Below are 121,896 nucleotides of genomic sequence, written 5' to 3' on the forward strand. Positions count from 1 at the left end.
GTCCACTCTTCAATTGTCCAGTGTTGGCAATCGCGTGCCCACTGGAGGAAATCGCGTGTCCACTGGAGCCGCTTCTTCTTGTTTTTAGCTGATAGGAGTGGAAACTTGTGTGGTCGTCTGCTGCAATAGCCCATCTGTGACGAGGACCGACAACTTGTGCACTCCGAGATGCTGTTGTACAGCGCTGTTGTTTGTGGGCCGCATGTTAGCTTGCCCGATCCTTGCCATTCTCCTTCGACTTCTCATCAACACGTGTTTGCCCACAGGATTGCCGCTGACTGGATGTTTTTTTGTTTGTCGCACCATTCTCGGTAAACCCTAGACACTGTCATGCGTGAAAAGCCCAGGAGGGCGGACGTTTCTGAGATACTGGATCCGGCGCGCCTGGCACCGACGCTCATACCACTCACAAAGTCCCTTAGGTCACTAGTTTTGTCCATTTTAACATTCAATCCAACAGTAACTGAATGCCTCTGCCTGCTTTATATAGCAAGCCACGGTCACATTTTCTTGAACAGGGTGGTGTACCTAATAAACTGGCCGCTGAGTGTTTCTCTCTCTATGCATGGGAATACTTTGGAACAGATTTCCAAAATTAAAATCACTTGGAGCTGATTTGCTCGCGTTTTTACAGTCATGATTTTTTTAAAAACATTTTTTTTATAGAAAACATGGGGGGCCAAATAAGATCACCAGCGGGCTGCCTATTGGGTTATAGTAGAGCACAGTTAGAAAGATATGGCATATAGAAGCAAACCGGATGGACATCATGAAAATGATCGGAGAGGTTGAGGGTAGAGGAAGTTCAGGAGTAAAAACAAACAAAATTGAATTATTGTAAAATTGACTGTCCGTAAAATGTATATAGTATGTATAAGCTAGAAGTAGAGGCCTAAGCGTTGTTGTTCACTAGTTTACTCCAATTAGGGGAGGCGTGGTGGAATTGGAAAGTAATAAAGGAAAATGAATTGTATGTATGTGTATCTATTTGTGTGTGTGTGTATATATATATATATATATATATATATACACAGACATACACACACACAAATAGATACACACACACACACACAAATAGATACACATACATACTTTTGTGAGATACTGTGTGTGTGTGTGTATATATATATATATATACAGTATCTCACAAAAGCGAGTACACCCCTCACATTTTTGTAAATATTTGAGTATATCTTTTCATGTGACAACACTGAAGAAATGACACTGTGCTACAATGTAAAGTAGTGAGTGTACAGCTTGTATAACAGTGTAAATTTGCTGTCCCCTCAAAATAACTCAACACTCAGCCATTAATGTCTAAACCGCTGGCAACAAAAGTGAGTACACCCCTAAGTGAAAATGTCCAAATTGGGCCCAAAGTGTCAATATTTTGTGTGGCCACCATCATTTTCCAGCACTGCCTTAACCCTCTTGGGCATGGAGTTGGCCATAATGACCATCGTTATGTTTGGAGGAAAAAGGGGGGCAGCTTGCAAGCCGAAGAACACCATCCCAACAGTGAAGCACGGGGGTGGCAGCATCATGCTGTGGGGGTGCTTTGCTGCAGGAGGGACTGGTGCACTTCACAAAATAGATGGCATCATGAGGAAAGAAAATTATGTGGATTTTTGAAGCAACATCTCAAGACATCAGTCAGGAAGTTAAAGCTTGGTCGCAAATGGTTCTTCCAAATGGACAATGACCCCAAGCATACTTCCAACGTTGTGGCAAAATGGCTTAAGGACAACAAAGTCAAGGTATTGGAGTGGCCATCACAAAGCCCTGACCTCAATCCTATAGAACATATGTGGGCCGAACTGAAAAAGCGTGTGCGAGCAAGGAGGCCTACAAACCTGACTCAGTTACACAAGCTCTGTCAGGAGGAATGGGCCAAAATTCACCCCACTTATTGTGGGAAGCTTGTGGAAGGCTACCCGAAACGTTTGACCCAAGTTAAACAATTTAAAGGCAATGCTACCAAATACTAATTGAGTGTATGTAAACTTCTCACCCACTGGGAATGTGATGAAAGAAATAAAAGCTGAAATAAATCATTCTCTCTACTATTATTCTGACATTTCACATTCTTAAAATAAAGTGGTGATCCTAACTGACCTAAGACAGGGCATTTTTACTAGGATTAAATGTCAGGAATTGTGAAAAACTAAGTTTAAATGTATTTGGCTAAGGTGTATGTAAACTTCCGACTTCAACTTTATATATATATATATATATATATATATATGTATGTATGTATGTGTGTGTGTGTGTGTGTGTGTGTAAATATATATATATATATATATACATACATACATACATACATACATACATACATACATACAGTGGGGGGGAAAAAGTATTTAGTCAGCCACCAATTGTGCAAGTTCTCCCACTTAAAAAGATGAGAGAGGCCTGTAATTTTCATCATAGGTACACGTCAACTATGAAAGACAAATTGAGAGAAAAAAATTCCTGAAAATCACATTGTAGGATTTTTTATGATTTTATTTGCAAATTATGGTGGAAAATAAGTATTTGGTCAATAACAAAAGTTTCTCAATACTTTGTTATATACCCTTTGTTGGCAATGACACAGGTCAAACGTTTTCTGTAAGTCTTCACAAGGTTTTCACACTGTTGCTGGTATTTTGGCCCATTCCTCCATGCAGATCTCCTCTAGAGCAGTGATGTTTTGGGGCTGTCGCTGGGCAACACAGACTTTCAACTCCCTCCAAAGATTTTCTATGGGGTTGAGATCTGGAGACTGGCTAGGCCACTCCAGGACCTTGAAATGCTTCTTACGAAGCCACTCCTTCGTTGCCCGGGCGGTGTGTTTGGGATCATTGTCATGCTGAAAGACCCAGCCACGTTTCATCTTCAATGCCCTTGCTGATGGAAGGAGGTTTTCACTCAAAGTCTCACGATACATGGCCCCATTCATTCTTTCCTTTACACAGATCAGTCGTCCTGGTCCCTTTGCAGAAAAACAGCCCCAAAGCATGATGTTTCCACCCCCATGCTTCACAGTAGGTATGGTGTTCTTTGGATGCAACTCAGCATTCTTTGTCCTCCAAACACGACGAGTTGAGTTTTTACCAAAAAGTTATATTTTGGTTTCATCTGACCATATGACATTCTCCCAATCCTCTTCTGGATCATCCAAATGCACTCTAGCAAACTTCAGACGGGCCTGGACATGTACTGGCTTAAGCAGGGGGACACGTCTGGCACTGCAGGATTTGAGTCCCTGGCGGCGTAGTGTGTTACTGATGGTAGGCTTTGTTACTTTGGTCCCAGCTCTCTGCAGGTCATTCACTAGGTCCCCCCGTGTGGTTCTGGGATTTTTGCTCACCGTTCTTGTGATCATTTTGACCCCACGGGGTGAGCTCTTGCGTGGAGCCCCAGATCGAGGGAGATTATCAGTGGTCTTGTATGTCTTCCATTTCCTAATAATTGCTCCCACAGTTGATTTCTTCAAACCAAGCTGCTTACCTATTGCAGATTCAGTCTTCCCAGCCTGGTGCAGGTCTACAATTTTGTTTCTGGTGTCCTTTGACAGCTCTTTGGTCTTGGCCATAGTAGAGTTTGGAGTGTGACTGTTTGAGGTTGTGGACAGGTGTCTTTTATACTGATAACAAGTTCAAACAGGTGCCATTAATACAGGTAACGAGTGGAGGACAGAGGAGCCTCTTAAAGAAGAAGTTACAGGTCTGTGAGAGCCAGAAATCTTGCTTGTTTGTAGGTGACCAAATACTTATTTTCCACCATAATTTGCAAATAAATTCATAAAAAATCCTACAATGTGATTTTCTGGATTTTTTTTCTCATTTTGTCTGTCATAGTTGACGTGTACCTATGATGAAAATTACAGGCCTCTCTCATCTTTTTAAGTGGGAGAACTTGCACAATTGGTGGCTGACTAAATACTTTTTTCCCCCACTGTATATATAAGTTATATTAGTTCTCTTAAAGAAAATCAATTTATTTAAACATTTTCATCATGTGTTTTACTTTAGCTGGTGTTGGTCAACATTTGTTTGACTATCTAGTTGATCCTCTTCATGTGCTGTTGTGTTGTCCTGATGCAGGCTGACCTGAACTGTAACATCCAGGAAGACTCTGGGGCCTTCTACGGTGTGAGCAGCCAGTATGAGAGCTCTGAGAACATGACCATCACCTGCTCCACCAAGGTGTGCTCCTTCGGCAAGCAGGTGGTTGAGAAGGTGGAGGTGAGTCCTAGGGCTCTATTCAATCTGGAAAGCTGAAGCGTTACAGATTCCGTGATAGAAATGTAAAGGTCATTTCTGATTGAGACGACATATGCAGCGTTTACCCTGAATGCAGTCTATGCTAAATCGGGAACATTGCCTAAAAGTTTAAATCACGCTGTAAAGCTGAAGATCCGCGTTATAGCTTCGATTGAAATTTAAAGGGAATGTTCCGCGTTCGCGGGTAAACGCTGCATAAGTCAGCAAATTTGAACGTGTATCTTCCGAAATACGGAGTGAATCCAGGTCTTAGTCACACACACCACTGTGTGCTTGGTGGGGACGCAACTATAAAACCACATAAATGACTCAAAATCCTTACCTACTTTTATATTTGTGTTTCTCACAATTGCTGTGTGTTACCTCCTTTTTGATCATGGTGGACATTGTTCCCTCCACTTATTTGTTTTCTTGTGAAGAGCTGTACTCAGTGATCTCTCTCTCTCTCCCCCTCAGACTGAATATGCCTGCTTCGAGAATGGACGCTTTGTCTACAGGATAAGCCGCTCCCCCATGTGTGAATACATGATCAACTTTATCCACAAACTCAAACACCTGCCTGAGAAGTACATGATGAACAGTGTCCTAGAGAACTTCACCATCCTATTGGTAAGGATATCCTGTTCAGTCATCAGTCAGTTTGTATACTTGTGTGTGTGTCACACTGCATTTCTCTTGTGTTTCAGGTGATGACCAACAGAGAAACACAGGAGACGCTGCTGTGCATGGCTTGTGTGTTTGAGGTGTCGAACAGCGAACACGGAGCTCAACATCACATCTACCGGCTAGTCAAAGAATAAGAGACTGACTCAGTGGAAACATGCTGGGACAAACTATCACCGATCTACCTGAAGGACAGCTTATGAAGGATGAAGGGAAGACATTGAAGGACGAATCCTGAGTATTGACAGAGATAAATCACTGTTGTGATTGGCTGGTTGTGGGAAAGACATGAGGCAACCGCCCAGTGAATCATGCCTTCAGAAAGACTGACAACTTTATGGAAAGTGGCTGTGCCTCTACACAATGTCCTTGGGTTACATTGGGGTCAAGTTTCTAATGGATACTATCATTATTTGTATGAGTGCAGCTGTCAATGTACAGTTGTGTAGTGTCATTTTTCCAGACTAGGTCATATCTGTGGTGTACATATGAAGGGGCATTGCGTAACATAGGAAGATGTTCTGTGGATTACATTTGGAAGCTATCCGTTTTCTGCATTTTATACTGTAGTCATCACCAAAATGAACCAATTACAGATTATAATAGCCTTTCTTAATTAGATAAATATAAAAACTATACAAACAGTTACTACATACATGTAATTGTGTGAACATTACTATCACACAAACATTTTCCAAAGAAAAAAGGTTTTACATTTTGTACATTTTGGATAACATAGCAAATGCTAAACTACTGTATGATGAAGACAGGTTACGGTTACAATTCCAGGGACACTGAAACTATAAATAAGATAAGCAAATTCAGGTACCACTTTGCAACACAGCTCTCTGCATCAGATCCCCTGTGCCCAACTAAAGAGAAAAAGCACTGATGACACTACAGCAAGACAATGCATGGCAGAGACCAGAGATTCCTCCTAAGTTATCTTTTCTCTAAGCTGCTAAGGTTTTACCCCGTATGACAATGAAGCAAAGAATACACATATTGAAAATGAAAGCACTGTACTACCATAGTTACCCATCCCAAAGCACTTAGTTCCGCTGTATGGTTATGTGGGGTAGAGTTAACTTGTTGAATAAACCCTCTCTTTTTAGTGACTGAAACTTTACTGCTCAGTGACTGAGGAACACAGTAGTCAAAACACTCCCATACAATAATCTTTGGGTTTTCTTGGTTCTGGATGCTATTCAGCCTTATTTTGCCCATCAATCTGTGGCCTACACTTCCGGGCGCCTTAAAGCTGGACTCGTTAATGGTGGAACTGCCACGTCTGTTTGCGATATTACAACAACAAATGTACTGCAAACAACTAAGTTAACCCCCCCCCACCACCACCACTTTGTCAACAAAACAAAAACAATAACTGCCGTGGGGCGGACAGTGGCGCTGTTTCCCCTACTGCGGATTGCATCTTTAGCTTTGGTGGTAGGGAATGGGATCCTTACACATACTATAACTCTACCACTCAAAATGTGAGCTCTTTCCTAAACTGGAGGACAGCCCTCTTATTTTCATACATCCCAGTGTTGCATGTACTGTGCCTTGGTGAGTAACTTTTCCCCAATGGCACCTGGTTTGCTTGGATCGAAATGCATGACATTTGTGATGAATCATGTCGGTCATTAAAGATACAACTGTCAGTTTTACATGTACACATTTCACCTTGTTTTACAAAATAATTATGGTAAGTTATACATTGATTATTACAATAAACAAGTTCCATGCGTAATAGCAGTAATAACTTTGCCTTGTCTATCAAAAACCAAAAATCTGGAGACATGTCAGATGTGCATTTGTCCCCTGCACTATATTATAAAGTGCCTTTGGTCATGACTTTACAGCTTAGAAAAGGTTTAAAAGAAGCAAAACCAAAAAGTTAAAGAAATGGCGGACGAGATCACCAGAATGCCTTTTCCAGTGTGTTTCTCTGTAGAACTGTATTCATTACCACAATAATTAGACTATTTGGGAAAAGATTGTACCCTTAGATGCATGTTCAGTGTTTTCAATAGTTATGGGTCACAAGATCTCTCTGCGAAGGTTTATTTCATATCACTGTCACAGTAGATCAACTGTGTTATCATACCATATGCACACAATAACATTACAGTCCATAAAACATAATGCAGTATACTTGTATGTTAGTGTTGCTGAAGACAATGGAATCAGGCAGGGTTCATGTCACGTTTAGAAGACCTTTGACCTGTGTTTTAACTTATTAATAATTGGGACTAGATTATGGTGTGAACAACACAGACCACCATTACAGTAGTTTCTGTTTGAATGTGCTCTATGTAGGCTATACTTTACAATGCTTTTGTGATGACTCCAGTTGAACCAGAGCCAAGCCTGTTGGTTTCACTGCTGGGCTCCCAGTATGTCTGTCCTGTCAACCAGGAATATAGAGTTCACACGATAAGTCTTTGGAAAATATTGTTAATTTAAAATGGACACAAGGAGTATTTTTGACTAACATCAGCAGCTAAGATCTGGGTTGTGTGTTCTTTGTCTATAGGTACTGGTACTTTCTTGTCTTATCTATTTAAAAAAAATTGGCTTTAATTTTTCTCAAGTTTGGATGGCATCTTCAGAACATTGTATGCAGAGAATTGTTAAAGGTGATTTGTATAAAGAGACGAGAACATGGAAAGAGAAACTGACAATACATGTGTTGTTACTGCACAGGGTCTGGTCTTTGCTTTGTAACTTTTTCTTCAAATTCTAAAATGTTAGATATTTTATAGCTTTCTAGAAAACTTGGTATGCATATAATATCCAATTAAAAATAAATGGTCAATTCTGTTTCTGAATGATGATTAATCAATTTAATTTCTCACAAACGTCAATGAATTGCTCTCAAATGAATTATTGTAATATTACCTCTATGGCTGGAACGATACAATACTCCTAATGCACAGCAGGGGGAGCTCTATCCAAAAGAATCGGACTTAGCAACCTGCGATACTTTTGACCTGTTCACTCACATGAGAATGAATAGTAACTCCAATTTTTTTTTTTCTTCAGCCTGGATATGGCAATCCTCTTTGAATACATTTCCTGGCTATGTTGATGTTGGAGAATACCCTGCCTGACATGATTATAACCTCCAGCCTGGGGTTTTATGTAGTGTTTCACCAACAAACTTGGCCTGTCATCAACTGTCAGGGTCACAGGAGGTTACACCGGCAGGGACAAATGAGGAGCTGTGATTCTGTCAAGATAACAATCCCCATGCACTAAAGACCTCTGCAATAATCACAGACAAATCCTTGTTTTATGAAAATATTGTTTTTTTGTTCATATGTCTTTGCGGAAGTGGTTTGGTTGGGGTGTTATACAGGGCAGAGGTAAATTATCGTTCTTAGCAGCTCCATTCATATTTTTATTTTATTTTGCTTGCTTTGTTGTTTCTATAGAATACCAGATCAGAAGTCTTCAAACTGTGAAGTAATGGAGTGAAATAAGGGGGCCCCTGACTGACCCTTTTCTTTATGTGCATCAACATAAACTAATAAAAGGCCTTGTAAATGAATAAGCTTGAGACATCAGCATATTTATATAGTTTAATTTGAAAGTTTCACTTGAATTCATTTAATAACGTATACACACTCACTTTAAAATGTGTTCACTTTTTCTTCTTTCACATGAGAATGATGGTAGTTTTGACCAAAGTACAGTAGGCAAACTGATGCGTAAAATGCGCACAAAGTGGGCAGGTAATGTTACATTCAGAAACTTCTGTTTGGAGTAGAGTTGTAGTGTCATGTGATCAACGGAGACTGGAGAGAGTCCCATTGCGAGCAGAGGGCGTATACTTTAGTGTTTGCATAGAAATGTACCCACAGCAGTGCATGCCGACCGAAAGGAAGGACGCCCGTTCCTCCTCTGCGCACAGTGTTCCAAAACGGAAGTCTGCGGGGATAATGTGATCCCCCAGCAGAACAACTTCACAGCGTGCCTCACTCAGTCTGCCATGGGAATAGTCCTACTGGAGGGAAGTACTGCGCTTATTACTTCATGATGATGACATGCCTACATGAGAATAAGGCCAGCTCCAAATGAAGGTGTGTGTCACTTTTCTCTCTACAACTGAAAAGTGAAACCGAGGAGTCGAAAGGGGAGCAGAAACTTTAATCAGCAGTTAGGTTGGAGGTTTTTCCAGTATGGAGCAGGAAGAATGCAAGGTATCAGTATGGGTCTGCCGGGAGGAGAAGCTGGTCTCCGGGCTGTCCAAGCGCACCACCTGCGCCGATGTTGTCAAAGTTCTACTGGAGGACCAAAACTTGCAGCAAGGTGCGTCAGCGGTGATGCTATCCGGGACCCCCCAGTCTTACTGCATAGTGGAGAAATGGAGAGGCTTTGAGAGGATTTTACCCAATAAAACCAAAATCCTGCGTCTCTGGAGCGCCTGGGGAGATGAGCAGGAAAACGTGAGGTTTGTGTTGGTGAAGAATGAGGCATCGTTACCGAACAATGGACCCAGGAGCGCCGAGGCGCGGGTCGTTCAGAGCAAAGACAGTCCGTGCGTATTCAAGGGAGCAGCCAAGACCACAATGGCTTTCTCGCAAGAAAAGCAGCGGAGGATTGTTCGAAAAGCTTTTAGAAAGTTGGACAAAATTAACAAAAAGAAAGAGGAGACTGTTCCTAAGGACACATCCTCAGTGGAGAAAATGGAAACGTTGGTGCACTTGGTTATATCGCAAGATCACACCATCCGCCAGCAGATCAAAAGGATCAAAGAATTAGATAGGGATATAGAGAGGTATGAGGCAAAAGTGCACTTTGACAGAATTAAGAGGCATGGTATCAATTATGTGCAGGACACATACATGGTGGAGTCGAGCGCGAAGGCTGATCCAACAGAGGACGTTCCGTGTTCAGCAGAGGCAATCGCACAGTTTGAGGAGTACGCGCTCAGGTGCGACGAGGTCCTGCTACTTCAGGAGGAGCTGACAGAGCGCAAAGCTCTCATGGACATAATCACAGGTGAGATTCAGGAGGAGCTGAACCAAAGGTGGATGAAAAGACGGCAAGATGAGCTGTCGGGCAAAGACAGCGACAGTATTGGGGAGTCTGTGGACATCCCCGTGGCTGCAATGGCTCCACTGCCAGCCGCCGCCGCTCCTGAGCCAGATGTGGACAGTCTATCAGAGAACGACTTGCTTTTAGAGGAGGAGAGAATCAAAATACAGCTGGATACCAGTTTATATATTGGTCTTCGTTTGAACACGGATTTAGAGGCTATAAAGGGTGATTTGGACTTAAGCCAGGAGCTGTGGGACGCAAAAGAAAAAGAACTAACGGATTTGCTCGCAAAAATGGATAAGGAGAAGTTACCCGAGGATGACAAAGAACCCTCTGGTGTCACTGAGACTGAAATGTTGCCTTCCTTGGAGAAGAGCAGTGGGTGGGTGGAGCAGGCCAGAGGTCTCTCCAAGACCATCAACATGAACGACGAGGACTCAGACACGGGGCTGAGCTCCATGCATAGCCAGGACTCTGACAATACACCTGTTTGTGAATCACTAGTGTAGCTAACTCTTTATTGAACTGTTGAATATATGCAATGCAAACTCAGGGACAGTGGAATTCTCCACACTAAACAATATGTTTCTCCTTTTCCTCCAAAAGGCATCAGCATGGACACTTAAAATCTATAGGGCGGCAGGTAGCCTAGCGGTTAAGAGCATCTGTGCTAGTAACTGAAAGGCAGGTGGTTCGAACCCCTGACCTGACTAGGTTAAAAATCTGTCTATGTGCCCTTGAGCAAGGCACTTGTAAGTCGCTCTGGATAAGAGTGTCTACTAAATGACTAAAATGTAAATAGTATAGACAAGCAATAGATCATATGGCAATTGTGCTGAAATCCTAACAAAAGTTGATACAGTGAGGGAAAAAAGTATTTGATCCCCTGCTGATTTTGTACGTTTGCCCACTGACAAAGACATGATCAGACAATAATTTTAATGGTAGGTTTATTTGAACAGTGAGAGACAAAATAACAACAACAAAATCCAGAAAAAAAACAAAATCCAGAAAAAAACGCATGTCAAAAATGTTATAAATTGATTTGCATTTTAATGAGGGAAATAAGTATTTGACCCCTCTGCAAAAACATGACTTAGTACTTGGTGGCAAAACCCTTATTGGCAATCAGAGGTCAAGACGTTTCTTGTAGTTGGCCACCAGGTTTGCACACATCTCAGGAGGGATTTTGTTCCACTCCTCTTTGCAGATCTTCTCCAAGTCATTAAGGTTTCGAGGCTGACGTTTGGCAACTCAAACCTTCAGCTCCCTCCACAGATTTTGTATGGGATTAAGGTCTGGAGACTGGCTAGGCCAATCCAGGACCTTAATGTACTTCTTCTTGAGCCACTCCTTTGTTGTCTTGGCCGTGTGTTTTGGGTCATTGTCATGCTGGAATACCCATCCACGACCCATTTTCAATGCCCTGGCTGAGGGAAGGAGTTTCTCACCCAAGATTTGACGGTACATGGCCCCGTCCATCGTCCCTTTGATGCGGTGAAGTTGTCCTGTCCCCTTAGCAGAAAAACACCCCCAAAGCATAATGTTTCCACCTCCATGTTTGACGGTGGGGATGGTGTTCTTGGGGTCATAGGCAGCATTCCTCCTCCTCCAAACACGGCGAGTTGAGTTGATGCCAAAGAGCTCGATTTTGGTCTCATCTGACCACAACACTTTCACCCAGTTCTCCTCTGAATCATTCAGATGTTCATTGGCAAACTTCAGACGGCCCTGTATATGTGTTTTCTTGAGCAGGGGGACCTTGCGGGCACTGCAGGATTTCAGTCCTTCACGGCGTAGTGTGTTACCAATTGTTTTTTTGGTGACTATGGTCCCAGCTGCCTTGAGATCATTGACAAGATCCTCCTGTGTAGTTCTGGGCTGATTCCTCACCGTTCTCATGATCATTGCAACTCCACGAGGTGAGATCTTGCATGGAGCCCCAGGCCGAGGGAGATTGACAGTTATTTTGTGTTTCTTCCATTTGCAAATAATCGCACCAACTGTTGTCACCTTCTCACCAAGCTTCTTGGCGATGGTCTTGCAGCCCATTCCAGCCTTGTGTAGGTCTACAATCTTGTCCCTGACATCCTCGGAGAGCTCTTTGGTCTTGGCCATGGTGGAGAGTTTGGAATCTGATTGATTGATTGCTTCTGTGGACAGGTGTCTTTTATACAGGTAACAAACTGAGATTAGGAGCACTCCCTTTAAGAGTGTGCTCCTAATCTCAGCTCGTTACCTGTATAAAAGACACCTGGGAGCCAGAAATCTTTCTGATTGAGAGGGGATCAAATACTTATTTCCCTAATTCAAATGCAAATCAATTTATAACATTTTTGACATGCGTTTTTCTGGATTTTTTTGTTGTTATTATGTCTCTCATTGTTCAAATAAACCTACCATTAAAATTATAGACTGATAATTTCTTTGTCAGTGGGCAAACGTACAAAATCAGCAGGGGATCAAATACTTTTTTCCCTCACTGTATAGCTTGCTCTGCTGTTTCTGTGTGTCACAAGTATTAGAACTAGGGAAAACAACGACTGCATTGAACTGCAAAGACCAACATCACTATGACCATTCAGCTATAAACATACAGGTTACTGTGGAAATAAAGTATTACAACATATTATGATCTGTTTGATTTAGTACTTGCATGAGTAGGAAAAATTATTTAAGTGTTGGCTAGGACACTCACAAGTTTTATTTGCATCAGGATTAGACCCACATCATGAGAAAGTAAAAAGTTGACAGAAGTTGTTTTGCATTCTTTAGGGGCCATGTCTTGTGGTGTGTGATTGTCATGGTCAGTTGTATTTCATTGGAGTCTATATGGAGGAGCAAAGCATGAACTTCTGCATTAAAGATGATTACTGTAAATTGATGCCTTTTACAGGTAGACTATAGCAGCAAAGCAGACCAAACTGTTCACTATTAACCAAGCGAGGAACTTCCAGACATTTTTACTATTAAGTTTGTAATTCCTTATATTTGCTTAGATGCCAAGCCTTTCACTGTACTCTGAGGTGGGTGTTCAAAAAGTTGGATAGAAGCCAGTGCGTTAGAAGCCAGTGCATTAGAAGCCTACAACTGCAACTGCATTTGATCTATATGATGGCAGTATCTGTTGGCACAGTTTAGGCCTATAGATTTTTGTTGTTGTTTTTTTGACACTATCCACCTCTGAGTGCCAGGTTCAAACCTGCCAAGATGGAGCATTTCCCAGAGGGTAACTTCTAGAAATATCAAAGGACATTATCAATGAACAAAACCTCTCTCTTGAGAATGTTGCTGATGCATTACTAACCTTTCATATTCAGAGAATACAAGTTTAAAGCCAGTCTGCTGATGGAAATTCATTGCAAATTGGCCAGACTAGCTGTCACCTGATCCAGTGACTGTTTAATTCATCCATGTAGTCGATCCTCACTTTCTCTTCGGTTTCTTGGCAACATGATGGTCATGCCCTACTGGTGGCAATGCCCTATTCAGTTACAGTACAATTTGCTGTGCCAATCAACCTCATGGATCGGTTGTTCTCAGCATGGATTATGTCAGGACGACCATTTGAGAGCTCTAATCTAATCGGTTTTTCAGGACAAGTAATAGAAACTGCAGTGTATATGGATCCTGGGAAAGCTGAGACATACAACATCCCAAAGTCAATGCAGTGGTTATGCTCTGCCCTACCCAGACTGTGGTTCTATACATTGAGGAGAGAGAAACATGACATGCAGAAGCAGTTTCTGTTTATGCAACCCAGTCTGCTTTTGTGTCTGGGCATTGTGTTGTTGTTGTTGTTGTTGTTGTTGTTGTTGTGCCCCCTGTGTGCTCACTGGGCTGTGTTTGGCACGGGGCGGCAGGGCCAGAGAGCAGCTGCCTAGCCTCACTCACTCTGTTTACATAAGTCAGGGATGAAGGCTGGGCCAGGCTTCATGTGCTACTGTGTGGGATGGACTGGGACTGTCTGAGAAGGGATGTGTGTGTTTCAGATCCGGAGGATTCGAGTCCCCAACAGCTTAGTGCCACACTAATGCTCTGTTAGTTCTCTATACCACTGAGATTATTTTGGCCATATGTTTGAAATTGATCCCACAGAGGTGTACAGTATGTGGACGGACAGACACAGACAGACAGACACATCAGTGGTACAGTAGTGAGGTTTTGGGCCCAGTCTTTCTCTAACCCCAGCACCTGCTCTGATCCTACCAGATGACAGGGAGAGGGAGGATAGGGGTAGATAAAGCTGTATTCCGCAGGGTTGAATGGAAATGTTTCAATCAAACAAACAAACAAGAGCATAAATTCCTATGTGCATGAAATGGAGCGGCAGTGTGTTTAGTTTGGACGCCAGAGAGGAACATCTGGTCAGTGGTGTGTGTGTGTGTGTGTGTGTGTGTGTGTGTGGAGGGGAAGCCAACAGAGAGAAACACCTGGTGTGGCACAGCTACTTCTTCTCTCTGGAACTGTGTTTATGCTGTGTAGCTGTGTTGGGTAGATAAGGCGATTTAACTGTTTAAGCACCCTGGCAACAGTCACAGATAACACTGAAACACAACCTTGTTGCATTGTCCTCAACCAGCATTTTTACCTCAAACGTATCCATACACTGTATCATACCCACTTGACTTTAAAAACAACCTGCCCACACCCTTACCCTAAATAGGATGACTTAACTATAAACTTTTTAAATAAAACTTAGGCGTAACCATCTGTGCCAGGGATTTCCTGTACCATTTCTGTTGCGTTTGTATGATAACGCTATCAGGCCGGTGTTATCATAATGGAGTTGCATAATGCAGACATACTGTAAGGGGAAAAGACTGACCTCAGAGAGACTTCCTGCACTCTTCAACCCCCCCATTCCACTCATGCAATGACAGCTTAGTAGTGAATGGGACCCTGCCCTGGTGATGTTCTCATGGGTCATCAACCTCATCATTCATAAACCCAGGTAATAAACTGTATCCAAGGGAGACCGCAAATCTATAAATATAGTTAAAAAGCAGCAGCCTGTAAGGCCGGAATCAATCTTACGCCATGTCCAGCTGAATTAGGACCAGCCCTCTAAACCATTAAGGGGCCAATCGTAACTTCCACTTAAGTAGAATTTTAATTTAGTCTTCCATTGACATCAATGAATGACTAAGTGAAAAACTACTGCACATCTGGCCAGTCGGTTAGGATTCACCCCAAAGAGATCATCGATATGTATACATTGTCAAATTTAAGAGACTTTAGTGATATTGAAATGTATGCTACACATGCATGGTACAAAACCACTCACATGAGATGACGCAGGCTCATTATGTGTTTGCAGGAATGAGTCCAGCAGTTAATATATCCGTATGGGATCTAATGAGCCCTCTCTTCATCTGGTGGCTGTCTTTAGGAAATACTACTAACAGGGAAACAATCTGGATGAGTGGGGGGCAATAAAACCAAACCACGAGTGAGTGAGTGAGTGAGTCAGAACATAACACTTCTCAAGGTGCCAACTGACAACCACTCTCACCCCCATCCAGACCATTAAAGAGGAGGATCCATGGACCAGACAGGCTAGTATGGGATTATTCTACACTGGAGCTAGTTGTTCCACAAGTGGCCTGTCAGATGGAGGGGGTGACCCTGTAGACATACCGAAACCTGGGGCATGTTCAGCAGGGCACAACATTGAGGAGCGTCAGATATTAATATATTATGTAGAACATGCCTCTCTGACATGTAGAATAAGGAATCATGTTGGCTCTACTAATGTCATTTCTATCAGCAACATTTAACATTGTTTTCCTACTGAACGTGGTGCTGAAAGAGTGAGAGAGTGAGAGTGAGAGTGAGAGTGAGAGAGAGAGAGAGAGAGAGAGGTCCTGTCAGAGCTCCAAGCTAAGTGCCTAATAAACTTGATGAGCCTGTCTGCTCTGTTCTGTTCATCAGTCAGTCTAGCTGGATGAACATGGAACATGAAGACTAGGGTGTGGCCTTATGAATCTTTGATGACAACAACTCAGCCTGGCTGTGTGGTGCCATCTCAGAGAGTAATTACTCACAGACACAGTCCCCTCACAGGGCCTGTCATAAATCACAGACACAGTCCCCTCATAGGGCCAGTCATAACTCACAGACACAGTCCCCTCACAGGGCCTGTCATAACTCACAGACACAGTCCCCTCACAGGGCCCATCATAACTCACAGATACAGTCCCCTCACAGTGCTTGTCAAAACTCACAGACATAGTCCCCTCACAGTGCTTGTCATAACTCACAGACACAGTCCGCCTCACAGTGCTTGTCATAACTCACAGACACAGTCCCTTCACAGTGCTTGTCAAAACTCACAGACACAGTCCCCTCACAGTGCTTGTCATAACTCACAGACACAGTCCCCTCACAGTGCTTGTCATAACTCACAGACACAGTCCCCTCACAGTGCTTGTCATAACTCACAGACACAGTCCCCTCACAGTGCTTGTCATAACTCACAGACACAGTCCCCTCACAGTGCTTGTCATAACTCACAGACACAGTCCCCTCACAGTGCTTGTCATAACTCACAGACACAGTCCCCTCACAGTGCTTGTCATAACTCACAGACACAGTCCCCTCACAGTGCTTGTCATAACTCACAGACACAGTCCCCTCACAGTGCTTGTCATAACTCACAGACACAGTCCCCTCACAGTGCTTGTCATAACTCACAGACACAGTCCCCTCACAGTGCTTGTCATAACTCACAGACACAGTCCCCTCACAGTGCTTGTCATAACTCACAGACACAGTCCCCTCACAGTGCTTGTCATAACTCACAGACACAGTCCCCTCACAGTGCTTGTCATAACTCACAGACACAGTCCCCTCACAGTGCTTGTCATAACTCACAGACACAGTCCCCTCACAGTGCTTGTCATAACTCACAGACACAGTCCCCTCACAGTGCTTGTCATAACTCACAGACACAGTCCCCTCACAGTGCTTGTCATAACTCACAGACACAGTCCCCTCACAGTGCTTGTCATAACTCACAGACACAGTCCCCTCACAGTGCTTGTCATAACTCACAGACACAGTCCCCTCACAGTGCTTGTCATAACTCACAGACACAGTCCCCTCACAGTGCTTGTCATAACTCACAGACACAGTCCCCTCACAGTGCTTGTCATAACTCATTCAACCCGAGGAGCCACTCAGCCATATTGATTAATAGGAAGGGGGATGGGTTACTTCCTCCTGCTCCTAGTTTTGAAACCAAAGCAGCTTAATGTTGTTGTTCTAACCCCAGGTCCAATAGGACCAATTAATGCCATGTTCCAGTAAGGCAGCAAATGCCATGTAAATAAAACGTTCCCTTTGATTCAAACACAAACAAACAGCAGATCACAGATATAGCAGAAGTTTTTGATGTCAATGATAACGCAGAGAAAAATTAAGTGCCCGTTGGAGCGAAGGTCACAGCATCATTGAAAAAAATTGTCATAATCCATCAAAACATAAATTTACTTCAATAATCACTTAGCTACACAAAGACGGGAATACACTGAGTGTACAAAACATTAAGAACACCAACTCTTTCCATGACTGACCAGGTGAATCCAGGTGAAAGCTATGATCCCTTATTGATGTCACTTGTTAAATCTACTTAAATCAGTGTAGATGAAGGGGAGGAGACAGTTCAATGAAGGATTGTTAAGCCTTGAGACAATTGAGACATGGATTGTGTGTGTGTGCCATTCAGAAGGTGAATGGGCAAGACAAAAGATTTAAGTGTCTTTGAATGGGGTACGGTAGTAGGTGCCAGGCACACCGGTTTGTGTCAAGAACTGAAACGCTGCTGGGTTTTTCATGCTCAACACTGTGTGTATCAAGAATGGTCCACCACCCAAAGGACATCCAGCAAACTTGACACAACTGTGGGAAGCATTGGAGGGGGGAGGGGGGGTGCAACTCAATTTTAGGAAGTTGTTCTTCATTTTTTGTACACTCAGTGTAGATCACACTAACTTGCATGGTTTAGCACAGCACAGAATGCAACCACAACCATTCCTCTGGTAGTGCCTGTGAACCCAGACTCTCCAACATCTTTCTGTAACCTAACCTTGACGGTAACGGTGCTGTGATTTCGACTGCATGGGACTGGTAAACACAGAGCTGCAGACAAACAGGGGTCCAGCTAGTGTGGAAAGGCTGGCTGGATTAAACATTTACCAGAGTAAATACATCCAGCAGGCTTCCTTGATCTCATGCTCCACGGGCCTGTCAAAGACAAACATGCCTGTGTGTGGCAACCCCTTTTAATGACTCACACAGCACAGGACACGGTGTCCTTCTACATACCTGTGTGTGTGTGTAACACGTGTGTACACTTCCCTTAACTGGCATAACATACTCCCACATATTTGTGCACTGAACTAGAAAAAAAATCAAACATGGTACATTGCAATAATGCAACTATACATTGGCAAAACAAGGTAATGTTTGGTAGGCCAGCCATTAGCTAAGTCCTGCTTTTATGAGACATTTCCAACAGGCATATGCTCTAGTCCTTCCAATATTCCCATGCAGCGATCAGTGCCATTGGTGTGAACAGGTTGGAGTTGTCAGTAGGGGAGGGAAGTAAAGGACAGGTTCTCATAGGAGCCAGTCACGACACTTACGCTGAACAGGGAGTTGTGTTAGTGCTACGCAACAACACTCATCCATTATACAAGTCATAAATTAGGACCCTCTAATGTTACCTTCTGAACAACACAGCTCCTAACAGGCATGGTGCAAAGACATCACCATGAGGATTTATAACAATGCTTCTAACCAGAAGAGCTAATTATCAAAACCAGCAGTTGACGATTTATTTGTTTATCATTTTGCACTTCACGATCATCATCATTTAAATTTAGTGGTACAGGTGTAGGATCTTAATTTGATCACTCTTTTGGTGCTGAGAATTTTCCTGCACTTCAGGATATGCAGATGAGCTTTGTGATTTACATAAATCCACTGAAAACCCATTGTTATATTAACAGTATTGCACTTTTCATGTAGCCTACTTTCGGCCAAATAGCCTAACCACCGATCATGCAATATTATGGACTAAACATTCAAATCCTGGTGCTGTAGGATTATATTGCTGTGACAATATAGGTCAAATTAAGATCCTATAACTGTATATAAAATCCTCATAGTACAATAACTCCAGTCAATGTTTTCATTAGTTGTTATGTGGATGAGAAAGCTACTGTAGGTCATCATTACTGTGTGGACATACTGGGCAGGTCAGAAGGAACAAAAGGAGTGTCTTGAACTCCTTTTAATGAATTATTGGATAGGTTAATGACACAACGGCATCATACATTATTCAATTGGAAATCAACAAGAGCATAGCTTCTCTATGAAGGGTGAAACAGCAGGAAGATGACAAATGACAAGTTCATGTCTTGCATCTGTCAGGATTTCCACATATAATGACATGGCTATTAGCTCAAAAACATTAACATTTAGTAGTAGATTTGTACCCAATTCTTGTTCTTGTTTAGAGATAAGCGTTACCGATTTTCAAAAATTGTGTTTTTCCAGATGAGGATAACCGGTGTGTGTCTGTTCAGTTCAGAAGTGCCGGATGTTCATTTTGACTCAAGTCCCGCTCATCCCAACAGATGAATGCCAGGAAGCAGACGGCACCTTTCCCTTTCCTGCTCACCACTTCCCATTACACTAGGGTTAGGGCTGTGTGTGCACGGGCAACATTTTGACACCAGGAAAAACTGAAGTGAAGCTTTCTCACCTCTGTGTAATTAGGTCATTTGTGTGCTTCCCGTGTAAGATTAGGTACTATCAAATTGTATTTTCGTTAATGTATAAAGATTGAATCATGGGCACGTCAAAGAGCACAAAGAATTTAGAAACTCCATAAAGGATTGTAGTTAACCTGGACTAGAGGCGAGAGAAACCCTGTGTGCCTCCTCCTCCACCTCATGCAGATGTAAACGTGTCTTTAACAAGAGCTGACAGAGCTTACCTCCCAGAACAATTGTAAGACAAATTGCATCCTGTGGGTGGACGTACCTGCCTAAAAGGTCTCTGCTCTATCTATCCATGAGGTTGAGAGGACATACATAAGGATATAAGGATGGTTGAAACCAAAACACTGCATTCGAGACTGGATTAGGAGAATGGACTAGACTTCTGGGAAACGAGACCAAAATAACTAGTTTAAATGTTAATGTTTTACTCCAATTGGTGGGTTTCTGTTTCTACTTCAGGATGAGAAAAGTTTTGTACGTGTTAACCTTTGTATCCAGTTTCACAACACATATTTCCAAAGTTTAAATGTATCATCTTATACACCACACAAGGCCTCATACTGTTACAGTAGATGAGAAAATGATGCGATAACGTTAACCCATGTCCTGTTTGAAAGCAGGTGAGAGGGGAGACATTGTGGGATGTAAACAAAAGATGCTGACCACCGTGACCTCACGTCCAAACTCCCACCCTTGCCTCAGGTATTGGGAGCACCTGTGCCCTCCCTCCATCCATCCATCCCTCCTTCCACCGCTCTGTCCTGGCCAGGTTCTGAGGACCGCCTTTGACCCTGAACTACCGGGTCAGAGCCATTAGCCTGCGTTTAGACAGGAAGACAGATTCTGATATTTTTCTTTCACAAATTGGACTTTTGACCAATCAGATCAGCTCTGAAAAATGTGATGTGATTGGTCAAAAGACCAATTAGTGGAAAAGGAATATCAGAATCGGGCTTCCTGTCTAAAGGCAGCCTTACAAGGTCAGAGGGTCCACTCAAAGCATTCCTGAGCTTTTAATAGGTCACTACCTTAACTTAGAGCGAGTGAAATGGCAAGAGAAAAAACAGGAAAGAAGCAGAATGAGATAATATGCATCATCACAGAGCAACGCTAATTAAATCCACCTACTGTAGGGGAAACGGGAATATAAAACAAAAACACATCACAATAAACAGATCTTTCTTCAGCCAGCCAAGTATCGGTGTGTGGGATCATCACAGACCTAAAGCACACCACCCTCATTCCACAGCTTTCCAGTTAACTTAGTTTTCCTTGTGGGCTGACAGATTAATAAGAGCACTAAATCACAATAAAACAGTCACAATAACAAAATTAACAGATTTTTTTATTTATAAAACCAGGTTAAATCTGTAGTGTTCGTCTGCCAGTCTTTCTCCACTACAGTGCTTTTCTGACTGTTACAGAAGTAGGGGAAAGCGGAATCCTCCTCTTCCATAAAAAGATCACACAGCTCTTCCATTAGAGTGAACACTTGTGTGGTTGTGTTTGTGTAGTGCTGTCTACATACACCTCAGGTAATTACAGGAGCTGATTGTCTCGGTCATTAAAATGTTGTGAAAGAGGTAGATACCCTCCCAAAACACACAACACTATCACCCACACGGATTGTGCAGTGAAAGTTTGTAACCAAGTTGAGAAAAACATTACAAGAACCTCTAGATATAACTGGATGGTGCACTAGCTGCCTATAGACACATTAGTACAACAGACTGGCCACCCTTCGTCTAGTCAACAGAACTAACAACTTTTCCACATCTCCTACTTCCCACTCATGAAAGAATCTGTCAAATCCAACAAAGTAGTGGCACTATCACCACTGTTAATCATAGAATAAAAAAAGTTCCCTCAATCTAGAGATTTTCCATTTCTAATCTCTTGTATAGTTGTATTGAGTTGAGCTTCTCATAAGAAATGTAAACCAAAGAAGAGCAGGCGGTGACTCCACGTGACCACCCTCAGATAGAAACATTCTAGTGAATAAATGACTGACCATTAGAGGGGTTAATATTTTATTATTTCAAAAAAGCTATACAAAAAATGACAACATAAACATGGACGTCTCTACGAGTAGAAGATACATCAAAATAAATGACTCCACTGGAGCGAAATCCAGAGGTAGATTTCACACTAAATACACACTCCCACATGCAGTGCTAAAATATATGATGGGACACAGCAAATCCCACCTACCGTACCCTAGTCATCGCAACAGAGGGCTGAGCGATAAAGTCACTGTTCTTACTACCCAGTGAGTGCTGAATCGCTGGGTAGCAGTGGTGAGACAAACATGGGAAAGGGGATATGGAGCAGTGCCCCATATCAGAAGGCCCTTCCTAGGACATTGATATACAGAACTATGAGCAGTGATTAATCGAAGACATCCAGGAAGGTTGGATCTTGCATGTGCTGTTAAAAAGTTTCCATTGGGACATTACTCTGTAGTCATCCGTGTTGGGTTGAGGGCAAAGTGATAAACAAGAGTACCATCAAGTGCAGGTCCTCCTTTCCTCAGATGAGTTGGGACTCCTGAGTGTTCCGTAAGGGGTTGGTAGTCTTATTCAGGCAGTTACATCTTGACGACAGTTCCCTATGACACAAGTGGAAAGTGAGTGATCAGTAAGAAATACATTATCAACCTGTGAAAGAAGATTAAGGATGGGGCTGACAGGACTGTGTTGTGGCGCTGCACGTCTTCTGCCCTTTCAAACGGCATTCAACTGAAGCTAGCCGCAAAACATTTACTGAAAGAGACAGGAGATCTGTATTGTCAAGCAAACAAGTTATTCTGAAAACATATTTTTCTAAAACGTTCACAGAGTATAAATATAAACAGAACACACATTGACATCCCCGAAACAAAACCGACTGAAAAGATTTGCACTTAAAGTGTTGTGACTATTGCTGTAGCCTAATGTTAAAAGAAATTGCCCCGGTAAAGGTCAGAGGAATGAGAGTAATTTTTTTTAAAGGGCTTTTCAAATCCCTCCACAGAGGAAGAAGAGAAAAATAAAAAACAGGAGGAGAGCACTAAAAGCACAGAGACAGTTGCAGCTGGAGCTCTCCCGCCTCTGGCTCTAAGAGCACTTTGCATTTCTCATGCAAAAGACTCCACACCAGGCTTCTGAATAGAACCTTCAATGCCCAGATATTCAGATGCCAAAACACTGAGGGGCACACTCCATTTGCGACACACAAACCATCAGAGAGCGGAGGGGGGAATGAGACACTTATGTCAGACAGCAACTCAATGTCCCCCAGACTCCTCCACAAGAAGAACACAATGCCTGTGTGACGTTAATTATCATGAAGGTTTAATGCTGCTGCATCGGGGGCATTGGTGAAAAAGCAGTGGCGCTGGAGCCGGTGACACTGTTGGGGTTGCATGTGGAGGTCCGGATGGGGGCTGGAGATGTGAGGCTCAGTGATGGAGCCTTGAGCTGCTCGCAACAGGTCTCCTGGGAAACCATGCTGTGGGAGCTGGATTACAGAACATCACAGGGCCCCAAGTACTACTACAACTCTGCCTCAGAGGAGTACTGACTCTAGTACTCCACATGAAATGAACATCGACAACTGTAGCCAGCCAGCCAGCCAGCCAGCCAAACATCCCCAGAGTGGTGATGGAGACATGTATAACAGCACATGCATCAAACTCCATATTCGTCAGGATTAAAATCTTTAATGTCCCAATGTCTTTTTCAAGCTCTGTCACTCCATTATGGAGCACTAGCTCCCCCCGATGTAATAAATACCTCTTCATTTGAAGGGATAAAAAGTCTGGTGTTTTGATGTGGCCTGCAGTGTGCTGAACAGCTGCTGCCCATGGCGTTAGGCTAGCTGCCATTGTCAGAGCCGACCCAGTTAGGTGGAGAGGAGAGATTACCCTGAAGAGTTTAGCCACGCTGGATTTACTAGCCATGTGCTGGGGCTGTGAGGTGGTAAGAGCGGGCCAGTGCCATTGAGACGGTAGACAATAGAGGACCATACAGCACTGACCTCTACCAGTCTGGTAGAGTGGGGAGACCAAGGGCCCTACACACACACGTCTGATCTGACAGCTAATCCTGAATGGCAGGGGCCCTGCCCACCTCGCTCCATAGAGCACTACATACTGTAAGAGGAATACACTGCCTCTTTATAAGAGACAGAAAAACAAGGCTGCTCCAGTGGTCCTCGTGTCGGGCTGATAGACATGAGGGAAAGTCTAATAGTATTTGACAGCGACACTACCTCCTGAGAGCGAGGAGGGAAACCGCAGTGTTGTGTCCTCCTCTGACGCGTGAATGGGTCTCGCACTGAAACAACGCTCTGTTCATACAAAGTTTGACTAACTTCGTGAGGCTGAACACACTGTTCACCGAACACCATCTTTAACTGGGCCAGGGCAAATGGAGGCTATGGGCAGTACTACCACTATTAGAGTTGACATTATAAATCAAGACAGTGGGCTCACAAAGTGATAAGAGATCTTTCTGGAGCTACCCTTATTATCGGAGTTCAGCATAGCCTTGCAATGTCAGGGGGTTGCAATGTCAGGCGGTTGCTATGGCACACACAAAGTCCTACATGCGTCAAGGGAACCTGAGGACTCGAAAGAGTCTGCCACACTGAGGAGCAAATATTGCATCTTGCTGTGAACAAAGCCACCTTTGTGAGTGATACCGTGAGGCCTTTTCTAGCGCTACACTGGCCGTGTGTGACCTGGATGTGAAAGCCTGTGAATGGCTGGGTGAGAGTGCAGTAGAGCGATCACAGGTGCTGATGGCAGGGCAGGACTACAGGTGAAACAGACCTGTGGAGATCAGATGCAATCCTTCACTCCCATATTAACTTTCAGCTCCTGGGACCTCTATGAAGGACTATCAGAGCAGAATCTATGCTGCATGTGAAAGTCTACTACTCTAGATCAGTGTGTGCTAAGCTGATATACTGAGATCAACATTACAACAGGATCTGGGTTAGCTGCAACGGCAAGAAATTCCTTTGCCAAGAATATACATTTAAAATCCATATTATGTGATTGACATTCACAAACTCCATTCACAATGGCTGACTGTGGCTACTTGCTCTACTGAAACATTTAGGCTAGCTGTCATGTAGGAGCAGAATGGTAGTTTCTACAGTTCTCCTATAGCCACGAGGAGAGCTTCACCACTTTGGACAAAGGAAGCAATTATTGCCTTGAGCAGACACCCGGCATGCATCATTTAAATTCAATTTCACTGTAGCAGAAACCATGAAAGGGGATTTTCACAAAATCTTTTCCTGGTCAATGAATGACTCAGCAGTAGGACTTTCCCCACAATAGCTGAAGTTAGACCAAATAAATGCATATATAAATTGAACATTTACACAAGCACACGTATTTGATAAGATTTCTTGTCCCTTTGGGGGAGGATCTGTTCTGTTGGAATGAGTTCTCATGATACAGCAAGTAACAACAACTATGGACAGAGGTTGGTCTATAAAAATAAATAATGCACTCACACTTGGCCAGTGAGAATACAGGTGTGCTGCCTGCGACGAGGGTATAGGTAAGTCCCAGGTCTAAAATCAGTCCCTGATTAGAGGGAAACAATGGGAAAAAACCTGCAGTGGAACTGGCTTTGAGGTCCAGAGTTGAGTTTGAGGGTCCTAGACAGACGAGTGAGTGTGATACTCAACATGCCCTTCCAATGTAGTCTTACAAAGTATTGGTAAGAAGTTAGTGAGGAGTCAATTCAATAAATGTTTCCTCCTCTTTTCCTACAGTAGAAAAGTAATTGCATTACTTATCCCTCTGTGACATCCGCATTTCAAAGCTTCACATGGAATCATGTTTCCCTACCATGTGCACTGTCTGGATTTCCCTCGGTTCCTAGTCTCCACAGAAACACTAGCCCGTCTGAACAGCAGGCCAATGCTGGGAAATCAGGAGTGATAACATTACACATTAAGGTAACTGTTGTATACAGTGTCATGGGAGCACAGCGGTGGATGCTAAGAGTATGTCAATAAAATGCTATCTGTGTTTAATCATGGCTTTTACTTTTGGCAAACAGCTCTGGTAGTCCTGTGCAGTTTGCATTGTCTCAAACAAATATTCCAATCGAGCTCCACTAAAATAGCTAGCACTCTGATCACGGATCCCATTTCCCTATGTTGTCGTTCTTCCCTTTATTGTTGTTGTGTGTTGTTGGTTACATAAGCCTTACACCTGAACAAATCAGGAATTCCCTAAATAACTAACTACAGAGTGCTACTGAACCACACACACAGTGAGTGATCAGGTTCCAGAGTTAAAGCATGTTCAGCAGCATATCATCACGGAGTCACCCTGCCAGCTATGTCCTAATCTGGTCCCTGGGGACCTGTATGGTCTCTCCTCCCTCAGCGCTGAGTGGAGGGAGGAGAGGAGACGGGCTCCCACATCTCTGAACAAAACAGCATATGGCCGTATCATGACACACACTGCTCTTCCCATGCATCAACTCTGTGCCTCTCTAAAAGGATATCCTACTGTGTTTCATAATCCCCCTCCCAGTCCCATGCAAACATAGTGATGTGGGTGGGGCTGACTAACTAGTCAGTGAGGAAAACAAGTGTGCCAGTCTATGGCGCCAATGTCTTTGTTAGATGTGAATTCAAAGGGACGGTTATAGCTGTCACATATTTTGCTTGACATTTCATGAATAAAGTTAGTCTTAAATATGTCAACTGTATTTATGTAATTCAACTGCCTTTGTTTGAGAGGGATGGTTGACTTGTCTTATTAACATACACCCATTAAGAAACAAACCACAAAACAATGTGAATGAACCGGAAGCACAACTTGTTCAGTCATTAAACACATGGTGGTGAACTCCGTAACAGACGGAGTCTGGCATAAAACACTTTCCCACATTGCTCAGTGAAAACAACCAACAGTCACGTAAATAGCTATTACATAGAATGCTGAAATTAGTTCAGACAAAATTGAGTCGGGCTTTACACTATTAACTCACCCCTCTCTATTTCTGTCTGCTCAGTACGCAAAGTACAGGTGATAAAAATACTTGTCAAGCTAGTTTTCCACTTCACTAGCAGTTAGGTTGTCCCTGGCAAGATGTCAGATCGAATGATCTAATTATGGTTGGCTTGGATCACATGAAGACTACCAAGGCATCACAGCACCAATTACTCAGATCATCCCACGGAGCAGCATCCACTGTCAGGTTACAACAACACAATGTGGATTTGACATTTTAGTCATTTAGCAGACGCCCTTATCCAGAGCGACTTACAGTTAGTGATAAAAATAAAATCATACTGGCCCCATGTGGAAATCGAACCCACAACCTTGGTGTTGCAAGCGCCATGCTCTACCAACTGAGCTACAGTGTGAAGGGCCACATGTCCCGTATGATCTCCTATGGAGAATGAGTGGACATATTATACACACACACACACACACACACACACACACACACACACACACACACACACACACACCAAAATAGAGCAGTTCAAAGATCAGTTCAATCTGTTCACTTCTTTGGGCTAATCAAGTGTTTTCCTAGCTGCAGTGTGTGACTCATCCGCTCCAGTCTCTGACATTGGCTCTTTCCAACGTGGGTGAGGTTGGTTGGTGTGTCAAGAGGGCAGAGCTCAGGGGGGGGGGGTGCCAGGGAGGTGCCCAATTATAAATACATCTACTCTGTAAGGGCTTCTGGCTTTCCCAGGACGCCTGCAGACACTGAATGAACTTCCAGGGACAGAGAACGCAGTAGGCAGGCAGCTCCCTGCTAGGTTTATTTTGGTACCATTCAGAGAGTAGGCACTATAGGGAAGCAGCTCTCTGGTTTATTTTGGTACCATTCAGAGAGTAGGCACTATAGGGAAGCAGCTCTGGTTTATTTTGGTACCATTCCGTGGCCCAGCCCTGCCTACGCTACAGCAACATGGAAACAGAACACTGACGTCATGTCTCTCAGGTCAGGTCAAGGCACTGTACACAGGTGGGCCGGACAGGAGCATATTATGGGATACAGCAGGGGACTGGCTGCTTGGTGTGCAACACCATTTAACAGGCAATAAATACATTTACTGCGAACAACACATTCAAATGGTGGGGTGGGGCTGTGAGGGTCATCAGTTTAGGAGGTGTTGTTACAGCTGATTGCACAAGAGGAGATTACCGTTACCTCTCTTCATTACACAATATTTATTGGACCCATTTGATGTGGGGTGTATATTATCTCACACACATATACAGTTGAAGTTTATATACACTTAGGTTGGAGTAATTAAAACTTGTTTTTCAACCACTCCACAAATCTTGTTAACAAACTATAGTTTTGGCAAGTTGGTTAGGGCATCTACTTTGTGCATGACAAGTAATTTTTCCAACAATTGTTTACAGACAGATTATTTCACTTATAATTCACTGTATCACAATTCCAGTGGTTCAGAAGTTCACATACACTAAGTTGACTGTGCCTTTAAACAGCTTTGAAAATTCCAGAAAAAGATGTCATGGCTTTAGAAGCTTCTGATAGGCTAATTGACATCATTTGAGTCAATTGGAGGTGTACCTGTGGATGTATTTCAAAGCCTACCTTCAAACTCAGTGCTTCTTTGCTTGACATCATAGGATAATCAAAAGAAATCAGCCAAGACCTCAGAAAAAAAATGTGTAGATCTCCACAAGTCTGGTTCATCCTTGGGAGCAATTTCCAAACGCCTGAAGGTACCACGTTCATCTGTACAAACAATAGTATGCAAGTATAAACAACATGGGACCACGCAGCCGTCATACCGCTCAGGAAGGAGACGCGTTCTGTCTCCTAGAGATGAATGTACAGTGCTGCGAAAAGTGCAAATCAATCCCAGAACAACAGCAACGGACCTTGAAGATGCTGGAGCAAACAGGTACAAAAGTATCTATAGCCACAGTAAAACGAGTCCTATATCGACATAACCTGAAAGGCCGCTCAGCAAGGAAGCAGCCACTGCTCCAAAACCGCCATAAAAAAGCCAGACTACGGTTTGCAACTGCACATGGGGACAAAGATCGTACTTTTTTGAGAAATGTCCTCTGGTCTGATGAAACAAAAATAGAACTGTCTGGCCATAATGACCATCGTTATGTTTGGAGGAAAACGCTTGCAAGCCAAAGAACACCATCCCAACCGTGAAGCACGGGGGTGGCAGCATCATGCTGTGGGGGTGCTTTGCTGCAGCAGGGACTGGTGCACTTCACAAAATAGATGGCATCATGAGGAAGGAAAATGATGTGGATATATTGAAGCAACATCTCAAGACATCAGTCAGGAAGTTAAAGCTTGGTCGTAAATGGGTCTTCCAAATGGACAATGACCTCAAGCATACTTCCAAAGTTGTGGCAAAATGGCTTAAGGACAACAAAGTCAAGGTATTGGAGTGGCCATCACAAAGCCCTGACCTCAATCCTATAGAACATTTGGGGGCAGAACTGAAAAATTGTGTGCGAGCAAGGAGGCCTACAAACCTGACTCAGTTACACAAGCTCTGTCAGGAGGAATGGGCCAAAATTCACCCAATTTATTGGGGGAAGCTTGTGGAAGGCTACCCGAAATGTTTGACCCAAGTTAAACAATTTAAAAGGCAATGCTACCAAATACTAATTGAGTGTATGTAAACTTCTAACCCACTGGGAATGTGATGAAAGAAATAAAAGCTGAAATAAATAATTATCTAATATTATTCTGACATTTCACATTCTTAAAATAAAAAAGTGGTGATCCTAACTGACCTAAAACAGGGAATTCTTACTAGGATTAAATGTCAGGAATTGTGAAAAACAGAGTTTAAATGTATTTGGCTAAGGTGTATGTAAACTTCCGACTTCAACTGTATATATACACACACATATATACACACACACACACACACTTCCCTATACCTCATATTCCAGGAGGAACAATAATCTGTCATTATAACATGATTACTCAATATGAGTGGTGATCCCTTTAATTAAAAAGAACACTACAACCACACTTCTGTCAGCGGGTATCAAATCTGTCAAGCCCAATGCAAATAGAGGAAGGATCTGATTTCACCACCTTCAGATAAACTCAAGTCAGGAAGACACTTTGGAATGAGAAACCCAGTTACTGGGACTTTAAGCCCCAAGCTAAAAAACAGATCCAGTCTATAATATAGTACATGGGTCTACATATCAGGTAAATTCCTAGGGAGTATTCATTAGTCGGATTCCGTTGCAAAACGTTTTGTATGTTGTAAAACATTTTGTAACGGAAACTGTTTACTCCAAACTGAAAACGTTTTACAACAAACAAGAGTTTCTATTGGACAAATTCAGTTAGGTCCCTCCCCGTTTAGTTCCATTTGCTTGGCTTGCTTCCATTTGGTTCCTAGAGTAAACGGTACAAAACATTTTGCAACAGAATCCGACTAATGAATTCACCCCTGATCCAGTCATCTATACGACCATGTAGACAGTAGGTTCCAGCTTACCTGGATAGGGCTGTTTTCCGGCTCTGATGGGTCAGTGATGGGGCTGGGCTGGAGGGAGGGGGCGAGGAGAGGGGTGATGGGGACTGGGGGGGTCCTGGTCCGGAGCAGGCGGAGGGACTCTACTCTGAGGGGCAGGCTACTGCGTCTACGGGCCACCCTGCCCACGGGACCAGAACCCATCCTCCTAAACGCTGCTGGCTCTGGCCTGCTTGGGGAACAGGAGCATAATAATAGTTATTCACTTTCCACTTTGACACTATAGCTATCCCCAATCTGTAATGCACAAGTGCTTAACAGATTAATTCAACACCGCTTTAAAACTGTTTAATGTAGTCCAATGTTGCCATGATAATTATAGATTACTATACAGAATGCACATTAACTTTTGATTTATAATAGAAAAGGCTCCAAAAATGAAAGGGGAGTAAAAGTACCCTGCTCAGTCTGACATCATGAGCCAGAGGTCAAAAGCCAAAAAGTCTGACAACCATTCTACAGTGCCACCTTGGTGTGAAACTCGACTGACGCAGGGGCGACACAAAAACACGTATCACATACTAGAAACTCACTCCCCCTCCTCTCCTATCTTCCCCCTCTCTGGTTCATAAAGATGTCATATAAATGTCAGTGGTTTGATTTATCCACAGGTGTAGGGCATTAACAGAGGAAGCACCTTCAAGGCTGTGGGGGAGGCAAGGGGTGAGATATCCTCCGTGCCATACACCATTTACGAAACAGCACCGGGGTTGGGTGTAGGGGTGGCAGCCAGCCAGTCACCCACCAAACACCTGCCATTTTCATTAAATTCTCTCATCCTTCAAACAAGCTTCTTATAAAACAAACCTCCGCTGCACATTACACCAACAAACATGTTATTAACACCTATAGAAACAGTGGATTTAGGGCTTAGTTATCGACACGGAACATACTGTAACTACAAACATAGCTACCAAATAATCTTAAGAAAATATTTACTAAATAAACAAAAGTTTAAAAAAGTAACAAAATAACGAGGCTATATACAGGGGGTGCCGGTACCGAGTCAAAGTGCGGGGTTACAGGTTAGTCGAGGTAATTTGTACATGTAGGTACAGTGGGGGAAACAAGTATTTAGTCAGCCACCAATTGTGCAAGTTCTCCCACTTAAAAAGATGAGAGAGGCCTGTAATTTTCATCATAGGTACACGTCAACTTTGACAGACAAATTGAGAAAAATAAATCCAGAAAATCTCATTGTAGGATTTTTTAATGATTTTATTTGCAAATTATGGTGGAAAATAAGTATTTGGTCAATAACAAAAGTTACTCAATACTTTGTTATATACCCTTTGTTGGCAATGACACAGGTCAAACGTTTTCTGTAAGTCTTCACAAGGTTTTCACACACTGTTGCTGGTATTTTGGCCCATTCCTCCATGCAGATCTCCTCTAGAGCAGTGATGTTTTGGAGCTGTCGCTGGGCAACACGGACTTTCAACTCCCTCCAAAGATTTTCTATGGGGTTGAGATCTGGAGACTGGCTAGGCCACTCCAGGACCTTGAAATGCTTCTTACGAAGCCACTCCTTCGTTGCCCGGGCGGTGTGTTTGGGATCATTGTCATGCTGAAAGACCCAGCCACGTTTCATCTTCAATGCCCTTGCTGATGGAAGGAGGTTTTCACACAAAGTCTCACGATATATGGCCCCATTCATTCTTTCCTTTACACGGATCAGTCGTCCTGGTCCCTTTGCAGAAAAACAGCCCCAAAGCATGATGTTTCCACCCCCATGCTTCACAGTAGGTATGGTGTTGTTTGGATGCAACTCAGCATTCTTTGTCCTCCAAACATGACGAGTTGAGTTTTTACCAAAAAGTTCTATTTTGGTTTCATCTGACCATATGACATTCTCCCAATCCTCTTCTGGATCATCCAAATGCACTCTAGCAAACTTCAGACGGGCCTGGACATGTACTGGCTTAAGCAGGGGGACACGTCTGGCACTGCAGGATTTGAGTCCCTGGCGGCGTAGTGTGTTACTGATGGTAGGCTTTGTTACTTTGGTCCCAGCTCTCTGCAGGTCATTCACTAGGTCCCCCCGTGTGGTTCTGGGATTTTTGCTCACCGTTCTTGTGATCATTTTGACCCCACGGGGTGAGCTCTTGCGTGGAGCCCCAGATCGAGGGAGATTATCAGTGGTCTTGTATGTCTTCCATTTCCTAATAATTGCTCCCACAGTTGATTTCTTCAAACCAAGCTGCTTACCTATTGCAGATTCAGTCTTCCCAGCCTGGTGCAGGTCTACAATTTCGTTTCTGGTGTCCTTTGACAGCTCTTTGGTCTTGGCCATAGTGGAGTTTGGAGTGTGACTGTTTGAGGTTGTGGACAGGTGTCTTTTATACTGATAACAAGTTCAAACAGGTGCCATTTATACAGGTAACGAGTGGAGGACAGAGGAGCCTCTTAAAGAAGAAGTTGCAGGTCTGTGAGAGCCAGAAATCGTCCTTGTTTGTAGGTGACCAAATACTTATTTTCCACCATAAATGTGCAAATAAATCACATCCTACAATGTGATTTTCTTTTCTCATTTTGTCTGTCATAGTTGACGTGTACCTATGATGAAAATTACAGGCCTCTCTCATCTTTTTAAGTGGGAGAACTTGCACAATTGGTGGCTGACTAAATACTTTTTTTCCCCACTGTAGGAGTAAAGTGACTATACATAGATAAACAGTGAGTAGCAGCAGGGGGGGGGGGGGGGGGGTCAATGCAAATAGTCCAGGTGGCCATTTGATTAATTGTTTAGTAGTCTTATGGCTTGGGGGTAGAAGCTGTTAAGGAGCCTTTTGGACCTAGACTTGGCGCTCCGGTACCGCTTGCCGTGCGGTAGCAGAGAGAAAAGTATATGACTACGGTGACTGGAGTCTTTGACAATATAGGCTAGATGGATTTAGATGAGAGCAAGAGGCTTTAGATGAGAGCAAACTGCACCCTAAACTAGTACTGTATAGACTGGAATAGAACAAAAATCTTCTATTTGGGTCGAGATACCTGAGAACTATTAAATAATAATGTATGCCGGTTAGGGTTTTAAGCCTGTTAAGGGATTGTAAATATGAATTCTAAAAACCCAAACAAGGATTCCAGAGGAAGGGGAACCACCAAGGGACACTGGAACTTTTTGCTCAGCATTTTCAGATTCCTAATCGCCCAAATTCTTGGATGAAATTGGTAAATGTGTCATGTGACCATGGATTTAGTAGAATGACCTGGGGCATCAGATTGGGCCTGACCCCTGACCTATACCTTCTATACAGGTCAACCTCAGCCAGGGGTCCAACTCATAACCTCCATGGAACAGTATAACCACCACATCTCTTCAGCAGCTCAAAATAAACATTTTATCTATTGACTAACCTACAAATGTGTACAATTAAACTTATGAGGGGGGAAAAAAGTTAACATTTCACACAATCTGAAATCAACACTCTTTGAATATAGATATTATATACACAGCGATATTACACAATCTCCTGCAATGAGTGACTGAAATCTACTGGTGGGAGTTCCAGTGTGCTGTGACTACATCCTCTACTCTTAGATCAGAGGAACAGAACTCAGAGTCAGACACTTTACTCTGTACATGAGCCAGTGGGCTATAGTCAACAGCAGTTGTAATACCCCTGGCCTCTACTGGCCCTTAGCTCCTTGGTGCCTGGCCCTGTCAGTGTTGAAAAGCTGACACGCCTTTTCAGCGACTCACTGAGACGAGTCAAATCCGCTCCCTGCCCTCCCTGTCCCCTCTCCGTAATCTCGTGTCAAATTAGCGTAATCCTTCATTGACCCCGGGCGACCCGCTCCTCGTTTCAGCGATTTCAGCCACTTGACACTAATACGGGACCTGTGAGGAATGACAGGTATGCACACAGACTTCTGGCCCCGGCGCAAAGACGTGTGATATGCTTTTGTTATGAGAGTGAGGCTAAGGCCAGCCTGCCTGCCAGGGAGACGCGACATGGAACAGCTTGTCAATAGAACAAAAATATTGATTTAAGGAGTTGATGAGGTCAGCAGGAACCTCAACCTATGCCTTTAAAAACACAGAATTCATGTCACTCTTTGACTCCCTACAAGAGTCTGTGCTTCAAGTTCTAATTGACATGACATTTGACATAAAATTGTTTTGAAGTATTTTAAGCAAAAACAGGAAGCTCATTGCTGTGGGATTGCCTACCACCACCCACCAGTGTTGTATGCATGACTACCACATAATTAATGTTATGAATGGAAAAAAGGTATGAAAGTTAGATAAGTGGCAACTTTTACGACCTTGAATTTCCTGTTGAGGTTATTTGCTCCTATGAGGAACATACATGTTGATCGTAAAGGTTCCCATATGTAACAGCAGTCTCTGTGGGAAAGTATTTCTGCTGGCTGGGAGCCAACTCCTCTGGCTGACCGATAAACGTATGAAGTAGTCAAATTTCTTAGGCCCTCTCAGAGAAGTTGACAGAGACGTAAATTGTATTGCTTAGTGAAAACTACATGAAGTAACCTCAAACTGAACGCGGTAACCTCAAATCAGATAATATTCCAAATAAAAAAAAAGGTCCTTCATTAATCAGTAATTGAAGCTTTGAATTGCAGTATGGATAAGATGTTGCTCTTTCTGTACAGTTCAACAAAACAGATGTGTCTAACGGGATTTCTGACCAACCTGTCTTTGACCGGCCCATCGGAGTCCGGGGTGGGACTGGGAAGGGTCTGTCCCTTGGTCCGACTCACACTTCCCTGCTGGGACACACCCTTTTGACTCCTCTTGGTTCTGATCTGGAGGGGGGTGAAGACCACAACAATAACCTAAAACCACTGAACGTCTTGGCTAATTGAGACAGTATAGACAGAATATAAAATAGAGAGGAGGCAAAAACTTAATCAAGAAAATACTATTTAAGGGACTCATAAATGGCCTCCAAGTATCTGATTGAAAGTAAGGTTCCAGTTCTAATTCAGACTGTGCCCCTTCATGAAAGTCCTACTGTAAGCCATTTCCTCTACAAATTCTCAGAGGTAAAATTGGTAAAATCCATCCTCGTGTAATGTGAAATTTTTTCTAGAAGGAGAATGGCAACTGCACCCCAGAAGAGAACCAGACCCATCCAATGTGTGAAACGCAAAAGGTCAAACTAAAGCCTAAGATCCAACTAATACTGTAGGGCCTGAGAGAACTGCCACAGACCAGTCTCATATAGCCGTGTCAGGGATCAGGCTTTGTGTTCCTCTGGGCAGGCACACTGACTGAGTCCAAATGGGTCTTGAGGCTGTGTAAATCCAGCCAGTCAAACACATAGCCCTTTGTTAGGGTTGTACAGTCTATAATCGCTAAGGAAAACTCAACACTTTTGAAAAGTAATGTGCTGAAAATCTGCAATGACAAATACTGAGGGTCCCTGCAGAATAGCTTGGTTTTTACAAAGTACAAATACTGTGCAGAATAACCACAAACACACATAAGGAGAGGAGGAAGTGGTGATTCATTTCTCTAGACAAAGGGTGAGAGAGCCTGGGAAGATCTCAATTGCAGACTACTCACGTCCTCGTCGCCTTCTCAAAACCCATTGGAGGAGTAGGTCAGAGGGGAGGGACCTTTGGCTCTCATCCAACGGGTTTTGAGAATGAGACGAGGAGCGAGGACACGAGGCGTCTGCAATCGAGATCTTCCCCCATTTTTCAGTAAAGTTCCTTTCTCTACTGGTGAATGAGAGTTGGTGTAGCCTGTGTTTTGACCCTGGCTAGCCGACCTGTGACTGTGTGAGTGAGGACGCCTTGGAGGAGCGGTGCCTGGCGGAGGTGCCTCGGGATGGGCAAGGCTTACTGTCCCCACTCTGACAACCTTTATCCAGCAGGTAGCACTGGGCCATCCGCACTAGCCGGGTGAACACGTTCTTAACACCGGACGCCGATGAATCTATTGGGACACAATGGGTTAATTCAGGACATGAGGAAAAGTACATGACATGATGTAAGTATGTTTAGTGTGTTGTAACAATCTCAAACATACACAGCACTAGACACAAAAATGTGTCTTTGAATTATACACTGCTCAAAAAAATAAAGGGAACACTAAAATAACACATCCTAGATCTGAATGAATGAAATAATCTTATTAAATACTTTTTTCTTTACATAGTTGAATGTGCTGACAACAAAATCACACAAAAATATCAATGGAAATCAAATTTATCAACCCATGGAGGTCTGGATTTGGAGTCACCCTCAAAATTATAGTGGAAAACCACACTACAGGCTGATCCAACTTTGATGTAATGTCCTTAAAACAAGTCAAAATGAGGCTCAGTAGTGTGTGTGGCCTCCACGTGCCTGTATGACCTCCCTACAACGCCTGGGCATGCTCCTGATGAGGTGGAGGATGGTCTCCTGAGGGATCTTCTCCCAGACCTGGACTAAAGCATCCCCCAACTCCTGGACAGTCTGTGGTGCAACGTGGTGTTGGTGGATGGAGCGAGACATGATGTCCCAGATGTGCTCAATTGGATTCAGGTCTGGGGAACGGGCGGTCCATAGCATCAATGCCTTCCTCTTGCAGGAACTGCTGACACACTCCAGCCACATGAGGTCTAGCATTGTCTTGCAGTAGGAGGAACCCAGGGCCAACCGCACCAGCATATGGTCTCACAAGGGGTCTGAGGATCTCATCTCGGTACCTAATGGCAGGCAGGCTACCTCTGGCGAGCACATGGGAGGGCTGTGCAGCCCCCCAAAGAAATGCCACCCCACACCATGACTGACCCACCGCCAAACCGGTCATGCTGGAGGATGTTGCAGGCAGCAGAACGTTCTCCATGGCGTCTCCAGACTCTGTCACGTCTGTCACATGTGCTCAGTGTGAACCTGCTTTCATCTGTGAAGAGCACAGGGCGCCAGTGGCGAATTTGCCAATCTTGGTGTTCTCTGGCAAATGCCAAACGTCCTGCACGGTGTTGGGCTGTAAGCACAACCCCCACCTGTGGACGTCGGGCCCTCATACCACCCTCATGGAGTCTGTTTCTGACCGTTTGAGCAGACACATGCACATTTGTGGCCTGCTGGAGGTCATTTTGCAGGGCTCTGGCAGTGCTCCTCCTGCTCCTCCTTGCACAAAGGCAGAGGTAGCAGTCCTGCTGCTGGGTTGTTGCCCTTCTACGGCCTCCTCCACGTCTCCTGATGTACTGGCCTGTCTCCTGGTAGCGCCTCCATGCTCTGGACACTACGCTGACAGACACAGCAAACCTTCTTGCCACAGCTCGCATTGATGTGCCATCCTGGATGAGCTGCACTACCTGAGCCACTTGTGTGGGTTGTAGACTCCGTCTCATGCTACCACTAGAATGAAAGCACCGCCAGCATTCAAAAGTACCCAAAACATCAGCCAGGAAGCATAGGAACTGAGAAGTGGTCTGTGGTCAACAGCTGCAAAACCAGTCCTTTATTGGGGGTGTCTTGCTAATTGCCTATAATTTCCACCTGTTGTCTATTCCATTTGCACAACAGCATGTGAAATGTATTGTCAATCAGTGTTGCTTCCTAAGTGGACAGTTTGCTTTCACAGAAGTGTGATTGACTTGGAGTTACATTGTGTTGTTAAGTGTTCCCTTTATTTTTTTGAGCAGTGTAAAATGAACACGCATTCTTCATGGTCATACCCCTACAGTGTGTTTTGTATGAGGTCCCCCTATGTACTGCACAAATGAATGTTATCAGCAGCCTGTCGCATTGACTCCGGTGGAACAGTCTATCCACTGTGAGCTAGGCAAACACACAGGGGAGAAATCCCTATGCCAACCACACGTATGAACACCTGGAATCTAGATAGCCGATAGATTATCCGACTCTGCCATCTCGACAACAGCCTATGGGGCTGTGAGCGCTTTTCACAGATAAGTCGAATTTACACAGCTACCACGATTGTGACGTTTCCATTTCCCTGCTCGTCAAAGTACTGTTCATTAAACAATATACATAACTGTGTTATACCACAACTTCACAGGTTTAACACAAAAAGGTTAATCACTTCACTTGCTGTACTAATCTCAAACTCCCATGCAGTAATGTTTTCTGCCGACTTGCAGTCTTGGCACATCTTGGCAATATCAATGCGCATATTTGATTTAATGTGGCCTAGTTATGACAGTACATCCATCTCAGTTTTATGAGGCCATATATGGTGTGTGCCCTGTGCCAGTAATGTAGACACTAGGGAGTCTTCCCCCGTTGTACTGGATAGTTCCTGGGATATAGCGGCTCATGCAGGGCAGGATGTGTGAAGCCTAGACCACTTGGTTATAGATCCCCCATAAGCACCCTGGTAAACTGAACTGCCTCACCCTTCCTTACTGGGTTCTTGGCCTCCAATGTAGGTCCATCCACACTCTCCTGCTGCTCCTTCACCTTAGTGGGCAGTGGTGGTGGTGTAGGTTTCTCATTTTTGCCTGCAACAAGAGGAATAAACACTATATGAAGATGGGGGTGTAACCAGCAAGGCATGAAACAGGCTAGCCATCTGCAGCTGACCAACAAGACAACTTTGATTGATTTAGAGCAAGGTACTGTACGTGTCATCAAGTCAGACCACATCTCTGTAATAACATGCACTGTAGGTCTACTGTACAAAGCCATATTTGAGGTTTTGGCCTTCCATTGAGTCATCTGATGTTAAAACACTATTCACCCCGACCAACCCTTACATCCACAGATTTTGGCCCTCAATTCATCAATCAATGCCAGAGGTGGGTTAGAAGTTCTCTTCTGCAGTGAAATTCAAACAATAACAAGAATTGACATGCATGTTCACTATCCTCTGGAACATTAAAAAGGAAGCCAGGACTCCAAAAGGAAGCTTTGTTGACTGCGGTCCAACCTTTGCCTAAGTAGATTTATTAGTGTCCTAGTTCAATGCTGTGGATTTTCTCTAGGAGCTGATCAGCTAAATAGGCCGGGCTGAGGGAGGCCCATACACAATATTTGGAAGGCGGATGATGTTAATAGAGCAGAACACCACAGAAAGATGGCATTCGCTTCAAAGAGCATGAGCCAAACAGATTAGCAGATGATGCAAAATAAAAAAGGTTTAGCCCCGCAGACTAATGCTATAATGACAGAGGCAGGCTGGGTAATCCACTGATAGTAAAGATTTTCTGTGCCATTTCAGAGGAAGGCTTTTTTTCCCCCCAACACTCGCTACACAGGAAGAGTGGGAGCTAGAGTGACTGCTCAGTTCACAAGACCAGGAAGTCCTAGCCTAAGGTTGTCACTTCCTATTGACCCTGGACACTTCGTGTCTTTAGAGTTTGCTTTATCTTGGCCAGGTCGCAGTTGTAAATGAGAACTTGTTCTCAACTGGCCTACCTGGTTAAATTAAAAATAAATTTAAAAAAAAGAGTGGACTGGAGTGTTTGAACTGTGGGGAAGACGAGTGGGTGCTATAAATAATAGTACAGTACGTTACATTACGTTATGTTATGAATGTCACAGAGGAGGGAGCTGGGGCAGAGCCTGGATAATATAAAGGTTGTTTGGCTTAACCCTGTGAATTAAAAGTGACCTCATCTGCCCTCAGGTCCTTTGCTGACACAAGGCTGAAATTACACACACGCACAATGTCCATGAGCTCTCCCCGATGATTGACAAGCAGAGTTTTCTATGACTCAGGACCTAATAAGAAGCTATAAAGATGACGGTTTGTCTGCTTTCTGTTTCAAATGACATACTCTGAGTGAAAGCCGATTCGTAATTGCCCTGGAATTAGCGATGACATACAGTTTTGAAGGTTGTGTTTTTCTTTTTACAGAAGTGCTGCCCTCAGGATCATAGCACACAATCGGCAGTCCTCATCAGATTCGTCTGACATTGCTCAACGGGGCTTTTTCCTGCTGATCAACTTCAAAACAGCAGCTATAAACAAACTAAAAGGAGAGTGTGCATTTATCAATAGGAACACATTGATAAAACTCCTCTTCATCATTCTGGGAGAGCAGTGTTGAACAGAACTTGTGCCAAGACAAGCTATTACATGACTCCAGCCTTTCCCAGGCCTACTTTCATCCCCAAACCTAATGATCCCAATGAATCTAGCACATAACACTCTATAAGTACTGTGCAGTATGTGTGTGGTCACTGGCCTAATGGTGGCTTTATTGCCTTCATACATTACTGTATCACTGTATGTGTCTTAGGGCAGAATGTTGGTGGTGGATTAGTATAAAAGGGTAATCCACAGGGGAAAAGATTTAGAACATCTGTAGGATTCACGACATTGTGTCTGTGCATCCCAGGTACATCACAGATCAGAGCCAATAGAGACGTCGAAGCATCAAATGTCAAACCTATAGGCCTACATTTCTGAGTTACTACAAGGAAACTAGAGTTAGTTTTATAATAACAATGGCCTACAAAAGTAATTAATGCGAAAGCTGCTTGGTCATCACCACAGAACAGCAGTGAAAGCACATTCCCGCCCTGAAACTGATAGCAACCACTTCCTCTGATGCACACAGAAACATAATGTTGGCCTGGCAACCTGTTGCCACGGCACCTACGGATAGGAACCCTGGACACAGATTAAACCCGAGGCCCGTCTGTGCTGATGCATTTCCAGCAACTCCACATACACTAGGTCAGCATTAAAAGTTGACTACTCGAAGTAGCTACTTAAGGTTTGGATGGCAACAGACCTTGAAGGACCTTTTCTGTAAAGAAGGGGTAATTAGGAGTTCATTCTCCTCACGATTAACTGCAACATTGGCATGGATTAGGAAACACACCATCGTACAGGCATAGCAAAGCCTGATGTGCGACAAAGAGTAGCCCTTACCAACATTGTGAATTTACATTACGCAAAATAATGTACTGTAAAGGTCAAGCCAATACGGCACATGCTACAGCATTAGCATAATGACAGCCTAGTGTTCTAGACCTAACGCTACAGCATTAGCATCATGACAACCTAGTGTTCTAGACCTAACGCTACAGCATTAGCATCATGACAACCTAGTGTTCTAGACCTAACGCTACAGCATTAGCATCATGACAGCCTAGTGTTCTAGACCTAACGCTACAGCATTAGCATCATGACAGCCTAGTGTTCTAGACCTAACGCTACAGCATTAGCATCATGACAGCCTAGTGTTCTAGACCTATGATTAGCATGGCATTGTTGGGTTGTCTAAAACTGGAGTGCCCGGAGGCCAAAGCAGTTTACTGAACTGTACTTGCGGGTGCCTCTGTCTTTACATCACCAATATAGCGCAGCCTAAGGGGTAGAGCTAACATTCAACTCAAACCAATACAGACGATCCCACGATAACCAAGTAGGCACCACATTTGACAGGCAGGATATCCTTCCTTTCCGTTTTGTGGTGTGCGAACACCACAAAACGGAAAGACATCAAATATGAATTGCTTTCCACAGGGTGCCCATTGCATGAAGAGACAGACATTTGTAGACTAGTTTAGTATAGCTAGCCACAGGTAAGATTCAGATTCATTGTATTCCATATAGAGAGCAATAGTAATGGCGTCATTTTGTAGGCAAGCGACTCGGCCATGGCTCGTTGGCGAAAGCCTATGAGGAAATTAATGTTTTTTTTGGGATAAATGCCAAATATAAGGTCTGTAGTAAACACAGGCTTAGGAGATCTTATACGCTTTGCTCTATGAGAATCAGCTAACTTCCCTTCTTTCTGAATTTTGAAGCATTTATGTAATCAAAACAAGCACATAAAGGCTTCATAATGGTAATGTTAACGGACTGATGTATAAGACCTAAGCCGGTGTTAACCTCAGACCTTATTTTCTGTGTTTATCCCAGAACCCCATTACATTTCCCCCATAGGAGTGGCTGAACGAACCAGAGGTAACTATTTTCAGTTTTTTAGGACTACAAGCTAGCGAGCTTGATAGTGTACATGAAGGTCAATGCACATGAAGTCATTACTGTGTGTGTGTAATGGCAAGTGTACTATAGCATTTAGATCACTTTAAGAGATGACTAGAGCAATTTCTGTCAATTATATTCCTAATGACCACTAGAAAGACCAAAGACCACAAGCAAAACATTTAAAGATGGGCGTCTAGTTGAGGATGTGGAATTACAAGGGAACACAGCCTGTATTTATGCACTGGGTCACAGTCAGGGTTAACGACAAACTTACAGGAGCTGTGTGGACTTGCAGACATCTTATCAGTCTAGCTCATCTCTCTAACATCAAAGATTCCTCATTCAAAGAACCTGCCCACCTTCACAGAGGAGAACCGAGACAGACTACTGCTTTGGCCTGTGGGGAAACAATGGAGACAGGGAGATATTTTGGAGGAGAATAAGCCCACATTCAAGGCGAAACCCCCTGAATGAACAGATACAGCAGCTTGTTCATGTCATATTAATAATATTCAATCATTTCTACAGGTTTCCTGACAGCCAGCATGTTAATAGATAGAGGTGAGCCAGTAACAAACATTTAAACATCCGGTTATCAGGTTGTTTAGAAAAGTGCACACCACCTAAGTTCACCAACACAACAGACGTTAGCACTTTGCAGAGCTTAGGCAAACTTTAAAGTGGTTTAATGTTGGATAGTGAAGAGTTTAGACAAACAGGCTGTTGAAGTCTCCTAGCGGGAATAGGTGACGTGGCGGTGTGGAGGAGAGGGCAGAGGTCCACAGCAGCAGGAAACCTGATAAAGGGTAAAAGGAGCTCTGAAAAACAGGACAAGGGCTACAAAACAGCCAGGGACGGGGCCAAGGAACACAGCAGAACAATACTAAATAAGTAGTTACCTGCGTAACAAAATGCCTGTTTTCATAAGATTGTTTTCATAAACCTAGTCAACTTATGTCAAAAAACACAATTCGAGTAGACAAGACATCACAGAATAAGTGAGGTGTATAGTGATATGAAGATTTATCAAGCTCTGTTTCACTGTACTGCTTTGCAACCCAGTTACTCCAAGTTATAGTAGACCTACAATAGAAAAGGTGCCAGTTATGTCAACACAACTTACAGCGTGTTAAAATGTATCTTATTTGTTTTCGTAATGCAATCCATTGAGACCGAGAGAGATCTCAACTGCTTCAGTGACTGATTAAGAAATTAGGGATTGAATAGTCCCAGCTCATCCTTCCATCTGTATAATAGCCTTTCTGGATAAATTCCATAAAACCAGGGAAAACCCAAGGGATTTTGGTTTCCCACATGCCAAGACCTAAACAGTGTTATAACTGAAACACACATAAACAGGCTGCTTCCTGCTTTTGGACAGCAGGACTGTAAGCTTTTCATAGGAATCTCTTTCATAAAATTCTCAGGAATGTGAGTCAGGTTGCACATTGTGAGATTTTACAATTAATCCAAAGATAGTTGCACTATAACAACTGATATGTTGTTAAAGCATAGATGACCTGCCAATGCAGTTCAGGGTAAACCCAGATAGGCTGCCATCTTGCAGGTTTGTCATTTCACAGATAGGTGCTCACAAAGTGTGACACGTAGACCAAACTCAAATAAATGAATACAGTCCCTTTACCTAGGCATTAACTGGTAATTGCAACGCCTAGTCCTAAATTGCAGTTGAGGATGATCCCCCCCGCTTTTCAATACGTTACAACAGAAACCTGTGAACAGACCACACATGGGCCAGTGTCGGGAAGACAGTCTATCAGATGCCTATCACCTCGTTAAAGACTCTTCTAAAATAGTGAGGGGACTTAACTGCATTGTCTCGATTACCTTTCTCAAACTCCATGAATTAATCAATGAATGAATGGCATGTATTCACTCATTCCTCAGATTTATTGTCAACTGTCTGGAGCCCTAACAAACCCCTAGAGCCTCAAATTGCATTCTCACACAATCAATCATTGTTGATACTTGTTACACCAAGCTCTCAAAAGTGTCTGAGGGGAGCTGCTACTGTTTCCCGATGTTACAGTATCTAACACAAAACCTGATATCTTTCATATAATAGACTGACGTTTGTTATGAGGCAAAGAAGTCATTACCCAAGGATAGATTCCCATCATGCATTTGTTTTCTGCACATTAATTATGTTCCTGGCAGCCTGTTTGTTGAGCAAATATTAAGTGGCACGAGCGGTCACGCCTGATGTAAGCTAGCCTAAACCCAGTGAACTCAACAGGCCTCTCAGCAAGAAAACCTCATAAGGAAAGAGATCACATTTGAATCAGAGCTCAAATCAAGAGTTCATCTCCTTTAGGGAAACAACCATTCTATGGACTCTGATTATTCATTTAATGACAAAAAGGAATATTCTGTGCCAAACTTAGTTACAAATCTCTTCAATGCCATTTTATTCCTATACAGCAACATTTCAATATGTGAGCCACTTGGCCTGTGCCTTTCCCATTTATTTTACTTTGAACTGTATGGCTCGTACTCCTGGTGAGGCAAAGATCTCCCTGAGCAACAGGTGCATCACAAGGAGATACAGACAATGGACACCAGTCAGTCCACCATTGTGTCAATTAGGAGTCTACTTTCCTCATCTATCAATCAGTCGTTGCTCATCTCTGCTTGATAGCAGTCTACCAGCTCCCTTGAGAAGATCAGTCATAGAGGTCAGGTTACAAAGGCTCCTCAGACACCCAAAACTGCCCACTTCCCAGGGTGCTAATCAACACTCAAGTATAAACCAACATTGCCCTATGTTTTAATAGGACTCTAACCCTGCTGCAAGGTCAAGGGTCAGACTGGGGGGGCAGAGGCCAAACAAGGACCCTGAGAAGAGTAAGTGGAGACCAAGAAGGAGGGGAAGCTACTTTACATCCATCCTTCTCTCCATTCTAAAGTCATCACATAATTATGACCAAAAACTAAACAAATTATGAGCAATCTGAAGGACCCGGACAATAATTCAACCTCTTTACCAGACTTTTAATGTAATAATTTATGATGGCAAAACACTGGACAGAAGCAGGTCTCCAACCACCAGCTCAGAGAGAAATTACAGGCTGCAACATACACAGGTCTTATCCTCTCACTCAGACTCTGATAAGACTGCACAGCACGTTGTCGTATGTGAGTGCACCTTTAGTGATTTGGGGGCGGACATATGAGGTAGCTTCATCCCCTCCGAGGCCCTGATGAGACAACACAGCTCCAAGAGGATCAGGCCCTGCCTTGAAAAGAACACTTTCCCTTCTCCAGATGTCTGACACAGTCACACAAGAATACCCACTGCATCAAATCTCTGCCCTTTGCATTGTATAAAATGCCTGTAACGTCCTGAGGAGACAGAAATGCAGTACAGAGCCCACAATACAGGACTGATCATTATCGTAAATTCACATTTTGACTCTATAAAACAGTAGACTGCATGCACATCTTAACCCCTCAATAAGTAAACATTATTAGGGAACTATTAATCATTGAGGCCTCCTGCTGGGGCTGGTTCCCCTGCATGTGCACAAATTCAGAAGATGTCCCATTCTGGTAAACCTGCTGTAACAGTCCTCCTCGGGGTAACCACATGGGTGACTGGAGATCAAAACAAACTAAACAAAAATTATATATATATATGTCACGTGCCGAATACCGTGAAATGCTTACTTCCAAGCCCTTAACTCTATTTTCTTAACCAACAATGCAGTTAAGAAAATATTTACTAAATAAAGTAAAAATATAAAAATGACAATGAGGCTATATACAGAGGGTACCGGTACCGAGTCAATGTGCGGGGGTACAGGTTAGTCGAGGTCATTTGGACTAACAGATTGAGCATTGTACCAGTTTGACTTCAGAAAACGGTACTCTGCTCAGGATGTTCTAATGCAAGGCTACAGTGCACACAAAGGACAGTGACTCCCAGGACAGTTGGAGAGACTTTTAAATAAAGCAGATGAGCCAGCCATGGGGACACATCTCACTGTTATGTCCCTTCAGAAAGACTACAGTTGAGGTAGAGGTTGTACCTAAAACATTACATTGAAAACTGCAAAAAAGCCAGAAAACATTTAAAAGTAAATTTTTCTCCATTCTTGGATGACCAGGGGTGTTCAGGCAATTACACCTGCTCGTCAGGTCAACTCCTCACCACTTTGATGAGGACACAACTGAACAGGGGTGGATCAAAACCCTGCTGAGCCAGGGCAGGACCATGGGAGGAGGGGGCAATGGATTAGCTGAGTGTGCAGTTGAGATACATTTCCCCAAAATGAATTTTCTATAGATAACTGCACTGACTTGAATCAGGGCGTGTGGTCTGAAACCAGCAAGCCTCCTCGGGTTACAGAGAAACAACACCACTAGCTCAGGGAGAGAACAGTACAATGCAAACAGAGGCTTTTCTAATTAGCTCGTTTTACATGTGTAGAGCAAACCTCAACGGATAAAAAAATATCCCTGCTATTGCTTTATCCAAGGTGACAAACATTCAGCTCAGTCATGCAAAAGCTCTGAAATGTCCTCTGAGGTCATTCATTCACCTGCACAACCCTACTTGGATAGAAGAACATGCCCTGACATGACCTTACGAGAGAAGCCTCATCTTTTTTATTTGCACAGGTAATGCAAGGAAAACATATTCTGACCTCTTGAAATCGTATCTACAAATATCACAATTCCGCAGCTACATATGTTCACATTGTTTGGTCCTTGGATTAATGCACAGCAGCCAGATTTACTTAGCATTGGCACAAAGGCATACATGTTACCAAATATACCTCAATGATGCACACTCAAATATTATAATCCAGGACAACTGTTCTCTTTGCTTAGACAGAACTGAGTCCAGATCAGTCCTACAGGTGAAGGTGGCCCTCGTCTCCTGCTACAGTAGCAGCCCTTTATTTAGCCTCAGAAAGCAGCTGAGTCATTGCACCAGCACAGGGGAACAACATGCTGAGAGAGAAAGAGTGAGAGAAAAAGAGAAAGACGTGCCATCACTGTTGTGCTGACTAAAGCACTAGCACCGGACCAGAGGGCCAGAGCAGCGAGCAAGCTAGCTCACACAAGCAGAGTACAATCCTGCTCCAACACAGGAGGTAGCAGCTAGAACTCATTATAGCTCCAGAACACACTATTACCAAAATTATTTTTCTTTAAGTCTATATTGATGTCTGCCATTTCATGCATATTTCAAAACTAGCTATTTTAGAGGAGAATCTCATGTCTGTACAATATCAGTGGAGATAAAAAGGTGTTGGCATGGTTGGTGAGGATAGGAGACAAAGTGAATGTTGTAATTAATTCATAGCGGTAGAGATGACTGCTTCATTGAGGACAGAAAGCAAGAGCGCTGTACTCGTCATCTGCTCAAAACTCAGAGGAACACCAACCACCTATACTCTAGAATGGACAGACCTGCCAAGTGCTGCTAATCATTAACAAACTAACCCTTCCAGTAAAAAACCAATGTAACTGGTTCTGAAAAATCTAGACCCTTGTGTACCCATAACAGTTCCATCCTTTTTAGAGTTCACTGGGCCTCAGTCTGTCATAGTACCTATAGAGCAGGTTGTCAAACATGTCCACAAAGACTGGGGCCAGGCTGGGTCTGAAGGCCTGGTTACTGATGGGCTTTGATTTAGCTCCTCTCTCCCTGGGGCCAGAGGGGCAGCTAGCTACACAGCAGGCAGTGTGGATGACTCATCCTGACTCTCACACAACGGCCTGATGAGAGATTCACATAGTAAAACCTGCTGCGGTGCTGAGCCTTTCAATTAGCTTTACAGTGGGGCCCCTGGTCCAGACTGATCCACACTGAAAACAGGGCCTGCGGCAGCCATTTTGCAACCATACTGTGACTCACTGACAGGGTCTCCAGGAGTCTCTCCCAGTCAGAGCCGACAGTGCTCACGTGTCAGATGGCATTCCAGCACGTCTGGTGTGAAGATAAAACCACAACAGGGAGGGGGCCTGTCGAGTCAGGTACTGAATATCTCAACGAAATATGTTCCCCTTTTGTCTGCCTTGAGAGAGTGGACACAAACACGGCGACGCGACTCAGACGCAGGCACGGAGATCTGAGGGGAGGCTCTGTAACGTGTTGCTCATGCTGGCGACAGCGGTTGTGTAAGACATGGGATCAGATCAGCACAGAGCTCATAGCAGCTAATCAAGGAGCCCTTTCACTCTCAGAGAAAGTATTATACTTACTGTGCCGGGATTGTGGCTACAGTCACTGTAGCTGTGGGAGGGAATGATGATCTCACACACGCACATAACCATAAAACATACAAAGGGTCTGGCATGACCCAGTTCATCTCTGAATGCTAAATCACGGTCATCCATTAGTACCATGGGTTAAAGCACCAACACAGGTCTGAGTGGCAAGGGAGTGAGCACCAAAAGAGTGAGCACCATGATCTAATGGTGAATCAACCAATTTGCTACACAGCGAAAAGGATAAAACAGCAAGGGTAGAAAGAAAAGAGCCCACAGTCTCAGTTTGAAGATAAACAAGGACACAGAGAATCGTCCGTTTTGCCTTTTGTCATCGGTCTTGACAAAATTAGCAACACAAAGCGCATACTTTACAGTGAGCTTTGTGAATCATTCCCAGGGTCCAGGTAAAACAGCGCTGACATTTAGTCAGGATTAACAAGCGTTTTACAGACTCACCCAACCAAATCAATGACTATCATAGACCACCAGATAAGGCCTGGCCACTGGGGACTGTGCAGCAGAGTGGAAGACTATCTCAGGTTACTCTGTCAGACCTTGCCACTTAACCTTTAGTTTCCCACCCACTTCTCCCATTACAGCATTAGGGCTTGACATTGGTCAAACACAGAACGCAGGGTGAAGTCCAGTAGAGTAATTTAATTGTACCACTACAACAATGTGTGTGTGTGGTGTTACCTGGGTGGTGTCCCTCAGTCTCCTCCAACACCAGGCTGTTCATGCACTTGATCTCCCATTCCTGTACCTCTGTGCTCCACAGGGCTGGGAGCAGGACACAGTGCTGAGAGCTGGGGGGGGTTGGACAGACAGGGCCTCACATTAGTACACCAAAGCTTCTTAAATCATCTCCTCCTCATTCAACTTTCATCAGCCATCACATCAGTTGGAGGCAATACATGGCAGAGGGCTTTATAGGCAAAAATTAAAAACATGCCAAATTGAATTGGCCCTCAAGACTCAAACTCTAAGTCTCAATGGCATTAGTCAAACCTTTGATACAGTGCATTCGGAAAGTATTCAGACCCCTTGATTTTTCAAAATGTGTTAGGTTACAGCCTTATTCTAAAATTGATTATTGTTTTTTTTCAATCTACGCACAATACCCCATAACGACAGAGCAAAAACAAAGTTTTGAAATAAAAAAATAAAACTGAAATATAACATTTACATAAGTATTCAGACCCTTTACACAGTACTTTGTTGAAGCACCTTTTGACAGCAATTCAAATCAAATTTTATTTATAAAGCCCTTTTTACATCAGCAGATGTCACAAAGTGCTATACAGAAACCCAGCCTATAACCCCAAACAGCAAGCAATGCAAATGTAGAAGCATGGTGGCTAGGAAAAACTCCCTAGAAAGGCAGAAACCTAGGAAGAAACCTAGAGAGGAACCAGGCTCTCAGGGGTGGCCCTTCTGGCTGTGCCGGGTGGAGATTATAACAGTACATGGCCATTAAGGCCAGATTTTTCTACAAGATGTTCAAACGTTGATAGATGACCATCAGGGTCAAATAATAATCACAGTGGTTGTAGAGGTTGCAACAGGTCAGTACATCAGGAGTAAATGTCACTTGGCTTTACATAGCCGGGCATTTAGAGTTTGAAATAGCATGTGCGGTAGAGAGAGAGAGTTGAAAACAGCAGGTCTGGGACAAGGTAGCACGTCCGGTGAACAGGTCAGGGTTACAGCCGAGTCTTCTTGGGTATGACACCACAAGCTTGGCACACCTGTACTTTGAGAGTTTCTCCCATTCTTCTCTGAAGATCCTCTCAAGCTCTGTCCGGTTGGATGGGGAGCGTCGCTGCACAGCTATTTTCAGGGCTGTGCAGCGTCCGGGCCACTCAAGGACATTCAGAGACTTGTCCTGAAGCCACTCCTGCGTTGTCTTGGCTGTGTGTTTAGGGTCGTTGTCCTCTGAACCTTTGCCCCAGTCTGAGGTCTTGAGCGCTTTGGAGCAGGTTTTCATCAAGGATCTCTATACTTTGCTCCATTCATCTTTCCCCTCCATCCTAACTAGTCTCCCAGTCACTGCCGCTGACAGCATGATGCTGCCACCACGCTTCACCGTAGGGATGGTGCCAGGTTTCCTCCAGACGTGACACTTGGCATTCAGGCCAAAGAGTTCAATCTTGGTTTCATCAGACCAGAGAATCTTGTTTCTCATGGTCTGAGATTCATTTAGGTGCCTTTTGGCAAACTCGAAGCGGGCTGTCATGTGCCTTTTACTGAGAAGTGGCTTCCATCTGGCCACTACCATAAAGGCCTAATTGGTGGAGTGCTGCAGAGATGGTTGTCCTTCTGGACGGTTCTCCCATCTCCACAGAAGAATTCTGGAGCTCGTCAGAGTGACCATCGGGATCTTGGTCACCTCCCTGACCAAGGCCCTTCTCCCCCGATTGCTCAGTTTGGCCGGGCGGCCAGCTCTAGGAAGAGTTGGTGGTTCCAAACTTCTTCCATTTAACAATGATGGAGGACACGGTGTTCTTGGGGACCTTCAAGCTGCAGACATTTTTTAGTACCCTTCCCCAGATCTGTGCCTCGACACAATCCTGTCTCGGAGCTCTACAGACAATTCCTTCGACCTCATGGCTTGGTTTTTGCTCTGACATGCACTGTCAACTGTGGGACCTTATATAGACAGGTGTGTGCCTTTCCAAATCATGTCCAATCAATTGAATTTACCACAGGTGGACTCCAATCAAGTTGTAAGAACATCAAGGATGATCAATGGAAACAGGATGCACCTGAGCTAAATTTCAAGTCTTATAGCAAAGGGTATGAATATTTATGTAAATAAGGTATTTCAGTTTATTTATTTGTTATAAATTTGCTAACATTTTTACAAACCTGTTTTCGTTTTGTCATTATGGGGTATTGTGGGTAGAATGTTTTATTTAATCCATTTTAGAATAAGGCTGTAACGTAACAAAATGTGGAAAAAGAGGTCTGAATACTTTCCAAACACTGTATATCATGGTTATAAAAGCATTCAGTTAAAAAGCCCTTGGAGCTGGGACACAGCTTGTCCCTATGCTTCACGTCACACTGGCTCTTACATAAGCACCGTGAAAAAGTGGCCGCATTGATGTGGGCTTGTCAGTGAAAGGTTTCAAACAAATGAACTGTCAACTCCTCAGGCAGAGGGACGTGTCAATAGGCCTGAATGGAGATAAGGGGGGAAAGGGGTGGGCAGTGATGGCAGCCACTTTGGGGCAGAAACCAATAGAAACCATTCATCAGATGATTGTCTATTGGCGTTTCACTTGTCCACCTTCAACACTGTATTAAAACAGATAGGAGAGCCTGGCCATGGCCAAGGATTTTGAGTTAAAGCCAGGGTTAAATCAGGTCTCTTGAAAATATAATATTCTCAATGGGGTAACTGGGTGATAGGATACAACATAAAAACATCCTCTAACTGGCTGACTGCTCATAGCCTATTCCCTCTGTATGGATTACTTTCTGACCCTATACCCTTCTGCTTCCCCTACCCCACTCGCTCTCACTGAACAGGAAGGCTGTGGTTTCAGGGAACTTGTTTCTTCCTTTCGTAAGAGGATCCTGGCCCGAGACAGAGAAACCACTTAGCCATAACCTCACTGGGCTGGCACACAGATGCCAGGCTAGAAACAAGAGCCCTTCAATGTGGCATATGGCTCGGTGCCTGCTGACAACCGTCAAAAGGCTAAATATTCAAATGTAAACGACAACTAAATGACTTGTTTTGCTGGGAACATCCTCAAAGAAACTGAAAAGTTATTTCATAACTAATCTCAAATAATATCTCAATTTTATATTGCTTTGTAAAGTAATGCTTCTAATAGAAAGGCGAGTTAAATATACTAGTCGAGACCTAGAATGATCCCAAGTTGGGCAAAATCAATAAACATCCAATAGGTCCCTAAAATGCCATCTAAATCCTACAAGGACACCAACAAAACGTTTGCAAGGCACCGTTGCTATAACGACTCCCCCATCCAATAAAACAAAGCCTGGATATGCTCATGACACTCAATGTGCTGTTTATCCCACAGTAACAAGAGGCTAATCCACAGTTCTTCGGCCAAAGTAAACATTCTAGAGAGAAATATTTATTCAAAAGAGAGGCAGGCAAGATAACGATTAAAAGGATTTGGTAAAGATATTAAAACAAATATGATAAATGCTTCACATCATGAACTGCCCAGCCACTGTTATATACACAAACCCAGTACCCTTGCCATGTTTCCATAGGGACCGCTAGACGTCAACAAAATATGTTTAACTGCTGACGCTATATTGACTGATTTGCATTCATGAGACAAGTCCATTTAAGAGATGCTTGTATTGAAAACTAGAATTCAAAACGGCTGTCCACTAAAAGCAAATGTCTATAAAAGGTTCCTATGATGATTTAAAAACTACTGCGTGGGCCCAAGTCTCTATGTTTTTGAATGAGGAAGGATGATTTAACACTCACACATCCACAGGTACCCTTAGCAGCATGGGTAGCACGGCAGCCTCGTCAGTCAGGTTCATTAGCCGAGACTCCAGCAGCTGGATGATGGTGAGACCAGTACGGAACACAGCAGAGAGGCCTGGACACAAAGTAACCAGAAATATAGCTGGCAAAACAGCATAACCAGATCTGGGACCACTTAGTCAATAACAGTCAGTATAATAAAACACTAGATTGTGAGATAAGCAGGGACCTCTAGGACCTGTGAGCGTGTTTAGAAGGCAAACAAATCAAACTCAATTTTTGTTGACAAGATTAGCAAATTTAGGCATGACATGCAAACAACAAAACGCTGAGCTTTCATATTCATGTATAACAGACCAAATAATGAAAGACAATCGCTGTAGTTGAGTTCTGCAAAGTGAATGTGGAAGAGGTGAAAAAATTGGTGCCATCTATAATTAAGGACAAGCCACCTTGTACCGACAACCTGGATGGTAAATTGCTTAAGTTGGTAGCGGAATACGTCACGATTCCGGTTTGCCACATCTTCAATTTAAGCCTTGAAGACAGCATGTGCCCTCAGGCCTGGAGCGAGGAAAGGTAATTCCGCTGCCCAAGAATAGCAGAGCACCCTTTAATGGTTCAAACAGCCTGTTACCAGTGCTTAGACTTGACCAAATAAAAAGTTATTTTACAGAAAACAAATTAACAAACCTTCAGCATGCTTATAGGGAAGGGGACTGAACATGCTCGGCACTGACATACATTACTGATGATTGGCTTCAAGAAATTGATAGTAAGAAGATTGTGGGAGCCGTTTTGTTAGACTTCAGTGCAGCTTTTGACATCATTGATCCTAACCTATTGCTGAAAACTTAGACGTTATGGATTTGCATCCTCTGCCTTATGGATTGAGAGTTACCCATCTAATAGAACACAGAGGGTTTTCTTTAATGGGCGCTACTTGAATGCAAATTGGGTTGAGTGTGGTGTACCACAGGGCAGCTTGGGCCATTATTGTTCAGTTTTTACTAAACGACCTTCCACTGACCTTGAATAAAGCCTGTGTGTCTATGCACGCTGACGACTCAATAGTATACACGTCGGCTACGAAAGTAAAATTAATAATTGACACCCTTAACAGAGCTCCAGTCCGTTTTAGAATGGTAACAAGCAATAGGCTGGAGCTAAATAATCGCAAAAACTAATAGCATCGTTTTTGGGACAAATCCCTCACTCAACACTAAAACGCATTTAGATCTATTATTGAATAAATGTGGCGATTGAGCAATTTGATGAGACTAAACTGCTGGGTGTAACCCTAGATAGCAAGCGGTCATGGTCAAAACATATACACTTAATGGTTGCTCAAATGGGAAAAGGTCTGTTCATGCCACCTGGGGTCTTTTCACAGTCCTCAAATACAGAACAAATTCAAGAAAGCGTACAGTATTATATAGAGACATTATTGCATGGAACTCCATTCCATCTCATATTGCTCAAATGAACAGCAAACCTGGTTTCAAAAAACAGATAAAGCAACACCTCACGGCACAACGCCTCTCCCCTATTTGACCTAGATAGTTTGTGTGTATGTATTGATATGTAGGCTGTGTGTGCCTTTTTTTTTTTTTTATGTACGTAGTTCTGTCCTTGAGCTGTTCTTGTCTATTAATGTTCTGTATTATGTGATGTTTCATGTTTTGTGTGGACCCCAGGAAGAGTAGCTGCTGCTTTTGCAACAGCTAATGGGGATCCTAATCAAATACCAGTCGACCAGACAGGTCCTAGTTGTCACATCTGGACTACAGCCCAGTTGTGTGGTCACATAGGTAAATTGCAGTTGTTCCAGAATAGAGCAAGTCGCTCTGGATAAGAGCGTCTGCTAAATGACGTAAATGTAAATGTATTGCACTTTGAAGTACACGGAGGGCAAATGTCAGTAACATTCATGTCAATCTCTCCTGGCTAAAAGTTGACGAGAGATTGATTGCTATTGGACTTTGTGCGAGGTGTCAAACACCAGATAAAATAACACCTTATGGCACAACAGGGACTGTGAAGAGACACAGCCATTTTTATATATGTTGTATTGTAATTTGCATTGTATTATGTAGGTGGGTGGCCTTGCACGAGCCTTGTGTGAGCTGGAACGGCTCATAGGGCAGGAGCCATCTCCCGTTTCTGAAGTGTGAGGCAGAGGCAGGAGATATATATATATATATATATATATATATATATAATGCATTTTGTTTTATTTCCTGTTTGGACCCCAGGAAGAGAAGTATTTATTAGATCCCAATAAATACTACTACTAAACCTCTAGTGTCAGTTAGTATTTATGGTGGATGTAGAGAAACCCTCAGAGTGCTGAGCCTTGCCTGGGAGCACCTCAGAGACTGCACACTACAGATGCTCCTACACACTGCCCTCCTGCTTGACTTCACATTCATCCTGCCCTCAGTAACCCAACGCTCACTCACTTCCTTCCTTTCCATTTACTCATCCAGCCATCCTACGTAGAAAAAGCCCAATAGCATCATATCTCAGACACTGGCTTCCTACTTGTCTGTGTGGCTGTTCACACTCCAGTCTACAGGATCTGATCCAGTAGAGATACTGTACATACAATGTTAAGTGAGAAATAATACAGTGAAAATATAAGTGAACACAAGTGTAGGGTGAAAAATAATAACAATAATGTACATGACAGTGTTTACAGAATCCCAGTCTGCACTTCCATGTATGTATTACCATGCAACATGATGAGGTCCCATATGGCCAGCACAGAGTCCCAGCAGGGCAGGGAGGTGAACAGGGTTAGGAACCAAGGAATAACAAAATGGATGGGTGAAACCCTTACATCCTCCTAAAAGGAAAGAAAAAATAGAATTTAGCAACAGAAAGTTGTATAATGAAAACTTTGACTTTCAGTTACATAATGAAATAAACTTTTTCAGCAGAACTCTATCAAGAGTCAGTGGTAAAATGCTGGACTCGGTACTTCAAATAAGGCATTAGAAACATTCACTCAAGTGCATTTAAGCCGCTGTGGTGTGCAGGCCGCCGGCACTGAATGGGCAGCTTTTCTCTGAGACGTGCTGAGTCAACACCGAGAAATAGAAAATCCCTCAAAAGACAGTCTAGGAGCAGAGGTTTAGTCCCACATTTAACAGGGCCTAAGGCTGCAGGTAGAGAGGGTGGGGAGACAGAGCGATGAGCCCAAAAAACTGTGCTGAGAGGTAGCTGCTTTCAGAACCATCATGGCCACACAGCTTCCCCCTTCTGATATAGAGCAGGAGGCATCTGGAAGCAAAAGCTTTCACTACTGTAGTTTCCAGGATAAAGCTGTGTGACACTACCATTGCCAACCCTCTTTCCGTATATGAGCTCAGACGGTTACTGGGAAGCAGCTGTGGATCTAGTGGTAAAACCCAGTCCCTGAGGACAATGTGCTGCAGTGATGGTCTCTGTGGGAAAGCCATGGGATTTTAGAGAGGAATGCACAGTGAAAGAGTGATAAGAGCCCTACATTTTAGGCATGTTCAGTCACCAAGCAGATTCCCCTCCCGAGATCCCTGAATAACAGTTTTATTGAAGTCCTCTCAATATGAGATTTGTACCTAAGAGCTACAAGTTGTATGCAGAGCTGGGTCCTCACACTTACTATGTGCTTGGAGAGCTGAGGTTTCCTGTGCTTGAGGAACTGGTGAAACACCATCGCTTGATGCTGGATCCTGACATTAGAAAGCAAAGACCAGTTAAATACGGTACTTCAGCAAGTAGGCAGCTTCATGTACAGTGGGGAAAAAAAGTATTTAGTCAGCCACCAATTGTGCAAGTTCTCCCACTTAAAAAGATGAGAGAGGCCTGTAATTTTCATCATAGGTACACGTCAACTATGACAGACAAAATGAGAAGAAAAAAAATCCAGAAAATCACATTGTAGGATTTTTTATGAATTTATTTGCAAATTATGGTGGAAAATAAGTATTTGGTCAATAACAAAAGTTTCTCAATACTTTGTTATATACCCTTTGTTGGCAATGACACAGGTCAAACGTTTTCTGTAAGTCTTCACAAGGTTTTCACACACTGTTGCTGGTATTTTTGGCCCATTCCTCCATGCAGATCTCCTCTAGAGCAGTGATGTTTTGGGGCTGTCGCTGGGCAACACAGACTTTCAACTCCCTCCAAAGATTTTCTATGGGGTTGAGATCTGGAGACTGGCTAGGCCACTCCAGGACCTTGAAATGCTTCTTACGAAGCCACTCCTTCGTTGCCCGGGCGGTGTGTTTGGGATCATTGTCATGCTCAAAGACCCAGCCACGTTTCATCTTCAATGCCCTTGCTGATGGAAGGAGGTTTTCACTCAAAACCTCACGAAACATGGCCCCATTCATTCTTTCCTTTACACGGATCAGTCGTCCTGGTCCCTTTGCAGTAAAACAGCCCCAAAGCATGATGTTTCCACCCCCATGCTTCACAGTAGGTATGGTGTTCTTTGGATGCAACTCAGCATTCTTTGTCCTCCAAACACAACGAGTTGAGTTCTTACCAAAAAGTTATATTTTGGTTTCATCTGACATTCTCCCAATCCTCTTCTGGATCATCCAAATGCACTCTAGCAAACTTCAGACGGGCCTGGACATGTACTGGCTTAAGCAGGGGGACACGTCTTGCACTGCAGGATTTGAGTCCCTGGCGGCGTAGTGTGTTACTGATGGTAGGCTTTGTTACTTTGGTCCCAGCTCTCTGCAGGTCATTCACTAGGTCCCCCGTGTGGTTCTGGGATTTTTGCTCACCGTTCTTGTGATCATTTTGACCCCACGGGGTGAGATCTTGCATGGAGCCCCAGATCGAGGGAGATTATCAGTGGTCTTGTATGTCTTCCATTTCCTAATAATTGCTCCCACAGTTGATTTCTTCAAACCAAGCTGCTTACCTATTGCAGATTCAGTCTTCCCAGCCTGGTGCAGGTCTACAATTTTGTTTCTGGTGTCCTTTGACAGCTCTTTGGTCTTGGCCATAGTGGAGTTTGGAGTGTGACTGTTTGAGGTTGTGGACAGGTGTCTTTTATACTGATAACAAGTTCAAACAGGTGCCATTAATACAGGTAACGAGTGGAGGACAGAGGAGCCTCTTAAAGAAGAAGTTACAGGTCTGTGAGAGCCAGAAATCTTGCTTGTTTGTAGGTGACCAAATACTTATTTTCCACCATAATTTGCAAATAAATTCATTAAAAATCCTACAATGTGATTTTCTGGAGAAAAAAAATCTCAATTTGTCTGTCATAGTTGACGTGTACCTATGATGAAAATTACAGGCCTCTCATCTTTTTAAGTGGGAGAACTTGCACAATTGGTGGCTGACTAAATACTTTTTCCCCCCACTGTAATTAATAAAAGCTTCATAATGTGATATGCATTGAAACAACATTCTCACTTCTCCCCGGAGAGGTCAAACAGCTCTGACAGATATTTAGGCTTCTCTAGAAGAACTCCCAGAGCCCAGAAGGCCTCCTCTTCGCTTAGGTTCATAAGAAGCACTGCAGCAATGTATGACATTCCTGATAAAGATAAGGACAGTCAATAATGAGGCGCTACTAATATGGCTGAAATAGGGGGGAACCAATGTCAACCATGCAGATAATTTTTTTTAACACGTCACGTAATATTGGAAATGTTTGTGTGATTTGCTTGGCAGCATGGTGCTGTACCGGCTCAGCGTCTACTTAAACTCTGCTGCCTCCATGTGGCTGAAGTATGAAACTTAAAACATGTTACTACCAGCTGCATGGTAAGTTAATTGTTTTTGGATGTCACGAAAGCACATTAATAAGAAATATTAATATGGAAACTAATTTGATGACAAAACTACAGTTACTGCATACATGTATCTGTGGCTCTGTCAAACAGCCCCAGCAATATTTAAAGAGTATCGTTCCAAATGTGTGCTTGCGTGCATACCGGTACGTGATTGCAAACAGTCAGCTCCCCTTACTGTACCTTGGCTATACCCAATCTTAGGGTTGTACTTTGCGTAGGCGATGAGGACTCGGAAGAGCTTTGCTTGGCCTTCAATTGCCTCAGGACTCTCGCCCATCAGCGTGCGATGAGTTGGGAAGGATCTCTCTGTACAAAGTAAGTTAAGAGTCAAATGCAATCAGCCATTCGTATCCAAGATGTGCAGAGAAAATGTACTGTAAGTACAGAGAAAAGGGGGTCTATAGAATATCCCATAACTCACGCAGATCCAGAGCGATCTGACGAAAGATGGTGACATCTGCACTGGAGTAGGCCAAGTCCGGGGGACAGTGGGAAGGAAGTCGGTTGGACCCCAGGTCATTCTCTGTGTCATTCAAAGTAGCTATGGCCGAGATGATGCCATATTCACTAACTCCCAGGTCAACAAGGGGCCCTCGGATCTCATCCAAACATTTCTGTCATTGAATGAATACACAACAAATAAAACAATTGGCCTATGTCGATTAAATGTGTCACTGTAGAAGTAGGCTATGGAAACACAGGAGGAAAAACATTTAGCTTTTTAATAATGAAAGCGCAGGTATAGCGTGTACTTTTGAAAATGATAGGTACAGTGGTTATGGGACTGCACCTGATAATTAAAAGCACTGGATTCTCTTAGTTTGTCGATGTTGAGAAGGCACTTCCACACTCGCCCTCTTAAAGCTGGAGGGATTCCCATTCTCATAAATCTTTCAATCTGAAAAGGTTAAGAAATGTGGCCAATGTTCTACAAATCATGTTTAAAAATAGTGTGGTTATCTTACACTAGACATGGAACATTTCAGTTAAACTTTCACTGTGTCATGTGACTGCTTGAAGGTGTACCATTTAAACAAGTCAATAATGCATAGGCTGTTTGGCAAACAACCGCCTAAGGAAGGTCTAACCATAGCGTACTAATTTAATATGTTGCAAATGGTGTTCTATAATACGTTCAGTAGGACGAAATACCTGGCTTCTGCAGATGAAACTGGATCCATTCCAGTAACTAAGAAGCTCACACAATTCCTTCACCCTACGGGCGTTGAGTTGGGGGTAACTGGGGGAGAAACATAATTTAGCCTAACAGTCAGTTAGGTCAAACAATCAATTATCTTATTTGAATGCGCATGTCCAATCCAGTCTAGCTATTGAAAACTCTCGGCAGAGGTTGCCTTCTCTTTACAGTTCTCAGCCATTAGCTTCGCCCACGACTGCTTCATGTGAACTACAATACCGATGCTGTGTTTTAACGATTAGAAACGTCAATAAAAACCGCGTTCGATACATATGGCCCTTATCTTACATCAGCGAGAAAGAATCCTTCAAATAAATAAAAATATACACTTAAAGGCGTAACATGGTCATTCTGACGTCTGCATTGGCCGTGCAGCATTTACGTGACATGACCTCTGCAGAAGTCAGGGATTTATACTTCTTGCGCTTCGCAGAGCTGTTGTGAAGGAAGTTGTCAAGAAAGTGAGTTTGTTTATACAGGACCTCCCGCGGTCACCTACCGCTATACGGAGCCCTCCACATTGTTACAAAATTTGAGAGGAGCACGGCGATGCGGTAGAAATCAATTTGGCCTCGGTTGGGAGGCTTCGCAATTGCGTCACACCATCCATACCGCGCCTCCAACCACATTTTCAGATCAAGCACGATTTGGCTCTTACTGTAGTGCCTCCATCCTACGAAACTACACTTTCCGAGTTACACACAGGTGTTCGGAGCATACTAGAGAGCTAATTAACACAGGTGGTCGCCTCTGTCTATTTTCCGTAAACAAGTGCTGTAACGCTAACCCTATCAAGGTGTGTATCAATATAAAACTATTGGTTTTTGAAAATTATTTATCGCTATGAAAGATAAGGTTGTTATGTTTCCTAAACCGTACTGCAAGTGATGCAGGTCAATGTTCAGACCGAGCATCGGGGATCTTAACAAAACTCCCCCTACAGAATACGCCTTTGCACAATTACTTGTGTAATGGAACTGAGGGTCGTGTTTAAGGGCTAAGTCTCGTCCTGTCCAACAAAAACAGGCTAAAAAAAGTTGATAAACCTGAATCCAATCTTTAAAACCTTGATTGTCATTAATGAAATTGAATTGAATGTAAATAAGCCTACCTGTAATGGTGACATCGGTGTTGAAGTTTTTGGTCCTTTCCTTTAGTATGGGCAAACCCGAATTCGTCAAACCCCAAACTCTCAGTAGTGCGCCTTTTAATTGAGAATGTGCTGCTGCTTCTTCTTCTTCTTCTCCCCATTCTAAATGAGTTACTTTGTAACTGTTTCAAGGACAGTGCATGAATGTTATTCTGTTCGCTACTTTGTTTCTCTGGCGCACTGTCAACGTTCAAACACCGCGCCTGTTATTTCTGTTTACGTCATTCACAACTGACAAATGAAAGCGGGTGTATTCAAGATCCACAACTGCGTCAAAAGTTTTGATATGTAGCCTACTGAGCAGCTTTTGCTCCGAATTAGGCCAATATATCTGATGAATTTTGATGATTTGTTACGTTTTAATTCTATCTGTACTATCAAATAAATTGAGCCTTTGTATCTTGTAGCAAACAGTGGTGGTGCAATGACCCGTGTGTAACAGGTGGAGTTCTTGAATGCCCCCTTATGGCCATTGACAGTCCAAGGTGTTGTGAATTGTTATCAAGGGTGGGGCTAATTGCCAACAGTATAAAAGCCAGGCTTTTCGTGTAGTTTAGGTGGGATCCATTACATTGTAGGTGATTGTGGTGTAGCACAAATCACACACGTCCCAAAGCTGAGGTATTACATATTTTCGAGGATATAGGGGCTAATTAAACCCTCCAATAGGCATTTTGACCTCGCCAGTAAGGCTACAGGCTCCAAAGTGAAGTTATATCCCAACATGCGCTGTGATATGTTTGGAGTTTGTTCAATTTCATATGAAAGTATTGAGAGGCGTGCCTAATTATATGACTTGCGTTTGTTTGTGTCTGATTACAAGGCTTGACACAAAAAACTAATGAAATACCTCCCAAATTACATGTTTAACTGTTACTGAGGTTTATGTCTTGTAAAATGACAGCGGGAAATTGTTAATTTGAATTTCGTGCATGTTTTATTAAAATGTGGAACATGAAGTCATGAGTGTGTCCCAAAGTTAATGGGTTTATTGATCCCCTCGCCACTCGATGGAAGTCATCCTCAGAGTTTCGTCAGCAACACTTGACAACAGAGGGCCCTCCGAACGAGTTGGTAGGAGAGAGAGGTTGGTTTGGGATTCTCCATAAGTATAGTCCACCTAAACCTGTTCTCCTTGTTCCTGCTCTCCTTGTTCCTGGGCACCTGTTCCCATGAATTTTGTAACAAATTTTTTTTGTTTGTTGTGGCCCAATACCTAGCCATTTAGCTATAGCCTTACTACATCCCAATTGTCAAAAGTGTATTTCTCTCCATCTCCTCTCCTGATGCAGTCATCTGGAAACCCAGGCTAGATTAATGGGAAATTCCACCACCTTTCAAACTTATTTTCATTATCTCCAGCACAATACCACATACACTACATGGCCAAAAGTATGTGGACACCTGCTAGTCGAACTTCTCATCCCAAAATCATGGGCATTAATATGGAGTTGGTCACCCATTTGCTGCTATAACAGCCTCCACTTTTCTGGGAAGGCTTTCCACTAGATGTTGGAACATTGCTTCCATTCAGGCACAAGAGCATTAGTTAGATCGGACACTGATGTTGGGCGATTAGGCTTGGCTCGCAGTCGGCGTTCCAATTCATCCCAATGGCATTCGATGGGGTTGAGGTCAGGGCTCTGTGCAGGCCAGTAAAGTTCTTCCACACCGTTCTCGACAAACCATTTCTGTACGGACCTCGCTTTGTGCACTGGGCATTGTCATGCTGAAACAGGAAAGGGGCTTCCCCAAACTGGTGCCACAAAGTTGGAAGCACAGACTCGTCTAAAATGTCATTGTATGCTGTAGCGTTAAGATTTCCCTTCACTGGAACTAAGGGGCCTAGCCCGAACCATGAAAAACAACCCCAGGCCATTATTCCTCCTCCACCAAACTTGCCAGTTGGCACTATGCATTGGGGCAGGTAGCGTTCTCCTGGCATCTGCCAAACCTAGATTCGTCTGGACTACCAGATGGTGAAGCGTGATTCATCGCTCCAGAGAACACAGGACAGACGATTTCTACGCGCTATGCGCTTCAGCACTCAGCGGTCCCGTTCTGTGAGCTTGTGTATCCTACCACTTCACGGTTGAGCCGTTGTCTAGGTTGTTGCTCCTAGACGTTTCCAGTTCACAATAACAGCACTTACAGTTGACCGGGGCAGCTCTAGCAGGGCAGAAATTTGACGAACTGACTTGTTGGAAAGGTGGTATCCTATGACGGTGCCACGTTGAAAGTCACTGAGCTCTTCAGTATGGGCCATTCTACTGCCAATATGTCTATGGAGATTGCATGGCTGTGTGCTCGATTTTATACACCTGTCAGCAACGGGTGTGGCTGAAATAGCAGAATCCACTCATTTGAAGGGGTGTCCACATACTTTCTACATTTAGTAGAAAATAAATGTACATTTAAAAAGTTTTACCGGATGACATCAAAAGTTTAAATATTTTAACAACAGGGATTTTCAAACACTATGAGATTTGCGGTGATGTGGGGAGCAAAAAATACCTTCCCTCTGGCTAGAAACTCATTGCAGGTTTTGAAAATCACTTTTGGTGCTTTCAAGACAACTGGGAACTCAGATTAAAACAAGGTCAAATCATGACAGTGTCTTCAGGTCGGAAAGTCGGGGCTCTAGAAAGATGCCCCATTTTCCAAATTTGAATTTTTTGTTCAAAACGTTTTTTCCAGTCCGAGCTAGGTTTTTTCAGAGTTCCCAGTTGTCTTCAAAGCACTGAAGTCGGAAATCGGAGATTTCCGAGTTCCGGGTTGTTTTGAATGTGGCATTCTTTTTACTTTTAAAGGTGCACTATGCAGAAATCTCTCTGCCAAATCCTGGTTGCTAAAATTCTAATAGTTTGCCTAATTTCAGTTTATGTGACAAAACAAGCATAGAGAATGTAGAGAATCATTGTACCATTTAAACCACTGTGAAATATATTTTCAATAACCAAAAATATTGTAGTTTCAGCTGCTTGAAGCTGGTGTACAAAACTGAAAGTAAAAGACTCAAAAACGAAATGTAAGAATGTAAGAATGTAAGAATGGGAATTTCTATGTGAATTTGATCAAGTCGCCACAAAAAGTTACATATTGCAGCTTTAATTATTTATTTAATCTACCCATTGATGTCAAAGAGAAGCATTTTTTTTAGGACCTTTCTTTTTTATCTTTTCAACCACAGATCATAGAAACGCACCGTTTTCACATATGTAGACACTGGTATGGTGCCGGAGATAATGAATATGAGGTTGAAAAGTGGCGCTATTGCCCTTTAAGTGAACGATGCCTACTACCAGGTATTTGCTTTCACCTGTAGCTCAGTTGGTAGAGCATGGCGCTTGCAACGCCAGGGTTGTGGGTTCGTTTCCCACGGGGGGCCAGTACGAAAATGTATGCACTCACTAACTGTAAGTCGCTCTGGATAAGAGCGTCTGCTAAATGACTAAAATGTAAAAAATGTAAATGTGCAGATGGGTAGAAGGAGAACATATGGGAGGAAGCCCTTCCAGACCATTGAGGATCAGCCCAGGCCAGCGCAGACGTTGCATTGAGGGGGTTCGATTAATCTCGTCCGGGCGCCCGTGTAGGAGTGTTTGCACGGCTGAACGTTACTTGTATTCGTTTTGGAACCGGGGTGTCTCCCGTGTGTGAGACAGGAGCCCCATTCAAAGCTCACAGTGATGTCGGCTCAAAAGAAAGTGACGTAGGCGCACGTGGAGTAATGAGTAGGATTCTGTGTTTTCACATGCAAAAGTGATTGCTTTTTAGCCTATCTGCCTTCCCAATGAAAACAAGTTATAAAATTCTAACAATTATTTTATGGAAAAGAGATGTGGAACAGTATGTTATGGAACAGTATGTTTCTGGACGATGCACCATGCTGCCTTGTTGAAAAAATGACCAGGTCGCTCCTCCCTCCCCGCGATCGCCGATGACGTAACGGGCCTTTGCCCGGTGCCCCGCGGCTCAGCATAATCGAATCCGCCCATTGCCATCGGCCCGGTCCCACCTCCATGGAAAATATGGGCACTCTGTAATTGGACGGCAGTATGTCCGTCATCTTTTCCTGTTCTCAACCGCTTTGTGATTGGTGAGAGAAAGAACGTAGTGTAGTCCTCCTATGCAATTGGTTTAGAAAAACTAGGTTAGTGGTGCAGCACTGGTCATGACGGAGGGGAGAAAGTAGGTCACAGACTGAGTACGGTTTTATATCACAGTTCATGTAACATTAGACAGAGGGGTCCATTAGATGGAGATGTCATAGCTAGTTCATCTCATGTAAGTAGCTACATAATATTTTCAGCATATATCGTGATGACAAATGGCTAGTTGCATAGCTAGCTAGCTAGATATCACAGTGCTAGTTGGCTAACGTTAGCTAACTAGCTAGCTAGATTACAAAATGAATTTATGGCTTGCTAAATTAGGATAATGTAAATTTAACGTTTCGGTGTAGCTAGAAGTGTCTGGGATTAAAGTGTATTTTAGCTGTGGCTTAATATCCAAGCCTAGCAATTTAGCTAACGTTAGTTAGGGTCGGGAGTTTTTATGTTGTTGCTGGACGGGGGTAGCATCCTAACGTTAGTTGGATACGTCATTGGCTGGATCTTGCTGGGCTCGTCAATAATAGTGTGCAACTGCAGTCTGTAATTCTGGGCATTCCTGCATGTTGGTATTCCTGCAATTCGGGGCGTTCCTGCATGTGGGCATTGGAGGCAACCATAGCAGTATGGATCTGTGCAAAACTGCAACAGTAAGTGTATATTTTTTATTTGAAGGATTATTTCTCGGTGATGAAAGATGAGGGCCATATGTTTCGAAAGCCTTATCTCAAGTGATGATTATTGATATTTCTAAATGATAAAACACAGCATCGGGATTGTAGTTCACATGAGCCAGTCGCGGGCAAAGCCAATGGCTGAAAACTGTAGGGAGAAGGCAGAATGCCACCTAGAGTGAGAGAGCTAGTGGAAACCCAGCTTGGCTATCTGAAAGCGACACTAACCCGAGGTGGTCCACTAGCAAATGATAAAAAATAAAAGTAAAGTAGGCAAAGGGGCAATTTTCCAAGGGATGCATTCATGACATTCCCACATGCAAATAGAACCTGATGCATTGCATGACATCTATAACTTGACTTTATATCTGTATCATTCATACATTTTACATTTAAGTCATTTAGCAGACGCTCTTATCCAGAGCGACATACAAATTGGTGCATTCAACTTAGGATAGCCAGTGGGACAACCACCTTTTTATTTATTCATTACTTTTTTTAATGGGGGGGGGGGGGGGGGGTGTAGAAGGATTACTGTTATACTATTCCATGTATTTCTTAAAGAGGTAGGGTTTCAAGTGTCTCCGGAAGGTGGTCAGTGACTCTGCTGTCCTGGCGTCGTGGGGGAGCTTGTTCCACCATTGGGGTGCCAGAGCAGCGAATAGCTTTGACTGAGCGGGAACTGTGCTTCCGTAGAGGTAGGGGGGCTAGCAGGCCAGAGGTGGATGAACGTAGTGCCCTCGTTTGGGTGTAGGGCAGGGTTCTTCAATACCGGTCCTGGAGGGCCGAAACACTTCTGTTTTTTATTTCTACCTGGTAGTTAATTGCACTCACCTGGTGTCCCAGGTCTGAATTAGCCCCTGATTAGAAGGAGAGGATGAAAAACAGAGGTGTTTCGGCCCTCCAGGACCGGAATTGAAGAACCCTGGTGTAGGGTCTGATCAGAGCCTGAAGGTAAGGAGGTGCCGTTCCCCTCACAGCTCCGTAGGAAAGCACCATGGTTTTGTAGTAGATGCGAGCTTCAACTGGAAGCCAGTGGAGTGTGCGGAGGAGCGGGGTGACATGAGAACACCAGACAGCTGCAGCGTTCTGGATAAGTTGTAGGGGTTTAATGGCACAGGCAGGGAGCCCAGCCAACAGCGAGTTGCAGTAATCCAGACGGGAGATGACAAGTGCCTGGATTAGGACCTGTGCCGCTTTCTGTGTAAGGAAGGGTCGTACTCTGCGAATGTTGTAGAGCATGAACCTGCAAGATCAGGTCACCGCTTTGATGTTAGCGGAGAACGACAGGGTGTTATCCAGGGTCACGCCAAGGTTCTTTGCACTCTGGGAGGAGGACACAATGGAGTTGTCAACCGTGATGGCGAGATCATGGAGCGGGCAGTCCTTCCCCGGGAGGAAGAGCAGCTCAGTCTTGCCGAGGTTCAGCTTGAGGTGGTGATCCGACATCCACACTGATATGTCTGCCAGACATGCAGAGATGCGATTCGCCACCTGGTTATCAGAAGGGGGAATACTAAATGCTCAAGGAATGGAATTAGCTACCTGCTGAGAGCATCATTTGCTACTTCTGTCAAGACTGTTGGTTGTAAATCCATGGGCCATGGAATAAGCTTTCTATGGAATGGAACTACACTATGTCCTCAGCTGCACCTGGGAGCCAGTCTGTGATCATATCCTCAGAGACCATGCTTTAATCAAACTAGGCTATCCATTGCCAAGGCTCTAAGTAGGCAGCTGCATGCAGTGAAGGAGGGAAATTGAGCCGGCGACGCTGACCCGGTTTTCTGCTTTGCGTTGTTGATCATGACACAGTGGTTTTCCCAGTGCTTTGTCCCACTCCCTCAGAAAAGACTAAGAAGTGCTTTCCTTTCTCAGGCCAGGAAGAAATTACTTTCACAAGCCTCTTAAACTACTGTCGAAAGTGACCTTAAAATACTTAAAATAGCCATGCATTAATGTTTAAGAGGAATGGAATAGTATTCTGCATGTATGATCAATTCTATCAAGACTCTAACCCTCTTGATTAATAATAACCTACAGTATATTATGTGACATTTCATGTTAAATTCAAGACCACTTTAATGTGAAATTGCTTTTATGCTGACATCCTTCAGTGTTTTCCACAAGCACATGGAGTAGCCAGCCAAGATCCCCAGGCCAGGTGGGTCCGGGGTGGCTTGCCCCTCCGGGTTAAGATTTGTTTTGCTGAACAAACTCTATTTTGGTGTCCTCTGGTACATTCGAATGCCTTGATTACATCAGAAATACACAGCAAAATTATTTTACAGTTTAGTAATTTAGCAGACGCTGTTATCCAGAGTGACTTACAGTAGCGAGTGCATACATTTTCATGCTTTTTTCCCATTTTTGTGTGTGCTATTGTGTTTACATCTAAATTACTGAAAATGTATGAATTCAGTGTATTGTTATTTTTTTGGAATATCGTCTTAGCCTATATGATCAGGACTATTTTCTAAGTAGCTGAACATTTTAACCTGTATTCTCTTGAGATTAAAGTACTTTATTGCAAGATATGAATTGCCACAATTATGTTTGTTCTTCAAATTATGTATTTTATTAAAACAGAAAAAATAAGTATATAGCCCAAATTATCTTACAAATACATTACCGTTCAAAAGCTTGGGGTCACTTAGAAATGTCATTGTTTTCGAAAGAAACTACTTTTTTTTGTCCATAACATCAAATTGATCAGAAATACAGTGTAGACATTGTTAATGTTGTAAATGGCTATTGTAGCTGGAAACGGCAGATTTTTTATGGAATATCTACATAGGTGTTCAGAGGACCATTATCAGCAACCATCAGTCCTGTGTTCCAATGGCACGTTGTATTTGCTAATCCAAGTTTATCATTTTAAAAGGCTAATTGATCATTAGAAAACCCTTTTGCAATTATGTTAGCACAGCTGAAAACTGTTGTGCTGATTTAAAGAAGCAATAACACTTATTGAGACTAGTTGAGTATCTGGAGCATCAGCAATTGTGGGTTCGATTACAGGCTCAAAATGGCCAGAAACAAAGAACTTTCCTCTGAAACTTGTCAGTCTATTCTTGTTCTGAGTAATGAAGGCTGTTCCATGCGAGAAATTGCCAAGAAACTGAAGATCTCGTACAACACTGTGTACTACTCCCTTCACAGAACAGAATAGAAAGAGGAGTGGGAGGCCCCGGTGCACAACTGAGCAAGAGGACCAATACATTAGTGTCTAGTTTGAGAAACAGACGCCTCACAGGTTCTCAATTGGCAGCTTCATTAAATAGTACCCGCAAAACACCAGTCTCAACGTCAACAGTGAAGAGGCTACTCCAGGATGCTGACCTTCTAGGCAGAGTTGCAAAGAAAAAGCCATATCTCAGACTGCCCATCTTAATCTTTTCTGTTTATTGGCCAGTCTGAGAGATGGCTTTTTCTTTGCAACTCTGCCTAGAAGGTCAGCATCCTGGAGTCACCTCTTCACTGTTTTATTGCTTCTTTAATCAGCACAACAGTTTTCAGCTGTGCTAACATAATTGCAAAAGGGTTTTCAAATTATCAATTAGCCTTTTAAAATGATAAACTTGGATTAGCAAACACAATGTGCCATTGGAACACAGGACTGCTGGTTGCTGATAATGGGCCTCGTTACGCCTATGTAGATATTCCATTAAAAATCAGCTGTTTCCAGCTACAATAGCATTTACAACATTAACAATGTCTACACTGTATTTCTGATGAATTTTGTTATTTTAATGGACAAAAAAATTGCTTTTCTTTCAAAAACAAGGACATTTCTATGTGACCCCAAACTTTTTAACGGTAGTGTAAATTAAAGGTTACATTTATAATCAAACAAATTGTGTGATGGGCACTTTTTTTCAAATGACAAAATGGGTCTCTAAAATAAACAGAACAGATGCTCAATTAAGTTCTGGGTCCATACGTGTTAAGAGGGCGAACGACATCAGTTAAATTAGTGAAAGAATTTTAACAAGTGTTTGTAACTCTTTGTGAATTGCAGTGTCATTTATTCAACAAAAACAAAAAATACTTGTTTAACAATTCACCCACAGATTTCTTCTTAAAGAATCTTGTAAGAGTCTGCAGACTTCATCAGGCGTCAAGCTTCCTTTTTAAGAGGCATTTTCTCAGCTATCAGCAATACAGGTATGATTGAAGAATGAAGCAGGTGTTAATCATGGGCTTTGCTACACAGAAAGCAGCAGTTGACTACTCCATTGTCAACACTCCTTTGAAAATATTTTGGACCAGAGTGAGGCTCACTCCACTAGCCTACCTGTTGTTCCTGCAGTGAGGATTCTTCATAGGCTTTTTACAGATAAATTATGAAAACCAACCAGTACGCAAATTTGGTTGCCAAATGAACGGCTCTCTTACTGATGCGATTTGGTGGGCTACTGATGAGTCACTCACTTTAATGCCACTGTCTGGCAAGTCCTGATGGACTTCATATCAAAAATACAAACGAGATCATTAGTTTACTTGTTCTTTATGCAATACCATGGACATAACTACGTTGTATGATTTTATGAATGGCAAGGATATGAGATCGACTTTATTCAGTTAGTTCGACACCATTTATAAACTAGTCAAGCTTGCTGTTCATCAATAAAATCACAATAAGCCTATGCGCCAGAAGTTTGTGGCTGCATATGAAGCGCAAAGGAAATTAAATTAATGTGCCAGAAAACAATGGGCTGAGTGGATTTCGACTCATCGTTACCACATTGTATGGGACGTGCAAATTGACTCACATAGACGATGAAGGAGCATCATGCTTTCTCCCTCCGTGTAAAGAAATTTGACTGCAACCATAGTTTACACAACACACAGGTACTGGGAGGCTGGACAGACCGCAGACTTTAAAACCAGCAGTATTTCCCTGTCATCGCTCACTTTGTGACTGACAGGCGCCTGTCCTATCAATAGATCGCTAGATGATGAATATTAGGCTTGGGCGGTATCTAGATTGTTATACCTTCATACCGACCTTGTGCCTTATTGGGATATTCAGTAATACCAATTTTCTAACCCCACTGAGTCTCTGTAATCTCAAGGTTAGCAATGCTAACAAATACATGTAAAACCCCATATAGAATGCTAAATCCCATATAGAATGCTAAATAAATGCTAACGAGCGCATTGCAAAGATTTTATACAGTCTCTGACCTAAACTATTTTCAGGACAGACATCCCAGCTCATAAAGTTATAGAATTAAGTAAAAAGTGTACGCACAAAACCAGTATTAGACAGCAAGGTTCTTGATCCAAGAGGGGATTCTCTGCTGTTACCAAACAGCTTGATTTTGGAAGAAGCTAACCACTTAGCTAGATAGCTAACTAGCTACTAAGTTAGCAAACCAAATGCACAACTGTAGAGCTTTTAGCACATTCAATACTGTAACTAGGTCACCTGGCACATGCTGCACAACAGTGAGTGACTCACAAGGCTCCGTTCTCACATCATTGTGTGCTTGTAAATAAACACCATGTGACTGGGGACTACTGGTAAGCTTCAGAATGACAAATTGTGACAGGTGAAATGAAAAACATGATATTTTATCTTCTAACGTATTGCACAAGTTGATTGCAGGTATTTACTTAAGTAGCTACAGATATTTTATTAAACTTAAAATAAATAGTTTCAACAGTATTGGAAAAACCATCCCGTGGCTATTTACAAATACCCCGGTATACCGCCCGAGCCTAATGCATATCGTTCATTCTAGTGGGAGAGGGCTCAGCAGACCTTTTTTTTCTTCTGACTTGCGAATTGTAAAAACAGTAGTTAATTTAACTGGGAAAAGGTAACCGGCTGAAAATAAGTGTGTAACCGGCTGTATAGCCGACAGCCGGCGCTAGTGGAAAACACTGATCCTTGACCTTCCAACATAGTAGCCTATTGCTTGAGTTTCTGTGACTTGTTACCTAGGTCTAGGATGTTAGGATTTGTGCCATAGTCGGAACACATCTGACAGTCCTCTTCTCTGTACAGGTAGAGCACCTATCCCAGTGTCTCAGAGGAGGAATACCAGCCAGGCCAACCAACCAGGAGGTGCCGATCTCTCTTCATCTCAAACCAAGGTACGGTATCACTCACTATGGGGTGTCCACCAACTCTGGCCAGAGTGGGTGAAAAATGCGCTTTGGTGATGAAATTTAACTTCCTTATGTTATAAAATACATTTTACCAAGACAAATATGATTATTCATGTTCTGAATCATTCAGTGGGGGTCTCTCTAACATTTAATTGACAGTACAGTATATCCAAAAAGTCCGATTTTTGTAACCTAATACATCCGATAATAAGCATCGAGCTCCGTTGACAGAGCGGTGCAGCTTTCTCGGTGCAACTTTCTTTACATGTTGTGGTCGTCTTCAAAGTTGTGGTCGCAAAAAGCAAAATTAGCATTATACGAGCTGAATTAAATGTAAAAGGCTTTGAACATAAAGGTTGCGGTATGCTCCGTTGACATTTCAGAGATAGGTTTGTTTTTGTGAGAAATCTTCGAAAAAGAACACATTTTGCATTAATATGAAAAGTAGGAGTCTAACAATTTACCGATGATGATGCGCTCCCGATTCAAATGTTTAAGATACAAGTGCATCGGTCCGCTGCCCCCAAACCGATCCAAATTAAGCATGCATCGGTCCATAAATTGATTAAAACGTTATGAATCGCTGATTCACTCATATTTTGTATCACATTTACATAAGTATTCAGACCCTTTACTCAGTACTTTCTTGAAGCATCTTTGGGAGTGATTACAGCCTCGAGTCTTCTTGGGTATGACGCTACAAGCTTGACACGCCTGTATTTGGGGAGTTTCTCCAATTCTTCTCTGCAGATCCTCTCAAGCTCTGTCAGGTTGGATGGGGAGCGTTGCTGCACAGCTATATTCAGGTCTCTCCAGAGATGTTCGATCGGGTTCAAGTCCGGGCTCTGGCTGGGCCACTCAAGGACATTCAGAGACTTGCCTCGAAGCCACTCCTGAGTTGTCTTGGCTGTGTGCTTAGGGTCGTTGTCCTGTTGGAAGGTGAACCTTCGCCCCAGTCTGAGGTCCTGAGCACTCGGAGCAGGTTTTCATCAAGGATCTCTCTGTACTTTTCACTGTTCATATTTCCCTCGATCCTGACTAGTCTCCCAGTCCCTGCTGCTGAAAAACATCCCCACAGCATGATGGTGCCACCACCATGCTTCACCATAGGGTGCCAGGTTTCCTGAAGATGTGACGCTTGTCATTCAGGCCAAAGAGTTCAATCTTGGTTTCATCAGACCAGAGTATCTTGTTTCTCATGGTCTTGAGAGTCTTTAGGTGCCTTTTGGCAAACTCCAAGCGGGCTGTCCTGTGCCTTTTTACTGAGGAGTGGCTTCCGTCTGGCCACTCTACCATAAAGGCCTAATTGGTGGAGTGCTGCAGAGATGGTTGTCCTTCTGGAAGGTTTTCCCATCTCCACAGAAGAATGCTAGAGCTCTGTCACAGTGACCATTGGGTTCTTGGTCACCTCCCTGACCAAGGCCCTTCTCCTCCGATTGCTCAGTTTGGCCGGGCGGCCAGCTCTAGGAAGAGTCTAGATGGTTCCAAACTTCTTCCATTTAACAATGATGGAGGACACTGTGTTCTTGGGGACCTTCAATGCTGCAGACATTTTTTGGTACCCTTCCCCAGATCTGTGCCTCGACACAATCCTATCTCGGAGCTCTAGGGACAATTCCTTCGACCTCATGGCTTGGTTTCTGTTCTGACATGTACTGTCAACTGTGGGACCTTATATAGACAGGTGTGTGTGCCTTTCCAAATCATGTCCAATCAATTGAATTTACCACAAGTAGACTCCAATCAAGTTGTAGAAACATCTCAAGTATGATCAATGGAAACAGGATGAAGCTTAGCTCAATTTCGAGTCTCATAGCAAACTGTCTGAATACCTATGTAAATAAGGTATTTCTGTTTTTTATATTTAATAAATTAGCAAAATATTCTATCAACTTGTTTTCACTTAGTCATTATGGGGTATTTTGTTTAGATTGCTCAGGATTTTTATTTATATAATTCATTTTAGAATAAGGCTGTAACTTAACAAAATGTGGAAAAAGTAAAGGGGTCTTTTCTGCAGCATTGAAGGTCCCCAGGAAGTCAGTGGCCTCCATCATTTTTAAATTGAAGAAGTTTGGAACCACCAAGACTCTTCCTAGAGCTGCGCAATCGGGGGAGAAGGGCCTTGGTCAGGGAGGTGACCAAGAACCCGATGGTCACTCTGACTTCCTCTGTGGAGATGGGAGAACCTTCCAGAAGGACAACCATCTTGTCGGCACTTCACCAATCAGGCCTTTATGATAGAGTGGCTAGACGGAAGCCACTCCTCAGTAAAAGGCACATGACAGCCCACTTGGAGTTTGCCAAAAGGGACCTAAAGACTCTCAGACCATGAGAAACAAGATTCTCTGGTCTGATGAAACCAAGATTGAACTCTTTGGCCTGAATACCAAGCGTCACATCTGGAGGAAACCTGGCACCATCCCTACGGTGAAGCATGGTGATGGCAGCATCATGCTGTGGGGATGTTTTTCAGCGGCAGGGACTGGGAGACTAGTCAGGATCAAGGGAAAGATGAACAGAGCAACGTACAGAGAGATCCTTGATGTGGCCCAGCCAGAGCCCGGACTTGAACCCGTTCTAACATCTCTGGAGAGACCTGAAAATAGCTGTGCAGCAACGCTCCCCATCCAACCTGACAGAGCTTGAGAGGATCTGCAGAGAAGAATGGGAGAAACTCCCCAAATACAAGTGTGCCAAGCTTGTGGTGTCAAACCCAAGAAGACTCAAGGCTGTAATCGCTGTCACTAGGTGCTTCAACAAAGTACTGAGTAAAGGGTCTGAATACTTATGTAAATGTGATATTTCAGTTTTTATTTTTAATAAATTAACAAAAGAAATCTAAACCTGCTTTTGCTTTGTCATTATGGTATATTGTGTGTAGATTGAGGGGAAAAAACAATGTAATACATTTTAGAATAAGGCTGTAACCTAAAAAAGTCAAGTGGTCTGAATACTTTCCGAAGGCATTATGTATTATGTAAGAACAATGGTGCAACACAAATAAAAAATATTATTTTATAACATGCGCTTTCTCCCACGTTGGATAGTGGTCGCTGTCCGTGGTTCTGAAACACATCAGTGCGCTGTTGAATTGGCGCCTTTTCCTAGACCATGTTGCTATGTGCCTAATAGCAAAGTTAAAAAGCACATTGGTGTTGAGAGCAATGCAGCGGAGTTAGGAGACAAGAAAACAGCCCTTGCCTTAATTGTCTAAGAAAAGTGAGGAGAGTGGAAACCCCAACTTAATTAGGTATATAATTGTGGTCCTCTGTAGCTCAGCTGGTAGAGCACGGCGCTTGTAACGCCAAGGTAGTGGGTTCGATCCCCGGCACCACCCATACACAAAAATGTATGCACGCATGACTGTAAGTCGCTTTGGATAAAAGCGTCTGCTAAATGGCATATTATATTATTATTATATAATCAATAGCCTACCTGTTGAATGTGCCTGGCTTTATAAATCATCCATATATATCTACAGAAATAAGACAGCTCCTGCTTCTGTTGCCTGTTTGAGTGTTTGTTTAATAACCTACTGATTCCGTGAGCACCAAGCCTCACGCAACCACATGTCAGATAAACAATTTCAAAAATGTGTCTGTTTTTAATATTTGCTATGTTGTAATAAAGGCTTTACACTTTTTTCCGTCAGACCAGCCTCTGTGGTATTATTTATAATTAATTTAGTGTTTACACTGTTCCAAATTGTCCGAAAATTATATTTATAATAAGAACCCTCCTTTTTTCCTTGATCTCATTATTATTATTATTATGATCATCATTATAATAAGCAATGTCATTATCATTAGTAGGCTTAGTACAGTGAGGGGGAAAAGTATTTGATCCCATGCTGATTTTGTATGTTTGCCCACTGACAAAGAAATGATCAGTCTATAATTTTAATGGTAGATTTATTTGAACAGTGAGAGACAGAATAACAAAAAAATCCAGAAAAACGCATGTCAAAAATTGTATAAATTGATTTGCATTTTAATGAGGGAAATAAGTATTTGACCCCCTTTCAATCAGAAAGATTTCTGGCTCCCAGGTGTCTTTTATACAGGTAACGAGCTGAGATTAGGAGCACACTCTTAAAGGGAGTGCTCCTAATCTCAGTTTATTACCTGTATAAAAGACACCTGTCCACAGAAGCAATCAATCAATCAGATTCCAAACTCTCCACCATGGCCAAGACCAAAGAGCTCTCCAAGGATGTCAGGGACAAGATTGTAGACCTACACAAGGCTGGAATGGGCTACAAGACCATCGCCAAGCAGCTTGGTGAGAAGGTGACAACAGTTGGTGCGATTATTCGCAAATGGAAGAAACACAAAATAACTGTCAATCTCCCTCGGCCTGGGGCTCCATGCAAGATCTCACCTCGTGGAGTTGCAATGATCATGAGAACGGTGAGGAATCAGCCCAGAACTACACGGGAGTATCTTGTCAATGATCTCAAGGCAGCTGGGACCATAGTCACCAAGAAAACAATTGGTAACACACTATGCCGTGAAGGACTGAAATCCTGCAGCGCCCGCAAGGTCCCCCTGCTCAAGAAAACACATACAGTGGGGAAAAAAAGTATTTAGTCAGCCACCAATTGTGCAAGTTCTCCCACTTAAAAAGATGAGAGAGGCCTGTAATTTTCATCATATGTACACGTCAACTATGACAGACAAATTGAGGGGAAAAAATTCCAGAAAATCACATTGTAGGATTTTTAATGAATTTATTTGCAAATTATGGTGGAAAATAAGTATTTGGTCACCTACAAACAAGCAAGATTTCTGGCTCTCACAGACCTGTAACTTCTTCTTTAAGAGGCTCCTCTGTCCTCCACTCGTTACCTGTATTAATGGCACCTGTCCACAACCTCAAACAGTCACACTCCAAACTCTACTATGGCCAAGACCAAAGAGCTGTCAAAGGACACCAGAAACAAAATTGTAGACCTGCACCAGGCTGGGAAGACTGAATCTGCAATAGGTAAGCAGCTTGGTTTGAAGAAATCAACTGTGGGAGCAATTATTAGGAAATGGAAGACATACAAGACCACTAATAATCTCCCTCGATCTGGGGCTCCACGCAAGATCTCACCCCGTGGGGTCAAAATGATCACAAGAACGGTGAGCAAAAATCCCAGAACCACACGGGGGGACCTAGTGAATGACCTGCAGAGAGCTGGGACCAAAGTAACAAAGCCTACCATCAGTAACACACTACGCCGCCAGGGACTCAAATCCTGCAGTGCAAGACGTGTCCCCCTGCTTAAGCCAGTACATGTCCAGGCCCGTCTGAAGTTTGCTAGAGTGCATTTGGATGATCCAGAAGAGGATTGGGAGAATGTCATATGGTCAGATGAAACCAAAATAGAACTTTTTGGTAAAAACTCAACTCGTCGTGTTTGGAGGACAAAGAATGCTGAGTTGCATCCAAAGAACACCATACCTACTGTGAAGCATGGGGGTGGAAACATCATGCTTTGGGGCTGTTTTTCTGAAAAGGGACCAGGACGACTGATCCGTGTAAAGGAAAGAATGAATGGGGCCATGTATCGTGAGATTTTGAGTGAAAACCTCCTTCCATCAGCAAGGGCATTGAAGATGAAACGTGGCTGGGTCTTTGAGCATGACAATGATCCCAAACACACCGCCCGGGCAACGAAGGAGTGGCTTCGTAAGAAGCATTTCAAGGTCCTGGAGTGGCCTAGCCAGTCTCCAGATCTCAACCCCATAGAAAATCTTTGGAGGGAGTTGAAAGTCCGTGTTGCCCAGTGACAGCCCCAAAACATCACTGCTCTAGAGGAGATCTGCATGGAGGAATGGGCCAAAATACCAGCAACAGTGTGTGAAAACCTTGTGAAGACTTACAGAAAACGTTTGACCTGTGTCATTGCCAACAAAGGGTATATAACAAAGTATTGAGAAACTTTTGTTATTGACCAAATACTTATTTTCCACCATAATTTGCAAATAAATTCATTAAAAATCCTACAATGTGATTTTCTGGATTTTTTTTCTTCTCATTTTGTCTGTCATAGTTGACGTGTACCTATGATGAAAATTACTTTTTAAGTGGGAGAACTTCCACAATTGGTGGCTGACTAAATACTTTTTTCCCCCACTGTATACAGGCCCGTCTGAAGTTTGCCAATGAACATCTGAATGATTCAGAGGAGAACTGGGTGAAAGTGTTGTGGTCAGATGAGACCAAAATGGAGCTCTTTGGCATCAACTCAACTCGCCGTGTTTGGAGGAGGAGGAATGCTGCCTATGACCCCAAGAACACCATCCCCACTGTCAAACATGGAGGTGGAAACATTATGCTTTGGGGGTGTTTTTCTGCTAAGGGGACAGGACAACTTCACCGCATCAAAGGGACGATGGACGGGGCCATGTACCGTCAAATCTAGGGTGAGAACCTCCTTCCCTCAGCCAGGGCATTGAAAATGGGTCGTGGATGGGTATTCCAGCATGACAATGACCCAAAACACACGGCCAAGGCAACAAAGGAGTGGCTCAAGAAGAAGCACATTAAGGTCCTGGAGTGGCCAAGCCAGTCTCCAGACCTTAATCCCATAGAAAATCTGTGGAGGGAGCTGAAGGTTCGTGTTGCCACATTAGTGTAAACAATAAATAGCCCTAAACCGTTCCATTTTGGAAATTGCATTCATGAATGAATGCAACTGTTTTTACGTTTTTGCTGTAATAAAGGCTTTACAAAAAAAAAGAGAACGTTACAACAGACTCTCTGGTAAAAATTATATTATATTGTTAAAATCATTTTATATATAAATATCTCTCACAAACACACACTGTATATATAACAGCACCTGTTTGGCACACATTATATGCACACAGCGCTTGCTCCTTTTTTTTCTTGATCTCCAGTATTTTCCACAACTAGTCAAATTTATTCCACACATCTGAATTCATCTTTACCTCCTGAGCAACCAGTAAACAGTAAACATTCCTCCATTTTGAGTATCATGCTGTCACATGTTTTACGTGTTCAGAGTTTGTTATAACCAATTTATTGATGTGATTATTTACATTTACGTCATTTAGCAGACGCTCTTATCCAGAGCGACTTACAGTTAGTGCATACATTTTTATTTTATACTGGCCCCCCGTGGGAATCGAACCCACAACCCTGGCGTTGCAAACGCCATGCTCTAACAACTGAGCTACCTCCCTGCCGGCCATTCCCTCCCCTACCCTAGACGACGCTGGGCCAATTGTGCGCCGCCCCATTGGTCTCCCGGTTGCGGCCGGCTACGACAGAGCCTGGATTCGAACCAGGATCTCTAGTGGCACAGCTAGCACTGCGATGCAGTGCCTTAGACCACTGCGCCACTCGGGAGACATGATATGATATGCTATAGGCCTAGGTCCTATTGGCCATGTGCATGCGATGCATACATGTGTCACATAAAGAGAGCAAGGTTTGAGGGAATAGGGAATATTTTTCCTGAACAAATTAGGGATTTCAGTAACACAACTTTTCAGTCAAATGGCTGTAATTATTTGTACTTTAATTTATTTGCACGAAAGAAAACAAGTGATAAACAACAATACAGATACAAAATAAAAATAAACGGTGTGCAAGTGTGGTTGGAAGCCCAAGGGCTAATATGAAAACCTCACCACAAAAAAACAATATACAATACATAAGTACAAAAATAAAGGTTTGTTAAAACAGATAACAAAACCTACTAATTATAAATGTATAAATTAATTGATCAGTAATCGCACACAAAAACAAACAATATTTGTTTTGTTTAAGTGTGTGTATGTGTGAGAGAGAGAGAGAGTTAGGCTATATGGAGGAGATTACTGATTAGTTTGGTTCATCAGGCTAATTGGCGTACATTAATGTCATATAGACAAGATATTGAGTTTCTTAAACAAAGGTGCAGATGGAGCCAGGTAATTGGAGGAGGTGTCTAGTCTTGCAAATGTATTTTGTAGGATGAGTAATTTGTGTAGGTAAATGAGATTTGGGTAAATTAAGCTATAGTATAAAGTTAGGAAGCAAGCCTGATTTTGTATTTTATTTATTTATTTCACCTTTATTCAACAAGGCAAGTCAGTTAAGAACAAATTCTTATTTACAATGACGGCCTACCCGATTAACCAAACCACTAATCTTTCTGATGATACCAACATATGTAATACCTCGCGACTAGCTCTTAGGAAACTTTGCAATATTTTGTTTTTTTTATGTATAATTTTTTACATTATTAGCTCAAAGTGTTTTGCGTCGTTACATACAGCCGGGAAAAACTATTGGATATCAGAGCGGCGGTAACTCACCAGCATTACGACCAGGAATACGACTTTCCCGAAGCGGATCCTTTGTTTGCTCTCCCCAGGGCAACTGAACTGATTCCAGTGGCTGACCCAAAACATCGCCGGCGGAGGAGAGGCACTCGGAGCGGCCTGCTGGTCCGACTTAGGAGGCGCGCACACCACCCACCGCTAATGTTCAATCTTTAGTTAACAAAGTCGACGAACTACGGGCAAGAATTTCTTTCCAGAGAGACATCAAGGCCTGTAATATACTCTGTTTTACGGAAACATGGCTCTCTTGGGATATTCTGTCGGAATCGGTCCAGCCAGATGGGTTCTCAGTTCATCGCGCAGACAGGAATAAATATCTCTCCGGGAAGCAGAAGGGCGTAGGTGTGTGTTTCATGTTTAACAACTCTTGGTGTAATTGTAGTAACATAGAGGAACTTGAGTCCTTCTGTTCACCCGACCTAGAATATCTCACAATCAAATGCTGACTGTATTATCTCCCAAGATAATTTTCTTCGGTTATAGTCACGGCTGTGTATATTCCCCCTCATGCCGATACCACGACGGCCCTCAAAGAACTTCTCTGGACCTTATGCAAACTGGAAACCACATATCCTGAGGCTGCATTTATTGTAGCCGGGGATTTTAACAAAGCAAATTTGAGGACTAGGCTGCCGAAGTTCTATCAACATATCGACTGTTGTACTCGCGCTGCTAAAATCCTCGACCATTGCTATTCAAACTTCCGGGATGGTTATAAGGCCCTCCCCCGCCCTCCTTTCGGCAAATCTGACCACGACTCCATTTTGCTTCTCCCTTCCTATAGGCAGAAACTCAAACAGGAAGTACCCGTGCTAAGGACTATTCAACACTGGTCTGACCAATCGGAATCCACGCTTCAAGATTGTTTTGATAACGCGGACTGGGATATGTTCCGGGTAGCTTCCGAAAATAATTTTGACATATACACTGAAACAGTGACTGAATTTATCAGGAAGTGTATAGGTGATGTTGTGCCCACTGTGACTGTTAAAACCTACCCTAACCAGAAACTGTGGATAGATGGCAGCATTCGCGCAAATCTGAAAGCGCGAACCACCGCATTCAACCATGGCAAGGTGACTGGGAATATGGCAGAATACAAACAGTGTAGCTACTCACTCCGCAAGGCAATTAAACTGGCAAAACATCAGTATAGAGACAAAGTGGAGTCGCAATTCCACGGCTCAGACACGAGACGTACAGTGGGGAGAACAAATATTTGATACACTGCCGATTTTGCAGGTTTTCCTACTTACAAAGGATGTTGAGGTCTGTAATTTTTATCATCGGTACACTTCAACTGTGAGAGACGGAATCAAAAAAAAAATATAATTGCCAGAAAATCACATTGTATGATTTTTAAGTAATTAATTTGCATTTTATTGCATGACATAAGTATTTGATACATCAGAAAAGCAGAACTTAATATTTGGTACAGAAACCTTTGTTTGCAATTACAGAGATCATACGTTTCCTGTAGGTCTTGACCAGGTTTGCACACACTGCAGCAGGGATTTTGGCCCACTCCTCCATACAGACCTTCTCCAGATCCTTCAGGTTTCGGGGCTGTCGCTGGGCAATATGGACTTTCAGCTCCCTCCAAAGATTTTCTATTGGGTTCAGGTCTGGAGACTGGCTGGCTGTGTGTTTCGGGTCGTTGTCATGCTGGAAGACCCAGCCACGACCCATCTTCAATGCTCTTACTGAGGGAAGGAGGTTGATGGTCATTGGCAAACTTAAGACGGGCCTGGACATGCGCTGGCTTGAGCAGGGGGACCTTGCGTGCGCTGCAGGATTTTAATCCATGACGGCATAGTGTGTTACTAATGGTTTTCTTTGAGACTGTGGTCCCAGTTCTCTTCAGGTCATTGACCAGGTCCTGCCGTATAGTTCTGGGCTGATCCCTCACCTTCCTCATGATCATTGATGCCCCACGAGGTGAGATCTTGCATGGAGCCCCAGACCGAGGGTGATTGACCGTCATCTTGAACTTCTTCCATTTTCTAATAATTGCGCCAACAGTTGTTGCCTTCTCACCAAGCTGCTTGCCTATTGTCCTGTAGCCCATCCCAGCCTTGTGCAGGTCTACAATTTTATCCCTGATGTCCTTACACAGCTCTCTGGTCTTGGCCATTGTGGAGAGGTTGGTGTCTGTTTGATTGAGTGTGTGGACAGGTGTCTTTTCTACAGGTAACGAGTTCAAACAGGTGCAGTTAATACAGGTAATGAGTGGAGAACAGGAGGGCTTCTTAAAGAAAAACTAACAGGTCTGTGAGAGCCGGAATTCTTACTGGTTGGTAGGTGATCAAATACTTATGTCATGCAATAAAATGCAAATTAATTACTTAAAAATCATACAATGTGATTTTCTGGATTTTTGATTCCGTCTCTCACAGTTGACGTGTAGCTATGATAAAAATTACAGACCTCTACATGCTTTGTAAGTAGGAAAACCTGCAAAATCGGCAGTGTATCAAATACTTGTTCTCCCCACTGTATGTGGCAGGGTCTACAGATAATCACGGACTACAAAAATAAACGCAGCCACGTCGCGGACACCGATGTCTCGCTTCCAGACAAGCTAAACACCTTCTTCGCCCGCATTGAGGATAACACAGTGCCACTGACGAGGCCCACTACCAAGGACTGTGGCCTCTCCTTCTCCATGGCCGACGTGATTAAGACATTTTAAGCATGTTAACTCCCGCAAGGCTGCCGGCCCAGACGGCATCCCTAGCCGTGTCCTCAGAGCATGTGCAGACCAGCTGGCTGGTGTGTTCATGGACATATTCAATCTCTCCCTTTCCCAGTCTGCTGTTCCCACATGCTTCAAGAGGGCCACCATTGTTCCTGTACCCAAGAAAGCAAAGGTAACTGAACTAAATTAATATCGCACTGTAGCACTCACCTCTGTCATCATGAAGTTCTTTGAGAGACTAGTCAAGGATCATATCACCTCTACCTTACCTGTCACCCTAGACCCACTTCAATTTGCTTACCGCCCCAATAGATCCACAGACGATGCAATTGCCATTACACTGCACACTGCCCTATCCCATCTGGACAAGAGGAATACCTATGTAAGAGTGCTGTTCATTGACTATAGCTCAGCATTCAACACCATAGTACCCTTCAAGCTCATCATTAAGCTCGAGGCCCTGGGTCTGAACCCCGACCTGTGCAACTGGGTCCTGGACTACCTGATGGGCCGACCCCAGGTGGTGAAGGTAGGAACAACATCTCCATTGATCCTCAACACTGGGGCCCCACAAGGGTGCGCGCTCAGCCCCCTCCTGTACTCCCTGTTCACCCATGACAAGCACGCCTTCAACTCAATCATCAAGTTTGCAGACGACACAACAGTAGTAGGCTTGATTACCAACAATGACGAGACCGCCTACAGGGAGGAGGTGAGGGCTCTGGGAGTGTGGTGCCAGGAAAATAACCTCTCACTCAACATCAACAAAACAAAGGAGATGATCGTGGACTTCAGGAAACAGCAGAGGGTGCACCCCCCTATCCACATCGACGGGACCGCAGTGGAGAAGGTGGAAAGCTTCAAGTTCCTTGGCGTACACATCACAGACAAACTGAAATGGTCCACCCATGCAGACAGTGTGGTGAAGAAGGCGTAACAGAGCCTCTTCAACCTCAAGAGGCTGAAGAAATGTGGCTTATCACCTATAACCCTCACAAACTTTTACAGATGCACAATTGAGAGCATCCTGTCGGGCTGTATCACCGCCTGGTACGGCAACTGCACCGCCCACAACCGCAGGGCTCTCCAGAGGGTGGTGCGGTCTGCCGAACACATTAACGGGGACAAACTACCCGCCCTCCAAGACACACATAGCACCCGATGTCACAGGAAGGCCAAAAAGATTATCAAGGACATCAACCACCCGGGCCACTGCCTGTTCACCCCGCTATCATCCAGAAGGCTAGGTCAGTACAGGTGCATCAAAGCTGGGACCGAGAGAATGAAAAACAACTTCTATCTCAAGGCCATCAGACTGTTAAATAACCATCACTAGCACATTAGAGGCTGCTGCTGCCTATTGAAATCACTGGCCACTTTAAGAAATGGAACACTAGTCACTTTTAATAATGTTTACATATTTGCACTACTCATCTCATATGTATATACTGCATTCTATTCTATAATATTCTTCTGTATCTTAGTCCATGCCACTCTGTCATTGCTTGTCCATATATGTATATATTCTTAAATCCCATTCCTTACTTTTTTGTGTGTATTGGGTATATGTTGTGAAATTGTTAGATATTACTGCACTGTCGAAGCTAGAAGCACAAGCATTTCACTACACCCGCTATAACATCTGCTAAACACGTGTATGTGACAAATAAAATTTGATTTGAACAGATTTCATCACTTTGCTGCAGACAGGATCACTTTTCATCAATTAGAACTCTGAGGAATCTAGTGGATGTGACTTGTTCCATTTCATTCCCACCAACTGAGATTCTTGCTCTTTTTTAATATTTTTTATTTACAATATTTCTTATTCTTACTAGTGAATACAATATTGTATTTTTTATTTTTTTACATTTTAAAGATAATTTGTTTATCTGGAACCATTCAGAAAATGTGGCCATGCCTGAGTTGGCTTCATTAATTAGTTAATCTAAATTATTGTGTGATGAAATCAAAATGGTATCATCAGCAAAGAGAATGGGAAGACACAGCAGCAAGGTCATTGATATAGTTTAGGAATAATAAAGGTCCTACTATCGAACCCTGTGGCACGCCACAGGATATCTTGACCCTGGTAGTTGCACGGCCGTTTGCATAAACAAATCAATTGGTCGAAAGAACAGATGACTCTTGGTCGACCAATATTTCTATTTAGTCTGGGACAGCCCTAGTGTTTATGCAACAAATGTTAGCAAATCGTATTTGCATAGATACTTTCTCTAATCAAACCGAATTGCACCGAGTCATTTCAAACTAAAACGTATAGGAGGCCATGTATCCAGATGCGTATCAAATTGTCTTGCAAGGGAAAGATGCACATCCCTAATGAGAAGCGAATACTAAAATATGGAAATATTATGTTACATGCTATCTTACCTCTATTGATTTATGTCCTGCGGATTCGAAAAGAAAGATGACAAGTTCAAATGGAAAGTGAGCCTGTCGGGTTGCCTTCATTCTCGCACAGCATCCAGCCTAGCTGACGCAATGCTGTGCATTTTTCCTTATTTATTAGCACTTTTTTTCTCTGGCCCTTGATTTTAGGCACCCTAATTTTGGCCATCCTACAAGGGTAAAAATTCCAATAACTTTTGAACGGATTATGATAGACATGAAGTTTGGACCATTGGTTTTCTTTGAGGATTAGCTATCTACACAATTAACATTATTTTACCCATTGGTCAAAAGATGTGTTTTTGATTGGACACCCTACAAGACTCATTCTTACTTAGATAACCTGACCGACAGGGATGAGAAGATGACACACAAGCACACTGTCCTTAAGATACATTTGAACCTGACATGAGGCAGCCTAGTAGGTATGTAGGTAGGCTAATAGACGGGTTGGTTGTTTAGCAACAAAACCGATGCTTGCGCAACTGTGGCAAAACAGACAGGGTTGGCTTAGATTGTTGACAACATGTAAACTATATTTAATCTCTAATGTTGATTTGAAAACATCAATACATTTGCACAATGAGCACTTGTCTCTCAAATATGTCGTTACAGTTGTTTTTATCTAGCTAGTGAATTTTTGCCATATTAGCATTGACATGAAATCAGTAAAAACACCTCAAACAAGACATGGTATCAAGAACAAGATGAAATTAGCTGAATCGAGTCACTTACGATTCCCCACATGGCAGTTTCTTGTCATTGATGCTAGCTATCTGGCGATCCAGAATCACAACAACTCACGGACTTCTGCCCCATTGAAGCGTGCGCATCATTTTCGTGACGTTGTCAGCTAACCCAACTATAACCCTGCCTGTGGCTGAGCTTCTGTCTGCTCTTTACTGACTCAAAACTTTGATGGTAGAGTTGCATAAGTGCAACTGATATGTTGAAAAATGCCAGTTGGGCGAGGTATCGTATGACATACATTTGACGCAGTATAACCCATTTAAGGCCCCTGTTTGATAAAAAGGCGACACTGCATTATTTTTTTTGATGCAGTGAAACAATTGTCCTTCCTGTCCATTCTTATTCCTCCAAGGTCCATTAGTAATCCAGACATGTCCTAAATGGCATGTTTTCCCTGAGGTATCCTGGCAACCAGTCTAGTCTGTAGCAGACCCCACAATCGTGTGGGTGGGGCAAGCGCACAGTGTGAAATTCCCACTGTCTTTATTCTCACAAGGAGAACAAACTTGACTTAATTGTGTTTGTGAAGAAAATAAATGTAAGAAGATTACTCCGTGTTCTGATTTTGAATGAACATAATACTTTTTTTCCCCCCGTCCAGAGCAGAGCAATTGCGAATGGATGGAAGGAAATTCCAGAAGCTGTAATGAACATTTGTGGTGAGTGAGACTCATTTTGTGCCTTGTTTTGTCAGGCAATTTTCCTGAATACATTTGAAAGATCCTTTCTCAAAATAGGCCAAAGTACAACGTAAGCTGTACAGCTTGAGATTTACAGTCTAGCTCTAATTCATGTTTCTGTTTCAGATGATCTAATGGCAGACCAAAGAATGGACATTACCTCTACGATGAATGAGTTCATGTCCCCCAGCTCCACCGACCTGATCAGCAGCTCCATCAACACCCCAGGCATGGACTACACCCGCAAGAGGAAGGGCAGCACCTCCGACTACCAGTAAGCACCTACCGTAACCATCGTCACATCACTGTGGCCCTGCACTCAGTCACCTTAGTCTCCCCCCAGCCTCCCACCATAGTCAGTGTTGGAGATAATGGGTTCACTGAGTTCTAAAGTTATGAATGAGTAATTAATACTCCAACTTTGCTAGTAATAGTTATGGGAAATACCCTTAAAAAATATATATATGTATTGTGCTATATTGACTCATTTGTAAGTCTATACAGTAATTTCCCTGCAATCTGTTACTGATCCTCATTCATCTGACAACAGAATGATTAATGCATTATTTTATTTCTTTGCAGAATTGATGGATTTTCTTTCGAGTAAGTATGAAAACGGTTTCTTATTTTTCACCCTTGTCTGTTAGGCTTACCTTTTTTCTTAGACACTTTGAATGGTATAGTGCAAATGGATAGTAGGAAACTGGAGAAAAACAAATGAAATCGGAATCTAACATGGTTCAGTAAAACTAATGGCATCTGATTATCTTCCACAGCGATAGCAGTATGGATACAGACAAGGATAAGCTTAGGTAAGAGTTTTGGCAGCAAAAAGCATGTATAAAGTAAAGCTTATTTTTGCCATGTTACTGGTTATATATTGTACAGCGGAGGCAGAGATGTTGGGTTAAGATAGTGGTTTCATTGCAAGATTGAGTAGGCGTTAATCTATTGTCATGTAAGATTTACATGGTGAGACAATGGTGACATTGTAGAGGGCTATATACACTGAGTGTACAAAACATTAGAAACACCTTCCTAATATTGAGTTGCACCTCCTTTTACCCTCAGAACAGCCTCAATTTGTCAGGGCATGGACTCTACAAGGTGTCAAGCGTTCCACAGGGATGCTGGCCCATGTTGACGCCAATGCTTCCCACAGTTGTGTCAAGTTGGCTGGATGTCCTTTGGGTGGTGGACCATTCTTGATACACACGGGAAACTGTTGAGCATTAAAAACCCAGCAGCTTTGCAGTTCGTGACACACTCAAACCGGTGCGCCTTGCACCTACTACCATACCCTGTTCAAAGGCACTTAAATCTTTTGTCTTGCCCACTCACCATCTGAATGGCACACATACACAATCCATGTGTCAATTGTCTCAAGGCTTAAAAATCCTTCTTTAACCTGTCTCCTCCCCTTCATCTACACTGATTTTGAAGTGGATTTAACAAGTGACATCAATAAGGGATCATAGCTTTCACCTGGTCAGTCTGTTGGGAAAAGCAGGTGTTCCTAATGTTTTGTACACTCAGTGTATATACCATTACATAACCTTTGTGGAACAGTGGCGGAGTGATACATTTTCTACTAAAACGTCTCTCCTTTTATCTTTTCCTTCTTCCAGGGATTGTGGTGATCACCAGGGCCGGATAAAAAATGCCAGGTACCCAGACTCATTCCCGATTCCTCATGTTTCACTTTTAAAAGTCTCTGTCGGCAATGAATATGCATAGTGTTTCCACTGACCTGGCACGCGGTTAAACTCCAGGATCAAATATATTCTATTTCCAGGGTGAATTAAATGCTCCTTTTTAATGAGAGACCGAGAGCCTTTTGTCCCATCGATGAATAGGCACTTTATATAGTCTATAGATTGCACTGTGTAACAGAAGGATTGGGAGTTGTTCTAACAGTTTGCTTTCTGCTACTAGGGAGGCACACAGTCAGATTGAGAAGAGGCGTAGAGACAAGATGAACAGCTTCATAGACGAGCTGGCGGCGCTAGTGCCTACCTGCAACGCTATGTCCCGCAAGCTAGACAAACTCACAGTCCTACGCATGGCTGTCCAGCATATGAAGACATTACGAGGTGAGATGCAGACAGAGACAGTAGGCAAATTATCACTGGACATCAAAGAGGGGGAAAAGTTGTGACTTGATAATTAAATAATTATTAAAAGACTACTTTTTTTGTTTCTGTACAGGCGCAGCGAACCCTTACGCAGAGGCGAACTACAAGCCATCTTTCCTGTCTGATGATGAACTGAAGCACTTAATACTGAGGGTAGGTTCAAGCCCTCCTCTAACTCCTCTCTGCTTTCTGGGTAAGCCTGATGACACAAACCTCATTCTTTTATTGTATGTTTTCCTTTAGGCTGCTGATGGCTTTCTGTTTGTCGTCGGATGCGATCGTGGGAAGATCCTCTTCGTCTCTGAGTCCGTTTACAAGATCCTCGACTATAGCCAGGTACGTCTACATTCCTGTCAAATGGCCTACTGTTATACTACACTGCTCAAAAAAATAAAGGGAACACGTAAACAACACAATGTAACTCCAAGTCAATCACACTTCTGTGAAATCAAACTGTCCACTTAGGAAGCAACACTGATTGACAATAAATTTCACATGCTGTTGTGCAAATGGAATAGACAACAGGTGGAAATTATAGGCAATTAGCAAGACACCCCCCAATAAAGGACTGGTTTTGCAGGTGGTGACCACAGACCACTTCTCAGTTCCTATGCTTCCTGGCTGATGTTTTGGTCACTTTTGAATGCTGGCGGTGCTTTCACTCTAGTGGTAGCATGAGACAGAGTCTACAACCCACACAAGTGGCTCAGGTAGTGCAGCTCGTCCAGGATGGCACATCAATGCGAGCTGTGGCAAGAAGGTTTGCTGTGTCTGTCAGCGTAGTGTCCAGAGCATGGAGGCGCTACCAGGAGACAGGCCAGTACATCAGGAGATGTGGAGAAGGCCGTAGGAGGGCAACAACCCAGCAGCAGGACTGCTACCTCCACCTTTGTGCAAGGAGGAGCAGGGGGAGCACTGCCAGAGCCCTGCAAAATGACCTCCAGCAGGCCACAAATGTGCATGTGTCTGCTCAAACAGTCAGAAACAGACTCCATGAGGGTGGTATGAGGGCCCGACGTCCACAGGTGGGGGTTGTGCTTACAGCCCAACACCGTGCAGGACGTTTGGCATTTGCCAGAGAACACCAAGATTGGCAAATTCGCCACTGGCGCCCTGTGCTCTTCACAGATGAAAGCAGGTTCACACTGAGCACGTGACAGACGTTCTGCTGCCTGCAACATCCTCCAGCATGACCGGTTTGGCGGTGGGTCAGTCATGGTGTGGGGTGGCATTTCTTTGGGGGGCCGCACAGCCCTCCATGTGCTCGCCAGAGGTAGCCTGACTGCCATTAGGTACCGAGATGAGATCCTCAGACCCCTTGTGAGACCATATGCTGGTGCGGTTGGCCCTGGGTTCCTCCTAATGCAAGACAATGCTAGACCTCATGTGGCTGGTGTGTGTCAGCAGTTCCTGCAAGAGGAAGGCATTGATGCTATGGACTGGCCCGCCCGTTCCCCAGACCTGAATCCAATTGAGCACATCTGGGACATCATGTCTCGCTCCATCCACCAACGCCACGTTGCACCACAGACTGTCTAGGAGTTGGCGGATGCTTTAGTCCAGGTCTGGGAGGAGATCCCTCAGGAGACCATCCGCCACCTCATCAGGAGCATGCCCAGGCATTGTAGGGAGGTCATACAGGCACGTGGAGGCCACACACACTACTGAGCCTCATTTTGACTTGTTTTAAGGACATTACATCAAAGTTGGATCAGCCTGTAGTGTGGTTTTCCACTTTAATTTTGAGGGTGACTCCAAATCCAGACCTCCATGGGTTGATACATTTGATTTCCATTCATTAATTTTTGTGTGATTTTGTTGTCAGCACATTCAACTATGTAAAGAAAAAAGTATTTAATAAGATTATTTCATTCATTCAGATCTAGGATGTGTTATTTTAGTGTTCCCTTTATTTTCTTGAGCAGTGTATATTTGCTGTTGTACATGTCAGACCATATCTGAGCTCACAAATGTTCATTTCCAAAGTCAATCTCCCCTCCCCGCTCTCTCACCCCAGAACGACCTGATTGGCCAGAGTCTGTTTGATTACCTGCATCCTAAAGACATCGCCAAAGTCAAGGAGCAACTGTCATCATCGGATACAGCACCCCGGGAGCGACTCATCGATGCCAAAAGTAAACTCTCCCTCCTGTCTCGCCAGACCCTGGGGTGGGGGAGTCGTCAATAATACATTATTACAGCATAATGCCTTAGTAAATACTTTTCCAAAATACTGGCAGTTTACCTGCTATATAATGTGTGTAAACAACATGATTTATGGTGCACCGTAAATGTATAGACTATGTACAAGTATCTTATGTACATTATAAGAGTAGAATGCTTTTAACATTGTATGTAAGTTATTTCTAAAGCTATTGGGAATGATTAGCATGTTCAGCAGTGGTCTTATATGATTTGCTTGTTCTTCCTCAGCTGGCCTGCCAGTGAAGACTGACATCACCCCTGGGCCGTCTAGACTGTGCTCCGGAGCCAGACGTTCTTTCTTCTGCCGGATGAAATGTAACCGGCCCTACGTCAAAACGGAGGACAAGGACTTCCCCTCGACCTGTTCCAAAAAGAAAGGTTCCTATCTCAAGATCTAGGCCTCCTTCCCTGCTGTCTTAACTTTGGTTACTCAGAAACCTGGCATCACAGATTATTAGCATCATGCTAGCATTACAATGAGAGCACAGGATGCATGCTACTCTGTGTACCAAATGGCTAATAAACAATATGCTTATTGTTGAACTTAATATGGGAAGGCAGTAGCAAGAAATATTGATGTGCTGCGATTTAAAGCCGTTTAGTAAGAAAAGCTGCGTAGGTCATGCAAAAAAGAATGCAAATCTCCAGTTGAGCGCTCGCTGAATATTTTAGTGCTAATTAATATTTGATCTAGGAAAACATTCTCCCCTTGATTGACCATTGATTCAAATACAGGCTAGTATTACTTGTTTGCTTAACTTGTGGTTTTCTCATTAAATCAGTAATTTACACTTGACCTTAAGTCATGGACCACTGATGTAAACCGATGGATAACTTACCATTGTATGGGAGGAAATCTATTTACAATGTTTATTTTTTACCTTCAGCCGATCGCAAGAGCTTCTGCACGATCCACAGTACTGGCTACCTGAAAAGCTGGCCGCCCACCAAGATGGGTCTGGACGATGACAACGAGCCCGACAACGAGGGCTGTAACCTCAGCTGCCTGGTGGCCATCGGCCGGCTGCACCCCCACATCATCCACCAGCCCTCCCATGAAGACATCCGCGTCAAACCCACCGAATACGTCTCCCGCCACGCTATCGACGGGAAGTTTGTCTTTGTCGACCAGAGGTACGACGATGGAGTTTATGCCTTAATTTTACTATGACATTTTTGGTTTATGATTACATGTGTGCTAGTCGTTCAGCCTCACTATATTTGATGAATTAATCTCCTGCTAACAGCTTGACACCTCACAAGCCATTATTACTCATGATGAAGGGTAATCAAACTTTCATAAAAATGTCAGTGAACTGATTCATCTTCATAGGAAACGCTCCGGTACCATTTTAAAGACTCTTGTCAAAAACTATTCGTTTCTTTTCTGTGCTGTTCTTAAGGGCCACAGCCATTATTGCATACTTACCCCAGGAGCTTCTAGGCACCTCCTTCTACGAGTATTTTCATCAGGAAGATATTGGCCACCTGGCAGAATGTCACAGACAAGGTATTGGATCAACTGTCCGGCATGACACAACATTTCTTTGTGATTTACATCTTACTATATTTAGTCACAACGTTTTGTTTTCTGACCTTACATCCTGGGTATCTTGTTTCACAGTGCTGCAGATGAGAGAAAAGATCAACACAAACTGTTACAAGTTCAAGATTAAGGATGGCTCCTTCATCACGCTGAGAAGCTGCTGGTTTAGTTTCATGAATCCCTGGACCAAAGAAGTGGAGTACATCGTCTCCACAAACACAGTGGTCTCGTAAGTCGCCCTTCTCTCTGTCCTCGCTATGAAGATTACATGGGAACGCATACTGTACATATTAGAAGTGGTGCGTCACTGATTGTTGTAGAGCTAACTGGTAGTGTTTATTCAGTGGATGTTTTGTTTTAGCACTTGAAACACTGGTGCTGATGTTGCTGTCTTAATGCTTCTCTAGATGCAGTATGTTAGACGGTGCAGACCCCTATCCTCAGTCTGCTGCCTCCCCCACAGCCTCTGTGGACAGTGTGCTGACGTCAGAAGGTGACATTATTGAAAATTGTGAAAGAAGGCATGCTTTTCTACATATTAAGCGGGGCTTTCTTTACGTCCTTGGAACAAGATCTGAGATGTCAGCTGATTCTCTCTGTACACCAAGATGCAAGCTATATTGAATAGCTTTCTTTTTGATAAATGTTGTGTATCTATGTGTTAAAACATTCTAAAGCATCTGTTGAGATCTCACAAGACTCGGTATTGGAGCATTGGACCAAATGTGAAAATACAATGTTCAGTCAGTCCAGGAGCAGGCAATGTGTTTGATTGCAGGTGGAGGGAGACGGGCCGTTCAGACAGTGCCAGGCATCCCTGGTGGAACACGGGCAGGCGCCGGTAAGATCGGCCGCATGATCGCAGAGGAGGTGATGGAGATTCAGAGGTGAGAGAGTTTAGGCAGAAAATGGATGACGGCTTATTAATAGCTGCAGAATCATTAAAATAACACAGAGACCATAAACCAGGTCTCTTCGATTATAACTTTTCTCTTCTCGTCCCCCTGCTCTCAGATATTGATTCACCCTTTATCAAAAAGTGACAGGCTTGCAAATGAGTCTGTTCAGCTAGGCTACGTTGGCTGTGATGAATTACCTGGAGCTGAAGTTTTTTTTTGATTATTAGCTGACTACACTGTCACAGAACCCTGGTGTAACGGTATTGTCTGTTCTTCTCTCTGCCAGGACCAGAGGCTCCACACCCTCCAGCTGTGGCTCCAGCCCCCTGAACATCAGCACCCCCCCTCCAGACTGCTCTCCAGGGGGCAAGAGGGTGAGTCTGGCACAAGAAATTGATACCTTGCTAGCATCACTGATTATTTGATTGGATGTTGTGCCTGATCCAGTATTGTCTGTTGGATACTTGAAGTCAGGCATCTATCCTGTGGCTGAAAGCTGGTCTTCTATCTAGACCACCACTGACCTCTTTGTTCTTGCAGATTCAAAATGGTGGAACGTCAGACCTTCCGTCTGCAGGAATGCTACCAGGAGGACCTGACTCCATTGGATACCCATACTCCAACCAGTCCATTATGAGTAAGTTACCATGCCCACCATTTTCAACAAATGTTCCAAAAACAGATGTTACAAACAATGAATCCTCCCCATTCAAGTAGACGTGTAGTATTTGTGCAGGGAAAAATCTAAACGGTACTGAATCAAAATCCAGTCGTGTGATTGACTACAGCGTTTACCCTTACCACCCATGTAGGTGAAAACTCTCATCTCAGCATCGACATCATGGACGAGCCAGGCTCCAGCAGCCCCAGTAACGATGAGGCAGCCATGGCTGTGATCATGAGTCTCCTGGAGGCTGACGCAGGCCTTGGGGGCCCCGTGGACTTTAGTGACTTACCCTGGCCCTTGTGATGACGGCCCTAGAGGAACAGCAGGGCAGTTGGAACTCTTGGGTTAAGGCCCACATAACTCATGTCGGAACCCTGAATTGACGATGCAGTGATATCATCAGGAACCATGGCACTGTGGGACTTATTGGAGCCAAGACCTCCATGGTATACCTGTCTGTGCCCTCCCTAGCCTGCTGCTGGACACTTACATTGACCTTCACCACAGGACAATTCAGTTAGCAATGTCTATGTTCCTGCGTTATCCTACCAGGGATTTCTATTGAAAACCTGTTTCTGTTTTAGTGTTTTGATGTTTTTACACTACAAAATGGTTTTCCTTGTTGGATAACCCCATTGGAAATTGTATCAAATCTTTAAATAGTATCATGTAAGAAATACTTAATGCAAAATATATGGTATGTGTATTGTATTAGCAGTGAAAAAATGTTTAAATTAAGTGTTTTTTTGGATTGTATCTCCTTCCAGAAGACTTCGAGCTATAAATATAACCTTGAAAACAGAATTTGATGCAGTGTTATTGACGCTAATGAAGAAGTAGTATCCCTATTTACAATGTTCAAATGTCACATACTATCAGAAGCATTCTGAACAATTACATTCGAATCAGAGGGTGGGTGAGTGAATCGTTCAGGGAATTGCATGTAACGGAAGCAATTCAATGAATCTAATTCACAGATTTCCTCCATTGAGCCTATTGGTGCAACGCTGGGATATTTCTATCATGTTGCCATCCAGTGGCAGAAATTCAGTCAGCCAAAGATAACAGGACTGCATTGCTAATGTGGTGGTGAGGAGAAACGCCTGGGAACACAAACTGAGCTGATGGAAGCCAGTTAATAACATCCGCACACAAGGATTTTAGGTAATATTTGCAAGTGTGAATATTAAAGGAGCAATATGCCATAGTTACTGGTTTTGAATCATTTTAATTAAATGAGGAATATGTTAAAGCCGTAATAAGATTAAGGAATCTGGCTTTGGAGGACAGGACACATTTTCCTACATTTATCATTTTGAGAACCTTGCCTTCAATAATATCACCAGGTGGCAAATGAGTTAATAGACCAATAATAAAGACTTCTAAACCTCTGCCAATAACAGCTAGTTTTCAGTTTTCCCCTCCCCACTCAGACCACTCTGACAGTCCTAGCAAAAAAGGTTGCTTGAGAAATAGCTCTTTGCTAAGAAGCTGTGTTTCTTTACCAACTTTAATTGAAAAAAATCACAATAAGGTACTTGTTATCCAGAAATAATTTGATATTGAGATAAAAACAGCTGCATTGGACCTTTTAAGTTCAGTATACAAGCTATTGATGACTAAGGCGGCTGATAAGGTGCAACTATGTTAGGTTTGCTCTCTCCAGTTGGAACAGATTCAAATGTTGGACCATATTGGATCTTTTACGCTCCATTGACTAAGTAGGAGTGGCTAATGAACATGTCAGCTTGGGTCCTCTACAGCACAAGCAGACATTACGAATGTATAGCAATGTGATAAGAAAAACGAATTGACAATTAAATGCACTGCCAAATTGGGATACTCTTCTCAAACAGATGGAGTCATGAATGATGAAAGTGAGATGAATATGAAATAAAAACGTATTTATTCTGAGACCAAAGCATCACAGCGAGGCTGCTCTGGTGGTGGACTACTGTAGTACGATTCTAAATCCGCACTGCCATACCACCACCAGGGGCAGCGAGCAGAACACCAAACTCTTTAGGAACTACAGTACTGTACACAGCAGCACCACACACACAACTCATCACATGAGGACCCACAGACAAGTTCGTGATACAATCTGCTTTTTTATTTTTTATTTAAAGAATAGTTCAAATATTCTTGATAAAAATAAATCTCCTTTGGTCAGTTAAAAAAAAGAAACAGTGCAGACTAAGTGCAATGAAGCAATCGTTTACTGTGTGCTTTGCTTCTCCTTCCTTGGCTGTTGACAATATATACCAGTTATCTTTTGAGGCTTGTAAAGGCAATGTGGTTTCTGCTGCCCAACTTGCTCATCAATACAGTGCTCTGTGGAGGGGGACGGGGGGCCCAGTCTCAGACAGCCGGTGAGGGGGCGTCTGGGTCTGGCTCATAGTGATAGCTTGGCTGAGGCTGGATGTCCAGTTCGTCCACCTGAGGACCAGGGTGCATGTTGACCAGCTGGTCCTGGGGAATGTCTGCAGCAGCGGCTGCCAGGTTGGTGATGGACTTGCTCTTCACACACTGGAAGTCAACATGGCGGCTCTTGCCCTCCTCCTTCTCCCAGGACATGCGGATGAAGGGCCTCTGGACGTAGTTGTAGATGACCTCTGGCCGGCTGCCAGGACGCTTCTTCACCTTCTCCTTGTAGGTGGGGTAACCTGGGAGGATAAAAACAGACATTTTGGTTTTATTAAAATTAATAAAAAACAATTGAAATACCTTGTATTAAATGCATGATGTTGTATTAGAAGTATATTTATACAAAAAGTGTAGTCTTCAATATTTTTTACCCAATTGGGGTAACCCTTTAGGCTTCTTGATAGACATTATGTGCAACAAGGAACAAGGCAGTTCAGTGATGATCCACCATACCTTCAATTCCTAGTCTGATTTTCTTAAGTCCTCTGTCTTTTAATACTGATTTGGCAACGTCGCGATTCTCTATATACTTGAAGAATCTGTACAGTTTTGTGCTGTATATAACTGTAAAGAAAAATGAAAAAGTATTATTGTTTATATAATTAAATGTCATACATATTCTAAGTAAAATAACATAGGCATTCAGCAATTCAGATCAGGCAGGTGAACCAGTGCACTCAGTCTATTTCCTGTGTTATGTATCATATTTGTCCAACAGCTGATGAAACACTTGTTTATTTTTGACCATTTTAATGAAAAACTATTACAGTAAGTAACTTGTTACCCAGAACTGATGCACTGGACCTTTAACAGTCAATTATAATCTAGGGCAATTATTTTCACAGCGATATAAACCACTCATGGGTGACTTGTTGAAATGGCTTGCTTGTAAACTACTATATCAACAGAGCCAGTGAGGTGAATGACCTGACTCACTCTGTGAATACTCCTCTCCCATCTGCGGAGGGTACTCCTCGTCCCAGTCCACCACGTCGTCGTCTGTCAGGACCACTATGTGACACTCCCTCTCTCCGTTCTGGGCGCTGGCCACCATCAGAGGCAGCACCATCTCCTCCAAGTAGAACTCAAACTGACGCCTCGCCCCATCATTGGACAGCTCGTGCATGAGTGCACCTGGAAAATAGGAGTGGGTGGAGTGAGACGACCACACTCCAGTTCTCACGCTGAAATATAATAATAATAAGCCATTTAGCAGACGCTTTTATCCAAAGCAACACACTCAAGCATGTGCGCACACACATGCACACTCACAGCAAGTGAACAAAACTAGACACACATCCACATTTAAAATAACGTCAATCAATGGCTATAGCAGTCAGTGACACAGATTGTGGAAACTCTGCGATCATCTGACATGGATCAAACCTGTAGGCTAATACTGACCTAGTTTCAGAGCTGTGCCTCCTACTCAACCACAACATGTCAACACCTCCACAACACCAAACACACAGCAGGCTAAATAAACCTAGCATTTAATACAGAACAATGACATGGAATGAAATATTACATAGGAATATTCTGCATAAAATGCAATGTGTATTATCATGTCATTACAATGAGAAAAAGAGGGCCTGATGGCATATAGCTATATACACTCACTGAGGTCTCTACACTTGATGGTGCTGTAGTCGAAGGAGATGCAGAGGTAGTCACATGCTTCTCTCAGCTCGGGAATGGAGATCCCATCAGGACAGCGGATTATCCCAGATTTGTAGTAATCCTGCCATTTAAAAGTCACAGGAAAAACAAACAGGCAGCCATCACGGAGGCTGCTCTGCACAAACACAGAACAGCCTTCCGACAACAGCAAATGGCAGTGACGTCACTCCCTCCCTCCCACCCCCACAGACCCATTTACAGCCAGAGAAACATGGAGATCATTAAAGTATAACGCTGAAAAGAAAAGGGATGGAGGCAGCAGCAACGCTCGGCTCTTCACAAGACAGTGCCTGAAACGGCTGTTAGCTTGCTCTGTGCCCTGAATGCTAATGCTGCCAGCCATGTTTTTCCTCTCTTCCTGTTGTTTTAGTCGGGTCGCCTTTGACTGTAGAGCTCTTCACACTCCGAGCACAGATCTGTACAACGAGACGGTTCAATACTGACAATGCAAGATAAGCCTTGAAATCAAACAAAGAAGTGCCTTCAGCATGTTATTGAGTCCCGACTATCCACATTAGCCTCTCTCCCCCATACAAATAGGCATACAGATGTGAAATTGCTACACTGACATGCTAGAACACCGTAAAGCCTGAGTCACACAGAAAGCTGCTCTTGAGCCTGAAATAACATCCAGAAACCCTATGATACACACACAAACAGATGGCATTACCTGGTTGTTCTCCTCCCCGGTGTCTCTGGAGAGTTAAGTGGAACAGCGGGGCGAACAAACACAAAAATGAAAGCACTAGCATGTTGTACAGCATTAGTATCTCTGATCCCGGAAAATGTGCCTTATGTAACACTGATTATCTGCCCTGCATTTCCACACTTCCACAAAAATACACAATATATCAGATGGACAATCTCAGAGATTGTTTGTAAACAAACGTATTTGTCAAGGTATTACTAGAAAGTAATTGCATACAAATGCACTATAATCCTTGAATAATATGGAAATTATGCTGCAATCATATACGAAACAATATGTATTGACCCCTATACATTTGGCCACTCTCCACAATCTCTGGTCATGGAACAATAAAGGTGCTTGTTTTAGATAGGTCAGAACACTGAAGGCCTATTCTTCTTCTTAATAAAATATATAGGGGATGGATAGAATCTGTAAGAGAACGTATTTTCCTTTCCAGTCATGACTGACGCAGCAGCGTAATCCTTCACTTTGTCAATATCAACCCATCTCTGGAGACATTAGGTGAAACTCTATGACATTATCAAACCAGAATGAGTGTCTTACCAGGATGGCTCTGAAAACAGTTGAGCTGATTCCATCTGCCACCTCAAATTCCCCTTTGTCATTGGGCCTGGTGAAATTGTATTCCCTCCCAGATCCAAACATTCTACGAGAGAGGAAAACATTTGGTTTGAAATTAATTATCCCTTTAATTTGCTGTAATATCCCTTTCATTTCCCTTTAATTTGCTGTAATATCCCTTTGATATCTCTTTAATTTATGGTGATAAAATATTTTACTGTACCTTCCCAGCATGGTGTTGGGCTGGGCGGTGAAGATGGCCGGGTCCACCACGAAGCGGGTGTTGTCCACAATCAGAGTGACCCTCTCCGCCGTCCGTAACGTGCGCGCCCCCTCTTTGGCGTTTTCATAGACGTAGATGAGGTCACAGGGGCCGTGCACGTGTCCATGACCCAGGCCCTTACAGTGGGCCTCGTTGCTGAACAGGCTGCTCCTGCTGCTGCTCACTGCGATGCAGCTGGGCCCCACCGACATCATGGCTCTGGGGGGCCGAGGGCTTGATGACCTGGAGGAAGAACTACCCTCGCCCCGCTCACGATCTGGAAGAGACAAACAGACAGAGTACCGTAGGTAAGGTGCCAACACTGCTGTCTCATCACACTGTAGCTGGCTGCCAGAAGGATGAAAAAGGGCATTGAAAGCTTTCGCAAGCGCAAAAATGCTTTCCTTTCAAGACTTGATTATTCAACTGTTACTGTTGCAATTTAAACATCATTCAGTTCGGCCATTGGCTTAATTCCCTGAGTGGGTCCAGACTGAGTAGCAGTCGTATGACTACTGTGGCTCCGCCTCTGGGTTAGGCTTTAAGGAGATTTCTACGTGATGAAACCACTTCAGTCACTGCTTTTGTGTCGTTAGAAAGGGCCTCAATCTAACAGCTGTACCTGAGGCATCTGAGACAGCCTTGTTATGTCAGTGTCACGTCATTACACTGTGTGGTTCTGTCGCATAGCAGTAATGGATTAGAGAATAACCAAACGGGTACAGCCGTGGTGTTGTTCCAGTAATGGAGGTGAAACACTGGGAAGCTACTCACCACTGTTGTGCTGTCGGGTGGGCGAGGTGATGTTCCTGATGCAAGGGGTCAGCTGACCCTCGCCCCTCTCGTGGGAGGAGTCTCGGGAGCGGTCGCTGGAGCGCCGGCGGTCGCTGTCCCTGCAGCGTTCGAGGCCTCCGCTGGCGCCATGCAGATTCATGTTGACTAGTTCGGCCTCCAGTTGGGGGACTGCTGGGAGGCGGGGCTGGGCACTAAGAGAGGAGAAAATCACACAGTCAGAGATACACACATGATCACTGAGAGGGAAAAGTGAGCATTTTGCATGCTTCTCTGCAGAGAAAAAGTGGGTAAAAGCCTGCAGTAAACTCATATGTATCCTCTGTGCGAGAGAGGTAGAATTTATTTTTTGTGCTGACCGCTGCAGAAAGATTGCCAATACAACACTACTGCTTGCTGCCTGCAGCTGGAGCCCTATACTCTGAGAAACCCATTAGGGAGTGAATCCATGTGAAACAATCCGAATGAACTCACTTAACTGTGGGGACAACACATAAATGGGACTATTACTCCTCTTGGAGTGGCCTTTGTAAAATCTGAAATATTACACTGATGGAGCAGACTATCCACAATGCCTGAAGTACCAAACACCTTCTTGAAATCATTTGCACAAAAAAAAATTCGTACTTCCCATTGAAGATGCATTTAAAACTCTACTGTCCGTTGCAGAAGAGCCTTTCTATGGGGAAATTGAGAAACTGGTTATCCCATTGAGACAAGCAGAGACAGAAGCAGGAAGCATTGTTCTGTTATCTGCAGCAGCCTCTTTACCTCTGAAAGCGCTCTCACACCGTCTGGTTTGTCTAGTCTGGCCAGCGTGCCATACTGCAGGTCTCCCTAATAAAGAGCGGCTCCCGCCCCAGGGTCGTGATTATGAAATATGAGGAGGCTGAAGTGAATGCCCTTGGAGAGAATGGACTAGAGAGAGCAGCACACTGAGGAACTCTCAAAGACGGGAGAGCTATAAAGAAACTGCCTTTATAGTCCCTCCAATGAATGACGTCCGTACACCTTCTAGTTCCCCATAGAAAACTGGGTCCAGTCAACCGTTAACAGGGTCTGACGTCTGAGTCCACTGCCTCCTCCACTGCCACCCTCACTGATGGAGTCCCTGAGAGTGAGAGAAATCATAGACCTGGAGGACTGACTGACTGACTCAGAGCAGGATAAATTAGTCATTTCACTACACGTGGAGAACAACCAACTTACTTCATGCGGCAAAATAAGGCAGAATGTCATGTTATGAAATTTCCTGTCCAAATAATTGCCATCTATATTTTGGCAGCAGCTGAATGGATGCCAATGAGTGGTCCAGGATGCTAGCTCTCATCATGCTGTATACAGTTCAGAGCCAGGCAGGCCTGCCCTACAGTATGTGAGTCCCCTTCTCTTTGTGCAGGTTGTCCTCATTACTGCACCAGTATAGAATACTGCCATCTATGAGACCTTCAGCAATGTAAACAAAAACTGAACTGAAACAATGAGTAGACTATCCCCAGATGGTGTGTGAACTTTGTCCTTTTGAGAAATCTGAATTAAAAAAAACTCATTAGGTTGTGGAATGTGATTAAAAGCATTGGACAGCATGGGAGATGTCCTTGAATGTAGGAACAGCACAGGCTGGTTATGGAATGGTGCCCCTATTGCACTCAGCAGCAATTCAGGTCAGCAAACACAGCAGCATCAATCCCTTTAGGCTATCTACCATATTTTGCCATAATTTGAATTCTGAATATAGGGTAGAATGTCCAGCAACAGGAAGAATTTTTGACCAGATTGTTTAATGTATAAAACAAATATTCTTCCAGTGCAATAAGCAGGCAAGTCTAGCACCATCAGCAAACAATGGATCAGTGAGAGCAATAGCGGTCATCTCATCTTTCATGCAGCAATGCAAAGCTATATCCATCCACATATCAATGGCTCCCGCGATTATCTCACATAGAATCTTGGAAATAGCATTTTTTCCCCCACGAAATGATAATTTGGGATGCAAATTGCATGGTTGAATATTTTATGACTGTGATAATGGAGAGAGAAAAATCCACAGATGCACTTGTGTTATAGGCGTCTGCAGCATTGAGTCCCGTTACTTAAAGAAAAAGGTCCCATCAATAATTTAGAGCACTGAGTGCTGACACTGCTCCTCTGATGTTAAACAGAGAGAATGCGCGCTAGTTTCGGGGGTTTAACCCTTTCCAACAGGTATATAAATAAACCCTATGCGTTCTGATCGGCAAACCCCATGAAATGAGACACTTCCCTTTTAAAAAGACACACGCAGTCTTGCTTTTATTTTCCCTTTTCCACATTGCCATTCATTAGAATGCGTGGAAAAGCCGAAAAAAAAAATATATAGATTAAATATTTACAAAAACATAGGAAATCAACATATGCCATAAGAAACGCAATGAATAGGATGAGGAGCACACCTACCCGTCTGTATCGCACGGCAAATTAAAGACAAAGCAGCACGGGATGAGTTGAGGGATGAAAGCACAAAGGACTTGGGCTCCTCCGAACAATGCAGGCTTGCCAGCCGGTTTAGCATAGTTGGGCATTACTTTCGAACTTCAGCATTATTTCGTAGACTCCGATTCAACTTTCTAGCTGTGAAGCACAGCCTGAAAATTCTCTTTCAAAAGACTCGATCGCACCGATTTCAAAAAATGGAGACAGGAGGACCAGTCATTCAGTTCAGACAGGGAGACCCGTAGATATGAATGGCTGTGCGCTTTTTTTCCCACGACATCGAGTCAGACACGCACAGAGCAACGCTTCTGACGTAGGCGTAGCCCGACCTCCCTGTCTACTGTCCTGATCATACCTCAGTGGTCCTGATACTGCCCGAGTTGACACGATTCTCCTCAGCAGCATCAAGCAGCATGGCTTGGCTGATGAAATAAAATAGCTGGCTTGCGGATGAAGGACATGACAGAGCACAATTTCACCTCTGGACGTGACTGTCAATGAGAATGCCAATATGTGCTTAAAATGTGTTCTGTTAGTTGATATTAAAATATGAATTTGAGCAAGAGATTTTCTTATAATGATTGATTTCCCAGATAAAGGCTTTGATTGACAATCACAGGTGTGTGGGGATTTTTGTAGTAGTCCATCCAGAGAGGTAGGACTACAACCATAGATGTATCAAATAATAGCCAACACTTTTTTGACACATGGTGCATATTGTGGACTGTTAATCATGTCATTCACTTGCTTAATAAACACTTCATAACACTACTTTGATATTTGTACTTAACCTATAGGCTACTTTTCATTGTCTGAATTAAAATAATCTATTGAAATATACTTAGCAGCTTCTGATTTCATTATCAAAAAGCCTGTTGATGCATGCAGATGCCATGTCATTGATTTAATCTGTACATTTGTATAATTATTGCAATGCAAGTGTAAGCTAGGTTTTCGGTGAGGGTTTAGGTGGAAGAAGAAACGTATCAATACAGTGAGGGAAAAAGGTATTTGATCCCCTGCTGATTTTGTATGTTTGCCCACTGATAAAGAAATGATCAGTCTATAATTTTAAATGGTAGGTTTATTTGAACAGTGAGAGACAGAATAACAACAAAAAAATCCAGAAAAACGCATGTTTTAAAAAAAAATATTTAAAAAATGTTATAAATTGATTTACATTTTAAATGAGGGAAATAAATATTTGACCCCTCTGCAAAACATGACTTAGTACTTGGTGGCAAAACCCTTGTTGGCAATCACAGAGGTCAGACGTTTCTTGTAGTTGGCCACCAGGTTTGCACACATCTCAGGAGGGATTTTGTCCCACTCCTCTTTGCAGATCTTCTCCAAGTCATTAAGGTTTCGAGGCTGACGTTTGGCAACTCGAACCTTCAGCTCCCTCCACAGATTTTCTATGGGATTAAGGTCTGGAGACTGGCTAGGCCACTCCAGGACCTTAATGTGCTTCTTCTTGAGCCACTCCTTTGTTGCCTTGGCCGTGTGTTTTGGGTCATTGTCATGCTGGAATATCCATCCACGACCCATTTTCAATGCCCTGGCTGAGGGAAAGAGGTTCTCACCCAAATATTTGACGGTACATGGCCCCGTCCATCGTCCCTTTGATGCAGTGAAGTTGTCCTGTTTCCTTAGCATAAAAACACCCCCAAAGCATAATGTTTCCACCTCCATGTTTGACAGTGGGGATGGTGTTCTTGGGGTCATAGGCAACATTCCTCCTCCTCCAAACATGGCGAGTTGAGTTGATGCCAAAGAGCTCCATTTTGGTCTCATCTGACCACAACACTTTCACCCAGTTCTCCTCTGAATCATTCAGATGTTCATTGGCAAACTTCAGACGGGCATGTATAGGTGCTTTCTTGAGCAGGGGGACCTTGCGGGCGCTGCAGGATTTCAGTCCTTCACGGCGTAGTGTGTTACCAATTGTTTTCTTGGTGACTATGGTCCCAGCTGCCTTGAGATCATTGACAAGATCCTCCCGTGTAGTTCTGGGCTGATTCCTCACCGTTCTCATGATCATTGCAACTCCACGAGGTGAGATCTTGCATGGAGCCCCAGGCCGAGGGAGATTGACAGTTATTTTGTGATTCTTCCATTTGCGAATAATCGCACCAACTGTTGTCACCTTCTCACCAAGCTGCTTGGCGATGGTCTTGTAGCCCATTCCAGCCTTGTGTAGGTCTACAATCTTGTCCCTGACATCCTTGGAGAGCTCTTTGGTCTTGGCCATGGTGGAGAGTTTGGAATCTGATTGATTGATTGCTTCTGTGGACAGGTGTCTTTTATACAGGTAACAAGCTGAGATTAGGAGCACTCCCTTTAAGAGTGTGCTCCTAATCTCAGCTCGTTACCTGTATAAAAGACACCTGGGAGCCAGAATTATTTCTGATTGAGAGTGGGTCAAATACTTATTTCCCTCATTAAAATGCAAATCAATTTATAACATTTTTGACATGCGTTTTTCTGGATTTTGTTGTTGTTATTCTGTCTCTCACTGTTCAAATAAACCTACCATTAAAATTATAGACTGATCATTTCTTTGTCAGTGGGCAAACGTACAAAATCAGCAGGGGATTAAATACTTTTTTCCCTCACTGTATGGTTGTCATTATTGGGCTTCGGTGGTGGACCTTTGTGCAGCTTTTCCACATGAGGGAATAGCCATAGCCGTAGACCAGGGGTAGACAACTAGATTCAGCAGCAGGCCGATTTTTGTCAGAGCGGATGGTCGGGGGGCTGGAAAATAATTATACTAATTTGGACACTGCAAATTGACCACAACTAAGCCCAAAGAGATTGTATAAAAAAAAATATATTCATACCTTGATTACCCATTGAGACAATCACACAGTGCCTATAGAAGGTTTACACCCTCCTTAGATTTCTTCACATTTTATTATTACAAAGTGGGATTAAAATAGATTGAATTGCCATTTTTTTTTAAACGATCTATACAAAAAAAATTCAATTTAAAAGTGGAAGAAAAATTCTAACTTTTTTTTTACATTTATAAAATATAAAACATGAATATACCTTGATTAAACAAGTATTCACCACTGAGTCAATACATGTTAGAATCATCTTTGGCAGCGATTACAGCTATGAGTCTTGGGTAAGTCTCATAAGAGCTTTGCACACCTGTATTGTACAATATTTGCCCATTATTCTTTTCAAAATTCTTCAAGCTCGGTCAAGGTGTTGGGGATCATGGCTAGACAGCAATTTTCAAGTCTTGCCATAGATGTTCAAGATTTAAGTTAAAAATGTAACTTGGCCACTCAGGAACATTCACCATCTTCTTGGTAAGCAACTCCAGTTTAGATTTGGCTTTGTGTTGTAGGTTATTGTCCTGCTGAAAGGTGAATTCTTCTCCCAGTTTCTTGGTGTAAAGCAGACTGAAGCAGGTTACCCATACCATGATGCAGCCACCACCATGCTTGAAAATAAGGAGGCCGTTACTCAATGATAAGGCTTTGCATTTAGGCAAGTAAGTGTATCCCTTTGCCGTTTTTTTGTTGTTGCAATATTACTTTAGTGCTTTGTTACTAACGTATTCATGTTTATTCTGTATATTTGTATTCTTCTTTTCACTGTCATTTAGATCATTCTTTTGGAGTCACTACAATGTTGAGCCAGACTCAGTTTTCACCCATCACAGCCACTGAACTCTGAAGCTGTTAATTCACCAATGGCCTCATGGTGACATCCCTAAGCAGTTTCCTTCCACTCCTACAGCTCAGTTCAGAAGGACGACTGCATCTTTGATATGCCTGGGTGGTTTAATACATCATCCACAGAATAATTATTAAATTGACCATGCTTAAAGATATATTCTATGTCTGATTGTTATTGTTACCCATCTACCAATCACTGCCCTTCTTTATGGAGGCTTTAAAAAAAGTTCCCTGGTCTTTGTAGTTGAATCTGTGCTTGAAATTCAATACTTGAATGAGAGACCTTACATATTTATGTATGGGGGACAGAGGAAGGGGTAGTCATTTAAAAAATCATGTCAACCCCTAATATGTCCACATACAGTGCATTCGGAAAGTATTCAGACCCCTTGACTTCTTCCACATTTTGTTCTGTTACAGCCTTATTCCCCCCCCACACACAATACCCCATAATGACAAAGCAAAAACAGGTTTAGACATTTTTGCAAATGTATTACAAATACAAAAAACAGAAATAACACATTTACATAAGTACTCAGACCCTTTACTTTGTTGAAGCACCTTTGGCAGTGATTACAGCCTAGAGTCTTCTTGGGTATGATGCTACAAGCTTGGCACACCTGTATCTGGGGAGTTTCTCCCATTCTTCTCTGCAGATACTCTCAAGCTCTGTCAGGTTGGATGGGGAGCGTCGCTGCACAGCTATTTTTCAGGTCTCTCCAGAGTTGTTAGATCGGGTTCAAGTCCGGGCTCTGGCTGGGCCACTCAAGGACATTCAGAGACTTGCCTCGAAGCCACTCCTGAGTTGTCTTGGCTGTGTGCTTAGGGTCGTTGTCCTGTTGGAAGGTGAACCTTCGCCCCAGTCTGAGGTCCTGAGCACTCGGAGCAGGTTTTCATCAAGGATCTCTCTGTACTTTTCACTGTTCATCTTTCCCTTGATCCTGACTAGTCTCCCAGTCCCTGCCGCTGAAAAACATCCCCACAGCATGATGCTGCCACCACCTGGTGCCATGTTTCCTCCAGATGTGACGCTTGGCATTCAGGCCAGCAAACATTTCTAAAAACCTGTTTTCGTTTGTCATTATGGGCTATTGTGTGTAGATTGATGAGGAAAACATTTATTTAATCCATTTTAGAATAAGGCTGTAACGTAACAAAATGTGGAAAAGGTCAAGGGGTCTGAATACTTTCCGAATGCTCTGTAACTTATGTGCTTAGCTAAGCCAAATTTTACTTCTGATCTATACTGAACAAAAATATAAAACGCAATCTGTAAAGAGTTTAGATCAATTTTTCATGAGCTGAAATAAAAGATCCCAGAAATGTTCCATACACACAAAAAGCTAATTTCCCTCAAATTTTGTGCACAAATTTGCTTACATCCCTGTTAGTGAGCATTTCTCTTTTACCAAGATAATCCATCCACCTGACAGGTTTGGCATATCAAGAAGTTGATTAAATAGCATGATCATTACACAGGTGCACCTTGGGCTAGGGACAATAAAAGGCCACTAAAATATGTGATTTTGTCACACAACACAATACCACAGATGTCACAAGTTGAGGGAGCGTGCAATTGGCATGCTGACTGCAGGAATGTCCACCAGAGCTGTTGCCAGAGAATGGAATGTTAATTTCTCTACCATAAGCCGCCTCTGTCGTTTTAGACAATTTGGCAGTACAGCCAAACGGCCTCACAATCGCAGACCACGTGTAACCACGCCAGCCCAGGACCTTCACATCTGAGGGGTGTGTGTGTGCTGAGTAGTATTCATTTCTGTAATAAAAATCCTTCTGATTGACTGGGCCTGGCTCCCCAGTGGTTGGGCCTATGCCCTCCCAGGCCCACCCATGGCTGCGCCCCTGACAAAGACATGATACTGCGGACTACAAGGAGCAGAAGGTATATTTCAGGAGGGATAGCTGGAGACAGCCAATTGGCACTCCCCCACGAGCAAGATGGAAGGGAAAAAACGCCAGCCCAGGTGTAATCCTAGAGGGCCACTAATATGGCGATCAACCAACTCCCTCACATCTGACTCCAGTGACCATTCCAGAGCTGGAGCGCTTTCTTTTTTGTGGAATCCCGATGGACGACGTCATCGAATAGGCCGTCATCACGACCACCGCCCACCCTGCTTCCCCACAAGAAATGCAGGAGAGGACTACGTAGGAAGACGGCAACACCCGAAGTCCCCGCCACATACACGAAGCAAGACACGGTAATTAACTTGTCAAACAGGTCTATATCTGATACATGTTCATCTGCCCTAGGTAAAGACTATCATTGGTCCCAACATCACAGGCCAATGACTTTGATACAGTTATAGACTTTCAAAAGTTTTTCCGCAGTTTGAGATTGACTGAGTTTTTTGGTAATGGGGTTGCTCCCTATGCACCTGCCAATGTTAATCTATTGAACGATATTAGTAACCAGAAAGGAAATGGTGCTAATGTTTTTCCCATTGATAACCTGAATGACAATGAACCTGACCTGAACTCTCGCCCTGAGGACATGACAAGGGAAAATACATATTTTAAGAGGAAAAGCACATTTTTACCACCCAAAAGAAATCCCTCTTGAAACATATTGCCGCCTAGTTGAGAAAGATGTACATAATCTCCTGGCTAAGAAAAAATAATACAAGGTATTCCACAATATGTCCAAAGCAGAGAAATAATCTCTTATGGAACTAAAAAATGACTGCAGTATCATTATAAAACCTGCCGACAAAGGAGGTGCAATAGTGATACTAAATGCAGCAGACTATGAAAAGGAAATTCTGAGACAACTTAGTGATGATGAATTTTACAAAAGACTCCCTAAGGACCCTACTAATCAATTCAAGTCTCTGATCCATGATAAATTGTCTAAATCTTTTAATGAAGTTTGTAATTACAAAGACAGAATATAAGTATATGAAAGTTGACTGCCCAACCACACCTGTCATATACGCTCTCCCCAAAATTCACAAGAGCATGACACCACCTACAGTGAGGGAAAAAAGTATTTCATCCCCTGCTGATTTTGTACGTTTGCTCACTGACAAAGAAATTATCAGTCTATAATTTTAATGGTAGGTTTATTTGAACAGTGAGAGACAGAACAACAACAACAAAAATCCAGAAAAACGCATGTCAAAAATGTTATAAATTGATTTGCATTTTAAATGAGGGAAATAAGTATTTGACCCCCTCTCAATCAGAAATATTTCTGGCTCCCAGGTGTCTTTTATACAGGTAACGAGCTGAGATTAGGAGCACACTCTTAAAGGGAGTGCTCCTAATCTCAGTTTGTTACCTGTATAAAAGACACCTGTCCACAGAAGCAATCAATCAGATTCCAAACTATCCACCATGGCCAAGACCAAAGAGCTCTCCAAGGATGTCAGGGACAAGATTGTAGACCTACACAAGGCTGGAATGGGCTACAAGACCATCGCCAAGCAGCTTGGTGAGAAGGTGACAACAGTTGGTGCGATTATTCGCAAATGGAAGAAACACAAAAGAACTGTCAATCTCCCTCGGCCTGGGGCTCCATGCAAGATCTCACCTCGTGGAGTTGCAATGATCATGAGAACGGTGAGGAATCAGCCCAGAACTACACGGGAGGATCTTGTCAATGATCTCAAGGCAGCTGGGACCATAGTCACCAAGAAAACAATTGGTAATACACTACGCCGTGAAGGACTGAAATCCTGCAGCGCCCGCAAGGTCCCCCTGCTCAAGAAAGCACCTATACATGCCCGTCTGAAGTTTGCCAATGAACATCTGAATGATTCAGAGGAGAACTGGGTGAAAGTGTTGTGGTCAGATGAGACCAAAATGGAGCTCTTTGGCATCAACTCAACTCGCCATGTTTGGAGGAGGAGGAATGCTGCCTATGACCCCAAGAACACCATCCCCACCGTCAAACATGGAGGTGGAAACATTATGCTTTGGGGGTGTTTTTCTGCTAAGGGGACAGGACAACTTCACCGCATCAAAGGGACGATGGACGGGGCCATGTACCATCAAATATTTGAGTGAGAACCTCTTTCCCTCAGCCAGGGCATTGAAATGGGTCGTGGATGGATATTCCAGCATGACAATGACCCAAAACACACGGCCAAGGCAACAAAGGAGTGGCTCAAGAAGAAGCACATTAAGGTCCTGGAGTGGCCTAGCCAGTCTCCGGACCTTAATCCCATAGAAAACCTGTGGAGGGAGCTGAAGGTTCGAGTTGCCAAACGTCAGCCTCAAAACCTTAATGACTTGGAGAAGATGTGCAAAGAGGAGTGGGACAAAATCCCTCCTGAGATGTGTGCAAACCTGGTGGCCTAAGTCATGTTTTGCAGAGGGGTCAAATACTTATTTTCCTCATTAAAATGCAAATCAATTTATAACATTTTTGACATGCGTTTCTCTGGATTTTTTTTTTGTTATTCTGTCTCTCACTGTTCAAATAAACCTACCATTAAAATTATAGACTGATCATTTCTTTGTCAGTGGGCAAATGTACAAAATCAGCAGGGGATCAAATACTTTTTTCCCTCACTGTATACCAGGCAGGCCCATTGTGAGTAGTAACGGATCTCTGACAGAGAATATCTCTACCTTTGTAGATCATTTTGTGAAACCCTGGGCGATCTCCCTCCCCACATATACTAGACTCTATTGATTTTATTAATTGTTTGAAACATGTGGACCATATACCTGAAATTTATTTTCTATGTACTTTTGATGTTACCAGTCTATATACTAACATCCCCCATCAGGGTGGCCTTGAGTCCCTCAAGTTCTACCTCAATGAACGTCCCCGTAATGCGCTTCCCAGAACCAATTGTATTATGGACTTGGCTGAACTGGTACTAACCTCCAACTATTTTCTCTTCAGAGGAGACTTTTTCCTCCAGACCAAAGGGACAGCGATTGGGAGCACTATGGCTCCTAATTATGCTAACCTAGATCTAGGAATGTTTGAAAAACAGGTGGTGCTGAATCCAGACCTTAACCCCTTTCTCTCCAATATTCTCCTAATTCTGAGATATTTGGATGACATTTTCGTGATCTATACAGGGACCCAGGAAGAACTTTTGGAATTCCATGCTTATCTAAGCTCTATGAATGAACACCTTCATTTCACATTAACTTTGACCTATCACAAATTAGTTTTCTTGATGTGATGGTTATCAAGGACAAAACCTCCCTCTCCACAGATCTCTATAGGAAACCTACAGACAGGAATACCCTCCTTAGAGGTGACAGCTTTCATCCACATCCACTTATTAAAAGTCTCTCTATAAGTCAATTTAGTTGCATCAGAAGAATATGCAGCTCTGATGCTTCTTATCAGAAACAGACCACGGACCTCACACAAAGGTTTAAGGAAGGGGGGTACAAAGACAATTGGGTAAAACATGCCAATGATCGTTTTGAAGGACTAACACAGTTGGAAAGCCTCCAACCAAAAGTTAAAGAAAAAGCAGAACATGTCCCCTCATGCTTCACCCAATACTCACCATTGGGGAAGGCATTTAAGGACATTATCAGGAAGCACTGGTACATTATTGATACTGACCCACAATTGAAACCCATTTTTAAATATCCTCCATGTATGGTCTTTAAAAGACCCCCAAACGTGCAAGATAGTGGTTAAATCTGATTACCCATCAGAGAAAAGGGAAACTCTCTTGGACAAGGTTCCGGAGGGTAATTACAAATGTGGCCAATGTGCTCAATGCAGCACAAATGCAACTCATTTACCCACCCCTGCACAGGACAAATATTTAAGATCAAAGGCCTGATTACCTGCATGTGCACCAATGTTATTTACATGTTGAAAATGTCCTTGTGGTCGGTCTTACATAGGGAAAACCCATAGAAGCCTTAAGACACAGATCAGTGAGCACTGCAACAATATACAGACAAGTGAGACAAAAAATCCAGTTGCTGTTCATTTTGTACAAGCTGGACATCCCATTAGTTCTCTGAGATTGGAATAGAAATGGTCAAGATGTCACACAGGAGGGGAAATTAAGAGGAAACTTCTTCAAAGGGAATCTTTCTGGATCCACAGGCTCTACACACTGTCTCCTCTTGGCCTTAACGAGGAGTTAGACTTGAAACCGTTTGTACAGTTTCAAAATGTCAAAATTGTGTTTTTTTATCCTAATTGAATATTGTATGTATATTACTGTAAATATTGATCACATTCCTTGTGTATGATCATACACTACCGTTCAGAAGTTTGGGTTCACTTAGAAATGTCCTTGTTTTCGAAAGAAAAACCATTTTTGTCCATTAAAATAACATCAAATTGATCAGAAATACAGTGTAGACATTGTTAATGTTGTAAATGGCTATTGTAGCTGGAAACGGCTGACTTTTAATGGAATATCTACATAGGCGTACAGAGGCCCATTATCAGCAACCATCAGTCCTGTGTTCCAATGGCACGTTGTGTTTGCTAATCCAAGTTTATCATTTTAAAAGGCTAATTGATCATTAGAAAACCCTTTTGCAATTATGTTAGCACAGCTGAAAACTGTTGTGCTGATTAAAGAAGCAATAAAACTGACCTTCTTGAGACTAGTTGAGTATCTGGAGCATCAGCAATTGTGGGTTCGATTACAGGCTCAAAATGGCCAGAAACAAATAACTTTTCTTTCAAAAACAAGGAAATTTCTAAGTGACCCCAAACTTTTGAATGGTAGTGTATATTTTGATACATTGAACGGAATTTCAGGAAGTGATGTCACTGAGTACTGCCCCTATATATATATATATATATATTTATTTTATATGACCTTCCACCCTCACCTGGGATATCGATGCCTGATGAAGACCTAAGGGTCGAAACGTTGTTATAAATATCACCTGGGAGCATGAGCAGCAGTGTATTCCTTTGTTGCCCCTGCCCAGTCGGGAAATCCATAGATTAGGGCCTAATGAATTATTTTCAATTTACTGATTTCCTTCTATGAACTGTAACTCAGTAAAATATTTTAAATTGTTGCATTTATATTTTTGTTCAGTATAATTTAGGCTTCCCTAAACAAAGGGGGAGAATACTTATGCAACAACTATATTTTAGTTATTCAATTTGTTAAAAAACTATATATATTTTCACTTTGACATTGTAGTATTTTGTGTAGATCAATGACCAAAAATTACATTTAAATCTATTTCAATCCCACTTTGTAACAATACATTTTTGCTTAATTTCTGGTGATTTGTATTTTCTTTCCTCTAAAAACTAAAATCTATATATTTTCTGCCTGTTGCCGATTCCTGCCGTAGACAATTTTTTAGGTTGTTGTTGTTGTCGTCGTCTCGGGATGGCACAATAAATTGTATAAAATCGACAATTATGGACAATAACCATGAACAAAAATAAATTATAAACAAAATTGTTGGGGGGGTATTCAACTTTATTTACAAGTAGATATAGTTTACCCAATAGTCATTTTTACATGAGGAGGGTAAAGTGGGTAATCATTTTATGAGCAGAACAGCATGGTCGGGAGACACGGGAGTCACAGAAGCTGTGTTGCATTCAATATAGGTATGTGTCGCTATTTTCAAAGATCCATTATGATACATTGCAAGCTCAAAACATTACCAAAAATGACAATCATGACTATAACCGTGACCATTTGCACAACAATTAATTGTTACCCAAAATGGCATAATCGGCACAGCCCTATTGTTGTCTTGTTGTTACATTCACAACAATGTATACCAGTAAGGTTAGCCACAAGCCATTTTCCTTTTGATAACAGTTTTTGTCATTTTGGATGTAGGCCTAATGGCCCATCAGAGGTCTCCATATATCCAAAGGACAAACCAATAACTGCAAATACTTGATCAGCAAATGGTATTTAGTATAGTCTTCAAATATGAAGAAATCAGTGTAATAATGACCAAATGAAAGTTAAAATCAAATGGTCCTGTCTTCTTTTGGATAACGAGACGAAATGTCATGAACATGCATTGCTTTCTGTGAGATGTGCAACACTATTCATCAAGCACACACACAACACAGTAGTTGAAAGAGTAAGTCAACAGACGTAATAATAGGCTAATTCAGTATCAGTCAGCTCCTCCTCTTCCGGTCTCTGCCCAGTGCCCCACAAACACCTCAGTTATCACAGCTTCCTCTTAAAGGGATACTGCGAGATTCTGGCAACTTACCCAGAGTGAGATGAACTCGTGGAAACCATTTTTATGTCTCAGAGTACAGTATGAAGGAAGTTAGCGGTAGTTTCGTGAGCCAATGATAATTAGCGTTAGCGCAATGACTGAAAGTCTACAGGTACTCTAGTGTATGCCTTCGCTTTTGTCAAATAAACCACTGATACACTAAAACCCTACTCCATAAAACCCTGTTCTACAACTGTAATTGCATTGAATATACTGTATCTCCAGTGCAGAAAATATACCCGCTGCAAATGTCAAACCTGTGCACATCCATCCATTCTTTCTTTCTGCCTGGTTTTATAAGAACACACAATGCAGGAGAAAGTCCAAACGCCTTTGAAAATGAGGCCCTAAGCTATCGGCACACGGTATGCGAGTCATGGATCACTCTCAACCAATCATCAACCTTTAGGCCTAAACCCGTCAAAAACATGGAATTGAACCAGCACAAATTATTAAACCGTTTGATTGGTACTGTCAATCTTCAACATGAAACAAAACACTCACATTTCAAGGTCAGGGCAATTCCGCGGTAAAGGAATTAGGCAGAGACTCCGATTTTTCACTTTTAAATGTATGCCAAACTAAAACCATTGATTTCAAAGTTTTACAAACCATGCAACTCTATGCACAATGACTACTTTGAACAATTTATACAGTAAATAAAAATAAACATTTTCTGGAATAACTGTGCAGATGAGGTTCGGTAACAGAATTACAGTAAAATATACCCTAGCTTTACTGTGTTAACAAACTTTGTATCTGCACAGTTCTTCCTGTAAATGTGTTATAGTAAAATTGTCAGTGGAAATTGTTAGAGTAGTTCTTGTGCATAGAGTTCTATGGTTAAAAATGTATACACGCATGACTATGTCGCTTTGGATAAAAGCGTCTGCTAAATGGCATATTATATGGTTTGTTAAACTTTGAAAGCAATATTTTTTGTTTGGTATAGGCTACATTTTAAAGTGAAAAATCTGAGTCTTAGCATAATTCCATTACCTTGGAATTGCCCGTAACTGCCTGTCATATTTTTTGAATGCAAGTGAAGAAACATTGTCAACTTCATAGATAACTGTCACTTCAGAATGCAAGTCAATTCCTGAAACAAAACAGTTTTATTCATATATACAAATAGTATTGGACAGCTGTCTTGAATGCTGAACAATCAAGCACATTCAGGAGTCCTACTGTGCTGTCCTTGTTCTACAATTATTTATGTAAGTAATAATACAGTACTCTTCAGTAATGAGTCCTAGTTTATCACCTTGAGTGTCTGTGAAGATTACTTTCCCTGTTCCCAGTGTCACTTGAGTTGCCCTCTAAAATGTGGACATTCAGCCATCACAGGTAGGTAGGTAGGAGGAGGGATCAATGAGGAATCAGCCACCATCAGAACTCATGACGTCCTGTTAATACAAAACACAGGCCTACATGTTTGTTGTTCGCTTCACATTAGTTCAGGGTTTCCTCGGGACCCCAAGTACTACACATCTGATTCAAATATAAAATCAAACTAGTCATCAAGCTTTGATAATTTGAAAAACCAAAACGTGCACTCCTTGGGGTCCCGAGGACAGAATTTGGGAAACGCTGCATTAGTCGAAGAAACGTAAATGACATGCTATATTATTACAACAACCAGAACCTTCTATTGGCAAAGGTAACTTATTCTCTACCTAACGTTAGTGAGCTAGAATTCCTTTACAAAAAAATAACGTAGTCCCGCATTGCCATACCTTCAAAATCACATCGTTGTCACGCCTCCCTTAGAGGTCTGGAGAATTTAGTATTGCAAAAACAGTTTGAATGCTCCGCTGATTTTGATTGGATGTTACATTTCAAGAACCCTCCCCCACACGCCCATAGAAGGGGTGCTGTGTGTTTTGTGAGTCAGTGTTTTCCGTCCAGGTAGTTAGTTTAAGTTATCAAGTGTGGCCGACAATCTGCGATTTATATTTATTGAAATTGGATTACGCTGGTAAAGTCAAACATCACAATACGTTCTAAAGAGCTCTGGTGACAAACACACTTTATTCCTTGTCTCCATTCGTCCACATTGATGCAGGCTGCGCTTTGCAACCACCAAAAATAGTGAAGATTGGCCATTATCTTGTTTTTGTAAGGAACCAAAAAGAGGCAGGGGAGAACCTATTCAAGTAATTAAATACATTTTAAAAATGTTAAGAAATTATTTATAATTAGCCGGCTACAGTAGGCCACTTTGTAGGCGAAGTCAACTGAGCTGCTATCTAGCCAACTTTACACACTGTTAAGCTAAGAAAATGTAAATGTCATCAGCTAGCTAATTTCCTATTAGTTAGCTATCTTGATGTAATCATTGTAAATTAAAAACAGTCTCCATGCATTTGTAGATAACAGCCATGGAAGAGGATGAAATTGCAGCTTCAGCTGTCAGTAAAGGGAGAGTGTAGGCTACTATTCTGGATAGGGCAGGTCATTATGAAAAGATTCTCCAGTTCCAATCCATAGAGGGGAAAACTTTGAGGACAGAGATAATAGCAACATAATATTCAGTGCTGTCTAACGTGAGTATAATGAAGCCTGTTTCTTTGTGATATTTTCTGCCCTCAGATCTGGAAAGCTTTGAAAGACGGTTTCAGATTAAGAGAGAGGTCCCAATGAATGTCCCAAGAAACTAAGGGTATATCCTATATGCCATGTGTTATATGTGTAGGCCTATCTATGTTAGTAAATGTTGTATACAAAAATATAGTTAAACATCAGACAATGTAAAATCTAGTACAATTGGAGCAGGCCAACCTTGCTGGAAGTCTGAAGGGTTCTGTTTCAGCCAAGCAATAACACACCTGATTAACCTGATCAAATCTAATTAGTTGATAATCAAGTGTGCGATTGATGGGCTGGAATAGAAGTCTGCTCACCCAGTAGATCAGGGATCAGTGGACCAAGGTTGGCCACCGCTGGTATGGATTGTTTTTTTGATCACCTGAAATGCTTTAGTAATAATAGCTTACTTGTTAGTACTCAATTATCGATTGTTGTTTAGACTAAGATGTCTAATCTCTACATACGAGCTATCTTATTTGTACATTATGAAGTGCTGATTCTTTGAAGTTACTTTTTTTTATTTTAAATTGTTACAAACTATTATTAAAATGAACTAGTGTCAATGTTGATTAATCACAATCCTGCAATAAAGAAGGGAAGGGGTTATGTCTAATGTGTCTGTTGTATTCTCAACTGAACATTTCCTTTTATAAAGTTCTCCAATCTGTTTTATTTGATTGTCACTCAGTATATCAACTATGTGAATCCATTTTGCAGCTTATCATATGGCATGCACTGCCAATGCAGCCATAGGCCTATAGTATGATGGCATTACTGGCCTTATGGGCATCTGTTATCTGAAGCAGAAAATAGCTCAACTAAATGTTGAGCTATATGTTCTTAATTTAAAAATGCTACCAGTAGACAATGTACACTACATAACCAAAAGTATATGGACATCTGCTCGTCAAACATCTCATTCCAAAATATGGAGTTGGTCCCCCTTTTGCTACTACAACAGCCTTTTGCTACTACAACTCTTCAGGGAAGGCTTTCCACTAAATGTTGGAACATTGCTGCGGGGACTTGCTTCCATTCAGCCACAAGAGCATTAGTGAGGTCAGCCACTGATGTTGGGCGATTAGGCCTGGCTCGCAGTCTGCGTTTCAATTCATCCCAAAGGTGTTCGATGGGGTTGAGGTCAGGGCTCTGTGCAGGCCAGTCAAGGTCTCATGTGGCTCAGTTGGTAGAGCATGGTGCTTGCAACGCCAGGGTTGTGGGTTAAATTCCCACGGGGACCAGTACAAAAAATTGTGTGCACTCACTACTGTAAGTCGCTCTGGATAAAAGCGTCTGCTAAATGACTAAAATAAATCTTCCACATCGATCTTGACAAACCATTTCTGTATGGACCTTGCTTTGTGCATGGGGCATTGTTATGCTAAAACAGGAAAGGCTGTTGCCACAAAGTTGGAAGCACAGAATCGTCTAGAATTTCATTGTATGCTGTAGCGTTAAAATTTCCCTTCACTGGAACTAAGGGGCCTAGCCCGAATCATGAAAAACAGCCCCAGACCATTATTCCTCCTCAACCAAACTTTACAGTTGGCACTATGCATTCGGGCAGGTAGCGTTCTCCTGGCATCTGCCAAACCCAGATTCGTCCGTCAGACTGCCAGATGGTGAAGCGTGATTCATCACTCCAGAGAACACATTTCCACTGCTCCAGAGTCCAAAGGCGGAGAGCTTTACACCACTCCAGCCGACGCTTGGCATTGCACATGGTGATCTTAGGCTTGTGTGCGGCTGCTCGGCCATGGAAACCCATTTCATGAAGTTCCTGACGAACAGTTATTGTGCTGATGTTGCTTCCAGAGGCAGTTTGGAACTCGGTAGTGAATGTTGCAACCGAGGACAGACGATTTTTACGCGCTTCAGCACTTGGCGGTCCCCCTGTTCTGTGAGCTTGTTTGGCCTACCACTTCGCGGTTGAGCCGTTGATGCTCAGACGTTTCCACTTCACAAGAACAGCACTTACAGTTGACCGTGACAGCACTAGCTGGGCAGAAATTTAACGAACTCACTTGTTGAAAAGGTGGCATCCTATGACAGTGCCACGTTGAAAGTCAATGAGCTCTTCAGTACGAGCCATTCTACTGCCAATGTTTGTCTATGGAGACCGCATGGCTGTGCGCTCGATAGTATATGTATCAACGACCCTGGATAAGCTAGCGACTGGGCTAACACAGCTAACCTTTTAAGTCAATAATATGCTGTTTTTATTAAACATTTGTTGGCTTTATAATCGTGAGAGAAATTTAACTAGCTTGTAAGTTATACCTAGGTTACAAGGTTAGCTGACTTCTCAAAACTAACCTCATTGTGGCTAGCTATTTCTAGTCCCTCATGGTAGCCTTTACAACCAAATATCACTTCAGAAACGTCAACATTTAAAATATTGATACGGCCAGCATTGTACACCATTTCCCCCCTCTTGCTGCAGCTTTTGCTAATCTCGAAATAACAGAGGAATGCTGTGAAAATCAGCGTGCTGCAAATATCCTAAAATGTTGTGTCACCAGTGCATGTTTTCGTCATGTTTTTAGTCCTCACGCACTGTTGCTCCTATGGCACTAATCTAGTGAGCATCTTTGTAGCTCTGCCCAAGCAAGCATTTGATTGGTTTGAGGTGTTGTGAGGCGTCACTGATTTACACCGGTTCCGACCAATGACCCTGGATTGTTAACGCTATGTATTGGCCATTGAGAGGCGGCTTCAAAATACAGCGCCCCGTCAGTCATCCAGGATATATACACATCATTGGTTCAAAGCGCTCTAGGGAAGTCTGGTTCGCGACGAGACTACTACTAACGTTACCACCAAGCTCGATTTTTTGGCCATAGTTTGTTGGCTAGTCATGTGACAACTTGATTGTAGCGTATAGGTTAGGTAGCTAGCTGGATAAATTGTAGCTAGCAGTTGCTAACGTTAACTATAAACGTTACAACAACGTGAAAACACTAAGTATCGTGGTCGTCACTAGTTAACACATCCAGTCATAAACCCCGCCTATTTCTACTATGTATCTTCTTAGCTGACTAAATCGGATTTATCAGAAACTTCATTCATCGTGGAGTTTAGCCAGCTAACCCTAACCACACTGCTAACCGTATGCCTAACATAACCTTAAATTAAGACCAAAAAGCACACTTGTTTTCATGAATTTTTACGATATAGCCATTTTGACTTTGTGGCTGTGTAATGTGTACAATTATCGTTGGTTGGACTGTTAGGTAACGTTAGCGGTAGGCTAGTTAGCTTAAAGTTTGTTTGACTAACTACTGTAGCTGGCTAAATTAACCAACAATCAATGGTCACATTTGCTTAGCAAATGATAACGTTATGACTCATGCTATCAATCAATGAAGACTGTTGAGGGTTTAGGCAAAATAAAAACGAATAAAGCTAGCTATCAAACAAAGTTCTAACCAGTAAACCAAATATACTGGTGACTAGCTAACCCATTTTGTCTGTAAAAGCTAACTTGAGCTAACTCTCGTTAACGTTAGCTTGCTGAAGTAGCTAACTATACAATGACGCTCCTTACCTCTTGGGATTCATTGTTGTCTGAGTTTTATCCAAAAGTTAAAGTAAAGAAAATCCTAATAACTATTGCTAGATTGGTGACCGACTGATTACAATAACAGTGAGAGGCATTTCCCCCAGATAGTCACAACAAGAAAGCAAACTGTAATCCCTTGTTTTAAATGCTGCTGAGCAACGAACAGGACATATCGCGAGACTATATAACCGGCTTGTTCACGAAGGTTAGAAATGCTGCACGCTGCGCAATCTGCAGTCTAAAAACCACATCAAGCAAGCACCCAAACATTTAGGAAATGTAATATTTGTATTAATTTATATATGTGTATACAACGGTTTTATTTATTTTTATTAACCCTTATTTTACCAGGTAAATTGACTGAGAACACATTCTCATTTACAGCAACAACCTGGGGAATAGTTACAGGGGAGCCAATTGGAAGCTGGGGATGATTAGGTGGCCATGATGGTATGAGGGCCAGATTGAGAATTTTGCCAGGACACCGGGGTTAACACCCCTACTCTTACAATAAATGCCATGGTATCTTTAGTGACCACAGAGTCAGGACACCCATTTAACATCCCATTCGAAAGACTGCACCCTACACAGGGCAATGTCCCTGGTCACTGCCCTAGGATATATTATTTTAGACCAGAGGAAAAAGTGCCACCTACT

At 42.9% G+C, this 121,896-nt stretch overlaps 4 protein-coding genes and 1 pseudogene across 8 annotated transcripts in view; 3 read left to right on the forward strand and 2 right to left on the reverse strand.

The window, feature by feature from the left end:
- The window catches only part of LOC311134429 (transcriptional enhancer factor TEF-1-like), an 82,048-nt gene extending 76,707 nt beyond the window's left edge, over positions 1-5,341 (forward strand). The window contains exons 11-13 of the mRNA XM_084168109.1: positions 4,089-4,229; positions 4,725-4,877; positions 4,955-5,341. Coding sequence (XP_084024235.1) covers positions 4,089-4,229; positions 4,725-4,877; positions 4,955-5,068 — 408 coding nt within the window. The 3' untranslated portion in view covers positions 5,069-5,341. The remainder of the gene's footprint in view (positions 1-4,088; positions 4,230-4,724; positions 4,878-4,954) is intronic.
- A 3,433-nt stretch (positions 5,342-8,774) lies between these two features.
- LOC311134993 (ras association domain-containing protein 10-like) lies at positions 8,775-11,513 on the forward strand. Its single transcript, XM_084168792.1, has one exon. It carries the CDS (start codon positions 9,116-9,118, stop codon positions 10,484-10,486), a length of 1,371 nt encoding a protein of 456 aa, XP_084024918.1. The 5' UTR covers positions 8,775-9,115; the 3' UTR covers positions 10,487-11,513.
- Positions 11,514-22,219: 10,706 nt separating this feature from the next.
- Positions 22,220-61,161, reverse strand: LOC311134594 (uncharacterized protein; the record flags this gene model as incomplete). Its single annotated transcript, XM_084168329.1, is given in 16 exon segments — positions 22,220-22,376; positions 30,266-30,354; positions 30,356-30,473; positions 34,962-35,074; positions 36,046-36,212; positions 38,629-38,733; positions 49,119-49,228; positions 52,903-53,020; positions 55,639-55,753; positions 56,552-56,621; positions 58,330-58,453; positions 58,893-59,018; positions 59,134-59,326; positions 59,503-59,610; positions 59,865-59,952; positions 61,022-61,161. Coding segments are annotated over 16 exon segments (1,863 nt in total). The 3' UTR covers positions 22,220-22,297.
- Positions 61,162-65,227: 4,066 nt separating this feature from the next.
- Positions 65,228-95,107, forward strand: LOC311135461 (basic helix-loop-helix ARNT-like protein 1). 4 transcript variants are annotated; one of them, XM_084169425.1, is made up of 21 exons: positions 65,231-65,347; positions 71,863-71,951; positions 83,122-83,181; positions 86,773-86,830; positions 86,978-87,125; positions 87,434-87,454; positions 87,628-87,663; positions 88,480-88,518; positions 88,787-88,944; positions 89,060-89,139; positions 89,230-89,322; positions 91,004-91,121; positions 91,420-91,569; positions 92,079-92,325; positions 92,595-92,701; positions 92,816-92,966; positions 93,145-93,230; positions 93,516-93,624; positions 93,923-94,010; positions 94,177-94,273; positions 94,449-95,107. In XM_084169425.1, the coding sequence occupies exons 4-21, from the start codon at positions 86,818-86,820 to the stop codon at positions 94,604-94,606; spliced, it is 1,899 nt and encodes a 632-aa protein (XP_084025551.1). In that variant the 5' UTR covers positions 65,231-65,347; positions 71,863-71,951; positions 83,122-83,181; positions 86,773-86,817; the 3' UTR covers positions 94,607-95,107. The 4 variants fall into 4 exon arrangements, with proteins under 4 accessions (XP_084025550.1, XP_084025551.1, XP_084025552.1 ...); XM_084169426.1 differs by having other exon boundaries at positions 65,235-65,267; XM_084169424.1 differs by lacking the exon at positions 83,122-83,181 and having other exon boundaries at positions 65,228-65,347.
- A 1,086-nt stretch (positions 95,108-96,193) lies between these two features.
- Positions 96,194-121,310, reverse strand: LOC311135462 (BTB/POZ domain-containing protein 10-like; annotated as a pseudogene). Its single transcript, XR_014615401.1, has 9 exons — positions 121,225-121,310; positions 116,353-116,494; positions 100,720-100,931; positions 99,907-100,222; positions 99,666-99,768; positions 98,351-98,471; positions 97,667-97,864; positions 97,184-97,294; positions 96,194-96,969 (listed from the first exon to the last, which is right to left on the reverse strand). The product of XR_014615401.1 is annotated as a BTB/POZ domain-containing protein 10-like (transcript).
- Positions 121,311-121,896: the final 586 nt, after the last annotated feature.

This window comes from Coregonus lavaretus (assembly GCF_964263955.1).
Source record: "Coregonus lavaretus genome assembly, chromosome: 9".
Taxonomy (NCBI): Eukaryota; Metazoa; Chordata; class Actinopteri; order Salmoniformes; family Salmonidae; genus Coregonus; species Coregonus lavaretus.

Bases quoted from the DNA above. Each gene is read 5' to 3' on its own strand.
- LOC311134993 (XM_084168792.1), top strand. From the start codon at position 9,116: ATGGAGCAGGAAGAATGCAAGGTATCAGTATGGGTCTGCCGGGAGGAG.
- LOC311135461 (XM_084169424.1), top strand. The intron at 87,664-88,479 runs GTAAGAGTTTTG...TCCTTCTTCCAG, and splicing joins ACAGACAAGGATAAGCTTAG to GGATTGTGGTGATCACCAGG. The intron at 93,231-93,515 runs GTGACATTATTG...GTTTGATTGCAG, and splicing joins CAGTGTGCTGACGTCAGAAG to GTGGAGGGAGACGGGCCGTT.